Below are 144,179 nucleotides of genomic sequence, written 5' to 3'. Positions count from 1 at the left end.
TCATTTATGTTACTTATTATTTATCAAATAATTTTATGTAAATATTTGTAATACGTTATTTCTCATTAACCTACAAGTTCCAAGAAGGCAGGAGAATTTGCCTGTCTTACTTGCCTCTGTGAAATGTAAGTTAATGCATACATTTATTTGAATAAATGAATGTGTCTGAAAAACTGAGCCATCTACACAGTAGGGACAGAGACAGTGTTTGCATTTTAGCTAATCAGGAACTGCCCAGGCCATTTACAGGAAGTCAATCCTTAGTGCATAGATCAAAGATCTGATAATATTTAGAAAATGGTCTGAGAGCTAAATGCTCTTTTGTCACTTCGTAAAATGCTGCCAAAATAATGAAGGAGAACAGTGACTGAGTGAAGCTATGTCGCACGTACAAAGCATGAGTCTCTGAGAATTTGAGGAAGCAGCGAGACTCTGAGCAGTTTCGTGTAGTGTCACAGTGGTTAACACACTGGAATCCTTGTCTGAATACTGTATGCCATCACTTACATGTGGAATCTAAAACGCAAAGCAAATTAGCAAGTAGCAGACGCACAGATACAGAGAACAAAGCTGTGGGTACCAGTGGCGGGGGGTGGGGGCAATGTATGGGTAGAGGGAAGCATAAACTACGGGGTGTAAGATAAGCTCAAGGATGTGTTATACAACACAGGGAATATAGCCAACATTGTGGAAGCACTATAAAGGGAAAGTAACCTTTAAAATTGTACAAAAATAAATAAATAATTTAAAAAATTTTTAAAGAATCCTTATCAGAAGTTTTGTACATCAGTAAATCTCTCAGAACCATTTTAAATTTCGAACTATGTATCAAGAACTGAGAAAAGGACTGAGATTTTAACTTATATACAGATGAATTAGTTTGCAGTTTCATGTGCTTAGTCGCTCAGTTATGTCCGACTCTTAGCGACCCCATGGACTGCAGCCCACCAGACTTCTCTGTCCATGGGGATTCTCCAGGCAAGAATACTGGAATGGGTTGCCATGCCCTCCTCAAGGGGATCTTCCCAACCCAGGGATCAAACCCAGGTCTCCCACATTTGAAGCAGATTTTTAACCATCTGTGCTACTAGGGAAGCCCAGTTTCATAGAGGACCCCTGGATCAGAGACACAGAACAGTTTGTTATACACAGCAAGAGCAGTAACACTTCCATGCTAGTCACTGAACCCTAGGGCACTGGGAGGAAAACCATACTAAACCCATGCAGGAAATAGTGGCACCCCAGGAGGGGAGCCCCAAGCTTAGGGAACCTGAATCTTTTATGACGGACAGGGAGCAGGGAGATGCTGTTTCCCAAGGCTGTCCACTGTTTTCTGAGGTACACATCCTCAGAAAACAGCCAAGAAGAAAGAACAGTCAGTATGTCCATTTTAAGATGTGCATGTGAGACTCATGGACAATTGTCAATTAACACCGTGCCTCTGAAAGATTTCCCCCGACCCCTGGGCCTTCAGTATATTAATAAATATACAGGGGTGGGCACAAAGATACACACAAAAATATCCTCCAGCACTCTATATGGCTCTCTCTCTCTCTCATACACACACACACACACACACACACACACACACTACTGTCAGAAGGTGGAACAAAGCAAGTGAAGGTCTACAAAACCACATGGTCAACTAAGAAAGAGGGCAGGAGACGAGCACCCAATCTATCAACTGGCTTTAGGGTATCAGACGCGAATCACGAGTTGATGCAGAGAACAGAGATGAGGAAAAACTCCAATCAGCTATTCTGCTCTCCTGTCAGAATCTATTGTCTTGGGTGCAAGTTACATCATTTCTCCTTATTTTATTATGACGTAGAGTTTATGAAAGCCAGACTAGCCCTTTAAAGGCTGTTTTAGCTCCACTTAACACATAGCGGCTTTGTTATCCTCAAAGGCCAGAAGAGACCCAAGGATGAGAGTTCAGATATTCCAGGAGTTGCCAGGGTGAAAGAAAAAGAAGAAAAGCCATTTGTCACCTGTCACACAAGGACCCAACACCGCTGACGTAGAAATCCTGAGAATCTGGCCTATTCCTGCTCCTACTGGAGCATTTAGGTTAAAAACGAACAGGATTTCCAAGGTTTGGAATTGGAAGAAGCCTTAGCTGTGCAGGACAATATGTTTGTTCTGTAAAAAATAAATAAATAAATAAATGCCTGCATTTGTTCTTTAGAAAGTCCTTCAAGCCCTCAGGGCACGCAGATACTAAGTGTAAAGGTTTTTTCAAGGATAATAAAAAGCTCTTGAGGATTTATAAACTGTTTCATCTGTCAGAAACTATTTATGCAGACCTTGGCACGTAGAGTGAATTACTCTTATTAAACAAAAATTGAGAAAATTGCTGAAGTCTCACCAGAAGGTACCTGTAGTCCATCAGAAGCTAAGATACTCCATAAGCTATAAACTTAAGAGAAGAGAAATTGTGTGTCTCTGTGAATGTCTGTGGTGAGATGAATGACTCCACAGAGAATGTATCCCAGCTTTATTCCTCAAGCTGCTTGCTGCGTTGGCTGATTTGTCCATCCTCATCCCCCAGGGAGCTCAGAGAGGGAGGGTGTTTGCAAGGACCACATCCCAAGGGCAGGTGCCCTTTCCATTTCTCAAGTTGCCTCTCTGCCCACACACAGTATGTACGCTGTCGCAGAGCAGGAGCAAACCTATTCAAGCATCATGACAGAGTGCAAGGCCCTGTGCAGAGTGCCCTCCACGGATTATCAACTTCTAGCAACAATCCCACGAGGTCCTGTTATTAACTTCATTGTACAGATGGAGGGATGGAGGCTAGAGGAGGGGGAGGATAGAGGATTGAGGATGGAGAGATTAAAGAATTAGCTGAATCCCATAGCTGTGGTGCTAGATCTGAGATGGCACCTCAGGTAGCCTGCCTCCGGAACAGACTTGTCCTCTTCCTAACGCCACAGACATCTCTGCTTCCAGAAGTCACAGGATCACAGATCCAGCTGGTGATTCCATGGACACACGTGGGAATCTGACTGAGCAGTCGTTTCTCACAGTGGCCACTCAGTCCAGACTTAGCTCTCCTCATTTACCTAATTCCAAGCTCCAGTCCTTTCCTCAACCCTTTGTCTCTTTTACCTTTTCCCTCCTCTTTCTGACTTCAGAAGGCCTTAACGGTTCTGATTTTTCATCAGTTTGCCAAATACATTCCCATGAAGTGCTTGGCCCAGGTAGAGGCTCGAGAAATATTTGTTGAGGAAGATTAGAAAGCAGGTAATTCCCATTCTACTGGGCTCATTAGCATCAAAACCACTCATTGCACATGTCCTGCCTCAGGATGTCCCATCTTTGTTCTGTCATCTGAATCCATAAATCCTCACATTTTTACCTTCCAACAACTGCTCCATCCATCTAGGATGACCAGGACAGGATGCCAAACTCACTTGAACTAATGGCCCCATTATACAAACATTTTACAAGTTTTTTTTTTTTTACCCCCAAGTTCTTATTTAAATATTCCATCAACACTTCTAGAACTTCTCCAATCAAAATAATAGTTTTCTAAGACTCCATTGATACCACATATTAGAGCTGCACATGGTTTCTGTGAAATGAGCATCATCCTAGTAGCGATCAGAATAGAGAAAAATGTACACAATCACTAAATGTTACATAACTTGTGTCTGAAAATGTTACCACATCAAACAATTAACGATATTCATTTATCACTATTTTCCATAGCTTTTTAAGTGGACTTAGCTCCTCTTGGCTGTCTGCCCTGGCTTCTCTCTCTGTCCTGACAGAATACTCCTATGAGCTCTTTTTTTTTTCAGTCCTATTGCCAGTCCTACTGCAGAACGCCAAGGTCTGAGCAGTAAGAATGAGGCAGCTGGGGTCAGCTTTCTCACATAAGGATGCTGTCTACCTTTCAGTTGCTCACTCCCTCACAATCCCAATTCTATATTGAGAAAGGTCACAATATGCTGACATTTTCTTCAAGAAACTGAGAATTCACCTTTAACTTTGGCTCTTTCTCATACTCACTCTAGTCACTTAATCCTACTTCAAGTGGACCTAAGGAAGGAATTCCACTCCCTTTTATTCAGTCTTGGAGCTCAGAGTCCTAAATGAACTTCAAAATTCTAGACAAATACCAAGGAAATATTCTGGGGTCTAGACAATGGAATTTCACTGAAGGGTTGCATAGACCATGGAGCAGAATCCGTCCAAGTGAATTCTGCCTTTGCAAACACAGGATCTTCTCCTCCACCAACCCTCCATCTCATCACCAGCCAAATCCTTCCTAGATGTTCATCCCCCTCTTCAGACGTCATTAGAGACTCTTTATCAACTCCAACAAGTCTAAGCTCTTCCTGGCTTGTGGGACTCTCCATCACTTTGTGCTACCCTTATAACCTGTCCCTGAGCAGATTTTTGAGGTGGAGATCTGCAGGCAGGAAATATAGGGCCTACTTTGGTAAGTGATACCCACGGGGAAGGAGGGAATGCAAGATTGGGCAGAGAGAGAGATGCCAGGCTATGATACAGTCATAAGAGAGGCCTTTGTATCCCACTGGAGGCCTGGAGCCGGGACGCCCTGCAGAAACCTTCACTGCGGCCATAAGGCCCAGCCTTTGCATCAATAAATGACTGGACACACATTGTGCTGGGAAAGAGAATGGGATCTTGTCCCTCAGCTCTCCTCTGAGGGCTCTCAGCTGAGAGACATCATCCATCAACAGTCCCAGCAGCGAGAGGAATGAGCGGCAAGTCCAGAGCGGGGGTCTGAGGGCCTATTATGGCATCTACCATCCATGGTTTTTCTTTCTCCTCTCCATGCCCATTTTTCTCCCAGATCAGCTCTGTCTCATCAACATCTGTAGTCTCATATCCAGAACCCTGGGCTTTTCCTCCCAATAAGCCACTAACGTCTGTTTCACGAATTTGAGTCTCTCTTTCTCTCCTGAGATATTATCTCTTCTTCAGGTCCCAGTTGTTTGCTGCTCTTGCTGAGCACTCTGCTGAACTTCTTCCACCTGTGGCATAAATTAGCACTTAAATAGTGTCTTCAGTGGAACATTACTCAGTCATGAAAAGGAACACATTTGACCAGTTCTAACGAGGTGGATGAACCTAGAGCCTGTTATAAAGAGTGAAGTAAGTCAGAAAGGGAAAGACAAATATTGTATATTAATGCATATGTATGGAATCTAGAAAGACAGTACTGCTGAGCCTGTTTGCAGGGCAGCAATGGAGACACGGACATAGAGAAGATGTGTGGACGGAGTGGCGGGGAGGGGGAAAGGAGAGGGTGGGACAAACTGAGAGAGTAGCACTGAAACATAGACTTTATCATATATAAAATTAGATAGCCAGTGGGAATTTGCTGTATGATGCTGGGAGCTCTGTGACAGCCTAGAGGGGTGGGATGGGGTGGGAAGGAGGTTCAAGAGGGAGGGGACATACGTATACCTATGGCTGATTCATGTTGATGTACGGCAGAATCCAACACAATATTGCAAAGCAATCATCCTCCAATTAAACATAAATTTCAAAATATATACAGTGTCTTTTAGTTGAAGCACCAATGTCATTGGTTCATGTGCCTGGGGGTGAGGGGGCAGGAAGCAAGGGAAGAAAATGTATATTTTCTCCTCACTTGGATGATGTACTCCTTGAGGGTAAATACCACAGTTTAACTTCTTGTGTACTATACAACATATGAAGAGTGCTGTGCATATTGAAAATTCACAGTACCTCCACAAAAAGTATATATTTAGCACCTAATTATGTGCCAAGCAAGCAGCACTCTATGCACTGGGGTTTCGATTGTAAATAAGATAAAGGTAATCTCAAGGAGATTGCATTCTGCTTATTAAGAACTGGAGGGGCTTTCCAAGTGACTCAGTGGCAGAGAATTCGCCTGTCCATGCAGGAGACTCGGGTTTGACCCCTGGGTCGGAAAGATCTCCTGAGGAGGAAATGGCAACAACCCACTCCAGTAGTCTTGGCTGGAGAATCCCATGAACAGAGGAGCCGGGCGGGCTACAGTCCATGGAGTCACAAGGAGTCAGACATGACTGAGCATGCATGCTGACCTGACACTGATTAAGAACTGGAAGTCAGTTACTTATTTTAACATTTTATCAATCATTATCTAGAATTAATACTTGTAAAAAAACTCTAACATTAAAGTCATATGTCTTCCTTACCTAGTGAAGACATCTTGAGGCAATGAATTAACCTGGAAATGTCAGTGATATAGCATAAATTTGTACTCTTACTGCACTCTGATGAGGATGGGGTGGCACCCCATCATGAAGCTCTGCCAGCTTGAACTCACGGCCTCCCAGTCCTCTTCAACAGGGAAAGAGACCTCTCAAGGCACTGGTTCTTTACTGCCTCATCCCTTCTGCTCTAGTTCATGAAGTATAATTAGGCACCTGGCCTTTAACTAACTGCAAGGGAGACCGAGGAGTGTAATGGAAGGAATAAATAAGCACCAAGCACCAACTGTCTCTGTCATAATAGCCAGGGTCTGTTGAGAACTTCTTTGCGACAGTGCTGTTCTAAGTGCTGAGAGAGTTTTATCCAATTATTCCACTGTGGAGGAGGGTCCACATCAAGAATTGTTCTCAGACCCCAGCTGGGTGTCCTGCAATTCAACCACATTCTGACACTGTCTACCTGAGCAAAGCATCCGATTTCCCAGGTTAAGGGCTCAGTCCTACAAGACTGCTCCCCCCTCCGCTCCCCCCTCCAATTCAGAGGCCAATTGCAAAGCCAGATAATCCCCAGTGCTCCTGTTACAGATTGGAGTTTCCAATAACCCCTTCCCTGGGTCAGTTAATTCGCTGGAGCAGCTCAGGGAACTCAGAGAAACATTTTACTTACTAGATTACTAGGTTTTTTTGTTTGTTTTGTTTGTTTGTTTGTTTTTACATCAGAATGTATACAAAACTCAGGAACAGCCAGATAGAAGAGATGCATAGGGCAAGGAGGCCGTGGAGCTTCCTAGCTGCCCTAGGTCTCTGCTCCAATTGTCCAACATCCCCCTACTCCTCACCTAGGCCACTTAGCAGGAGTTAACAGAAATCTCTTGAGTTAAAGCTGGAGAAGAAAATGGCAACCCACTCCAGTATTCTTGCCTGGAAAATCTCATGGATGGAGGAGCCTGGCGGACTACAGTCTGTGGGGTTGAGTTCAACACGTCTCAGAAACTAACACTTTCCCTTTCCGTTTCCTTTTAAGTTAAAGGGTATAGACATAATAAAGGAAGCTACAAACAAACAAACAAACAAACAAAAACAACAGATGGAACCAGCTGGGACCTAGAGGGTGACAGATTTGACCTCCAACAGTCTCATTATACACTGATTTCACTATATTAGCATATTAAATGACACACCATCAACCACAACCAGACATTAAAGGCCAAAGGTCTTCCCCTGTGGCTCATTTGGTAAAGAATCTGCCTTCAATGTTAATGAGCAGTTACTTGAAAATAAAGATATATAATGAATTCGCATTCTTTGTGCTTCCTAGTTTAATGGCTAGTGTGTGATGACAAGCCCTGGTGGCTCAGATGGTAAAGAATGCAATGTGGGAGAGCCAGGTTCCATCCCTGGGCCAGGAAGATCCCCTGGAGAAGGGAGTGGCAACCCACTCCAGTATTCTGGCCTGGAGAATCCCATGGACTGTCCATGGGGTCACAAAGAGTCAGACAAGACTGAGTGACTTTCACTTTCATTTTAAGGGCCAAAAACCAATAAATAGAGGGTGGCACCCTACTCCCTGGGAAAAAGCTACTCCTTCCCTAGCTGACTAGTGCATATGCCACCCCATCATTAGCAACCCCCCCGGCTTTGTCTTTACTCTTCAAAATTAAATTCTTCTCACCACGTGGACAAGAAGTTGATCTAAGAACTTAGTTCCCCTCTTCCATTCTTTGGCCACTGAGTAAAGCTTGTGCTGTGTCCAAATTAGCTTTGGTTTCCTTATTTGGGGGCTCAAACCAACTCTAATGGTAAAGGAACCCTCCCCCCACCAAGGCAGAGGCTAAAACCATTCTCCCCATTTCTTCATGCATTCACCAACCTGATAGCTCCCTGAATGCCATCTTGGGGTTTTTCTGGGAGGCTCCATTACACAGACATGATTGATAAAATCATTTAAGTCTCCAAGGTCTCTCCCCTCCCCTGAGGTCAGGGATTGGGGCTGAAAGTGTGTGCTTAATCGCTCAGTGGTGTCCTACTCTTTTCAACTCCATGGTCTGTAGCCCCCCAGGCTCCTCCATCCATGGGATTTTTCAGGCAAGAATACTGAAGTGGGTTGCCATTTCCTTCTCCAGGGAATCAGGGATTGAACCTGGGTCTCCTGTGTCTCCTGCATTGCAGGCGGGTTCTTTATCCCCTGAGCCACTGGGGAAAGTTCCAGCCCTCTAATCACAGTTTGGTTCTTCTAGTTACCAGTTAGCATCCTTGGACGCTTTCCAAAGGTCATCTCACTAACATGACAAAAGGCTCCTTTGACCTTCCAGCTCCACTTGTGACATCTCACTCCTCTATAAGCAAGTGTTAGTCTGTCAGTAGTGTCCGAGTCTTTGCGACCCCATGGACTGTAGCCCACCAGGCTACTGGAGTGGGTTGCCATTCCCTTCTCCAGGGGATCTTCTTGACCCAGGGATTGAACTCAGGTCTCCTGCATTGCAGGCAGACTTTTTATTGTCTGAGCCACCAGGGAAGCCTAGTTCTCTATGTGCTGTGCTTGAGAACACTTTTTAAATTCTTGCTGTTTATAACCATCATTAGTAGTTCAACCCTTTCAATAAGCTCCCTTTGAACTAAAAAGTCATACCAAAGTCTGTCAAGAACCTTACTATTAAGCTGAAACCATTGATGATTAAAATTTTATTGTCTGTCCCTCCCAAAATCCTTACGATGGTAACAGACTATAGAAACAGACATGTTTTATGAATAGGAGTCTTCAGTGACAGAGCTTCCCAGGTGGTGCTAGTGGTAAAGAACTCACCTGCCAATGCAGGAGATGTAAGAGACGCGGGTTCGATCCCTGGGTGGGAAAGATACCCTGGAGGCGGGCATGGCAACCCACTCCAGTATTCTTGCCTGGAGAATCCCTTGAACAGAGGAGCCTGGCAGGCTACAATCCATAGGTTTGCAGAGTTGGACATGACTGAAGCAAGTGAGCATGCACTTCAAGTGACAGGAAAGCAAAGTCCTTCCCCAGGGCTTAGGTTTATATACAAGTTTTCTCGTTCCTCCTATACTACCCTGACTCCTCTTATTCTTGTTTGCATGAGAACCAAGAGACCATAGATAATTGAAATTAGGTCTGCCTTAATGACTTGATGGACATGAGTTTGGGTAAACTCCGGGAGTTGGTGATGGACAGGGAGGCCTGGCGTGCTGCGGTTCATAGGATCGCAAAGAGTCGGACACGACTGAGCGACTGAACTGAACTGAACTGAACGATGGGTTAACAAGCTGAAACAGCTTGAGATGCCCACACTAGGTGAGAGAAGAGCCTCTATCGCCACCTGCTGGGCTCCACGGTTTGTATCCGACTACCCAGTCCCACCACTATCAGTCCCTGATACCAAATCTCTAGCTTCTGGCTTCTTTTGCAAACTAAATGCCCTCTGACGTTTGTCAATCTCTCTGTTTCAGTTTGGATGGAACATTGTTACGAAAAATAAATACAAACTTTAGCTTTAAGCATCAACTACTCTTTCAGTTCAGTTCAGTCGCCCAGTCGTGTCCGACTCTTTGCGACCCCATGAATCGCAGCACGCCAGACCTCCCTGTCCATCACCAACTCCCGGAGTTCACCCAGACTCACGTCCATTGAATCGGTGATGCAAGGGTAATAACTAACCATGTCTCCACAGCATTCAGTTGCTTCCAAGACCTTTTCATTAAATCTAACTGAAAACACTTCCCAGGATGCAATTTAAAGGGATTATTAACTACATGCCTTGATTAGCCTTGGTTGGTAGATAAATAAATTGGCTGAATAAAAATAACTTTCTTCTTTGTGAATATCCTCATTTTACAAGGTGGGTATTGCTGAAGGTTTTGGTTTCCTGAAAAATATAGTGAGCTGTTAGAGTGCTTTTCCAGTTGTATATTGATTTGTAATGATTTTTGGCATTTAATTTCATACAGCTTTGTATTTTAGCTATCTGATTATAGAGAAACTATTGATATGGACATCTTCAGGGTCTAAAGCTAAATTTTCTAAGTCTTTTCTGGAGTGTTTAAGAGAATAAATGTTTCAATTTAATCAGATAGATTTAAGAAATGAACAAAAGTTCCCAGTATTTAGAAATTTTCTGAGTGTGATCTTTTGCTGTCCCCAAATTCTCCATTCCTTATATATTCACTGTCACTCAGAGTTATTTGTAAATACATGGCTGGGAAAATGGAGATGCCAAGGGGTTCACAAATTAGTAGAAAAGATGCAAAATGATTTTTACTGCTGAAACAAATTAGCAAGAGTGGGTGAATGGAATTCAGGACTGAAGATTTATAATTTTTAAACACAAACTACATAGTGTTCCTGAATGGAAAGAGTCCATTTTGTAAAAACTCTAATTCTTCCTAAAAATTTTTATCAATTTGATTCAATACAGATCAAAATCCTAGCAGCATTATTTATTTGACATGCTTGATTGTAGAATTCATCTAAAAAATAGGTAAGAAAAGTCAATTAAAAAAAATACCTTTTCCATATCATATAAATGTGTACTCTAAAGATACAGCATGTAAAACATGTGATAATGTTTCAGAGATAGGAAAACAGATCAACAGAACACTAATCTGTTTGATATGGGGAAACTTCAGGGAAGAAAAAAAAAGTTAGATCCTGACTATGCACCATATGTGCATATGTGACTGGTGAAGCAAGTAAAGTCTGATGCTATAAAAACCAGCGTTGTATAGGAACCTGGAATGTTAAGTCCATGAATCAAGCTAAATTGGAAGTGGTCATACAGGATACGGCAAGATTGAACATCAACATTTTAGGAATCAGTGAACTAAAACGGACTGGAACGGGTGAATTTAACACTACTATAGGCAAGAATCCCTTAGAAGAAATGGAGTAGCCCTCACAGTCTACAAAAGAGTTCAAAATCCAGCACGTGGGTGCAGTCTCAAAAATGACAGAATGCTCTGTTTGTTTCGGAGGCAAACTATTCAATATCACAGTGATCCAAGTCTATGCCCTGACCAGAAATGCTGAAGAAGCTGAAGTTGAACAGTTCTATAAAGACCTACAAAATCTTCTAGAACACCAAAAAAAAAAAAAAAAAAAAGATGTCCTTTTCATCATAGGGGATGGGAATGCAAAAGTAGAAAGTCAAGAGATACCTGGAGTAACAGGCAAGTTTGGCCTTGAAGTACAAAATGAAGCAGGGCAAAGGCTAACAGAGTTTTGCCAAGAGAGCCCACTAGTCATAGCAAACACCCTCTTTCAACAACACAAGAGCCAACTCTACACATGGACATCACCAGATGGTCAATACTGAAATCAGATTGATTATATTCTTTGCAGTCAAAGATGGAGAAACTCTATGTAGTCAGCAAAAACAAGACAAGGAGCTGACTATGGCTCAGACCATGAACTCTTTATTGCAAAATGCAGACTCATATTGAAGAAAGTAGGGAAAACCACTAGACCATTCAGGTATGGCCTAAATCAAATCCCTTATGATTATACAGTGGAAGTGACTAATAGATTCAAGGGACTAGATCTGACAGACAGAGTGCCTGAAGAACAATGGATAGAGGTTTGCAATATTATACAGGAGGTGGTGATCAAAACCATCCCCAAGAAGAAGAAATACAAAAAAGTAAAATGGAGGTCTGAGGAGGCCTTACAAGTAGCTGAGAAAAGAAAAGAAGCTAAAGGCAAAGGAGAAAAGGAAAGATATATCCATCTGAATGCAGAGTTCCAAAGATAGAAAGGAGAGGTAAGAAAGCCTTCCTAAGTGATCAATGCAAAGAAATAGAGGAAAATAATAAAATGGGAAAGACTCATCTCTTCAAGAAAATTAGAGATACCAAGGGAACATTTCATGCAAAGATGGGCACAATAAAGTACAGAAACGGTATGGACCTAACAGAAGCAGAAGATATTATAAAGAGGTAGCAAGAAAACACAAAAGAATGATACAGAAAAGATCTTAATGACCCAGACAACCACAATGGTGTGATCACTCACCTAGAGCCAGACATCTTGGAATGTGAAGTCAAGTGGGCCTTAGGAAGCATTGTTACAAACAAAGCTAGTGAAGGTGATGGAATTCCAGCTGAGCTGTTTCAAATCATAAAAGATGATGTTGTTAAAGTGCACACTCAATGTGCCAGCAAATTTGGAAAACTTAGCAGTGGTCACAGGACTGGAAAAGGTCAGTTTTCATTCCAATCCCCAAAAAGGCAATGCCAAAGAATGCTCAAACTACCGCACAATTGCACTCATCTCACACACTAGTAAAGTAATGTTCAAAATTCTCCAAGCCAGGCTTCAACAGTACATGAACCAAAAACTTCCAGATGTACAAGCTGGATTTAGGAAAGGCAGAGGAACCAGAGATCAAATTGCCAACATCGATTGGATCATAGAAAAGGCAGGAGAATTCCAGAAAAACATCTATGTCTGCTTCATTGACTATGCTAAAACCTTTGACTGTGTGGATCACAATAAACTGTGGAAAATTCTGAAAGAGATGGGAATACCAAGACCACCTTAGCTGCCTTCTGAGAGACCTGTATGCAGGTCAAGAAGCAATAGTTACAACCAGACATGGAAGAATGGACTGGTTCCAAATTGGGAAAGGAGTACATCAGGGGTATATATTGTCACCTTGCTAATTTAACTTATATGCAGAGTACATCATGTGAAATGCTGGACTGGATGAAGCATAAGCTGGAATCAAGATTGCAGGGATAACATCAGATACACAGATGACACCACCCTTATGGCAGAAAGTGTGAGGAACTGAAGAGCCTTTTGATGAAAGTGAAAGAGGAGAGTGAAAAAGTTGGCTTAAAACTCAACATTCAAAAAACTAAGATCATGGCATCTTGTCCCATCACTTCATGGCAAATAGATGGGAAAATAATGGAAACAGTGAGAGACTTTATTTTCTTGGGCTCCACAATCACTGCAGTTTGTTACTGCAGCCATGAAATTAAAAGTGCTTGCTCCTTGGAAGAAAAGCTATGACCAATCTAGGCAGCATGTTAAAAAGCAGAGACATTACTTTGCCGACAAAAGTCTGTCTAGTCAAAGCTATGGTTCTTTCCAGTAGTCATGTATGGATGTGAGAGGTGGACCATAAAGAAAACTGAGCACTGAAGAATTGATGCTTCTGAACTGTGGTGTTGGAGAAGACTCTTGAGAGTCCCTTGGACTGAAAGGAGATCCAACCAGTCCATCCTAAAAGAAATCAGTCCTGAATATTCATTGGAAGGACTGATGCTGAAGCTGAAGCTCTAATACTTTGGCCACCTGATGTGAAGAACTGACTCATTGGAAAAGACCCTGATGCTGGGAAATATTGAAAGCAGGAGGAGAAGGGGACAACAGAGGATGAGATGGTTGGATAGCATCACCGATTCAATGGACATGGGTTTGAGCAAGCTCTGGGAGTTGGTGATGGACAAGTAAGCCTGGCATACTGTAGTCCATTGGGTTGCAAGGAGTTGGACACGACTGAGAGACTGAACTGAACCGATGCAACATACAGCTACAAAATTTCAGAGGAATTAAAGGCTAAATGTAGAAACTGGAAATTGTTAGAAGAAATATAAGAAACTATAGAGTCTTGGCAAGGGAAAAGGCTCTTGAAATTACACATCATACTCAGAAAATGTAAGTGAGCAGGACCCTGTGGGGCCTTCCCAGAACAAAAAGCCCCCCTACCACCTCTGTTCCATGCCCTCTGCCTGCCTTTTTTGTCTGCAGAAAAATTTTAGTCAAAGGATAAAATTAATCATAGAAGCAAGAACATGCAGAAAGTAAAACAGTCAAACCAGACCCTTAATAAAAGTTGAGCCATTAAAAAAGTCAAGGACCTTTAGTTCCTTCTCAAGATCTACAGATAACATCCTGACCCAGGTGTCCTTCGAGCTGTTTTGCAGATCCTGAAACCTTCACCAAGTGGAAGAAGTTAACTTTATGCTGCCCACAAGCAGGTGGACCCCAGACCAGTTAGAACCAGAAGCTTGATGATGTTGACTCTCAATTGCCTCACTACCAACCAATCAAAAGAACGTCCGTGAGCTGATCACACACCCCACAATACCCTCCCTCACCCTGTCTTTAAAAACCTCTCCCTGAAAGACTTTAGTGAGTTCAGGTCTTTTAAACACTAGTTGCACTGGACTCCTTGTTCGATACCCTCCAATAAACTCTGCACTTTTCTTCACTACAGCCCAGGGTCAGTAGATTGGCCTTACCGTACTTGTGCAAATGGACAAGGTTTTGGTTTGGTATTTAATAATATAGGCACACAGGAAAAGCCTAACCTACTTCACCACACTCAGATGTTTAACTGGCTCTCAGGCTCCTAAAAAGATGTCTTTCTTCCAGATACAGCATTGCCTACAGTGGGATTTAAGGAAGGGCCACAAATCTCACGTATCCCACACCTTACGCTACAGCCTAGCAAGGAAATGACTATGTGCCAGGCACCCGCAAACCTAAGTAAGGCCCCGTGTGCTCTAAGTAGACCCACTTTCCAGACCCACAGAACAAGAAGGCCTCTCAAATCAGTAACTTCAGACATCCCAACTTCATTACAACTGTGACCCATCTCTCCCCAAAAGATCATTAGCACTAATCTCATTGGGAATTATACCCCTGTTTACTTTCAACACCACTAGAAATTCAAGCTTCCCAGGGCATCAGGGAAAACTCTTAGTCACAGGCAGATCTGTAAATTCCCTAGTCGTACTTAATCCAAATTTCCACATACTCCCCCGCACCTCCAAGCTATACAAGTTACAGAGCCTAATGTGAAAAGAAAATGGCGATTCCTGTTCAAAAATTAGTAACAATTTCCTATTGGTAACAAGGCATTAAATCAAGCCTAAGTGTTAGTCACTCAGTTGTGTTTAACTCTTTGAGACTCCGTGGACTGTAGCCTGCCAGGCTCCTCTGTTCATGAAATTCTCCAGGCAAAAATACTCGGTTGGGTAGCCATTTCCTCCTCCAGAAGATCCTCTTGACCCCAGGGATCGAACCTGGGTCTCCTGCACTACATCTTTAACATCTGAGCCACTAAGGAAGCATGCTGCTGCTGCTAAGTCGCTTCAGTCGTGTCCGACTCTGTGCAACCCCATAGATGGCAGCCCACCAGGCTCCTCCTGTCCCTGGGATTCTCCGGGCAAGAACATTGGAGTGGGTTGCCATTTCCTTCTCCAATGCATGAAAGTGAAAAGTGAAAGTGAAGTCGCTCAGTCGTGTCCAACTCTTAGCGACCCCCGGACTGCAGCCCACCAGGCTCCTCCGTCCATGGGATTTTCCAGGCAAGAGGACTGGAGTGGGGTGCCATTGCCTTCTCTGAGGGAAGCATGGGGGCCTTCTAAGTGTTGGGCTCCACGTGATACACAGGTTGTATAGCCTGTGTTTCTTATTCCAAACACCTTCTGTATTGCCTAATACTGTTATCAGCAATTTATCTGTATTTACCTGTAGCCCCAATCTCCTCTTTAAATATCCAAAAGAATTCTGCTTATTCTAACTAAATCTAGGCTGTCCCCCGAGGACACTGTCAGGCCCTCATGTCCCGCATATCAGTGCTGGGGATGGGGCACCTGTCATCTGTACTCACTACTGCTTTTGCTTTTTAGAACTTCCCCTTCCTTCTTCAAAAATCCAGTTTCTTTCAATCCCACATCATCCATCTACACCACCTGGGTATCTATGGAACTCCCCTTTGTCCAGACAGATGCTCAAGAAATATGTGTTGAGAAAGTTCATGCATGTCTTGTACAATCATTTGAAAAAAATAAACTGGGTAGAATACAAATTCAACTTGCTAGTTGCATAGTAAGAGTCTATATACTTTAAGCAAAGTGCCTCTTTGGCCCGAATCACTCACAGTATGTAGGTATTTGCATTCTGTATTCTAAACTTTGTCAGAAAATGGACCCAAACATAGCCTGTTAGGTATCTATAGCCTAAATATCTATGATTATTCCTTTAAGAAGCTGGGAGGGAGAGGAGACGAAGGAGTCATGTGATGGGACTTCAGGGATAAATTCATGTTTCTTGTCAGAGATTGCTGCTAGAATAAACAGAAAACCAGACCCTGTCTCTGCCACGTGGTACTTGGGTCTGTGCAGTGAGGGCGCGTCTGCTCATGGCTTCCCAATGCTGCCCTCTCCTGGCAGAGCGTGCTTACTGCTAGAGCTGTGCGAAATGAGCCCTCTCAGGAAGGGAGAGGGAATTGGGAGCCAGAGACACCGATACTGTGAGAGAAACAAAGGGGAAAAACGGTAAGGTGGAAACAAAACAGGAAAGGCAGATTTATACCCCTCCTCGCCTTTGTGTTCACTCACCTCCTTTTTCCTCTGTATATCATCTTGTCCAGTGCCCTCCCGAACAAAAACAGACAGATGGTACATTCCTTCTGGTTTGCTTTGACAGGGAAGCCAGGCATACTGCAGTTCACGGGGTCACAAAGAGCCAGACACAACTTGGTGACTGAACAGCAACAACAACCTCAAGTTGCGGGTTTGGAAGAATGAATCCATGACCATCCTGGTCTCTGCCTTGTCATCGCCCCTCACATTTCTTGCACAAAATTCCTTTACCTGCCCCTCGTCCGCACTCACCTCTTCCTCTGACTTGCTGTCCACTGTTGGTCTTCTAGAGAACCCCCAGGCACAATAGGCCTGCTCTTGAACCCACCCCACCACACGGGCCTGCCACGTTTGCCCATCTATAAATAAGGTCTCTTCTAACCCTCTGTGCAAATGTTTCACCACTTCCTGGATCTGGGTTCTTCATTTTTGGAAAATACCCCATTGGTGACAGAAGCTGGGCAGGAAGCATGTTAAAAAAAAAAAAAGAAAGAAAGAAAGAAAGAGAGAGAAATAGCAGCTTTATCCAGAACACATTACTCAGCCATGAACCTTAATAACTTCTTTTATGATCAGTCCCACAGTCTAAAGGCTCTTGTCTTCCCCATGGTCACAATCCCTATCAACATAAAGGGTATAAGGACATTGTAAATCAACTATACTCCAATATAAAATAAAAAATAAATGTGAAAAACATAAAAGATTTAGAACTTCCGCCCATGTTTCACTTGGAAAACGCTGATATTAGTATTACACAGAGTGTGTATCACTGAGGCCACTCACACCTGGAGGTGACCACCACAGGCCCAGGCCGACAGCCAAAGGGCTACAGCCAACGGGACGCAATCGTTAGCGCGTCTGTGCTGTGCTTAGTTACTCAGATGTGTCCAGCTCTTTGTGACCGCATGGATTAAAGCCTGCCAGACTCCTCACCCACAGGAATCAACAGAGGGCATACCAGTGTCTGGAAAATACAACAGATTAAGGCAAAGTAACATGCCTTATGAAGTTATCAGGAAAATCCTGTGGACACACCGCAGGCAGTGACAAAGAAAACTAATTAGGGTAGAAAACAAACAAACATATCCAACTCTACCATTCCCGGAGTAGACCACAGTTTGTGAGCTTCTTCCCTGGGGCGTCCTTTAGTGCCCCCAGCTGCCTCCACTTGTTCATCCTTCCAGCTCTGAATTCTCTCTGCTGTGAGGTCTTCATAATGATGCCTGTCCTCCCATCTGCTTTGGCTGCAGGGGTCAGAGCCTGTGTACCTCCCGTCACCGTACCATGCAGTCTTTCACGTTGTTTGCTGATGCTATGCGCTGTGCTTAGTCACTCAGTCATGTCCGACTCTTTGCAACCCCATGGACTGTAGCCCGTCAGGCTCTTCTGTCCGTGGGGATTCTCCAAGCAAGAATACTGGAATGGGTTGCCATGCCTTCCTCCAGCGGATCTTCCCAACCCAGGGATCAAACCCAGGTCTCCCACACTGCAAGAGGATTGTTTACCATCTGAGCCACCAGGGAAGCCCAAGAATACTGGCGTGGGTAGCCTATCCCTTATCCAGGGGAACTTCTCGACCCAGGAATTGAACCAGGGTCTCCTGCATTGCATGACTTCCCTGGTGGCTCAGACAGTAAAGCGTCTGTCTACAATGCGGGAGACCTGGGTTTGATCCCTGGGACAGGAAGATCCCCTGGAGAAGGAAATGGCAATCCACTCCAGTACTATTGCCTGGAAAATCCCATGGACAGAGGAGCCTGGTAGGCTACAGTCCATGGGGTCGCAAAGAGTCGGACACGACTGAGCGATTTCACTTACACTTTTTCATTTTCTCCTGCATTGCAGGCAGATTCTTTACCAGCTAAGCTATCCAGGAAGCCCTTGCTGATGCTATATTGAAGCATATTTAACCATATACCCACGTTCCCTGGCCTTTTAGGGTTGCTTGCCCCTTTGCTACCTGAATAACCAGGCTATAAAGTCACTATTCATACTGTTCATGGGTTCTCAAGGCAAGAATACTGAAGTGGTTTGCCATTCCCTTCTCCAGTGGACCACATTCTGTCAGATCTCTCCACCATGACCCGCCCATTTTGGGTTGCCCCATGGGCATGGCTTAGTTTCATTGAGTTAGACAAGGCTGTGGTCCTAGTGTGATCAGATTGACTAGTTTTCCGCGATTATGGTTTCAGTGTGTCTGCCCTCTGATGCCCCCAGGTCAGTAGGTGCCCAATATGCTACTGGAGATCAGTGGAGAAATAACTCCAGAAAGAATGAAGGGATGGAGCCAAAGCAAAAACAATACCCAGCTGTGGATGTGACTGGTGATAGAAGCAAGGTCTGATGCTGTAAAGAGCAATATTGCATAGGAACCTGGAATGTCAGGTCCATGAATCAAGGCAAATTGGAAGTGGTCAAACAAGAGATGGCAAGAGTGAATGTCGACATTCTAGGAATCAGCGAACTAAAATGGACTGGAATGGGTGAATTTAACTCAGATGGCCAGTATATCTACTACTGCGGGCAGGAATCCCTCAGAAGAAATGGAGTAGCCATCATGGTCAACAAAAGAGTCCGAAATGCAGTACTTGGATGCAATCTCAAAAACGACAGAATGATCTCTGTTCGTTTCCAAGGCAAACCATTCAATATCACAGTAATCCAAGTCTATGCCCCAACCAGTAATGCTGAAGAAGCTGAAGTTGAATGGTTCTATGAAGACCTACAAGACCTTTTAGAACTAACACCCAAAAAAGATGTCCTTTTCACTCTAGGGGACTGGAATGCAAAAGTAGGAAGTCAAGAAACACCTGGAGTAACAGGCAAATTTGGCCTTGGAATACGGAATGAAGCAGGGCAAAGACTAATAGAGTTTTGAAAGAAAATGCACTGATCATAACAAACAACCTCTTCCAAAAACACAAGAGAAGACTCTACACATGGACATCACCAGATGGTCAACACCGAAATCAGATTGATTATATTCTTTGCAGCCAAAGATGGAGAAGCTCTATACAGTCAGCAAAAACAAGACCAGGAGCTGACTGTGGCTCAGATCATGAACTCCTTATTGCCAAATTCAGACTTAAATTGAAGAAAGTAGGGAAAACCACTAGACCATACAGGTATGACCTAAATCAAATCCCTTATGATTATACAGTGGAAGTGAGAAATAGATTTAAGGACCCAGATCTGATAGACAGAGTGCCTGATGAAATATGGAATGAGGTTCATGACATTGTACAGGAGACAGGGATCAAGACCATCCCCATGGAAAAGAAATGCAAAACAGCAAAATGGCTGTCTGGGGAAGCCTTACAAATAGCTGTGAAAAGAAGAGAAGCGAAAAGCAAAGGAGCAAAGGAAAGATATAAGCATCTGAATGCAGAATTCCAAAGAATAGCAAGAAGAGATAAGAAAGCCTTCCTCAGCAATCAGTACAAAGAAATAGAGGAAAACAACAGAATGGGAAAGACTAGAGATCTCTTCAAGAAAATTAGAGATACCAAGGGAACATTTCATGCAAAGATGGGCACAATAAAGGACAGAAATGGTATGGACCTAACAGAGCAGAAGATATTAAGAAGAGATGGCAAGAATACACAGAGAACTGTACAAAAAAGATCTTCACAACCCAAATAATCATGATGGTGTGATCACTGACCTAGAGCCAGACATCCTGGAATGTGAAGTCAAGTGGGCCTTAGAAAGCATCACTACAAACAAAGCTAGTGGAGGTGATGGAATTCCAGTTGAGCTATTTCAAATCCTGAAAGATGATGCTGTGAAAGTGCTGCACTCAATATGCCAGCAAATTTGGAAAACTCAGCAGTGGCCACGGGACTGGAAAAGGTCAGTTTTCATTCCAATCCCAAAGAAAGGCAATGCCAGAGAATGCTCAAACTACCGCACAATTGCACTCATCTCACACGCTAGTAAAGTAATGCTCAAAATTCTCCAAGCCAGGCTTCAGCAATATGTGAACCATGAACTTGCTGATGTTCAAGCTGGTTTTAGAAAAGGCAGAGGAACCACAGATCAAATTGCCAACATCCACTGGATCATGGAAAAAGCAAGAGAGTTCCAGAAAAACATCTATTTCTGCTTTATTGACTATGCCAAAGTCTTTGACTGTGTGGATCACAATAAACTGTGGAAAATTCTGAAAGAGATGGGAATACCAGACCACCTGATCTGCCTCTTGAGAAATCTGTATGCAGGTCAGGAAGCAACATTTAGAACTGGACATGGAACAACAGACTGGTTCCAAATAGGAAAAGGAGTTCGTCAAGGCTGTATATTGTCACCCTGCTTATTTAACTTATATGCAGAGTACATCATGAGAAAAGCTGGACTGGAAGAAGCACAAGCTGAAATCAAGATTTCCGGGAGAAATATCAATAACCTCAGATATGCAGATGACACCACCCTTATGGCAGAAAGTGAAGAGGAACTAAAAAGCCTCTTGATGAAGGTGAAAGAGGAGAGTGAAAAAGTTGGCTTAAAGCTCAACATTCAGAAAACGAAGATCATGGCATCCTGTCCCACCACTTCATGGGAAATAGATGGGGAAACAGTGGAAACAGTGTCAGACTTTATTTTTTGGGGTCCCAAATCACTGCAGATGGTGACTGCAGCCATGAAATTAAAAGACGCTTACTCCTTGGAAGGAAAGTTATGACCAACCTAGATGGCATATTCAAAAGCAGAGACATTACTTTGCCAACAAAGGTCCGTCTAGTCAAGGCTATGGTTTTTCCTGTGGTCATGTATGGATGTGAGAGTTGGACTGTGAAGAAGGCTGAGCACCGAAGAATTGATGCTTTTGAACTGTGGTGTTGGAGAAGACTCTTGAGAGTCCCTTGGACTGCAAGGAGATCCAACCAGTCCATTCTGAAGTTCAGCCCTGGGATTTCTTTGGAAGGAATGATGCTAAGGCTGAAACTCCAGTACTTTGGCCACCTGATGCGAAGAGTTGAGTCATTGGAAAAGACTCTGATGCTGGGAGGGATTGGGGGCAGGAGGAGAAGGGGACGACAGAGGATGAGATGGCTGGATGGCATCACTGACTCGATGGATGTGAGTCTGAGTGAACTCCGGGAGTTGGTGATGGACAGGGAGGCCTGGCATGCTGCGATTCATGGGGTTGCAAAGAGTCGGATATGACTGAGCAACTGAACTGAATTGAAAGTCACTATTAAATGTTGTCAGGCATCCTGGTCCTCTCCTCTGGTGATTTTAGGATTAAAGAAGACTACACACCTGTCTTGGCTGTTGCTTGCCATCTGTGGCTCCTTACTGCTCCCTGGGTGCTCCTTGAAGCTCCATGGTTGTCCGTGTGTAGACACTGGCTCCCCTTTCATTTCACAACTCCACCCAGCACCCCAGCACAGCTGAGGTGAGACAAAGTGAAGGCTTCAAGATAACATACAGAATTAGAGTGCAGGAAAGGGACATTTCAAATTCAGTAGCAGTGATCACTGCACCTCCGTCCACCAGCCTTGTCTCCATGTAGGGTGACCCCTACCTGCTGTCTGGCAGAGGTGTTGCTGTGGTTCAGAACTCCCAACAGGTGGGAGTTCCTCTCAACTTGGTTCTGAGCCCAAAATTCCAATTTTTTTTTTTTTTTGGTCAAGGAGAATGAAAAATCAGTGTACTCAATAATACTTCCTCAAAGTTTGAGCTCTGTCCACTGTAAAAATGGCCATTGATATTCTTTAGCAAAATTTTCTTTGCCCCAACTACCCATATGAGAATAATATTTTCATATCAAGAATGCCTTTTAAATTGTTTCCTCAAATATTAAAAAAAGAGCAATGTTTTCTTCAAATATTAAATGATGCTGCTATTTCTGGTCTGTGAAAAAGGCTATAATTTTTTAAGTTCTTTTTTTTTTTTTTTTGGCCTTATTTACCAACCTTGTCTGCCTTGATGGTAAGAACAACTTCTTGTCCCACAATTTCAGCCCAAATACTGTCAGTTTCCCACAAGAGGGAATGTGGTTCCCTAACAAGAAGGCAGGAAGAGATTTATGCTTGAGCTCATGACAGAAACTCCTAATTACTCCCCCCCAGTCCCTGGTCACTCTTCCTCCTGCTGTGCAGTGAGAACACAGTGTCCAGACCTCCTTGCACTTAGCTGCAGCCATGTGGCCGAGATTCAGACGCTGAGGACTTCTTCCAGGCTGATTGGGTAACTCCTCGCTTTTTCTCCTCATGTGCGTGCTTGCAGGTTAAGTCGCTTCACTCGTGCCAACTCTTTGCAACCCTATGGACCTGCCAGGCTCCTCTGTCCCTGGAATTCTCTGGGCAAGAATAATGGAGTGGATTGCCATGCCCTCCTCTAGGGGATCTTCCCTACCCAGGGATCGAACTAGGGTCTCTTACGTCTCCTGCATTGGTAGGCAGGTTCTGCAGCACCTGGGAAGCCCCTTTCTCGCCATGGCTGAGCTGAAAAGAGAGGACCTCCCACGGCAACTTGTATGTCACATGTTGAAAGTGGCAGAGATTTCATCAGCCTGGGATCCTGAATGATGTCATGAAGGAGGGACACCCCACTAAACTGCTCACTTGCCCAGGGCTCTTTTTAAAGCACAAAATAAACTTATCTTATTCTAGCTATTAGAATATTTTGGTCTGTTTGTTGCGGCACTTAGCCTACCTTAATACCAGCTCTAAGCAGAAATCTAATTAGAGGTGCCTCTACCCAGGTGTGGAGTTAACAGAGGTCTGTGTGGTTGGGAAGGGTCATTATGGGTCAAGGAGCAGCCCGCCCAACCCCCATGCCCTTTTGACTTCCATTCCAACATTTTGTCTAAAATTTCACCACATGGATTTCATTACTTTGGATAAAGACATACTTCTAGGAAACGTCTTTTAAAATAACCACGTCATCTGAAGGAGATAGCACATTAAACCATCAGCCTCCGTGAATCCCTTAGTATGGACGACTTTCTCAAGTTTCTTTCCAGTGAAATAGCTGGTAAAAAGTCGAGAAGGGGATACGGGAGAGGAATGTGGAAAGGTAGACCGGGAAAAATGGAGGGATATCTGGAGGGTGGAGCACCTGGGTTTTTTTTCCTCTAACAGAAACAGAAGTCCCAGCAGTCACGGGTGGAAGATTAGACAGCAAGATCCAGGAGAAAACGTGAAAGGATTAGGAGGAAAGAGTTCAAGATGTTCCAAGACAGGACATGAAGGCACTTAAGGCAAACCTCTTGCTTGACGATTTGGCTGAATGCCGGTCCTCGAATCAGGTACTTGGAGCACACTCCTTTGACAGTTCAGCCTGCTCTTAAGATCTGCCCATGGCCCCTCAGAAAAGTCCCGGTAAAGATCATAAGAGAACGTTGAGATTTAAGCCATACATGCACTTTTAGCATTTGAACATTTTGACTGTTCTTCAGTTAGTGCCTTATTTAGAGATTCCCATAACTATAAACTTCTATCATTTCAGATTATACAAGTATTTTCTTTTCATGTTCATGGAAAGGACAAGGTCATAGGGTCATTGGCGTGAAAAGTCAATTGCCAAATAATTCAACTGCATTTGTCCATTTATTATTTTTTGAACAAGTGTGTACATATACCAGAGTCACTTTTATGATTTAAAATATTGACAGAACATTAAAAATTGGCATCCAGTTTTTGAGCATGTTGTGAAATAGCTGTGTATTTCAGGAGTGACAAATCTTGGAGCCAGTTTTCACTGGGCTCTGACCCTACTGGCTTTGGTTACGGTGCCCTCTCACGAATGCACGTAGTGGAGATGGCCAGTGTCCTGCATGAATTTACGGACTCTACTTCTCAATAGGAGGTTTGGGAGTCCTACCCTATGTCACATACAGGAACACCTCGTTTTAGTGTGCTTCGCATATTTTACTTCTCAGATATTGCATTTTTGTTTTGTTTTACAAGTTAAGAGCTTGTGTCAACCCTGTGTCAAGCGAGTCTATTGCTGCCATTTTTCCAACAGCGTTTGCTCACTTTGTGTCTCTGTGTCGTGTTCTGGTAATTTTTGCAATATTTCAAACTTTTAAAAATTATTACTTTAAAAAATTATTGTTCTAGTGATCTGTGGCCAATGACCTTTGATGTTTTTATTGTGATTGTTTTGGCATTTGGGTATTTTAAAAATATCGAATATGTACATTGCTTTTTTAGATATACTACTGTACACTTATAGACTACAATGTAAACAAATTTTTCTATGCATGAAAAAACCAAAAAACTTCTGTAATTTGCTTTATTGTGATAGTCAATTTATTGTGGTGGTCTGGAACCAAAATGCACAATATCTCTGAGATCTCCCTGTAGATGTTTCTATTAGTTGTCTGTTGCTGCCATAATAGATTACAAGCTTAATGTATTAAGCCGCACACCTTTATTTTCTTACACTTTTGTAGGTCAGACGTTCAACCCTGGACTCACCAGATAAAAACACATTGTTGGTGGGGCTGTGTTTCTTGCTGAAGGTTCCAGATTCAGGTTGTTGGCAGACTCCAGTTCCTGCGGTTATAGGACAGAGGTTCCAGTTTCTTTGCTGGCTGCCTGCTGGGACTACCCTTAACTTGGAGAAGCTTCTCTCTGGTCGCTGCACATAGCTTGCCACATCTCAGAACAAGCCACAGGGTTTTGGATACTTCTTATGCTGTCATCTCTCTTATCGTCTTTCTTTCTTATCCTACTATTAATGACATGATAATATTGGGCCCATCCGGATGATCCGAGATACTCTCCCCATAACGAGGTGCGTAACCTTAACTACATCTGCAAAGGTAACATGTAATATATTCATAAGTTTGGAGGACTAGGGGCCAACATCTTTGGGGCCATTACTTTGCTGAACACACACTCAGTTAAGTATCACCTGAAAAACATTGGTCTATAGCTGATCAATGTGAATCAATGATGGAACCTAGCCTGCATGATGTCTAGGCCAGTTTTCACTTTTTCACTGTAGTTGTTTATAGCCATGTGGGTTTAATCTCATATTTCCGGAAGTAGAATTAAAAGGCATCAGAGGTACTCTGGAATCTTGTGTTCCCAGCACCTCTCCCCATCACATATCCAAAAGAACAGTAGTTGAAACATAGACCATTAGGATTCAATCTTAGCAGGTTTTCAACTAAGTTTACCTGGGTGTGGAGGATAGAAGACTTCATTATACTTTTCCCTGCAAGTGTTATCTATTGAATATTTTCATAATAAAAATTTAAAAGAACTAAGCATAAAACTGTACCATCCTATGCTAAATTAGCAGTGCTTTTCCTGGTGTAATTTTTTCTACCCAATTTGACCCCCGCTGGAACCTCAACTGCTTCTCATGTGTGCTGTTTCTTCCAAGTGCAGGAAAACCTCATTTCCATCTCTGGCCACAGTACTCACAGAGAGCGGGCAGGGCCAGCAGAAACAGGCACGGCCTCTCATGTGGGCCAGACAGAGTCAGGAGGGAAGTAATAAATGATAAAGGAGGGTGGACCATCGCCAGAGCAAGGGAAGGGCCCCCTCAGGGTTGAGGAAGGAAAGGGCTGAACTTCCTGTCCTGGCCTGGTATGGGATTAAAGCCATATGAATTGGTTTAGATGGGGTGTAAAGAAGAAACACCGCTAATGTCAGAAGCAGACAAGTTCAGAGAAACCAAGGGCTGTTTTTTCAGGTTTTTAGGAGAAGGAAGACTTTGGATATTTGCCCTCTTTCTTTTCCCTGCTCACAAATGGATCTGCCTGTTGGTTGCAGCTTCTTTTTCTGAGACTCAGGCCAATATTCCCCAGGCTGATGTCATCTGGTGTCATCTGGGAGCTTCCTTGGAGATTCTGGGACTCCAATTGGAAATACTTCCAAGGTTGCCTGAAGAGCAGGTCCCACAATGGAGCTCTAACAGATCTCCATGTTTACTCACCGGAGGAGCATCGCCCCCTCCAAACTCCTTACTAGGACAGGCTTGTTCCACCTCCAGGGTTCCCTTCTGATAATACATGCCCTGCAACACTAATGTGGGTTCAATGTGCAAGTGAGCGTCAAGAAATCTTGGAATTCTTCCCATAATCTCAACTAGAGGGGAATTCAATTAGAGATTGTGCAGCACCAGTTGCCAGAGCTGAAAGGGAACTGTATTGTTACTGATGCCCGGAATACCATCACATCCCAGCATCCCAGACCAATAACTGCCTGAGCCAGTGTAAGAGCTCCAAGGCCTTCATCTAGTATGTTTTTTCATCAGCTAGGAGACTGTCTATGGGAACCATTTCAAGGGTCAAATTCACAGCTCACAGATGCACCAACCATTGTTAAAGAGATCATTTCTCTTTGAGTACAAGTACCTGCACAGCTGTGAATGAGTTGAGGGGAGGGCCAATGGCAAAGAGTAGGTGAGCTCTTTCCTGTTGATGGCGAGACTTCAATGATGTGACTTGGTGAAAGACAGGAACCCTTGGATTGATGTCAACTTTCTCCACATTTGATACCCTGCAACATTTGCAGGCCAGCTCAGCTGGAGCAGGTGGAAGCCCCTCGGTCAGCATTTTGATGTTCCTCAAGCTTTTCCTTGTGGGAGCAGTGCTTTCTATAAGAGCTCATTTCTTTCAACCACTTCAAGAACTCAGTTTAATAATTCCTACAGATGAAGTAGTTTTATTTTTCTCAAGCTTTTGAAAGCAAAGGGCCCAAGAACCTTTATGATCCCAATGGCCACTCATTTTAAAGTTGAGGCCAAAACTTGTCCTTTATTTCCGTTGCTATCTGACTTCTGAACATGATTAGCAGAATGCAATTGGAATACAATGCAATTGAAACTGCACTCTGAATTCTGCAAACTGTTTTCACCTCAGTTTAAGATCAATTCAGACTAGCAGCTAAACTGCAAACATCCTAATTCCCTTAGTTCCTAAGCATTGTACAAACTTTCTCCATGTGCCAGATCTTCTGTGTTGGAATAGTTCATCTTATTAATGGTGGCACGTGGCACTCAAATGGCAATGGATAAGATTTGGGGTTTGGAAGTCCAGCAGTCTCAAGTCTGCTTCCTGACTCCAACCCTTAACTCAAGTTCAGTGTGACCTTGAGTTGGCTCTTTTAGTCTAAGTATCAATTTTCTCATGTGTAAAATAAGGATTATATCTACCTGAAGGGTTGCTGTGAGATTTATATAAAGTGATATACAGAAAGCACTAGACACATTGCCTGATCCACAGTACATGCTCTACATATTAGATGTTATTGTCATTTTTGTTAACAAAATGAACTAAAGCATCAACTACAAGTCATTGAAGGGTCTCTTTTACAAGATGCTAATCTTTGGGGGATATCTAAATGCCTTAAAAAAAAGTTTATCTCTTGCTTCCTTCAGAACAGGCAGGAAAAACAGAATAATTAGCACAATTTTCCTAACCTAGCCTTTTACAATAGGCAGATGTATGACCAAATTATTAGGTGAAATAAACGTGCCTGTATAATTTGGAATTAACTGTGCTGTGTAAGGTCATGAATGCAAGGGTTGCAGGAACCTGGTGGATCCGGAATGGCCCTGAAATTCAGCCATTAAATGAACAAAGAGATCAAGCAAAACTGCTGGGAGTCCAAGCAAAACCGCGCTGCCCGGGGGAGCAGAATTTCCTGGGCAGAGCCCCTCCCGGGCACTGGCCTCCTCCCAGGAGAGCTCCGCCTCTCTAAATACACGTTCAAGGACTCAAATCCAGAGCAGCTGCACAAGCCACTTTCTGTGCATGGACCCTGGGTGGAGAGGCACAGAACTTGCTGGCAGGCTTTTAGACCTCAACAATAAAGCACCTATGAGGCCCGAGGAGGGCAGAGGAAAGGAACTCTTGCTGGACTTTTTCGCTAGGTGGAGGGAGCCGGTTTCCACCAGGTGATTAATCACACACAGCGGTCTCGCAGCATACGAGGCCGGTGTTGATCCGGAATCTTCTTTGTAGCATTTCTCACCGAGGGAGTAACAGTACTGTACGGTTCTAGTGTTTTAAGCCCTTAGCTCTTTTTTGATATATCTCTCCTGTTGAACAATTTTGTACAGAAAAGAAGAATTCCAGTCACTGAGTCGATTAAAAACATTTCCCTGGATCAGAAAAAGCAGGGAGGGGCACGTTACTTCAGAAAGCACAGGGATGGGAGGGAAGCCAGTTTTTCTCGGGACCGAAGAGTTGCCTGAAGTCACCCCCCACTAAAATCTCTGTTCACTGAATAATAGTCCTAAGCGGTGAGGTTCAGAATCCTGTTCAGGGAAAACAGACCAGATGAAAAAATGGCAACAGCTGGCTCAGAGATTTCCTGGAGATAAAAATGCCAGCTCTGAAGAGGCGCGGCCACGTGTCATTCTGTCCGATCACCGTGTCTCATGAGAGGCGCGCGGCGTGTCTAGGCACACGCACGCGGCTGCTTGTTAAAAGCGGTGACACAGCGGTCAAGGCAGGCCACCGGAGCACTGAGCTGGGCGTCCTGTGCTCCATGGCCTTTGGTCAATTCCAGTTCTCCTTCCCCAACTCCACCCCCACTTTTCCTCCTTCCCACCATAACCCAACTCTTTCCCAAGGATTTAATGCCTGTAACTCTTTCGTAGGAAGAAAGGGCTTTACTTGGCGACTTTTGGTTTACAGGATCGTTGGTGAACAATCAGTCTGTCTGGCAGGAAGGTACGCCCACAAGTATTACAGGGAACCAACTGGCTCTGGGCGCTTGTCCAAGCAGCTTCGTTTAAGGCATCGAGATCATAGAAACCCTTGGCTGAAAAGTTAAAGAAAAACAGAGGGGGAAAAAAAGAACAAAGAAAGAAAAGAAAAAAAAAATGGGAAAATGGATCAGTTTTCATTCTGGAGAACCATACTCTACTTTTTATGGAAAGTATTTTCAGGAAATACCTGTTGACTGAGGCTTTTAAACAAATTATATTACTTTTGCCAAAAAAAAAAAGTGCTGCTCAATCTTTTAAGGGCTGAGAACCGTTAGCTCTGAATCAGAGGTTTTTCAGTCCTTGAATTTTAAAAAGGGGAAGACATTGTTTTATGTGTTGTGATATGCATTCTTCACTAATTATTAACATCTTTGTTTACACATTATCTTGAAAATATAACTTTTGGCTTTCTTTCAGTTGACTCTATAAGCTTTCAAAAGAAAAAGAACATGTCTCTATTTTCCTCTTCTGTAATCTTTCAGAATGTTTTTAGAGGCCACAACTGACAATTGAGAGTGAATTTAAGACAAATTATATCCTAAAAATTTATCATCTCTTTATGGCCATAAACTCAGAGATTCTTTAAGTAATTAAAGTGAAGAATGCAAACAGGATAGTTAAGCTGACAAAAAGAAGTGTCCTTAAGAAAGCAACAAAGACAGCTGAGAGATGTATAATTTTCATTGACAGAGCATAGGAAAAAGGGCATATGGGTTTATTTTAGAGAAACAGTGTGGGATTTAACTTTAATAAAACTTATTTAAATAGAATGGCTTTGGTACACTAAATTGACTGTCTTAGAATTTCCCCAAAAAAGCACCCCCCCACACAAATATAGCCAGGCACTCAAAAATATATCACATAGTTTTTAGAAAATTATTTTCATAGCATATATTGTTTTCATTAAAGCCCAGGTAGTTCTCATATATGATTTTTCTATCTAGTGGCTCATACAAACGTAGCCAATGTTGGATTCTTTAACAAGTCTACTAATGTTCTTTTTCTTTTTATCCTCCATGGGAAATTAAACTCTAGCACAACAGGACCATCTAGTATTTCTCCCTTGGATAAAGGGAGTGTCACTATATATGCAGGATATGAATGTATATTTTGAGTGCTTTAAACCAGTTAAAAAAAGAATGGTACTGACTTTCACCTTACTCATGAGTTTTAATATGGGCTCAAAAATTCCCAAGTATTCATGGAGAGTTGAAGATGAGTCATTACATTTCTAAAAGTTTTAGTGCCTTTACTTTATAGTGGGAATTGTCTTCACCCAGAGAGGAAGGGCGCCCTCAGAAAGAACAGTACCATGGAGCCAAGAGGAAAACTGCAGCAAGTGCAATGACAGGACCTGGCTTTTCCATCTGTAGCCAATCAAGACTGGTGAACCCTCCAGGGCTTTCAAACCAGTAGTTTCTCTTCTCTTCTATAATTGTAATAACTCTGCTCAAGCAGGGAAAATGATGGAGATAAGGAGTGAAGGAAACAGATTTTTTATCAGTTGAGAAATGACGGGAAGAGAGTCTCAAAGAGGGAAACAATCTCTTTGTGAGCAAATGCTCTAATTTCAATAAATGGGTATTTTCATCTCGAGCTCTCTTCCCATCTGCATGCAGAGTTCTCCATTTGGCAAGGGCTTTGAATAGTTGAGTTCTGGTAGCCTAGAACTTTATCATGACAACCTAGATTCCACTCTGTGGGCTATTAGAAAACTCTCTTTGGGTCACATGTCTAACAAGAGTGTTCTGAGATAATTGGTACTAAATGGCTTCCAAGATACCTTCTGGATATATAAATCTATGATTCTCTTACATAAAGAGAATCAATTAACTGAATGATACTTCTCTTAAAACTAAGAATGGTTTTCCTTTGAGAGGAATCATGGGATCAACTGATAAAATGACAATGACCAAGTGTGAGCTGGCATGGCAAATTCTCTGAACTACTTCATTCTCTCCCTGAATGAGTAAGTATAAGGCTCTGAAATGAGGCCGCACACGACAGTTTATGAAGTTCAGGTTTCATATGGCCTGTGCAGTGCTTTACAAAGTATTCACTGCAAAATTTTAAAAATCTGGACATTTCATATAGAAGTCAAGATTTCCAATTTCTTTTGTATTATTGGAAGATACATCACAGTGAAGTTAAGGCTAAGTTTCTTAAGGATAACACCAGCTGGAATTGGGTAGCGGCCGTATCCTTGGAGAGAGGCAGTGCTCTCAGTTCCCCATGGTTCCCACCTTCCCTTTTTCCACACGTGGACAAATGTGCTCAATTGTGGAATCTGACCAGTGGACCTTGTAAGCATTTCACTTAGGAACCCCTGCTCTTTGAACACTAAGACACATTCATATTTGAAAACATGTTTATAGATGTCCCCAAAGGTTAAGCTTCACATTTTTACAGTATTGTGTTTGATAGCATATGAATGTAACTTTTGGGAAATACAGCAGTTTTCAGTGAGTCCCTCTCCTTGCACAGTTTGCCAGGATACAGCGTCTTTGTGTCTCAGCATCTGAAAACAACCCTTTGGTCAGGCATTTTGGAACTGTTTTTTCTATTGGCCACTGTTTTGTGGCCAAGACAGTAAATGTTGCTGATGTCAGTTGCTTGAGCAAGTAATAAAAGAATACCTCTACTCTTTTAAGTTTAGAGAGAAACTGCTAACTGCTAAGTCACTTCAGTCGTGTCCGACTCTGTGCGACCCCATAGACGGCAGCCCACCAGGATCCCCCGTCCCTGGGATTCTCCAGGCAAGAACACTGGAGTGGGTTGCCATTTCCTTCTCCAATGCATGAAAGTGAAAAGTGAAAGTGAAGTCATTTAGTCATATCTGACTCTTAGTGACCCCATGGACTGCAACCTACCAGGCTCCTCCATCCATGGGATTTTCCGGGCAAGAGTACTGGAGTGGGTTGCCATTGCATTCTCCATTAGAGAGAAAAGTCTTCCCTTATACAATCAAGTCTTTTGTTTTCTAAAAACTTACCAGTAATGGTCCTGATTTCTGGTTTCTTTGGTTCTGGTCTCCTTAGCTCTTTAGGCAACAAGTTGTTTTCATTGTGCCATTTTTTCAGACATTGTGGCTCATGAATGGCAATCGATTTTGTTCCATATTCACGACCACAAATATAGCAAACAATGGTCGGTGGACGTCTTATCATTGTTGGCTGCAAGTAATACAAAATGCCTGTTAGCAGGTTTTGAAATTATACCTTTACATTATACTACATTTAAATTAGCTAGAAAAATCAATAAATTAAAAAAACCCTAAACATTCTGGTGAGATTAACCTTTTTAGCAGTTGAGATAAAAATATATTGTCTGAGTGATTGAGGTGGGGGTGAGGATGTTGCTTTGGGAGGAGAATAGGAAATGAAGAACTAGCCAGAATTTTACATATTGGTACTTTATAAAAGGTATTTTCTCATTTAATAAATACTGATTGATTGTCTTCTGACTATTCTCCATGCTGGGAGAATACAAAGATAAATCAGGTATGAATCGTTTTCTCAGTACATCAATATGCCTGAGAAATAAAGTAATAAATGTCCTTACAGGCACAGAGTTTTTAACAGACACTGTTGTAGCCTCTCTCTCGTTCCTTCATGTAAAATGCTTCTGCTGCACCTGTGACTCTCTGTCTTTTTGGATCTGGCATAGACTTCACCTAGAGACAGGACAACTAATCAATTACAGATGGGAGTTGGTGGATAAAGACCCAGCTTGCCCACTTAGGCTGTCTCCTCCAGAAGTCCTCAGTGGGATTGCACCATAGTTACTCATTAACTCACTTCCTTCTCTTCCCTGTTTCTTCTTTCACTACTTGACTGAGGTTCCTAGGATCACCTGCCCTCTCTTAACCTTTGTTTCTGGAAGAACCAAATCTAAGGAAGATATACGTATATAACTCAATAGGGAGTTTCTGCTTCTGTCTAGGATATAGAACATTACAAGAAACACTTCTGCCACTTCAACAATGAGAACAAATCAGAAATTTTTGAGCCATTAGATACTCAAAGTTGCAAGGTAAACTAATGAACCAAAAAACACTGCCTCAGTTTGAGAGTGGATCAGCAGAAAGAAAAGAAAACCTCCCACACTCCAACTTGACAGGAATTAGAAACAACAGTCCTCTGCCACAGAAATAAGGGCAGGACAGCTGTATGAGCTCTTCTGATGTGCAGCATACGGGTACCATCTATATAAACTTTCCCACCCACGGGGTCTTACACCTAGTAATGGGGTGACAGTCCAACACCAGAGAGAGCCAGGAGCATTGAGAGAAACCCTCACCAATTCAGGAAATGGGGCCTGCCTCACTGTGATGGTAAAGCTAGAGAATTAGGCCACGTACTAATCCCAGATAAAAGCAGTATACTATACATATACATCACAAAATACATATATATGATACATATGTGTGTGTATTTTTGTACATATATATGACAAAATTGCTTTCGACCACGGCCTCTTTAAAGAAAAATAATAAAAGAATATGGAATTTATATTCTCTTTTGTATAAAGTCAGAGTAAACAAGAACACAAATTATAGGGACTAAAATTGGAAATAGATTGTCGTAGAATTCTTAGATATCTTTCTTAATTTTTTAAATCATAGAATGTGCTGTGCTAAAGATGCATGTTTTAGTGTCTATAATAACCACTAAAGTACAAAATCATGCTAAGAGGCATAAGTAAAAAAATCAATGAGACGAGAGAATATATTTTTTAAGGATTGATGGGTTAACCATGACCAAAACAAAAATAAGAAGAGAGGAACAGAGGATCTAAAAATAAAAATAGAAAAAAAAGAAGGAAAGAAAAAAGGCGGACCAAAGAACACAGGTATAAAAGGCACGAGTTGACAGACTAGATAAAACAAAGCAACATTCAGTTATATGTTGTTTATAAGAAACACATTTTATAAACATAAAGACACAAACAGATTACAAGTAAAAGGAAGGGAAACTTTTTCATATAAACACTAAGCCAATGAAAAGAGTATGATTATATTATTAAAATGTATTAAATTCCGAGTTTGGAAATGTTGGAACTCTTCTTCTAGTTGTGAAGATCAGGAAAAGCTTTAAGGAGGTACCATTTGAAGAATGAGCAAAATTTAGATCATAACGACTGGGAAGGGTCTTCCCTGGTGGTACAGTGTATAGGAGTCTGCCTACCAGTGCAAGGGATATAGGTTTGATCTCTGGTCCAGGAAGACTCCACATGCTGTGGAGCAGCTAGGCTCATGTGCCACAAGTACTGAGTCTGTGCTCTAGAGCCCATGAGCTGTAACTACTGAGCCCTAATGCTGCAACAGTGGGGCCTGTGTGCCTAAAGCCCATGCTCCACAACAAGAAAAGAGACGGCAACAAGAAGCCTGTACACTGCAGCAAAGAGTAGCCACAGCTCGCCACAACTAGAGAAAGCCTGGGCAGCAACAAGGACTCAGTGCAACCAAAAATAAATAAAGTTAAAAAAAGAAAAAAGACTGGAAAGGATGGAGAAAACTTTTGGATGCTGAGCAAAGACAGCATGAGCAAAGCCCCATGGACAGAAATCTGGAAGTGATTACAGAGAATAGCGAATAATTCAGTTTGCCTGATGCTCAGTCTAGCACTGAGAACTAGAACCAAACAAGTAGGCTGCAGCCACGCTGTGAACAACTTTGAATGCCATGATAAGATCTGGATTTTGTTTTGTAAGTGATAGGAAGCAGAGAGGCAGGGAAATAGCCTGTAATTTCAATTCAGGAAAGTTTGTGTGTCTGTAAAGTATCTAAAAGAACTAACAGGGCAGCGTATCTATGAGAGCTTGAGCATTCATTGCTCTGTGAAGTGAAAGTTGCTCAGTCATGTCTGACTCTTTGTGACCCCATGAAATAGTCCATGGAATTCTCCAAGCCAGAATACTGTCGTGGGTAGCCTGTTCCCTTCTTCAGGGGATCTTCCCAACCTAGGGACTGAACCCAGGTCTCCCGCATTGCAGGTTGATTCTTTACCAACTGAGTCACCAAGGAAGCCCAAATAAATCATGGGTCCAAGAAAACACCAACGTTTTATTCTAGATGACAGGGAAGATGGTGATGTCAGTTACAGAAAGGGAGAAATTGGAAAAGACAGGTTGGGGAAGGAGAGAAAAGAGATGCTGTCTTGGAACTGTTGAGTTAGACATATTAGTGGAATTTAAACACGAATAAGCCCAGCCAAAATAAGAAACAGAAGCCTATACTTTGGCATTAGTGGGATTCAGAACTATTTGCACAGAGAAGAGGTTTAAAACCATAAAAATTCCAGAAGAGGAATATATAGATAGTAAGTAGAGAAAAATTCCTGGGAGAATATCTACAATAAGGAGATTGAGCAGGGGAAATTGAAGCCTAAAGAGATAAAGGTTCAAGTTCAAAGTTAAAGAAGCAGGGTATGGAGACAAAAGACTCCATTCACAATTCTGGAAACGCTTCTGGTTCCAGAAGTTGGTATCATTGAGTCTGTCAAATGCTCCAGAAGTAATGGATGGTTGAGGAAGGCAGTTAAATGTGGTGGCCAGTAGGTTATGAGCCAGTGACTTTTGATAATTTAGTTCCAATGGGGTGATAAAGGATAAAAACTAAACTGTTAGGAGTTAAAGATTAGGTCAAGAAGAAAAGTACACGTTCAAAAGGTTTGCAGAAAGGATATTTGAAAAAGAAGTAGAGTTAAAGATCAGCTTTGTTGTTGTTGTTAGGACAGGAGTATTTGGAGAGGAGAGCAAGAAACTGTGGTCCTAAGAGAAAAGAGATAGTCAATAGAAAAAGTCTCTGAGGAGATAGGAGGAGATGGGATCAAGGGTGTGGAGATGGGATCAAGGGTGTAGAAATGGGAAAGGGAAAAAGGAAGAAAAATAAAATAGATGGATTTAGAGAAAGGTTATTGTAGAGAAGGGAGGCACTAGTGGGGCTAATATAAAATGAATGTACTCTTCTAAGTATGAGGCAAAGCAATCTTCAGAGAATGAAGCGATTCCAATCCTGGGAAATGGGACAGTGAAAAATACTATGGGACTAAGCACTGTGGGAAATGTTATAGTGACTCAGTTAGGGAAGAGTACTCACCGAATAATGGAAAAGGGCCAGATAAGTTGAGCTGCAAGAAATTTCAGTGAATTTAATGGCTTTTTTCAATATTTCTCAAGTAGCACTGGGTAGCATGAAAGCAGAACCAAATTAAGTTGGTGGTGTGGTCTCCATGGGGAAATAAAATGTGGTAGAGTGTGTGTGTGTTTTACAATCAGCTTGCTTTTAACAAGATTGTTGGGGGTTACACCTGCAGTGGAAAAAGCACAGGGCGAGATCAACATCAGAAGGAAACACATTTATATTTCTGAATGCTCAAGCAGAAATAACAGATTTGAGATGAGTAAATCTGTAGTGAATACAGACCAAGCGAAATGGAAAGTGGAGTTACTTCCTGGATGATCCGAGTCTTTAAAAAAGCACATTATTTGAGGAAATATATTTTTATTCTATCTTTCTATACTGACCTATGTGAAAATACTATGTTAATCAAAATAATAAAATAGTTCTTTATCCTTCTCTTATTAGCCATGTAGCAAAGCCTAACACTTGAAAAGTGACTTTAAAAATATTTGAAGAATTCAAGACCTAAGAGAAAGAATAAAGCAGAAAAAACAGCCAAAACTTCCTTACTATTTGTATATATTTACTTGAAAGACAAATGCAGGTTTTTTAAGTTTTAAAATGAGAGTTATTCTTTTGACTTTGAGAATAATGAATTTATTAAAATTACATATGTAAAGTATGAACCTTAACCAAGCATGTAAGCAAAATAAATGGTATGGGTCATAAATGAGACATTCATGTCACATTGTCATAAGATTTCTTCTGTAAGGAAAAATTAAAAGAAAACAGGCAGACACAGAGGCTAGAAGACATGCATAAAACAACTTACAGGGATGTGGGAGAAAATTAATACCATAACAAGGCTAAGATGTCCTGTATTGTATTTTCCAAAGCCTGCCCCATGCTCTATATTTGTGGTTGAACTGCAGTTGAACTTGCAACATACTCCATATTCTTAAGTTTCAAGAATTTTACTCTTAAAGCAATGCTCCAGGGAAGTGCAAGCGACCCAGACATACAGCTGAAGAGAAAAATCCATCCCCATGGGTCTGAATGGAGATAAGAGACCCTCTTACTGTTCATTAATTTCACAACTGTCAGTCTGAAATTTCAGAGAAAGCTGAAAAATCAACTTGTTTTTACTGCCGCTGCCCTATTTGCTAAGGTTTTACTCTCCAACCTCCTTATGTTTTCAGATGGAAGTCCATGTGTGGGGGATTAAGAAGAGACGAAGAAAAGACCAAATTATAGGTGGAAAGAGTAGAAGGCCCCTTCTTGGCTAGTGTGCTACTGTGACTGGCATAGCTGAGCGAGGTAAGGGTGTGGGAAGGTGTGCCCAGGGGGCTTGTATACATGGGTACTGCCAGGGCCAGCCAATTCTACGAAGTGTCATGAAAGGGGGAGTGTGGTAAAGAGGAAGCCAAGCTGTCTAAATTTTCTGCAAAGCAAAGGATTAGATTAACAGTTTTCCTGTCAACATCTCAGATTGTATTTTGGGGATAAGGCACTATTTTTTTTAACAGCAGGGTAAAAAGATACTTTAAAAAGTTAATCTCTGAATCGATCTGAATTGATGAATCTGATGTGAACTGTTTTAGGGGGGGCAACTACTGATAAATGCCCCTACACAGCAAGTTTATTAGGGCTCATTGCATTTTGTTCTTGTTGTTTAAGTGTCCTGGGAAAGTCTATTTAGGTTGGATGTAGCCAGAAGCAATTGAACACTTCAGGGGAAGTTTTCATATGTGTATATTTCTTTCAACTAACTTTCATATGTTTTTAATCATTCTGCTGGCCACTATTGGAATTATTATTCTATTTTCCATGCAGCATTTTTTTTCTCTTTAGTTAATGTCTTTTCTCTGTCAGGAATGCCTCATGTTCCATCTTTTAAGCCAAGACTATGCAATGCAAAGGGAAGTGGACATTTAATAGCTTTCCTCCTAATCAGTGTAGATGACCTGTCATCCATCCACTTGTTTTTAGTTTGCAATATCACCATTGAGTCAAAAAGGAAAGAATAAGGATCTAGAAAAGAGAATGGTTTAGTGGATAACCTTGAGAGGTGTTGATAGAAGAGGAATGGACATAGTTTCAGAAAACCTAGACTAGAATACCTATTTCAAATAATTTCAAATAGCTTTCAATGACCTCCCTAAGTGTTCAGGCAGAAAGAAAACCACAGTGAACCACACAACTAAATAGCTAATAGAGCTTATAAAAGGACATATAATTACTGGTCAGAAGGAAAAAATAGTCCTTACATTAAATACTATTGCATGAACCTTAATGAAAGAGATATTAAAAACTAAAGTGGAAGTTATTATTTAAGCTTTCCAGGTAGCACAGTAGTAAAGAGTCCACCTGCCAATGCAGGAGATGCGAGCGATGCTGGTTTGATCCCTGGGTCGGGAAGATCCCTTGGGGTAGGAAATGGCAACCAACTCTAATATTCTCGCCTGGGAAATTCCACGGACAGAGGAGCCTGGCGGGCTACAGTCCGGGGTCGCAAAGAGTTGGACACGACTGAGCACGCAGCACACACACAAATTTATTACTAGCAGTTTTACAGAGGATCAGAAACACTCTATACTCGGTCATTTCTTACATTAATCGCACAATAAATACTAAGTAGTAATAAGTGAAATTATAGTTGTGTGGTGTTATTTATAGGAAAGTTTGGAGAACGTTCTCCAACGATGTAACTTTGGGGAGATATGTTGTGCAATGTCAATTAGTAACATATATGGAGCCATTGCTGCTGCTGCTGCTGCTAAGTCGCTTCAGGCGTGTCCGACTCTGTGACCCCATAGACGGCAGCCCACCAGGATTCCCCGTCCCTGGGATTCTCCAGGCAAGAACACTGGAGTGGGTTGCCTTTCCTTCTCCAATGCATGGAAGTGAAAAGTGAAAGTGAAGTCGCTCAGTTGTGTCCGACTCTCAGCGACCCCATAGGCTGCAGCCTACCAGGCTCCTCCATCCATGGGATTTTCCAGGCATTAGCCCCTTTGAAAATCTAATGGTGGAATGGCCATCTCCCAAGAAATTATACATGCATGGAGAACCATGGATATGACTTAGAATGACTGGTGGACTCCCTAGAGCCCATCCATTAGTCCCATGAAGGGAACTGTTGGGCCTTTAGTCAGAGCCAAACTTTTCCTTTCAAATAGATGCTCCTTTGTGCAAGGCATCATTTGGCACCATTTAAATGCCTCAAAGCCTTTGACTGTGTGGATCACAATAAACTGTGGAAAATTCTGAAAGAAATGGGAATACCAGACCACCTGATCTGCCTATTGAGAAATTTGTATGCAGGTCAGGAAGCAACAGTTACAACTGGACATGGAACAACAGACTGGTTCCAAATAGGAAACGGAGTTCGTCAAGGCTGTATATTGTCACCCTGTTTATTTAACTTATATGCAGAGTACATCATGAGAAACGCTGCACTGGAAGAAACACAAGCTGGAATCAATATTGCTGGGAGAAATATCAATAACCTCAAATATGCAGATGACACCACCCTTATGGCAGAAAGTGAAGAGGAACTCAAAAGCCTCTTGATGAAAGTGAAAGTGGAGAGTGAAAAAGTTGGCTTAAAGCTCAACATTCAGAAAACGAAGATCATGGCATCTGGTCCCATCACTTCATGGGAAATAGATGGGGAAACAGTGGAAACAGTATCACACTTTATTTTTCTGGGGTCCAAAATCACTGCAGATGGTGACTGCAGCCATGAAATTAAAAGACGCTTACTCCTTGGAAGGAAAGTTATGACCAACCTAGATAGCATATTGAAAAGCAGAGACATTACTTTGCCAACAAAGGTCCGTCTAGTCAAGGCTATGGTTTTTCCTGTGGTCATGTATGGATGTGAGAGTTGGACTGTGAAGAAGGCTGAGCGCTGAAGAATTGATGCTTTTGAACTGTGGTGTTGGAGAAGACTCTTGAGAGTCCCTTGGACTGCAAGGAGATCCAACCAGTCCATTCTGAAGGAGATCAGCCCTGGGATTTCTTTGGAAGGAATGATGCTAAAGCTGAAACTCCAGTACTTTGGCCACCTGATGCGAAGAGTTGAGTCATTGGAAAAGACTCTGATGCTGGGAGGGATTGGGGGCAGGAGGAGAAGGGGACGACAGAGGATGAGATGGCTGGATGGCATCACTGACTCGATGGACGTGAGTCTGAACTCTGGGAGTTGGTGATGGACAGGGAGGCCTGGTGTGCTGCGATTCATGGGGTCGCAAAGAGTCGGACACGACTGAGCGACTGATTTGATCTGATCTGAAATGCCTCAAAAAGTACTGAGTGGAAGCCTTCAAGAACTTGTGAAATATACCACCTCTGGCTTTACGAAGATCTTAAGTTGTGCTTTGTGTAAAACAGTCCCTACTGTATCTGTTGTCTTGACTAATATTAATAGTGTCCTCTTTTACTCTCTGAAATGTCCCTGTTTGGTCAATAAACTACACAGACACTTTTGAAAAACATCAATTCATAAAATATAAGCAATCAAGAGATGAAACCAAAACAGCAAAAATAAACTTAGAAATATTGAAACTGTGAAACCATATTGAGAAATATGAATTTATAAGACTGGCAATGAATCCATTTAAACACAGAACTAAGGTAAAATGACTACAGAAACTATGGTTAGAAAAGAGAATAGAAAAGCAACATGTCTTGACAAAAATACCTTACAAAAATTGATGACGGAGGGAAGGGTGAAAGGATGCTAATGATACTAAATTCTCCAACTTTCATGGCAAACAGTCAATTAAATCAGTGTAACATTAAAATATGGAGTGAAAACTTAAATTCTTTAATAATTTATCTTTGTTTTTTAACGTTGGTGGGTCCTTTAAAAACTAACACTCTTTTAGTGAAGAAATATTTTTCTGAATTTCAGCAATGAACTTCAGCCAAATGAAGTTTCATTTGGCTCCTATTGTCGAATTCAAGTAAAATTAAATATATTATCTTCATCAATAATAACTTTGATAAGATGACCTCACTTCAATGAAAATATGCATGTCAATATGTTATTTACATAGATGTTTGGAACAATATTCACTAAGGTCAACCTAAATTGTGGGTAATTTTTATGCTAATTTTATACTTTTATAACAGCTTGAATTTTTATAATGAACTTGTGTCATTTTTATAAGAATAATAAAGCAATAAAAAATATCAACTTCAGAGTCAAAACTTAGGCCGAGATTAGGTAATAAAATCAGTTCTAAAAGGAAAAATCAAGTGGAGTCCAAATTACTTTCTGAAACGACTGATGATGATGATATTTAAGGTGTTGTATATAATACAGTTTAGTAATAGAACCAATTAGTAATTGGCATTAAAATTAACATTAGGAATGAATTCAGCTTTGCATAGAATAAAATCAATATACAATACAAAATGAAAATATTGACTATCTTAAATTACATTATCCCAATAATGCTATCTTATTTTGTCAATTGTTTATCATTGAATGTATTAGCTAAATGCTTGCCTGATGCAACTTAACTGAAATCCTAGAATTCAGCTACAAAGGCCTGGAAAAATAATCTGAACACAGGATTTAGCACAAGTCTGTTTCCACCATAACATAAGATAGCTCTTCCTGATAGTTTTATTTTATTCAGACTTGTTTCCCTGGCTTGCTTGCAGTCACCAAAAAATGAATTCACAAATAACTGGATGAGACTTGTAAGGTATGAAGCATCTTGTGTTGAAAAGTGACAGCTAAAAAGTTGGTTTGGGGGATGCATGGACTGAACCATTCCTTGGGGCCTATGTTGCTGACTGTGGCTGGACTGAGAAATCATTGTCTAACATTCAGCCTCCCAAATGCTTCCCCACCCTGTGCCTCTAAAAGGTCACAGGTATAATTATCTACCTGTTACCAGGGAACAAAGGAAGCCTCCCACGTTTGCACATGGGAAGGCTGCAGTTAGCTGGATTTATTTGCTGTCACTGAAGTATCTGGCTTGTTGGTTTTGGAGAGGCTATTTTAGTGGGGCTAGGCCAAAGCAGCCATATCGAAATGTAAAAGATGTCTTTATTACCAAATATGTATGTAAATAAAAGGCCTGGCTCTTTCCCCCAAGTAACATGTTTCATACATTACTTAGAAACAAACACTACTGCAACTTGAATGGCCCTTTTTTTCCCTTTTAGGTTGTATGATAACATCCCTGTAACAACACAGCCTCATGCCATGTTCATTTGTGGACACTGATTAACCTGAGTCAAAAAGAGATCAGGGAAACCAGAAGTGTGGGAACGTCCTGAAAAGGAAACAGTCCTTGTGCCCCGAACCACCACTTTGAGTCAAATAGGAAAAAGTGCCCCACCTGAAGACACTTTCAAACCATCTTAGTTGTGATCATTAATCTGTAATGATGCAAATCACGAGATATAATATTTTAAAATGGTGACCATGGGAAAGCATACAGGACAATCCTTGCCCTCCTGCGTCAGGGCATGGCATAGAATCGGCCCTGTCTGTTGGTGGTCATGAGCACGGTATGGTCATTTCTGCACACATCTGGGTTGAATCACAAACATTTCAATTTCATGAAAGCCAATAAAGCAATTGTTCTAAATATCGATATTGAAGTTGCACTGTGAGCAGAAAGAAACCAGAGACCTCTGCTGAAAACACGGATGAGACTCAGTCAGCAGATGAGACTGACTAACTGGAAATGCACTGGGAGGAAAGGGCCACTCAGGAGGTGGTTCCACCTCCTCAGGAGTGGTTCTACCACTCAGGAGGTGGTTCAAGTGTAGCCCAGATGCTGCTGTTCAGGAAGAACACTCCGATTACAGGCCATGTGCCAGGCACCGTGCTAGGGACAGAAGCAGAACTAGCCCTAATGGTGGGGATGATTGTACTTAAATTCACCACCTTTATTTGGGAAATATTTTTAATTTTTTTCCTAAGCTCTTTGCCTGAGGCAGTAAGTCAGGTTGACAGACCCCTAAGTGGGGTGTACTCTAAATTAGTCAAGAAACAAGGGAAGAAAGGGACTTGCCATGTGGAGTAAGCCTTCTTGACCTCTCTGCCCATTGATGTGTTTGAACTCACACTGATTAGTTCTGGTGATTGTTTTCCAGAGGGGAAACTGTTCTAGGATCCTGGACTTTTTTGTGGTCCTTAAAAATTTTAGAAGCTTTGGCTCCCAGATATCTGACCCACAAGAAAGGCCTCACTGTTCTGGAGTCTCCCACAGGTGATCCAGATGGTGTTTGGCAGCTGGCATGAGTTACCCTCAGCCCTGGCATGAAGCCTGTGCGCCTGGTCCCTGTGTTCGACTACTACACAACTCTGTGGGTCATATCATGGGTCCTTCGTGACCAGGCTATCCTCTTTACAGCATCTTACCCAGGCTACACCATAGAACTACCTCCTCTCTGCTTCATATTCTGGATTTCAGACTGCAAACTGATGGACTCAGCACAATTTCAGCCAATGGACATTCATGTTTTATTTGACTGGCATGATGCTCTTAGAAGTTTCAAATGTGAATATCCTTAGGTGGGACTTACTCTCACGGATACTGTACTCTCCACCACTCCCTATGGCCCTACATGCAGCTGCCAAACTCTGAAAGTATATGAGCTTGTGACTGAGCAGCCTATTTTTCCCACTCTCTCTTCAACTTTGTTGTGTTCAGTCACTCAGTTGTGTCCAACTCTTTGCAAACCCATGGACTGCAGCACACCAGGCTTCCCTGTCCTTTACCATTTCCGGAGTTTGCTCAAACTCATGTCCATTGAGTTGGTGATGCCATCCAACCATCTCAGCCTCTGTCGCCCCCTTCTCCTCCTGCCCTCAATCTTTCCCAGCATCAGAGTCTTTTCCAATAAGTCGGCTCTTTGCATCAGGTGGCCAAAGTATTGGAACTTCAGCTTCAGCATCAGTCCTTTCAGTGAATACTCAGGGTGCCCCACTTATCTCCTCAACAAAAGGTATTTGCCTTATATTTAATTTCTAAGAAATGAGCTAAACTTAGTTAATTTGCATGAATGTGCCAGTGGCTAGACATGGTTTGCTCCATATCTAGGGGATCTTTGCATTTTAGCTGGGATTTCCTATGGAATCAGTGCTTTGAGTCAAAGGAATGAACCTCTGGCTCTGGAATTTAAGAAGTAGGGCAGGCACTTTAGAAAACAAGTAGGCAGCAATATATTAGTGATTGTCACACTGAAATGTCCCTGCTCTCTTTGATTATAAGCACTTAGGCAATTTGAACAGAGCTTGACAGGAGGCTAGAAACCTATCCATAGGCAAAAGAAGCCCCTCTGTGAAGGGAGGAGAGTCCAAGAGCACAAGAGCACCCAGTAACTGTGCACAACCCTCAAGTCATTTACTTGCTGGAGGATTTTTCACAGTGTTCCTCTTTCTGCTTGACAAAATGAACATAAAGAATTTGGGCCATAGCTTCTGTTTTAGATTTTCCACACTCCTTATCCCTTCTATTAGGCCAAATAATTGAAATGTTTGTGGTGAGTGCAGAAGACATATCATAGCATGCAGTAAGGTCAGATGGGGAAATAAGAGGGAAAGTTTTTCTTCCCTATACTTGAGGAAAAAAGAGCAAAACCTCTTAGAAATTCTTGTGTAAGACATGGAGAACAGAAGTATGGATGAGGGGTTGGGGATGGATTGGGAGACTGAGACTGGCATATATGCATACTATGTATAAAATAGATAACTGAGGACGGATTGTACAGCACGAAGACCTCTGCTCAATGTTCTGTGGTGAACTAAAGGGGAAGGAAAACCAAGGAAGAGGGGATGTATGTATACATATAGCTGATTCACTTTGCTGTATAGCAGAAATTAACACAATATTGTAAAGCAACTATGCTTGTTGAGGGCTCAGTCGCTCAGTAGTGTCTGACTCTCTGCGGCCCCATGCACGGTAGCCAGTCAAGCTCCTCTGTCCACGGGATTCTCCAGTCAAGAATACTAGACTGTGTTGCCATGCCCTCCTCCTGGGGATTGCCCCATCCCAGGGATAGAATCCGCAACTCTCATGTCTCCTGCATTGGCAGGTGGATTCTTTACCACTAGTGCCACTGGGAAAGCAACCATACTCCAATATAAAATAGAAAGAAATCCTTGTGTATATTCCAATATCAAAAATGTCCGACCAAGAGGCAGCTAACAATTACGAGGCACTTTCTAAGTGCCAGTCCCTGCAGTAAGCACTTAAGATGCTTTATCTTAATAGTTCTCACAATAATCCTCTGGATAAAATGCAGTATTCCCATTTTACAAACCAGGAGACTGAGGTACTGAGCTGTTAGTAAATGGTAGAGTTGCTTTTCACCCAGACATTAGGTCTTCAGGCTGCCTGCACTGCCACTGCGAAGCAAATAGGGACGTATTGACATGTGGTTGTTTGTCAGACATGATCCCGGGTTCTTTGCAGGTATTCTCATGTTTAACTCTGACTGTGTGGATCACAATAAACTGGACAATTCTTAAAGAGATGGGAATACCAGACTACCTGATCTGCCTCTTGAGAAATCTATATGCAGGTCAGGAAGCAACAGTTAGAACTGAACATGGAACAACAGACTGGTTCCAAATGGGAAAAGGAGTACACCAAGGCTGTATACTGGCACCCTGCTTATTTAACTTCTATGCAGAGTACATCATGAGAAATGCTGGGCTGGAAGAAGCACAAGCTGGAATCAAGATTTCTGGGAGAAATATCAATAACCTCAGATATGCAGATGACACCACCCTTATGGCAGAAAGGGAAGAAGAACTTAAAGAGCCTCTTGATGAAAGTGAAAGAGGAGAGTGAAAAAGTTGGCTTAAAGCTCAACATTCAGAAAACTAAGATCATGGCATCTGGTCTCATCACTTCATGGCAAATAGATGGGGAAACAGTGCAAACAGTGAGAGACTTTATTTTTCTGGGCTCCAAAATCATGCAGATGGTGACTGCAGCCATGAAAATAAAAGACGCTTACTCCTTGGAAGGAAAGTTATGACCAACCTGGACAGCATATTAAAAAGCAGAGACATTAATTTGCCAACAAAGGTACATCTAGTCAAGGCTATGGTTTTTCCAGTAGTCATGTATGGATGTGAGAGTTGGACTATAAAGAAAGCTTAGCACAGAAGAATTGATGTGTTGAACTGTGGTGTTGAAAAAGACTCTTGAGAGTCCCTTGGACTGCAAGGAGATCCAACCAGTCCATCCTAAAGGAGATGAGTCCTGAGTGTTCATTGGAAGGACTGATGTTGAAGCTGAAATTCCAATACTTTGGCCACCTGATTCAAAGAGCTGACTCGTTGGAAAAAACTCTGATGCTGGGAAAGATTGAAGGCAGGAGGAGAAGGGGACGACAGGATGAGATGGTTGGATGGCATCACTGACTCAATGGACATGGGTTTGGGTGGAGTCTGGGAGTTGGTGATGAACAGGGAGGCCTGGCGTGCTGCGGTTTATGGGGTCACAAAGAGTCGGACATGACCAAGCGACTGAACTGAATCTCTTGCTGTGAGGAACTGAGGTAGGGAGAAATCATTTGTTCAGAGAGATGTGATTTCACTGTGCATTTGTCATCTGATTCCAGATCTGTTTGATTTCAGCAGCTTCTAGAAACATGAAGGGGAAGGTCATCTGTGGTCAGCTGACTATCATGCTCTGCATTATGGGTTCAAAGAGTCAGCCATTGTATGGGATTTGAGAGAAATCCACAAAATTCCTACTTCTGTTCTCTGGACTACCTCAAAAATTCATTCCTTTGGATTAAACTGCTTTGTCCCAGATCCTCTTTCAAAATGCAAATAGTCCTATGAGAGTTTTCTATGAAGGATTTTATCATATTTCCCCAACCCCCTGCCAACAATATCAAGGGACGGGGGTTGTGACGGGGAGAAGGGGATGCTGAAAGTGATGAAAGGGAAAGGAGATCCAGGTGACCCAAAGCCGTTCCCAAAGTCAGAACTTTGCCTGTGGCCATTTAAAACAATTTCAAGCAAACTGACTGAGCTTGAAAGTGTATAATCAAGTTTCCATTCCCCCCAGGCATGTCCTACATATGCAGAAAAAGTATCAATAGCATTTTACTATATAGGAGTAACTGTGTAGTTCAGTCTCAAACCTCAATAATTGCAGTTTGATTGTCTCAAAACCACTGGTATTTCACGTTTACTTCGAGTGTTTTCAAACAATTCTACCCAAATGTCACATCTGGAAGGATCGTTGTTTGAAATTAAATTGTTTTTGGAAATCACTGGATGCCACGTAAAGGAATTTTCCAATCCAGCCTGTCTATTGGCCAACTATTAAAGACTCTGCTACATGTGATCTGGGGATTTGTTTTGCTCCTTTTAACAATAAGAAAGACTTGGCCATTCACTTGGAAATGCTGTTAACATTAGAGGATTTTCATGTACCTGATTTTTAAAAACAAACTATTGGTATTTTGAATATATGCTTGGCATTTTAGTTATTTACTTGCTAGTCCTGAGATAACAAAGGCTGAAAAACAGAAGTCAAAGAATGAAATCCAAATGAAAGTGTCTGTTTATGAAAGGAATACAGTTTCTTAGCTAAGGTTTTTCCTTTTCTTTTTTCTTTTCACATTTGAGATGAAAGTTTTTGTTTTTTCTGATCCCTTGGAAAGCTATTGGTTGGAAAGTGAGGTGTTTTTGGTATGGATTCAACCTCTTGGCAAATTCTGGTAAGAACAACTTTCCCTGAATAAAATGGGTGTGGCCCTGGTGTGTGTTCCTGTGCTCTTTAGTTTGGCTCCAGGCCTGACCTTCATATTCAGATAGCTTCCGGGTCACGGGTAAAATGAAGCAATGGGGGAAGACAGGAAAAACCTAATAATTGTGGCAGGCACTCAGTTTTTCCAGCTTCTAGAGAGAAAAAAAAAAAAAGGACAGCAGGGGCACTATGTGACCTGGAACATGGGAGCAGGGCCTGCTTTGATACAGCTTGTATACTAGAGGGCCCCCAGCTCTGGGAAAGGCCCAGGAAAGAAGTTTTCCAATGAAAAGAAGAAAAATTTCATCTTGGATATAAGACAGAAAGGATTCTATCCTTAAGAAACAATTTTGTTATTTGTTTGTCATCTTCTCCTTTCTTATCAGAGTTTTTGGTTCCCATTTTTCCCTTTCCTCTCTCTTCCCTCAACCTCTGATTTCCTGAAGCTTTAGTTTGGGACAAGTGATCTCTCTGTTTTTACCTTCTCTGCTTAAACAAAGGTAGATGTGAAAGCTGCTTAGGGACTTTTAATGACAGGATCATGGCATCAGAGTTGATGCTTGGAGTAGGATTATTGGAAATTTGTTGAGACCCTTCTTTAATTTGCAGGACCTCTTTTTCCCTATAGGGCTTCCCTGGTAGCTTAGTGGTAAAGAATCTGCCTGCCAATGCAAGAGACACAGGTTTGATACCTATGTTGGGAAGATGCTCTGGAGAAGGAGATGGCAACCCACTCCAGTAACTCTTGCCTGGGAAATCCCATGGACAGAAGAGCATGGCAGGCTATAGTCCATGAAGTCACAAAAGAGTCAGACATGACTTAGTGACTAAACAATAAAGCTTCTCTGCCTATAAGACCCTCAGAGAGGTAAAGATGTGAAAAAGGCAATGGAATGTAAGAAGGAGATGAGTTACAGAATAAAAAGGGAAAGTAAAAGAATTAGCCTTATGTCAAATTCTGTCAATGATCTCGCTCTTCATAAAGTTGCATTTGTCCTCACATCTAGCAGTGAGGGCCTGTTCATAGGACAATTGCCTCCATTTCAATGGGACTTTTTCAAGGTTGTGTCACACTGTTTTTGGTGGAGTTCTAAGAATTTGGGGAGAGATTTTAATTGTTGACCTTGGAATGTGGATTTCTAAGAACTATGTATATCTGTTCAGTCATTACGTAAAGGTTTCCTAAGCATCTATCACTAGAAAATGTGGATGTGTGTGTTTGGGACTGGAAGAAGAGAGATGAGGGTAACATGGAGAGGAGGCTTAGGAAGGCACATGAAATTGTTTAAGCTAGATAAATTCCTTGAGAGTACAGTATATGGTAGTTCTGTTCATTTTAGGCTTTAAATAATATTTGAACTTGTAATATGTATCCTCTCCTTTCACAGAGGTTACAATCGGTATTTTTATTTTCAGAGAAGCAGAAAGATACATACTGGAGCAGAAAGGTGCCTACTGGAGCACCAAGGCAGGACCATCTATTGTTGCGTTCATCTTTGGGCTCTGAGAGAGGTAGCTATTATGGTCTCTCTATGGATATATGATATATAATTATAATTTGAGGCTTACTTTTAGAAATGAATATGTTTGGCAGAAACCAAAACAATTCTGTAAAGCAATTATCCTTCAATTAAAAAATAAATATAATAAAAAATAAAATTAAATTTAAAAAATGAATATGTTAAGAGTATAATTTGTATAGGTGAGTATTGTTTTCCAATTTCTATGTCAGGAAGCTATATATCAACTTTCATTGATGATGCTGTTGCTCTAAAATGTGTAACTCTCACCCTCAACACATATTTCACACACACTATATACACACGTAAGAGTCCTTTGGTTTGGCTTTGAGAGCCATTAGTGCAGAAAAGAATGGTCTTGTTACCTTAAAGTTGTGCTTAGTTCACCTGAGAGCCGTGGGATCCTAGAATGCTGCCCTGATACGCAGGCATGGTTGGCACCAAGAAAAGATGAGGAAATGGCATGTGGAGCTGGTTATTAGTGGCCCAGCTGGCAGCATCATCAAGGGGTGGTTTGTGAGGTTGAGCCTAGTTTTCATGACATCAGCACTGATGAGTCTGAGTAGGTGAACTAGGGTCACTGAAGATGAATATATGAGTAGGAACCACCAGAAGGATCACACTGAACTTTTTCCTACCACTTCCAAAGAGCTCCAAGTCATTCTTGTGTTTAGGAACCAGAGGCAAATGGTTCTAGGAGCCTTAGTCTTGATTTCAGAAACTTAGTTTAACCGAAGGCATGAACAGACAAAGGACTAAGATGACCCTTAAGATTCACTTTTCTCTCTCTCTTTATACATCTCTCCTCCTCATCTGATAGTCCTCATAAGCCTACTGGGTATTTCACTGAGAAAATATAAGCTAACAGACTGTAGCTTTGCACTCATTTGCATTCAACCTCCTCCTGAAATAGAGAAACATCCCCTGGTACTAAACCCCTCCACTTCACAGCATGGAACCCCAGTCCTGGTTCCCGTTGCTCCTTCAGGTTTTACATTTGCTCTTATCACTTCTCCTGCTTTTTTTTAACCTTCCTCTCTCTACTGGCTCCTTATCCAAAATAATCAAATATAGTCTACAAGCTCCCATCTTTTAAGGGAGCCTCTCTTAACCAAAAATCTCTATTTCTAGCCTACCTATTATTTCTCTCCCGATCCCTAAGCCAAATTTCTCAAAACATGTCCAATATCACCCATACACTCTGCAGCCCCCATCATGACTCTGAATGTGTTCTCTCCAAGTTTGTCAAACTAAATCCACATGGCCAAATCAAATAGATTTTCTGGCATTCACCTTTTTCCATCCTTCATCCTACCTCTGAATTGCGTACTGTTCCCCACACCCTTATTCTCCACATTTTCTCCTGTCACAGTGCTCAGGGCACCATACTCTCAAGTCATTTATCCAGCATTTCCAGTCAGTCATTCTCCAGCTTCTTCTTCTCTAACCCCTAAATACTGTGATGCTTCAGGGTGAGTCCTGGGTTGATTTTTCGAGTCCTACACTCATTCTGATGACTTTAAATATATATTAACCATGCACAAATATATTTCCCAGCCCAATTCCTCTTTTGAGATTCAAACTTATATATTTAGCCTGACTTATCTAGTTAGATGTCTCACAAGCATTTTTTTGCCAGTCTTATAGAAATTTTATTTTCTATTTGGGAAGAAAAGAATAAAGTCTTATAGTTACAAATGACCATAACCAAGAATGATTTTCAATGAATGATATAGTATAAATAGATCTCCATCTGCTTGCACTGTCTTAAGATATTATCTTGGCTCAAATCTTCCTCTGTCAATGTCTGTTGTGTTTAATAACTTAAGACATATACAGTCATCACAAATAAAACTGTCCTTCTACTGCTCACTGGTTACACATATGTTCTGTGCTTACCCAATCCCACCCACTGTAGAAATTTCACCATTCTTTCAGATCTATTTAAAATGTCTCTCACAAGTGTTGTGAACTCAGTTATGTCCAGAATGGAACAATTGGTCTTCATCCACAACAGCCTGTTTCTTAAGTTTTTCCCATCTTAGAAAGTGATAGAACTGGTACAGTTGCTCAGTTTAGAAATCTGGGAGTCATCCTCAACCCTCTTCCTTACTCTTCCACACCCTTCCACATCCCAACTATTACCAGGTTCTGCCCACTGTCCCTTTTTTTCTGTCTCTGATACCAACACCCTAGGCTAGGCTTTCATTCACTTTCACCTGGATTCCTGCAACAGCCAAATAACGGGTGTCCCTATGTCCACTGGGCAACTGTGCTGTTTCCACAGCTTTATCATGTGTACCTGCCCCTTCCTTCATTCGATTCTAACTACTTGTGGACTTTTTAGTTCCATTTTAAGATCTTTCTTACCTCAAGGCCTTCACACAGAATGTCTCCTCCTTCTGCCCTTCTCTTCCCCCAACATCCTCTTGGCTAATGTTTTCACACCTTCCATGTCTCAGCTGAAATGTCACTTCCTCCCAGAGGTTTTCTCTAACCAAGAACCTGAATGTCCACCTCCCACCATTAGACACTGTCACATTACAACTTGAAATTTTATATTTATTTTTATTTACTTCACGTCATTTCCTCCATATGGCTAAAAACCAGAAGATCAAGAACTGTGTCTTTTTAATGATTCTACATTTAGTACTTAGTGCAAAGTAAGTGAAGTCGTTTAGTCATGTCCAATTCTTTGCGACCCAATGGACTGTAGCCCACCAGGCTCCACTGTCCAGGATTTTCCAGGCAAGAGTACTGGAGTGGGTTGCCATTTCCTTCTCCAGGGGATCTTCCCGACCCAGGGATCAAACCCAGATCTCTCACATTGCAGGCAGATGCTTTACCATCTGAGCCACTATGGAAGCTCAAGAATGCCTAACTAGAATGATCTGTTGAACGAACAAACTTTGGTCCTCTTAACCCTGCTTAACTAACACTCATAAGCCTGGCAGCATAGCCCTACCCTTTTTGTATAACACATATGCTTCTCTCTTTAGCAACATAAAAAGGTGTGGGTCTCTGGAGTTAGACACATCTGGCTCTGACACCCACAAGTGAACCCACTGTGTGACTCTGGGTTAGGTGCTTAACCTCAGTTTTTCCACTTGGAAAGTAGGGAGATAGTATCTGTCTTATAGTAATATTATGAAGATTAAAATGAGGACATGGACATAAAGCACTGGCCATAGATGCATTCAGTACAGGTTATCTCCCTGTATTGCATGCCTCCTAATAAGCTCCAAACACTTTTTACCTGGGTTGGGAAGTTGGCACCCACTCCTGTGTTCTTGCCTGGAAAATTCCATGGACAGAGGAACCTGGCGGGCTACCGTCCACGGGGTCACCAAGAGTTGGACACTACTGAGCGACTAAGCACAGAGCACAAGCACTTTTTACCACACACACACCTTAACAGTGTTTCACGACGTGAGCCCATTCACTCTGCCCTTCTGAGTCTTTCTGAGTCTCTGATTGTGACCTTCTAACTAGGAGGTTTGCTTTTGGAGAATGAGATACTTAGCAATGGAACAGCACTGATGATATTAAACCAAATACATAATGGTAGTCCTAAATAAATGGAATTTGTATTATAAGGGCACATTCTCAAATATATTTGGAGGTAACACAAAGAGAAAGGCAGTAAATAATATTTTTGAGTGTAGAAGGCATTACTCTAAAAGAAAACACCAGATGGCAGCACCAGATGCTAGAGATGTGCCTTATGGGATTGTAGCTCAGAACTCTAGGATGCTGCTGCTGCTGCTGTTGCTAAGTCACTTCAGTTGTGTCCGACTGTGCAACTCCATAGATGGCAGCCCACCAGGCTCCCCCATCCCTGGGATTCTCTAGGCAAGAATACTGGAGTGGGTTGCCATTTCCTTCTCCAATGCATGAAAGTGAAAAGTGAAAGTGAAGTATAGCTTAAAACTACATTCAGAGAGACAAACCTTTGTTAAAAAAAGAAAAAGACAGATCTCCCTGAAGAAAAATAATGCCTATTTTATAACATAGTATCAGATTTTTAGAAATAGTGTTTCACATGTTATCATCAAAATACTAAGAAAATAATCCCAAGCATTATGTAATTAATAAAAGATAGTTAAACAAAGCGTTCATTCTGGGTTGTAGTTATACTTAATTAACTGTCAATCTGTGTTTCAGTTAGCCAGAAAGGCCTTAAGTTAAAGACTGAAATACTATCAGCTTATGGAAAAGGGCAAACTTTTTCCCAAATATTAAAGGCAAATATTAAAATGTGTTCACTCATATTAAAATAAGGGTCAATAGTGACCTCCATTCTTACACTTCCAGCATCACTTAGGACACTGCTTGCTAAAATAGAAATCAAAGGATCACATTAAGCTCCAAATTAAACTTTAAACTGATAATCTCTAGTTTCCCACATTATGCATCAAATTTCACCTGCAAGTAACATGACTTTTAAAATCTTGCTAAACTGGATATTGCTTGCTCAGGCTTTCCTTCTTCTAGAGGGAAAAGGGGGAGTGCGGTGCTGCTCTGAAATCACGTAACAGTAGAACAAACCCTTTTAAATAAAAATCCGCTTTGTGGATGTCATTCTTCTTTCATACTGCTTGGGGTCTTTCACAATGTCACTGTGAAATCAGAGAGAGTGAATTCAGTCTTAGATTTTGGATGACAAGCAATGGGACAAGTTCAAACCCATCCCGTGGTGAGCGGCAAAGCAGAGCTGGTGCAGAATGCCCATTGATGACTTGGGTTGGGGGGATTGTCTTAGGGATCTCGGCATTGTTTCTTTGTTTAGATTTGACTGAAGGGTAACAGGAGCATTTGTCATCAGAGAACGGAGCCAGTCTATGCAGGAGGAACACTCTGAGCGGAGGGTAACTCACTCTGCCAGCGACACAGTCATTGTTGCCCAACTGCAGTGAACTGTTTCCAAGTTCTGTGGTCATAATTCTGAAAATGTTTTTCTCACCTGAGTTCGCTTCGAGATTGAGCCCCCTGAAAACACTGGGCAAGGTCGCTGATTCTAACATGAGTTCAGATCAAGGATTCTAGGGGGAAATTGTTCTAACTGGCATAAGGGAAAAGGAAGCAAACATCTGAACTGAAAAAACCGTGCGTGTGTCTCACAGTCAGCCAAAAGTCGGCCGCCACAGGCAGACAAAATTCTGAAATCCAATAATGCACAGGGCGTTTTCTTTATGGAAATGAACGATTCACTGCACTATCTAAATCTTACATAATACAAAGAAAAGAAAAACAGCAATAGACAGAGTCTAATAACAACTGCAACAGAAAACTACGTTCCCCAGGAGAGGCTTTCTGCCGAAAGCGCAACGCAGTGGCAAATGTCTTTTCAAGGGAAGGAATAAAGTCTGTTGGTTCAAGAGGTCTTATTCCTCTTGGAAGCCTAGGAGTTTTCTCCATTTTAATGAACCCTAGCTTGCTCCAGATCTGGCAGCTGAAGGGACCCTAGGTTGGATGACCTTACCATGCCCTCCACTAAAGCCTGTGTGGTCCCCAAACAGGCCAAGGCACATCTGACGGTGGTGGGTGCCAGTTCCTCACTGACACGTGCCTTTTCAGCTCAGGAGCAGAGTTGGCTGTGCTCTGACATAGCTGTCGTGTCCTCTTGATGCCTTTGTTTTGACGGACTCCCTCTGATCTAAACGTGAAAGTCACTGACAGCCATCACTGGCCTCCTGTCCTGACAGTCTCCTCTCCAGATGACTCAGTGAGTCAGGAGGTGTCCTCCTGTGAAGCCGGAGGCCCCGGCCAGCCTCTTTTAGCAGTTGTGACTGAGAACATGCTATGCTCAGCCTGCTGGCTCCACTCTTGGAAGCACAAAGTCTGGGTTACAACAACAAGCATGAGCATTCTGACCACACTCTTCCCTATCTCAAGTTCTGTAACGAGAACATTTAAAGAAAATGCATACAATCAGGAAACAGTGCTGAATGTCAGAACACTAACGGGAGTTCTTGATTTGTGCCTCTAAGACATGGATTCTTTTGCTCGCTGAATCCAGACCCCACACGTTTTGGAAGAAAAGCAACAGCCAAAAGATGAGAAAAACAGTTCATGTTTATGAGACCAGCCTGAAGCCCATGCCACACTTACGAGTTTGGGTTTTCATTCGGCAAAGAAACTAGCTGTTCTTTCTTCAAGTTCATCGGAAAATATGCCCATTAGTCTGACTCTTCGGCTTTAGGATCATTGTTTTGGAATCTCTAAGCCAGCAAGTGAAAGATCATTTCATTTTAAACATGGAAGTTTGGAAAAAGTACCTGACTTTTGCCCAAGTAATGCAATAAAAAAATAAAAAAGTAATGAAGAACAACTGGATTAAAAATAAAAGATGTCTTCCCACCCCCCAATCAGTCTGGTTTAACTGTTTACATTAGCTTGGGTTACTTTGCTTCTGCTGCTGCTAAGTCGCTTCAGTCGTGTCCGACTCTGTGTGACCCCAGAGATGGCAGCCCATGAGGCCCACCCCCCCGCCCCCGTCCCTGGGATTCTCCAGGCAAGAACACTGGAGTGAGTTGCCATTTCCTTTTCCAATGCATGAAAGTGAAAAGTGAAAGTGAAGTTGCTCAGTCGTGTCCGACTCTTCACGACCCCATGGACTGCAGCCTTCCAGGCTCCTCCATCCATGGGATTTTCCAGGCAAGAGTGCTGGAGTGGGGTGCCATTGCCTTCTCCGTTGGGTTACCTTAGTTTCCTGAAAATAGTTCACTTAAAGGACCTCTACAGGTGGGGCGTTTCAAGCAGCAAGTCATAGAGAAAAGACCTTGACCTCCTCCTATCTCTCATGATTTGATGTTCTGTAAAGTGTGACACGTGGCAGGACAACCACTATCCTGGCTTCACGGCAGAATGAAGCACATGGACCACACTTTATCTTGCAGGTAGCCACCCTCATAAGCAACCTTCCCCAATCCTGGTTGATGATGAAATTTCAGGTCAAGACCCAGTGACACTTCACTATATAGGCTGGGGACCCCTAGGGTCATGCTTATTTACAACTGCCCAAATCAGGGGTCACAGCCTGGTGTCTGACCCAAACATGGGGTACAGAGCAGCAGCAGGAACTGAGTATTTCCCAGATCCATGAACACACCTAGGTGACTCTCGGTCTGTGTGGGAGTTAATTCCCCATATACTATAGCCATGTAAGCATTAAAAGAAAACATGCTGCACTTTAGAGCGTGTTTAGTTCTACAAGTGCTCCAGTGTTTAATTACTGCTAAAGTCATTTGGGGTTTTTGACACAGATTCTATTTTAGTACGATAAACTCAGCATAACCCAGTGTTGCCAAAAGTGAATTCCTAAGGTAGATTACTAAAATAAACCAGTAATAAATATTGGCTGTTGGACTGGGAATTATATCTCTGTAATGTAGACACAGCATTACTGACTCATTTTCAAATAACAATCTCTCCCAAGGATTATTGGTATGAGGGATTCAGAGAAGAAAGAAGTCCATCTCTCTTTTAGGCAGCAGAATGAAAGAGGACCAGGGACCCACTGGGCAAGGATGTTTTTATATCTGCTGTGCCAATGGAGATATAGCCCCAGAGTCCAAGAGGGGGTCAACTTAGGTTTCACTGAGGCAGAAATGGGCATTGAAAGAACACCATCCTAGGGGATGAGGCAGCTGATTCTGGGGGCATTTTTCTCTCATTCCCCTGGAGGTAGAATGTATCCCCAGGCTACCCGATGCATATCATGTGGCACAAATTACCTTATCAGTCACAGGGGGTGCTGCCATGTTCCTCTGAGGCTTGGGATTAGTGGACTCTTTCAGGCCACCTCTACTCCCTAATGTCAAATCCTGAACTTTTGGCCCACTAGGTTGAGCTTTACAACTTCTCTGGTGTACTGGAAGGCGGTCGGGGGCAAAGGTCTGACTACAGTTTGGGCAGGACACGAGCTGGCCTTGACGTGGCCCTGCATGTTTGGGCTGTCCAGTGAGAAGGGGCTGAGGCTTCTGTGGGAGTGGCTGGCGGAACTCCCTGGGGAGTCGGTCATTCTCTACTTTCCACTTTTCCAGGCATTTGGGCTCATGGATAGGAAGGGACAGGGTACCAAATTCCCTCCCACAGATGTAGCAGATGACAGTCCTTGGTCGGGTTGTGATGCCACTGGAAACTTTCTTGAGACCGGCAAGATCATCAGATCTGTCCAGGCTTGGTGCCCTGGGCCCCTCAACCTTCTGCTTGCAGCTTCTCTGATGAACAAGAAGCCGGTCTGGCAAGAATGTGCGGCCACAGGTCTCACAGGGCAGCAGCTGAGCCTGGGAACTCTGGAAGGCGGCCTCATTCGCTGCCTGAAGACTGTAGGACCCACTTCCGCTGAAAGGAGGTGGTTTGGAAGGTTCTGGCCTCCTCAGGTGCTTGGGCAACTTGCTGTTTTCAACACGCCACTTCTCCAGGCACTGGGGTTCGTGAATGCCAAGGGATTGGGACCCAAATTCTCGGCCACAGATATAGCATACCCGGAACCCGGGCCTGCGGGATGGGATCACGGGGGGCCTGGGCTGACTTCCAGACATAATCCTCCTACTGGACTGCTTTGAGAGAATTACAGTTCCAGGTCTGTTTTTCCGAGGGTTCGTCTTTATTTTTTCACCCCGATTGTCACGCTCTATTTCTGGCAAGAAGCTAGAATGGGACTCACCAAATAGAACAGCTTGGTTTATAAGAAAGGTGGGCTCTTTGGAATGGTGGAAAGACTGTTGCAATGTGGAAACCCTTTTCTCCTCTTCTCTTTCCATTAACAAAGAAGGCTTTCTCTAAGGCTTGCTCTGATTTCAGGCCAGACGCATTTTGGGCTTCTGCTTAGAGTGAAGGTTAGTCAGGTTGGCTGTCTTGGGGTTCCACATCGTAGCCAGTACCTTAGACCCAAAGACTGTGACTCAGAGCTTCATTGCAGGGTAGCAGTCTGGAATGCTGGAAAGTCCCCATGAAACCTCAGATGCCTCCAAGATCTGCAGGGGAAATATAAATCAACAAGTTATTGCATACACACACATTCACACACACACATTCACGTGCGCACACACACATATTTTAAGCTGATAAAGAGCAGTGATTTTTTTGACTGAGCATCCTCTTTGGCTATCATAATAACTACACATAGGATTTGTTCAGTAAATGTTGGAATAAATATGAAAAACATTTCTGTTATGAACAGCACTGTTACCGTATCAAACGTTCGATACTGCAAAGGAAGATGGACAATTATTGCACATCTCGACACATATGGTATGAACCAAGAGGCATGGTAGTGAGATCATGCAGGAGAGAACCGAGGCTTCTGAAAACTAGATTAATGAAACTGCGGATCAAGTACAAAAGACGTTCCATTACCTTAGGGATTCTTTTTAGTGCCATGGATCCCTTTGTCAGTTCTTTGAAGCCTATGGACCTCTTCCCAGAATAATAATTTTAAAAGAAAAATATAAAATTCTTACTAGTACAAGTGAAATGAATTTTATTGAAATAATTTATCAAATATTTTTAGTTGTGATTTCTCTTTTACTTGAGCTATAGTCACAGGCCAGACTTTTTGAGTGTCCATGAGTCTAAGATTAAGAACCAGCAGAAGTAATTAAAGCTTGAACAGGAAGATTATCAGGAAGCCTTCAGAGTGAGTTAAGCTTCTTGTAACCTACCAGGTATCCACTCTTCTTTATTATGGGACTGGAGTATTAATAAATTATGGCTGTAATTGTCAAGCCAAGAATGCAACCTTGGGCTCTATTCTTCCTGGTGGTCTGTCTGTACACCTTCCCTAGGATGAAGATGCTCAGACTTCAGTTGATGTTCCTTTAACAGATGTTGTATTCATGTTCTTGTTTTATACAGATATATCTTCTTATAGACATCAATCTACTTGTCAAACTATCTTTTTTTTAAATAAACACATGGCCAGCAATTTTCCTAAACTAGAAGAAAGGGCTGATAAGATCTCATTACAGTCAGAAGCCAAAGGAGTTTTTACCTTGGGGAAAGGCATGAGTCAGTTTTATCCCGGTCTACAACCCAGCTCAAGAAAGATTATCTTCAAAAGTCTTAGGACCTTCTTCATTTCCTGAAGGATGACCTCACTCTGGATTAGGGGTTCTTTAGCATTGGCTCCCATTCACAGAGGGAGCGGCACCTGATCTGAAGCTAGACCCAACAGCCCACGGCAGGCACTTGAGTTCAAGCGCACCAAGGACAGCTGTGCTGGTTGTATCAGAACACTGTTCAGGCACTGCGGTTGACAAGGGACAAAAAGCTGTGAGATCTGCACTCAGTTCCTGCATTTTGGTGCCAAGAGAAGTGTGAATCTTTGCAATTAAGGCTATCAAATCAGCTCTGGCACAGAAAAGGAAGTTATTCTTCATTTTGACAGATCCTAAGACAGTGATATTAACACATGTGACATAAGAATGTGCTGGCCCCAAACAGAATGACCAACACAGAAAATGAGGCTTGGAGAAACAAAATTTATCACTTGATCATCACCATCCAAAAGAGAAAGTGGCTCTAGAGAACACAAAGAATCCAGTAAAATTATTTCATTAGATTTTAAACAGCACATGGGTAAAATAATCCCCCAAACCATTCTGCTTTGTTGGTTCTGATTTATTATTAATCAAGGACTTCCTGTTTTAGTTTCCCATTTTCCTTGATACCAAGAAGTTGCAGATAGCAAAAGTATTTAAGGAGACCAATAGGAAAAATTACTGCAATCAAATAAACTAAACTTGTGAAACTTCCCTAAACTTGCTTACAATCTTCCCTCTTCACCACGCTGCTCCCCGCAGATGAGAATTCTGAGAAAGCCCCATGACTTGCCCCAATAATTCGTCCATCTCTTTTATGTTAAAGATAACTAATATTTATTTAATGCTAACTATGCATCAGCCATTGTACTAATTTTTATGTACATAATTATAGTTAATTCTCAAATGATTATCAGACAGGTATTATTATTTTAATTTTTACAAATGAATAAACTATGACTCAGAAAAGACAAGTAACTTGCCCAAGACAGTCAGTTTCTAAATGACAGAACTGGGAATCAATTCCAGCTCTCTTTGGCTTCAGTCCTTGACTCTTTCCATTATTCATTCTGTCTAAAATTCCACCGACAGAGCTTCTTAAGTTTTTATCCCTATTTTAATGTACAATTCATATGCCCCATGGGTTTATGAAGGTAACTAAGCTCTCACCCGCTTTTATGCTCCCCTTTAGAAGAAGGAAGGGGTGAGAGAGAGGAGGGGAATAGGGCACAGAAGAAGAGAAATCTTTGAGATGGAAAAAGCAGGTGAGAAATCAGGGTTACTGAAGGAAGACAGCGTTTCTCCTTAAAGCAACAGGGATCATTTTATTTTGCTGTGAATAATTTTCTAGAAGAAGTTATTCTCTGTATGATGTGCAAAACATACCCTTTCCTGATCTCATCAGTATCCTTAAGAAAAATCTGTACTACTAGCCACAGAGGGTGGGTGAGGGGAATTGGGGTGCAATAGTGGGTGCAGAGTGAAAGTGAAGGCTGCCCAAAGAGGTCAGATTGGCATTCAGTCTGCAGCCCTGTCGCTACTTTGATTAGGGATGGATCTTTATGCATGAAGGCATTCACGCATTTTCTCTGCAGCAAAAAATGACAAAGAATCATAACATTGCCATTGAATCTTCATCTTTTCTTTTTTAATCATCCTCATTCCTCCTTCAATGTCCTCCTGAAAACTGTCTTATTGTGATTAAAGGTATCAATGTATGGAAAAAGAGGTAGCTAGGACCAAGTGAAATTTGGGGAGACTGAGGTGTTTACTAGAAAAATTTATGATATTTCTGTCAATGATTCTGCTAAGGCAATGCGACAAGGCACAGCATGGTCAGTTGCTCTATCCTATAAGTTCTAAAAGTGAAAGTGCTAGAAAATACTAACTACATATACTTAAATCACTTAAGAATTTGGCCTGTCACCCAGACACATTGTAAAGCAACGTTGCTAGTTTATAAAGAGAACCACTTTGCAAAGCCAGCCAATTTCACCCCAAGCATCCATGAAGAAATATTCACTCCAGTTGGCCTGAATTATTCATTTTGACCATATTTGCACATAGGCCATTTAAAGAATGTCTTGGAAGGCATCATGTTTTATCAATATGATGCCATTTTTCCATGCCCTTTGGACTTCATGGGAAGGGCGAGACAAACTCACGAGGATGAATATAATAACCATGAAAATCCAAAAACTATCTTAGCATTAGGGGGAATTTCTCTAAAAGAGAGGGGAAAGAACACAAGTAGAAGTATGTGGTCTTCTAAAAAATAATTTAGTTCTTTAAATTATATGGTGATACATGACCCCTTCTAAAAAATAATTTAGTTCTTTGAATTATATGGTGATACATGATCCCTTCTCCGCTAGTATAGAATCCAAATCCTTTAAACGGACAGATGAATAAAAATGAATAAATAAGAAAGGTAGACTTGGGTTTTATGCTGCCTCTGAGAAAAATTATAAAATAGAGAAAGTTTGTCTTCCATGTCCTCCTTTGACCCCATTCAGTAGCCTCCCCTGCTCAGTACCCTCATATACACTCTAGTCTTCTTACTGATGAAATCTTGCTTTCAAAACAGAGCTGATACACTAAGGCTTACAATTGATGAGGTAATATCCCTCCCAGAGTCTGGCAGAGATGGCTAGTTTCCTGTTAATAGTTATTCTGCCCGAACTCCCTCAAGTTAATAGAGCCCCACTTTCTAGCTGGCACATGATTTCCTAGCCAAAAGTCTACAGGCTTCTTGGTAGCTAGTGGAAGTACTGTGTGGCACTTGGAAAAACTCTTCTTGAAAAGTAGGGGACCAATCTACTCCTCTTCTTTTCCTTCGTTCTGATGACTGATGGCTGGAGCTCTAGCAGCCATCTTGGGGCAGATTATATTCATGTAACACTTAACATGACAGAGTAGAGATATGGATGAATTTGGGTCCTTGACAATGCTACAGCTATCTTAGAAACTCTGGAGTGACTTCCTTGGGCTTTATTTACATAAGAGAAATAAATGTTTTTTGGTGGGTTTTTTTTTTTTTTGTATTTTAGTCACTTTTTAAAAGAGTCTTTAACTCATATGAAAACCTAATACTAATTGAGTTATAGTTTAATAGTTAACATGGAGCTAGGCACAAAATGAATTAAAACAGTGGTATTTCAAACTTCAAGATCTTTTTTTGATGAGAAAAAAAGTTGAAAGGGTTTATAGGGCAAAATTGACTTATTAAGTATATACTTTCCCCTAAAAATCAGAAATGAAAAAGCTTAGAACTGTAAATACTGAGCCACTGGTTCTTAAGAAACTGATTCACGATACTTTTTCAGAATTATTTTTTTAGAAAAAAATTAATGACATTTACCTCAGGAGAACAGAACCTTATTTTCCCCATGAGCTTTTGAAAGACTGAGAAGGCATCATTGTTGTGCCAGCTGTTAATGCACTGTCTCTGTATTCCATACTCTCTCTTCTATATCCAGCTTTGTGATGCTGGCACTGGGACACCGCACGCCCCATTTCTGCTTAGCCAGTCAGCTCTGCATTATGATTTACTAATACCAGTACTGGAGGGAAAAGGTGAGGTTAGAGGAGAGAGAAGACTTGCATCTTTTTAAAGGGTTTCCTGTCTGCTTTTGTTCCTGTATTATCCCAGCAATACTTCTTTATCCCAGCAAAAGCAGTTCTTTCCTGAAGCAGCACCTGAAACCAGTTTACAGTTTTTCCAATATTTGCAAATCAAACTGAATTTCCCCTCCCCCACCAGGCAGCACCATCAGCCAGTCTGTTCTTCCTCTGTGGAAATAAGATTTTTGGCTCCCTAAGGCGCTTCTTCTAAATTTCTAAGTCCTAATAATTCAAACCTCTTCCCTTTGTCCTTCAGCACTAGGAATGGTAGGTAGCTGCTGCTTCCCTTCTATAGCAGTGTTTTTTTTTTTTTTTTTTTTTTTTAACTCTGCTAGTTACCTAGGTAACAACTTCATTCCTGGTCAACAATTCTTTATATTAAATTCTCTCTGTTTAAATGACTAGTATGGTTTCTGTCTCCTGACAGATACAACTACTCTTAGAATATAAGTAATAAAAATCTGTGATGTTCAAGCTTCATATTAGCTTACTATTGCAATAAATATAAACTAATTATTTCATAGTGTCTCAGAAACCATGATGCTTAATATTCAACTCTCAACTCATTCAGACCACTGAAAACATACCTGTATAATGTTTACATAACCACTAGCTTCCAAAAGCTAGAAAATGTTGTTCCTCCATTTGTGATCAACTGAATAAAATCATAAGGGGAAATCTGCCATTTTAAGCATATTTGTGCTTTTCTTAAGTTTATATTATACTTTTCCTCCACTGACTACCTAGCCATGAGGCCCCCACTGCCATAGAGGGATTTACAGAGTATATCAATCCCAGTCATAGATCAAGGATGACTGAGAAGTGTTGAGGGGAGATCAATAACTTTTCAGTCTGGCTGGTTCCCTACACTCCCTTCTGGATGAAGCACCTGGGCCAGCGGCATTTGCAGTTCCCAGTAATTTTGATGTACGTGGACAGCAACTGGGAACTGGAGGTGGTATGGTTTGGGAAAGACAGGAGCAGTGTCTGAAAGGTAAAAAATGGAAACACTTTCAGAAAAGCCATTTAGTCTGAGGCATGATTTTGATGGAATCTGGCTGTCCATATTGATATTCCCAGGCTGATTTTGAATAATTAATGAAAAATTTCCCCTTCCTTGTCTCTCCTTCACTATGAAGAACTTTAAACCAAGATATAAGTTCTTTCACTTTTATTCCATCTAATTGTCAGGTGTAACCATAGTCTATGGTGTTAGGAAAGCTATGAAAACCAAAAATGGGAGAAATGCATTCTTTATGCCTCTAAGTAGAAACTTCTGCAAAGACATTTTATGTTAAGGCTCATAATACCACCCCATGAAAGCTATTGTTAGACCAAGCCTGCAATTTTCACTCTATATTGAGTATTCAAATCACAGAGTACTCAAGAGTCATAAATGCCACACAGGTATGACCGTGTAATTGCAATATTGACATTTGGAGTGGTGGAGAACTGGTTCTGGAAACCACCAGGACAGTTGCATTAGAGGCCTATACTGTACAGAAATTCAAAGGCTAGACAGTGGGAGAGTCAGGCCACTGAATAACAAACAAATCCACATAACATTTTTTTCTGACACCTAGGATAGTTCTATCCCAATAACATAACTATTCCAATAGTTTTTTTCAAGACTTTAAAGAAATAGTTCATAGGCCAGATATGGCTCACAGATATGCTCTTTTTGGCCTGGATAGAGTTTAAAATGTTTGAGCTAGTTGCCATTATTTTAAAATTTACAAATGTCACACAAAATTGTTACTGGGAGTTTCTCTTGAAAAAGTGGAAGATCTGGCCTAGAGGCCATCTACCAGTGTGGCAACATTGCTGGGATACGGAGTAAGGTTGAAACTGTAGATCAGACAGCCAAGCTTTACTCTTGAAAAGTTGCTCATCAGCCGCTTGTTCAATTCACAATTCATGCTTGATTCTCAGACTCATTTCAGTTTGTGACCTTTTGTGATTCTCACTTTAACATGTCCCTTTCCTCCATTTTTCTTCTCAGCTGAATATCTGAAAATCATTTTAAGGAGCACTTGCTCTCAGAAAACTGAGAACCCAGCTGAAGTCTTTTCTAATGGAGATAATTACTAAAAACATGACATATTTATTGGTAAAAATTCAGAAGGGAAACTTCCTAGTAAAAATTGAATCAGGATGAAATACTTGGTTCAAGGAGGTAGGGAAATATCCAGGGCAAAAAAGAAAGAATCAGTGACCTGAGAAGGAATTTTCATACATTATTAAAGGGCCACAGGAAATGATGAACCTAGTTTTGGAAAGAAAAAAAAAAAATCAAGAAGCCTGTGTTTGGATCAACCACAAGGGAGATGATAAAAAAGGGGGAAAAAAGAAAGAAAGGAAAAAGAAAAACACAAACAGGCAAGAAATGTGTATGTGGAGACCATCTGAATTTCTTGGAAACATTCCCATAATTGTTTAGTTATTCATTGATATAATAAGAGCTACTCTTCTGCTTTAGACAGCAGCCCCTGATTTACCATTAAATGATTCCCCAGATGGAGAATGTTGGATATCTTAAGTTATTAGATACAGAAAGAATCAGTCAATAAGAAGAACCATAAGTAAGCTACTAATAATAAAGACTATTGTTGCCTTTCCAAGATTTGGGCTGGAAATACTTCCTAAGAGACTTATACTTCCTTGTAGGGATTTTAGAATTTGATGACTTTTTTCTTTCTGCCAAGTTGACCACTTCATCAAGTACCATCTACGTTAGTTTAAACTGAAAATGGTTAAGAACAGCACAGTAATTCCTTTTCAATAAAGAATGACATATTCAATATCCATGAAGTGTTTAAATCTGATCTATTGATAAAAACATGGAGGAGGGGGGAGAACTACGGATACTCTTGTTTTAGTATTAAATTTTAAAGAGACTTACAAATAGATTCATTGTTTACTAGTTCCCGTCATGTGATATGCTTGCACACAGTTCCCACTGCCTTCATGCTCTTGATTTACTGTCTCAGAGGGCTAACTCAGTGCAGTATCTTTGGCAAAGACTTCCAAGCCACAGTGTTAGTGTCAGAAGTACAGTCACTAGACTAGTGTCTCCAGGTTGAAACAAACACAACGAAGAATACAGCTGCCCTTGATGGGACATTCCTGGCCAAGACAGATGGGCCTCACAGTATCCCAGAGGAAACTTTTTTAACCACATCACCCTCTTACCCTCCAAAAGCCTCAAAGTTGTGCCTTAGCTCTACCCGCCTCCAGGAGGTCAGTGCCTCCCAAAGCCTGGCTAATGCTTAAATTGATCATCATTACCGTTCATTACAGACATCAACACCCTTTGTTAATAATGCTCTCTCCACCCAAAGCTGTTTCTGAGGAAAGTCACTGGGAAGGAAGTCAAAAACAGGGCAGAGCCCATAAGGCGGGCTGAGTTTCTGCTGTGTGTGAATGAATGCGCTTCTATTTTCTGATACGTGTAGCATGTCTTCTCTGGAGGTGACTCTGGAGACTGGGTCATTTAGGTACATCCACCAGCTGAAGACTGTTTCTGAATAGGGGCTTTTTGTTGCTCTGCTCCCTGCATCGCTCATCCTCCTATGTATACAGAAGTCATTAAAAAGCTATTGTTATTCATTTGACATCTCTGAGTGTTGTGAACAAGAAACTCTTTCACAGACCAGATGGTTTGAGCTTGTTGATGGGTAGAATCCTCCACTCCAACCTCTTATTGCCCAGGAAATCTTACCGAGCCGATCCCCGGCTGGAGAAAACCACTAAAAAGAGGCTGCTGGTGTCTACGAGAAATGTGTTCCTTCTCCGTGTCCCCAGAGCCCAGGCCAAACATAAAATGTGGTTGACAGCTCTTTACTTGCAAACGTTCTTAGCTTGTAGTTTAAATATTTTGCGGTTTCAAGTTTACTGAGAGCCTCCTTCCACCCCACGCCCAATAACTATCAAATAGCAAGGAAGTCAGTGAGAGTATCAACTGCTTTGTTCTCTTTTCCTTTAGTAAACAAAAAGAAGACCTGTATGTGTTTTAAGTTACACCTAGGATGGAAAGATTGGAATATTTGATTAAAATAATTCAATTTAAAATCAACTCTTTGAATGCTATTTTCTCCTCTTGCTTGTGTTTCTAGTGGGCTTTTTCTCCTTCCACTGCCTGTGCTTTCTCTTTGTTTCATTATTTCAAATGTTGGTCTGTCTCCACTTTAAGTCTAGAAAAACAACCCAATGGCATTAAGGACAAGGTGCCATCTGCAAGGGAGTGAAGGATGTGGCATCCTGTGGTTGACCCCACTGCTAATTTGCTCTAGACGGGTAAGACAACACAGACTGACTCAACACTAGTCAAGCATGTCTTACATTTCAACTCCACTATATTCTGGAGAAAACAGGATGAGAAGTGATAGGCCCCGCCTAATCACGCGAGTTCTCAAAAGTGGAGAACCTATCCATCTGGTGACAGAGACAGGACAATGGAAGGAAAAAGGGATGCAAGGAGCCATTGCTGATGCAAAAGTGGAGGACTGGGGCTATGTGTAAGCAATGTGGGTGGCTCTAGAAACTGGGGAGGGCAAGGAAACACCCACAGGGTTTCCGAAGGGACATCATCTGCTGACACCTTGATTTTACCCCAGGGCACCCATGTTGGGCTTCTGACTTATACAATGATAAGATGAGCTGGCTTTCTTTAAAGCTGCTTATTTTATGGTATTTGCTATAGCAGTAATAGAAGACTAAAACACCCCAAGAGAAAAATATCAGCACTGTGAATGCAGCCTTCTGAAAACTATTGCTCAACTAAGTTTTGGCCATCCTATAACCCAGAAAATTAATAGTCAGCTCAGGGTCACACCCAGCTTTAGTCTCCACTGGAAATACCACCAGAATGACTCCTTTCCAGGGGCCTTGTTGAGAAGCCCCAGTCACCTCTCTATAATGAGAATTACAGTACAATTCATTCTAGAGTAACAAAACATAAATATTCACATAACGTTATAGAGTGGGTTCAAGGATCTCTGTCTAACTCTTATGAGAACCCTCAACCAGTGTGGCTAAAGAAATAATCCTTCAGATTTTGCATTCTCTTCAGTGTGGTCTGGCTTTTCTGACCACAAGTCAAGCTTGCTCTTCCCTGTCCTCTTTGACTGTATTCTTTGTTTTGGTATCTGCACATTTGCAACTGGTAGTTCAGTTCAGTTCAGTCATGTCCAACTCTTTGTGACCCCATGAACCGCAGCATGCCAGGCCTCCCTGTCCATCACCAGCCCAAGTCTACCCAAACCCATGTCCATCAAGTTGGTGATGCCATCCAGCCATCTCATCCTCTGTCGTCCCCTTCTCCTCCTGCCCTCAATCTTTCCCAGCATCAGGGTCTTTTCAAATGAGTCAGCTCTTCGCATCAGGTGGCCAAAGTATTGGAATTTCAGCTTTAGCATCAGTCCTTCCAACGAACACCCAGGACTGATCTCCTTTAGGATGGAGTGGTTGGATCTCTTTGCAGTCCAAGGGACTCTCGAGAGTCTTTTCCAACACTACAGTTCAAGAGCATCAATTCTTCGGTGCTCAGCTTTCTTCACAGTCCAACTCTCACATCCATACATGACCACTGGAAAAACCATAGCCTTGACTAGACGGACCTTTGTTGACAAAGTAATGTCTCTGCTTTTTAATATGCTGTCTAGGTTGATCATAACTTTCCTTCCAAGGAGTAAGCATCTTTTAATTTCATGGCTGCAATCACCATCTGCAGTGATTTTGGAACCCCAAAAAATAAGGCAGCCAGTTTCCACTGTTTCCCCATCTATTTGCCAGGAAGCAATGGGACTGGATGCCATGATCTTAGTTTTCTGAATGTTGAGCTTTAAGCCAACATTTTCACTCTCCTCTTTCACTTTCATCAAGAGGCTCTTCAGTTCTTCTTCACTTTCTGCCATAAGGGTGGTGTCATCTGCATATCTGAGGTTATTGATATTTCTCCCAGGAATCTTGATTCCAGCTTGTGCTTCCTCCAGCCCAGTGTTTAGAAACCTGATTTTACTACATTCTGCTCCAGGTTAATTGACTACATTTCTTGTCAAAGTGCCACATGCATAAGCTTTCCCTTCAAATCATGAAAAGCCTTATAACTAGTCTCAAGAATGTTGAGATTTGTTCCCAGTGTACCTTCACAATTATCTATATCAATTATTCACCATTATTTTTCCTTTCTCATTTCACCCACATCTATCTTACCACATACATGCACACACATACAACCACTCACATCCATCTACAAAGTCATACATACACATCTATTTACATACTCAAATTTATCTACTCACTCACACCCACACACCTTCACACTAACATGCATCCACTCACACCTATATATACACACCCAATCACTGACACCCACGTACACCTACCCATTCACTTACATCCATACTCATACCACATCTAACAATTCATACATCTCTCTATACACTCACCCCACACCCATCCACTCACATTCATGTACATGCCCACACCTATCCTTTGACCATCCTCAGTCCTAAAGGAAATCAACCCCAAATATTCATTGGAAGGACTGATGTTAAAGCTGAAGCTCTAATACTTTGGTCACCTGATACAAAGAGTTGGAAAAGACCCTGATGCTGGGAAAGTTAGAAGACAAAAGGGGAAGGAGGCAGCAGAGGATGAGGTGGTTGGATGGTATCAACAACTCAATGGACATAAATTTGAGCCAACTCTGGGAGATAGCAAAGATCAAGGCAGCCTGGCATGCTGCAGTCCATGGGGTTGCAAAGAGTCAGACATGACTTAGCGACTGAACAACAACAAGAATGTTGATTTCCCTATAGAAAATGGGGAAATTTTATATTTTCTTATAACATGTATAACATACAATTGAAAAAAGATGACAAGTGAAGAAATGTTGAGAACATCAACATTTAACATTCAGAGACTAGGGAAAGGAAGTTCTTTGGTTTCCTAACAGGATCCATTACAGAGTTTACTCTAAAAGCACACTTTTAGTAGGAAAATAGATCCCTCTGATTTACAAAATGTACTTTATACCTAACTTCTTGAGACTATGTATACTACACACTGCCAGACTTGTCTATTCCTTCCAATTCTGAATTTCTGTTTAATGTTGCTTCAAACAGTTGCCACCATGTCCCATCTTATGTTGCTAGTAGCTGACATACGTCTAAACATTTTTGCTGAAAATCTTGACAAATACTTCTGGCCTAGATAGCAAACTTCTGCTATAAAATTTTGCTGCATTTAGACAGAGCTTCAAGAATGAAAGAATTTATCTCCAACAGTATCTTCCCTCTAAATGCTAAATCCATTCCCACTCCTCTTTCTGTGTGTGATAGGCTCAGGTTATTCAGATATTAATCAAGGTTTCACTTACACATCTGGGAAAAAAGTTAAAGTTCAAGCAAATTCTGAAATACACTGGTACAGTCTAATTTGCTAAGTAAGAGCAGAAAAAGCAACTCAGCCAAGAATTCAGTAATACTCTTTTAGTTTCCACTTTAAAGTACTTTTGCAATAAATTCAGGTCTATTTTAAACACTGGCTCCAAAATGTCTATCAGCTATGGAATCTTGGGATATGTAACTTCTCTATGCCTCAGTTTCACTTACATTTTGAAAGAATGATTGATACCTTGCAGAGTTATTGTGAGGATTAAAAGTAAGATAAAATGCTTAGCACAGAGTCTGGTAGGGGATAAATATGATATCATAATTGTTACTATATGGTTTTAATAGGTCTTCTTTCCCATATTTTCAATAATAACACTGCAGGCTTAAAAATGTAATTAGGTGACTATAGATTTTTAAAATTATTCTTCCTGTTTAAAAATAGTCTGAGGAAGTCCTAAGTTTTTATTCTGTAGCTAATTCAAAGAACATTTTATTCATATTTCATTAAAAGACACTCCAACATGTAGTCCTGAAAAGGAAAAAAATACTGAAAAATTTTGAGAAACATCACTACATTTTCTAAAGTTATCAGATCAAAGCAGTATGAAATATTTCAATTATGGTGCTTGTCATACTGATAGCCCCTGCTAAAGAAACCTGCCCCTTCTCCTCTGGACCAATGGCCCTGGGTGGTCACGTTCGGTAGCATATTATTCAACTCCCAATCCCCAAGCTGATTGTATCAGAGCTTGGGCACTGGACAAACCTATCCATCATAGGCTCATCAGCAGTAGTCTATGACATGGCTGGACATGAACGGATGAACTGATTTAATCACACTTAGTCTCTTGGGAAGGATAACAGCAATGGCTGCTAAAGCAGAAAAGAAAATAAGAAAGAGTTGTGAAGTTGGAGAACAGAAGCATGAAACATCACAGAAAGTAAATTATGCTTAAGAAGACAGAATATGTAGAAGAGCTAAATATTTCTCTGCTGCTGTTAAGTCGCTTCAGTTGTGTCTGACTCTGTGCGACCCCAGAGATGGCAGCCCACCAGGCTCCCCCATCCCTGGGATTCTCCAGGCAAGAACACTGGAGTGGGTTGCCATTTCCTTCTCCAATGCATGAAAGTGAAAAGTGAAAGTGAAGTCGCTCAGTTGTGTCCGACCCTCAGTGACCCCATGGACTGCAGCCTTCTAGGCTCCTCCGTCCATGGGGTTTTCCAGGCAAGAGTATTGCAGTGGGGTGCCACTGTCTTCTCCATCACTAATTACTAGAGAAATGTAAATCAAATCTACAGTGAGATAGCACCTCACACCAGTAAGAATGGCCATCATCAAAAAGACTATAAATAATAAAAGCTGAAGAGCATGTAGAGAAAGGGGAACCTTCCTACACTGTTGGTAGGGATGTAAACTAGTACATCCACTGTGGAGAACAGTATGGAGGATCTCTAACCAAATAAAAATAGAGTTACATATGATCCTGCAATGGGCTTCCCAGGTGGCACCAGTGGTAAAGAATCTGCCTTTATAGATCCTGCCAATGCAGGAGACATGGATTCTATCCTTGGGTCAGAAAGATCCCCTGGAGAAGGCAATGGCAACCCCCTCCAGTATTCTTGCCTAGAGAATCCCATGGACAGAGGAGCCTGATGACCTATGGTCCAGAGGGTTGTAAAGAGTTGGATGTGATTGAAGCGCCTTATCACACAAACATGAATGATCCTGCAATACCATTCCCGAGCATATTCCCAGAGAAAACTCTAATATGAAAAGATATATGCACCCCAATGTTCACAGAAGCAATATTTACAATAGCAAGCAACCTAAATGTCCATGGACAGATGAATAGATGAAGAAGCTGTGGAATATATATACAATGGAATATTACTCAGTCATAAAAAATGAAATAATGTCATTTATAGCAACATGGATGGACCTAGAGATTATTATACAAAGTAAGTCAGGTAAAGACAAATATCATATGATATAACTTACATATGGAATCTTTAAAAATGATACAAATGAAACTATTCACAAAACAGAAAGAGATCCACAGATATAGAAAACAAAATTATGGTTACCAAAGGGAAAATGGGGGAGGGGAGTGGCAGATAAAGTAGGAATCTGGGATTAACAGATACATACTACTCTATATAAAATAAACAATAAGGATATATTGTATGGGATAGGAAACTATATTCAATATCTTATAATAACCTATAATGGAAAGTATCTGAAAAAGAATATGTGTATGTATTAATACACACACACACACACACGAATCACCTTGCTGCACACCTGAAACTAACACAACTATTGTAATACAACTGTAAATCAACTACATTTCAATTTTTAAAGATTAAAATAAAGAAGAAAAAGACAGAAAAGAAGGAGATGGAATGACTGTGGATGAAACAGGGTAGAGCATGGGAATTGGCTAATGATGGAGCACTCAGGTGAGCAGCCACGAGGGCTGCCACTGCTACCTGGGTGCAGAATACGCACGATATTCTTTCGTCTTTATGTCTTGCAGTATGTCTGGAAAATATGTGCACTCCTGGAACTTTATAATTCTATTGGAGAATGGAAGAAACCTCTGTCACAATGTCCCAAAGAAGAAACGAGAGATTATGTTCAGATATGACTAAAGTATAAAGAGAAAGCAGGCCACCTCACAAGTGGGAAAGTAGTGACCAGGTCAGGGTTGCAGAGTTTGACTATGGATAGGGCTCTTTCTTCATCTCTCCTAAAAAGGAAAACAGGCTGGGGCTTTAGTTCTATTCAGAAAGAGGCCTACTATAGGGCTGAATAGAGGCATAGTATAGGGCTGAAAGGTGATTGTAGCCATGAAATTAAAAGATGCTTACTCCTTGGAAGGAAAGTTATGACCAATAACTTTCCAATAACTTTTTAATATGACAGCATATTAAAAAGCAGAGACATTACTTTGTCAACAAAGGTCCGTCTAGTCAAGGCTGTGGTTTTTCCAGTAGTCATGTATGGATGTGAGAGTTGGACTGTGAAGAAAGCTGAGCGCCGAAGAATTGATGCTTCTGAACTGTGGTGTTGGAGAAAACTCTTGAGAGTCCCTTGGACTGCAAGGAGATCCGACCACTCCATCCTAAAGGAGATCAGTCCTGGGTGTTCATTGGAAGGACTGATGTTGAAGCTGAAACTCCAACACTTTGGCCACCTGATGCGAAGAGCTGACTCATTTGAAAAGACCCTGATGCTGGGAAAGATTGAGGGCAGGAGGAGAAGGGGACAACAGAGGATGAGATGGTTGGATGGCATCACCAACTCAATGGACATGGGTTTGGGTAGACTCTGGCAGTTGGTGATGGTCAGGGAGGCCTGGTGTGCTGTGGTTCATGGGGTCGCAGAGTCGGACACAACTGAGTGACTGAACTCAACTGAACTGATAGGGCTGAAAAGCCAAAGGGGATAATATCTGACTGTTAATGCTGAATAATCAGCATAAATAAAAAAGAACTTAGTTGAGAAACTCTTTTGACTTTCCTCTATAATTCTGAAGCTTTTATAAAAATTACTTACTAATTATTTTGGTGTTTGGCCTGGAGAACAGAATCCACTCAACTCTTTGGCTAGGAATTTCTCTGGAACAGGTAGTTCTTGCCCTTTGTGAGGTCTGGTTGTTTGAGTCCCCTGTGTTTCCATGAACATGTAACCTTATAATAAATGCCCTGTCTAAGTACACTTGAGTTCCCTAAGAAGGCCTGGGTGGAGTTGGATTTATTTAATAATTCATTCAGCCCAGAATGCTGCCTCTGGCAGAAGAGCCTAGAACAGATATTTTGTGATATAATTTTTGAGTTCCCATTACCACAACCACAGTTAGACATATTTCCAAATAATCCAACCCTTCCATCTATGAGTTAACTAACAGACTACTACAATACATTTACTTCATCTATATACCTGTTAGGATTGTGTGTTGTGAATCTGAGTCAGTTGAACTGAGGTGGGCAAATCTACAGCCTGTTATACAAAGTGAAATATTATAAGTCATAAAAAGATAAACAAATATTGTATATTAACACATATATAGAGAGTCTAGGGACTTACCTGGTGGCTCAGATGGTAAAGAATCAGCCTGCAATGAGGGAGACCTGGGTTCAATCCATGGGCTGTAAAGATCCCCTGGAGGAAGGCATGGCAACCCACTCCAGTATTCTTGCTTGGAGAATCCCCATGGACAGAGAAGCCTGGCAGACTACAGTCCTGCTGCTGCTGCTAAGTCGCGTCAGTCGTGCCCGACTCTGTGCGACCCCATAGACGGCAGCCCACCAGGCTCCCCCGTCCCTGGGATTCTCCAGGCAAGAACACTGGAGTGGGTTGCCATTTCCTTCTCCAATGCATGAAAGTGGAAAGTGAAAGTGAAGTCGCTCAGTCGTGTCCGACTCTTCTTGACCCCATGGACTGTAGCCCACCAGGCTCCTCCATCCATGGGATTTTCCAGGCAAGAGTACTGGAGTGGGGTGCCATTGCCTTCTCCTAGATTACAGTCCATGGGGTCACAAAGAGTCAGACATGACTGAGCGACTAAGAATACGGCATCTAGAAAGATGGTACTGATGAACCTATTTGCAGGGCAGGAATAGAGATGCAGACAGAGAGAACTGACTTGTGGATACAGTGAGGGAAGAAGAAGGTGGGAAGAACTGAGAGCAGCAATGAAATATATACATTACCACATGTAAAATCGATAGCTAGTGGGAAGTTGCTATATAACACAAGAAGTGCAGTCTGGTGCTCTGTGACAACCTAAAGGGGTGGGATGGGGTGGAGGTGGGAGGGAGGTTCAAGGTAGGTGGGGATATATGTATACTTATGGCTGATTCACATTGTTGTACAGCAGAAACCAACACAACCTTGTAAAGCAATTATCCTCCAATTAAAAATCAATTAAAGAAAAAGAAAAAAAGGTTTGTGTATCACTTTTAATAAAAAGACTCCTATTCTAATCACTTAAAGAAACAGAGGCATAACTTTTTACTTAAGTAAGAAGGATTTTTTGAAAAAAGCAATCAGATTCTCAATAATACCAAGGCTTCAGTGATAGTCTTGGCCTTTCCTTCATGGATGCAACTACTACACTATTACGATGAAATTATTTGCATTATATGATTCTAAATACTATCTTCGTATAGGACAGATGGACCATGCCTAGGGTCTAGCAGAGCTCTTTTTCCTATGTGGTTTTTCTGTGAAGGTTGGTGGTTAACCCAACCTCCAGGGCAACTTATTAGAGACTGCCATCAGTCAAGGTCCACGGGACACTAACAAGAGTCATCATGAACATCCTCCTTTCATTCTCCTCTTTTATCTTTCCTGCCCTTTGAGGCCCAGAAGTCTCATCAGCAAAGGCCACTCCACTCAAAGACATATATAGCAATTCACTCCTATGGTGACTAAACAGGCTTTTCCTTCCTCCATATCTTGAGAATTATTTCATTATTCTGGACCCTAGGGTGGAAACGTACAGATGAGATGCACTTAGTCCTCATTTGCTTTCAGTGGGCTTTATAAATTTCTTGGTTTTTACTTTTTCTGTTCATTGTTCTTTTCTCCCTGTAGCCTCCTGAAGCTTCCACTTAAGTGTTGTAGCTGTTTGTTCATAGTTTTTCACTTTTCTGATTTTTTGAATCTTATAATACCACAATTATATGGGAAGATTAAATAGGCTGAAATATCTCAAGACATTATGAAATCAGTATTTGAAAATGTATAGATTTTAAATCTGTTTCGTAAATACCATGTGGAAGGATGACACAATTTCAGGCTACAGATTTTTCTCTATTGATTAATTATAAAATTCCAGTCACAAAATTAAGACTAACACTAAAAGTTATTAAACTGTTGGTGAATCACAACATTACCTATTTTATTTAGACACACAACGGATAGTGTCCATTTCAGAAATTACAGCTAGAACAGTATTCTTGTGCTACTTACCAGTAAGCTTTTCCTGGGAGTCTCTGTTGAAAAGTTTATTTGGAAACTTTTTGTTACTCATAAACACCCCAACAGCTAAAATAATTAAACTCCACTTGACACAGTATTCGACATAGGAAAGAGGCTAACTGAAGAGGAAAATGTGGTCTTAATTTTTGCTGACTGAAATGTCATGTGTTTCATATATACTATGGTTCACTTGGAACTGAACAGATAGAGCAGTCCAAGATTTATCATTATTTTAATATTGCACAATCATTTGGTATTTTTGAGAGGAAATGCCACAAAGTGATTCAAATAATGTAAAAACTAATTTCTTACTACACATTTTGCAAAGACCTACAATATAAATAATTTTTCACAAACTAAATGTATGTATTTCCATCCTTTCAGTGAATATATACACTTGGCAAGAGGCTGGAATCTTATTAGCTCTATTTATCATAACTACACTGAACACTCTCTTCTAACTGGTCACACACACATACACACATCCCCCTCTATACATTTTCCTCCATATCCCTTCTAGGTCAAGAGAACAGACTGATAACCCTTGTCATAATCTTCATTTGACAACGAATCCATGCCAGGATTCCAGTCCATGTAGCATGTAATTGGTAATGATATGCTGGATTGTAACTAGGTCAGATGATACTAATAAGAACAACAGTTGGCTAAACATTGAATTCTGAGTCTTTCTCCAACCATGGATTTCTTCTATTTCCAATCCTCACTACTTTCACTTTGTACATTTCACAGTAATTTTACTGAAATAACCTTTGACCACATCTTTTGACCTGGGAGAGGTCCTACTTAGTGGTGAAGGCAGGGGAAATGATCATGAGGAAACCTTCCTTTGCCCCAGCTCTACAACTAACTTCTTGATCTTCTTGTGGGCTTGTACGGGAGATGTGGGGTTGGGAGAGGAGAACAAGAAAAAAGGTAAAAGGAACTAGTAGACACTCTAAATATTCATCTGCAATGTGTGAGACCTGGGTTCAGTCCCTGGGTCGGGAAGATCCCCTGGAGGAGGGCATGGCAACTTACTCCAGTATTCTTGCCTGGATAGAGGAGCCTTGAGGGCTATAGTCCACAAGGTCGCAAAGAGTTGGACACGACTGAACAATTAGGCACGGATACTCTAAAAATAGATTTAGCATTTTTTATCCCCATGTAAGTGCCTTTGAATGATTCCACAGGAAAGTAAACATCTCACTTTACACCAGTCACCTTATATTTTCTTTCTGCTTACTTTCTCCTCTCCTGTCCTCAGCTTTTGTGTGTGTTAGTGTCTCTCCTTTCCCTATTCTTTCACTCCTGTCTCCATTCTTCTAGTGATGCTGGATAACCTCATGATACTATATTAATTCACATACAAACATTCTTCACATCTGTCTCTAATGTAGCCAGTTTATCCCATTTGGATGTTTTGTGCACTCTCTTAAGTTTACTGCCTTGCAGGTAAAGGGATGGGCCTTGTTGTCCACATGCTCTTTTAGGCACAGCAGGAGAAAAATTACTCCTACTGTCTAATCCTTCTCTTTCAGAGCAGACATAGTCCTCTACTAAAGTTCTAAAACAAATCCTCAACCTCCCCCGACTAAACGTACTACGGTTGTGGCACTGTTCTCAAAATAAAGGCCAAACGCTGGAACTTCTATAACTGGTGCCTCCCTAAGCCTCTGCTCTGGGCTCCCTTAACTCTCTCCCGTCTGTGCTGTGCTGCATCCTTGTTTACCTCTCGGTTCCTCAAATAAACCACTCATTCTTGCTCCAGGTTAGGGGAGAGACGGAAAAGGAGCTTTGCACATGCTCTTGCTACTGCCTAGAATCTTCCCCCAGCACTTTGGGTAGCTTTCTTATTTTATTTTCCAGATCTCTGTTGAAATGTCAACTCCAACAGACAGACCCTTCCTGACTACTCTTTCTCAGGTAATTTCTTTGTCTCTTCCTAAAACACACACACACACACACAGAGAAACACACAAGGGCACATAGACACTCATGCACCTACACAGACGCATGTGCACACACGCACATACACATGAACATACCCGTGTATGCGCACCATACAGACACGTGAACACACTCATGTACGTGTGTACCACGCCACCACCACTCTCACAGTTATGTGCACACTTATGACAGAGCTATTTATTTTCTTCCCAGCTCTTACAGCATATATTATCATTGTTTGTCTGTTTACATGTGCAGTATTGGTTTCCTTTACTTGAACGTAACCTCTGTGAACATTAGGGTCTTATTTGCTCTCCGCATAGTCACATCCCAAGCAACTAGTCCAGTGCCAAGCACATTGCGGGCACTAACAAAAAACTGCTGCATGTTGAATGAGCCGAGTAAGATTAGCTTGATTTTAAACAGATTTTGAAAACAAAAATCAAGCCCATTAATTAAACAGAAGAATAAAAACAGAAAAGGACTTTTGTAGAAAAAGGATTAAAAACTACTTTTGTGGTGTTTTCTCAAGTATTAGGGATATCTGAGCATCTAACCCTTGTTTAATCTTCCCAATAATACTAACTCAAGGGATTAGTATTTTGCAGAAATCTTTTTGAATCTAACTCCTAGAGTAACGAAAATTTTAAAAAAAGTAAACAAATGAGGCCTAATGAAACTTAAAAGCTTTTGTACAGCAAAAGAAACCATAAACAAAATGAAAAGACAACAAACATAACGGGAGAAAATATTTGCAAAGAAAGCGAATGACAAGGGATTAATCTCCAAAATATACAAATAGCTTATGCAGCTCAATGTTAATAAAACAAACAAACTAATCAAAAAAGGGCCAATCTAAATAGAAATTTCTCTAAAGAAGACATACAGGTGGCCAGAAAAGCACATGAAAAGATGCTCAGCATTACTAATTATAGGAGAAATGCAAGTTAAAACTGCAATGAGCTATCACCTCACACTGATCAGAATGGCTATCATCAAAAAGTCTACAAACAATAAATGCTGGAGAGGGTGTGGAGGGAACCCACATACTTTGCTGATGGGAATGTAAACTGGTACAACAACTATGGAGAACAGCATGGAGGTTTTTTAAAATCTAAAACCAGAACCACCATATGATTCGTCAATCCCACTCCTGGGTATACATCTGCAGAAAGCAACGCTTCGAAAAAATACATGCACCCCAGTGTTCATAGCAGCACTATTAACAATAGCCAAGACATGCAAACACTCTATTAATAAATGTCTATCAACAGATGAATGGATAACGAAGATGTGATACATAAATGGATAAAGAAGATATGATACATATATACAAAGGCATATTATTCAGTCATAAAAAAGAATGAAACAATGCCATTTGCAGGAACATGAATGAACCTAGAGAGTGTAATACTAAGTGACAGACAAAAAGGGACAAATACCATATGATATCATTCATATGTGGAATCTAATTTTTAAAAATGATACAAATGAACTTATTTATAAAATAGTGTCACAGATTTTGAAAACAAACTTATGGTTACCATAGGGGAAATGTGAGGATGGGGGGAGGAATAAATCAGGAGCTTTGGGTTAATATACTATATATAAAATATATAACCAACAAGGATCACCTGTATAGCACAGGGAACTCTACTCAATATTCTGTGATACCCTATAAGGGTAAAGGAACAATAAAAGAAGGAATACATGTATAATTGAGTTGTACACCTGAAACTAGCACAATGTTGTAAATCACCTATATTTCAATAGCTTTTTAAAGGAATTATCATTCTGGACTTCCAAGTGTAACTATAGTCAGTCACTTGTATCTTCAGGTTTTGCATCTGCAGAATCAACCAACATCAGATCAAAAATATTTTTTAAAAGTCCAGAAAGTTCTAGAAAAACATAACTCGAATTTGCCATACACTGGCAACTATTTACACAGCATTTACGTTGTATTAGGTATTACAAGCAATCCAGAGAGGATTTAAAAGTATACTGGAGGATGAGTGTAGGTCATATGTAAATACTATACCATTTTGTGGCAAGAATACACAGAAGAACTGTACAAAAAAGATCTTCATGACCCAGATAATCACGATGGTGTGATCACTGACCTAGAGCCAGACATCCTGGAATGTGAAGTGGGTCTTAGAAAGCATCACTACAAACAAAGCTAGTGGAGGTGATGGAATTCCAGTTGAGCTGTTCCAGGTCCTGAAAGATGATGCTGTGAAAGTGCTGCACTCAATATGCCAGCAAACTGGAAAACTCAGCAGTGGCACAGGACTGGAGAAGGTCAGTTTTCATTCCAATCCCAAAGAAAGGCAATGCCAAAGAATGCTCAAACTACCGCACAATTGCACTCATCTCACACGCTAGTAAAGTAATGCTTAAAATTTTCCAAGCCAGGCTTAAGCAATATGTGAACCGTGAACTTCCTGATGTTCAAGCTGGTTTTAGAAAAGGCAGAGGAACCAGAGATCAAATTGCCAACATCCGCTGGATCATGGAAAAAGCAAGAGAGTTCCAGAAAAACATCTATTTCTGCTTTACTGACTATGCCAAAGCCTTTGACAGTGTGGACCACAATAAACTGTGGAAAATTCTTCAAGACATGGGAATACCAGACTACCTGATCTGCCTCTTGAGAAATTTTTATGCAGGTCAGGAAGCAACATTTAGAACTGGACATGAAACAACAGACTGGTTCCAAATAGGAAAGGGAGTACGTCAAGGCTGTACATTGTCATCCTGCTTATTTAACTTATATGCAGAGTACATCATGAGAAACGCTGGACTGGAAGAAACACAAGCTGGAATCAAGATTGCCGGGAGAAATATCAATAACCTCAGATATGCAGATGACACCACCCTTATGGCAGAAAGTGAAGAGGAACTAAAAAGCCTCTTGATGAAGGTGAAAGAGGAGAGTGAAAAAGTTGGCTTAAAGCTCAACATTCAGGAAACGAAGATCATGGCACCCAGTCCCACCACTTCATGGGAAATAGATGGGGAAACAGTGGAAACAGTGTCAGACTTTATTTTTTTGGGCTCCAAAATCACTGCAGATGGTGACTGCAGCCATGAAATTAAGACTCTTACTCCTTGGAAGGAAAGTTATGACCAACCTAGATAGCATATTCTAAAGCAGAGACATTACTTTGCCAACAAAGGTTCATCTAGTCAAGGCTATGGTTTTCCTGTGGTCATGTATGGATGTGAGAGTTGGACTGTGAAGAAAGCTGAGCACCGAAGAATTGATGCTTTTGAACTGTGGTGTTGGAGAAGACTCTTGAAAGTCCTTGGACTGCAAGGAGATCCAACCAGTCCATTCTAAAGGAGATCAGCCCTGGGATTTCTTTGGAAGGAATGATGCTAAAGCTGAAACTCCAGTACTTTGGCCACCTCATGTGAAGAGTTGACTCACTGGAAAAGACTCTGATGCTGGGAGGGATTGTGGGCAAGAGGAGAAGGGGACGACAGAGGATGAGATGCCTGGATGGCATCACTGACTCGATGGACATGAGTCTGAGTGAACTCCAGGAGTTGGTGATGGACAGGGAGGCCTGGTGTGCTGTGATTCATGGGGTTGCAAAGAGTCGGACATGACTGAGCAACTGATCTGATCTGATCTGATCTGATACCATTTTGTATAAGAGACTTGAGGATCCACAGATTTTGGTTTCAGTAGGCAGTCCTGGACCCAACTGCCCAAGGATCTTGAGGCTGGATTACCTATATACCAAATCCAATAGAAATGAGAATCCAGCCAAGGACTGTGTACTGAACCAAGCCCTATACCCCATGGTAAAGACTGTTCAACAAAAAATGAGCTACCTGCATCTATGGCATGAAGCTCCTCCCAAGAACAGAGCTAGACAAGCACATCAGAGGTGGCTTTATGACTAGGTAGACACATGTATTAGGTGCTGTAGGACTAGGAAGAAAACTGAAGGAGAAACAAAGTTAGGTTTTCCTTAACTGATTTAATTTGTATATTGTTTCTTTTGACCACATGCATTCTGAATGCAGATGACTTTCAAAGCTTAATTCTCCTTGGAAGTCATATTTTCTTTGAACATAGCCCTATAGTACCGGGCACTCAGAGGAAGAATAGTTTCAAGGCCATGGTTCTTTATATGTCAATATACAATTTTGCAAAGTATTTCATTAGAATTCCTTGAAGATTAGAACAAGGGTCGACAGTCTAGGGTTCCCTGGTCAAACCTGGCCAGCTGTCCATCTTTTTTTTTTTTTTTTTGTAAATAAGGTTTTACTGGCACAGAGCCATGCTTGTTCATTGGTGTATTTGTCTTGATTGTTTTTGTCTTACCACTGCAGAGCAGACAGACTACGAGGCCTAAATTATTTATTATATGGCCATTTATAGGAAAAGTTTCCTAACCTCTGAATTAGAGCACACAAACGAGAACACTCCATTTTAACAGTGAAACATCCAATTATTCATCAATGTGAATGTACAAAATAGCACTCGGTGCAACCACAATCCTAACAAGTTTTGTTTGCGAGAACTCCATAGGCCTCCTTTTAGAATTCTCTGAAATAAATGTTTGGCTGCACTGACTCTGGACATTCTATTTGCGTTGTTGTCACTTTTAACCTGCTAACAATGTGCCTCCTTTACATTTCCCTTCCTGTTGCCCCCAACACCGTGTGTGCATTCTGCTGTACTTGTATGCTGTAATTTAGAAAAAGTTTGTCTACGGCTTTAAGACTCCACAGGAATCTCCTCTGCTGCCTCAGGAAGGGTGCTCTGGAATTGCTCACATTCTTCACCACTTACGACTTATCTCTTGAACTGCAAAATGCCTAAAAATGTTTTATTCACCAGGGAGTTTGGGGAAATTTTTTAAAATAATAATATTAGAATAAAATAATATTCATTTAAATTATATAAATCCAGAGAAGAAATGGTCATATTAAAGTCCAGTTTCTGAACAAATTTCTCTTAGAAATAATATATAAGATTCAACTTCCAAAACAGGTTGGAAAATTCAAATGGATAGAAGGGATAGTTTACATTCTCGGGCTTAAAAGAAATGGATGTTTTATGACAGGGATAGCAAACTTGAAAAGCCTGAGGAAGTATTTTTCTTTAGTAAACTTCTGAGTGCTGATAATTTTCTGTAAATTCATAGGAATGCGTAAAAACATTCTATCCAATGTTTATTTTATCAGGCATAGGTTTTTTTCTCTATAATTGTGAGGTATACGCTGTTAAATAGGCAAGAGAGTAGAGATTATAAGTATTGTTTCCTTGTAGAAATTATGAACAAATATTTTTCTCCCCTCTTTCCTTGTTTAGACCAGTGTCTGAAAAACAGTAGACAATAAATTATTGAATGAATGAATGAATGAAAATTAAGTTCAAGCCACATTTTGTACAAATGGGTTTGAAAAATGCATCCCTTTTACTGGGATTATCATTCTTGATTAAATTTATAACCATATATTTTTGGTTTTTGCTTACCACAGAATAGCTTAAGATCAGATTACTGTCTAGGAGGAGATTTGGAAAACATAAGAGACAGAATGCCCAATCTGATTTAAACTCTTATGCATGGTTCCACTGGCAAACAGTCATGGAAGCACTCAACGTGTATATCTGTTTTGAAGTTGGACGCGACTGAGCGATGAACACTTTTCATACACACAAGCCAAGATAACTGGCTTATTAAAAATTAATGATGCCAATAAAGACATCAGTGCAACTATAATCCTATCAAGTTTTGTTTAGATTGATGTAATGGAATAGAGTCTAGAAATAAATGGTCGATTCACATATGTGGTCAATTCATATTGACAAAGATGCCAAGATAATTCAATAAAGAGAGGAAAATCTTTTAAACAAATAATGGTGGAACAACTGGATTCATGTGGCAGAAAAATTAGTATCAACCATCTACTGTCACCAAATGCAGAAACTAACTCAAGGTGAATCACAGAACTACATATAAAAACTAAAACTATAAAGCTTCTAGAAGAAAGTATAGGAAAATACTTTATGATCTCAATATTTGCAAAGATTTCTTAGACAAAGAAACCAAATGGCACTAAACATAAAAGAATTTAAAATTGTACTTCATGTAAATTAGAAACATCTATCCTTTAAAAAATATCATTAAGAAAACTAAAAGATAAGCCACAGACTGGGAAGAATTTTTTGCAATGCATGTATTTGACACATATCTGGCAAGCAACCCAACATGGGTTGCCCAAGACAGGCAAGAGCTTTGAATAGACTATTCACAACAACAAGAAAATGTATAAAATATCAATAAGCTCATGAAATAATAGTGAAAGAAAGTGAAGTCGCTCAGTCGTGTCCGACTCTTTGTGACCCCATGGACTGTAGCCTACCAGGCTCCTCCATCCGTGGGATTCTCCAGGCAAGCGTACTGGAGTGGGTTGCCATTTCCTTCTCTAGGAGATCTTCCCAACCCAGGGATGGAACCCTGGTCTCCCACATTGCAGGCAGACACTTTACTGTCTGAGCCAACAGGGAAGCTACAAATAATAGTAAATTAAACTAAAAAAATTAATTTGCATTTTCCTGTTATTAGAATGGCTAAAAAACTTTAAATTGTCAATACCAAGTGTTAGGATGTGAAAAAAACAGAAACTCTCATATATGCCTGATAGGAGTATGAAATATTACAACCATTCTGTAGAACCTTTGGGCAGTTTCTCATAAAGTCAAATCTATATCTAGCTGATAACATGGACATTCTATTCCTAAATAATTACAAATGACATAAACACAGGTTAACAGGTGAATGGATAAATCATCTATGATGCATTCATATAACAGAATATTACTCCACAATACAAATAAACAAATCACATACAATGACATAGATCTCTTTCAAAAATATTATGCCAAATAAAAGATCATATGCAAAAGAGAATGTATGAATTATTTCATTTATATAAAATTCTAAACAGGTAATGCTAATCTGTAGGTGACAGAAAGTAGATCAGTGATTACTTAGTGGCTGGGTGGGCAGAGAATGAACTACAAAGGTTAATGGACATGTTCTTATATTGTATCATTGGTGATAAAATGGATAAAATCACTCTTCAAAACTCATTAAACTGTGTACTTAAAATGAGTGTATTTTATTGTATGTGAATTATATATCAATGAAGATGATATAAAAAGAAGAAACATTTAAACGGGATAAGAAATATGAATAGATAGTTAACAAAAGAGAGATACAAGTCTCTAACAAGCTCGTGTAAAAAATGCTTAACTAATTTTTAGTCATGAAGGAAATATAAATTATAACCACAGTGCCATATCATTTCATATTCCTTATAAAGTTAAGCATACATCTACCCTATCATCCATCAATTTTAGTCCTAGGTTTGAACCCAAGATAAATGAAAACACATGTCCACCAAAAGACTTGTGCGAGAATGTTTAGAGCAGCTTTAGTTATAGGAGCCCCAACCTGGAAACAAACCAAATATCAATTAATAAGAAAATCGATAAACAGCTGTATAATAATTCTATAATGCTATAATACTCATCTATACAAGGAATTGAACTGCTTATATACATAGCAACAGGAACCGTCTCAGAAACATTTTTCTGAGCCAATGAAGTCAGATACAAGAATATACACTGAATGATTCTACTCATATAGAACTCATGAACAGCCAAATTATTCTCATAGTAATAGAAATGAGAAGTGTGGTTGCCTATGGAAGGGGGATTGACTGGAAGGCCTGTGAGGAAACTTTCTGGGCTATATAATTCTGATAAATGTTAAAAATGTATTTTATCGACTTTTCTTTGAAGAAAATTTTAAATATCGACCCCTTAAGTGGAATTTGATTCTTTTAGTAATTAAAACATTTAATTCATAGTTCACATTATTGCCAAAATCATCCAGTGAAGTAAAACCGTATTTGTTCATTTGTTTAATAGTACTTGAGGGTTATTTTTTTAACTCAAGAATGGATTACTTTTCTTTGGATTCCTTTTCTATAGCAAGCAAGTATCCCTACATAGTGGTGAGAAGGAAGTGGAAGAGATTAAGGTCATTATTGCTAGTTGAAAGATAAGACTTGAGACTGATTAGCTACCAGACAACAGAGAAAGAACACACCTTCTGGGAGCCTCACCTTGTAATACTCGTTCTTTATTTTTCTATTTCGGCTTTTGTCATGGCTTGCTGAATCCCTTGGTGGGGTAGCTGGTGGAAACAGGAGTAGAACAGCTGGGAGCTCCAGAATTCACATCCCCTCTTGCAGGAGTTCTTTTAGGAGGTGAGGCTGGCTGCCAGGAGCAGGAACCCCTGCCTTTGTCGCCTGGATGTATCCTGGCAACCTGTCAACAAAACGAACAGGACTGAGTTCTGTAGTAACAGATTGGAAACTCCAAAACAAGGGGAGAAGAAACTCAGAAACGGATGGCAAAATAGGTATGGACCTCAGCTTTCTTTGAAGTTGACTCTGGGAGTTTTACCAGTGGACTAAGCATCACAAAAAGGGATGCAGATTGATTTAAGCCATTCTTGGCAATGGAATGGAGAAACACTTCTTTTTTCCTAAAGAAGAAAAAAAAATACTGATTATTCTATTGATCTTTTCTAGAATGTTTAAAAATAGGAGACCTTGACCTCTTCTAAAAGGAAATGGATATTCTCCATGGTTCTCAAAGGATGTATTGGTGTGAAATATAACAAAAATGCAAGAGATAGAAGATAATTATTTTCTAATGTGTCTTAAGATATAGAAACCATTGCTAAAAACTAAGGTCAACATTTAAAAAATGTCTCTAAAATATTTTTTAAAACCCTACATTTAAAAATACTCTGAGATATTAGGCTAATCATGGTACAATTCTAAGAAATTATTTTCTAATTCTGTAAATATTAAAAACTCATAAGGTCAAACAGTTTACTAACTTAGGAAGAAGTCCATAATATGTTTCTAAATGAAAAAGAGAAACTACAAAGCAGAATAAATATGATCTCATTAAACTCTGTGTATGTGTGTATGCACACATGTCCACATACATGTGCTTAAAGAACATATACAAAAATGTTAACAGCAGTTATCACTGGATGATGACCTTAAGAAACATTTTATTAAATATTCCTTAGGGCTAGGAATTAGCGAGAAAATTCTAATCTTCTAGATTCCAAAATCCTATCCTTCACCCCCAGATAACTGAATTGGGATATACAGGTAATTCACAGGACTACTAATTCTGTTGAAATAACTTCAGACCACACAGTCTAAAGACCTCACTGGATAATGAAGTTCCATATTCTAACACTAGATAATGCTCTAGAGATGAGCAGATGTGTCCTCAACAGAGATTTAAAGATATTTCAATTATACTATCACATAAGATAGTTCTAATTTGGATGCTTTTCTCCCAAAACCGTTCAAAAGAGACCATACGTAGATGATAAAGCATACCTAAAATAACTAAACAGCTGCTATGACAGTGACTAAATATTGAGATGGGGAAAGAAAACTTAGTCTTACATTTGGCTTCTTACAAACTTGCAGGTCCCTAGTTAACATATTTTGTACTTTATACAAACTGCATGCCTTCTTGGCCCTATTGTGAGCTAAATGAGATATTTCTCATTTAGCCCAATAAGTAAACACCACCCCAAGTGCACACACAGTATTCAGTCCAGTGGCCAGCTATTTGAGCCAGATGGCAGAAGAACAAACAGGAAATGCTGGCGTGGGACAGGACAACCCCGGGAAAACACCAGGAGAGCAGATATTTCCATGCTAAAATAGGGCAAAGAGTTCTTTATCTGGACGGGAGGGACTGCTCTCAGGAGGCCCGAGAACAACAGCTCTTGGGGCAGTGGGCACATGAGTTAGCTGGGTCACTGACAGTGCAGTCACAGCCCTCCCTTCCCTTAGCGCGGCTGCTGAGTGGCCAGCTGCTTTTCTGCATTCGTTGGAGACGCTTTGGAAAGTGAGAGAAGAGGAACCTTTGTATTTTCCCCAGTTCTGGACCCACTTGAAATTCTTCGGTTTGTAGTTTCAGCTTAAATTGAACTTCCTGGTGTTCAAATTTATTTAATCTTGGCTAAATAGGCCTTCCTAGGTATCTCTCTTTCTCTTCTCCCTCTCTAACTTTTAAAGGAACAAAAACTCTGAAGCAGCTTATTTTTTAAAAAATCAAGCTCAAAAGCTATCTTGGACATCACACAGCTTTACAACACAATCTTTTGATGATTTAAGTGTAAATGAAGCAGAAACATATGGATTCCATTTCCCATAAATCATACACAATCCTCAAAAAATCAAGGGAGAATGTGCTCAGCACAATGTATTCTGTTTGGTTGAACCCAAAACATCTGAAGAATACTTGGAGGCTGATGGATCCAAAATATTTATCCATCTCTATTTATAACCTTGGGAGTGGGGGAAGCCCTTGATTCATGGCGACAGTTAAACTGCTCACATGTGCTAAGTGGGCAACCAGAAACCAGTGCAAGCTTAAAAATAATGGTGTTAGCCTTCTCCTGTTCCCGCTCCAGACATTCAAGTCGACCTCAGATCAATAATACTGAAGCCCTTACTTAAACGGAGCTAGTCAAGTCTGGTACTGCTTGAGCTTTCCTCGCCTAAAACAACTGCAAGTTATTTCAAGCTATTGGATGTACAGTCAAGTTTGTGTCGCTGTAGGATGATGCCAGCCTACACCAATAATCCAGAACTGACCCCTTGTGGCAACAGACCCCCCAAAAGGAATTCTGGATTACTTTCCCCTCATAAAACCACAGCTGTTGTGCCTCAGCAAGCTCCCCACCCCCCCTTTTTTTTTTTTTCATTAAAAGGATAAATCACCGTGATTTTATAGACCAAGAGAAACGCTGTTCCTTGCTGGTATCTCTGACTGTCCTGATGTCTCTTGATTGATGCAAAGCCCAAATCTTAACTCTGAAAGTTACTAATAGTCCTTTTGAGTTTATTTAAATTGGGCAGGGGCCACATGCTGTGTGGAAGAAAAATTTTTTTTTATAACAGCAGCAGAAAGAACTCAAACAGGATGTTTGTGAAGTTTCACAAAATAGGTAAACTGGGCATCATGTCCTCTTCTTGCCAGTTACTGTCTTCTTCTGCCCCTTGCCTTACTGCCTAACTCAGAAACGGCCAGCACCAAACCACCCATCAGTTGTCTCAAAACCTTCAAGAATGCTGCAGCAGGAAGCATTAGCAGCCTTTTTTTTTTTTTAAACAGATGAGGAAACTGGGCTTCCAGGGCTTTCCTGGGCTTTCCCCTAATTGCAAGGCTAACCCAAAGCAAATCTGGGATCGAAACATGTGTCTTTCTCTTACTCAGCAACTCTCCTTCCTCTGCCTCCTGCACAGCCTCTCTGCTAGACTGCCAGACAGAACAGTCCGACCTCAAAAGAGACAGTCGTTTTTCAAGATGTGGCTTTTGTCACAAGAAAAGTCTTTATGTAAAGTAAATTTGAAAATGTCTAAATTTAAACCATTGCAAAATTTGTCCTGTAGGAGATTAGAAAGAAAGGGGGAAGATAGACTTTAAATACAGACTTCAAAAACTTTTAAAAAAATAAAAAAATGTGTTGTATGTGATGGGATCCTAACCCAACAGATCTTATAACCCTACCCTCCCTCAGGACTCTTTGCCCAGGGCAGTATTTCTCAACACTTTTAAAATTTATTATTATTATTGCTCCCCCTCCAAGTATTTTTGGCTTTCCTGGTGGCTCAGATGGTAAAGAATCTGCCACAATGTGGGAGACCTGGGTTCGATCACTGGGTTGGAAAGATTCCCCAGAGAAGGGAATGGCTACCCACTCCAGTATTCTTGCCTGGAGAGTTCCATGGACAGAGGAGCCTGGCGGGCTACAGTCCATGGGGTTGTAAAGAGTCGGACACAACTGAGCGACTAACACTTTCACTTTCCAAGTATTTTTATATTTTTTTTTCCTAATTCTCCTGGATTTCATCACCATCAAATTTTAATACCATAGATATGCCTTATATCTGATTATGTATTGCAGCCCTTTGGTGGCCTACAAACCAACATATTATCTAAGATTACATCACCCTCCAAGCCAATTTTTACTGCCCCTTGGGGGAATACATGCCTGGGAGACATTCATCCAAAGAGCTGACAATGTTGGCCTCAGATAATCTATCGTCAAGCTGATGCACAGAAAAACTGACCAGGAGACCACAGAAACCATGGAAACCCTTCCTAAATTACCAGAACTAAAAAGCACAGTAAATTGTCCCTAACTGTGTTCAAGAGAAAAATGGACTTTTTGAAAAGGGGCAATAAACACACTATATTTTCTATGCATCTGAGTGGCTTTATCATAGAAATAGAACTCTTAGAGCTCAAGTGGGCTTTAAAATAGCATCCAGCGCAGCCAACTGTCTGCAGGCAAGAAGATATTATTGGTCTATTTTAAACTGATGAGGCATCTAAGCTGAGGACATTAAGTTATTTGTTTATGGGCCACAGATTGAAACTCAGACTCCAATAAAAAAATTAGTCAAAGGACTCCCCTGCTTTATCTCTGACACAGTGAAAACACTGGCAGGCCAAAGAGAAGGGTTTCTTTCTTTTGATCCCCTTTCCTAAGGACAGAGGATATTTCTTCAGTACTGATATCTAGTACTCTACCAATAATAAAATATTTTGTATATACTGTGCTGTAAAACCTCCTTGTTTCAAGGGCCTGAGATTCTAGCTGTGAGTCTGGAGGAGTCATCACAGCTCTGGCCCTCCAGGCGTCCTGGCTCAGCTCCCCACCCTGCTACTCCACCTTCTTCCCAACAGCCACCAAGCCAGGTCTGAAACACAGTACTTGTGAATTGCAGGCACTCAGTCAACATTAGCCCACTAAACTGGGCACACACCTTTTTTGTTATGAGAGATAACAGTGACCAGTTTGGCTGAAGATGACAAGAAGTTACAAGATGTTAAGTCCAGATTAATAGTCAAAGTTTTCTATGTAATATAGTGTAAACATTTTGAAATAAGTTTGCCTTTCCAGAGAACTGGCAGAAGTCCAAATCCTTAGGGCATGTGAATGATAAATGTTTAATAAATATTTAATCATTAGTGTATTACCCACAGATTTCTAAAGCTGGTTTAAATTAGAGTGTTCCCAGCTGATAACAGTCTAATACTTTACCTTTTCATGTGTATTTTATGAAGGGCATTTTAGCCTCTTAATTGAAAACAGTAAATTATAAGGGGATTCCCTCTAATTCTTTCCACAGGTCTCCAGGGGATGCATGTTTCTTCTCTGAAATTTTGCTCCCCTGGTTGGTGTCTCCTTTCTACAACATCTAATTTCTTTTGTTCTTCTGGCTTCTTACCCTCCACTGTCAAAGTCTCAGGTATCCTCTGTCTTAAAAACATTGAGAGAATAGCAATGAAATGTATACATTACCACATGTAAAACAGATGACCAGTGCGAGTTTGATGCATGAAGCAGGGCACCCAAAGCTGGTGCTCTGGGACAACCTAGAGGGGTAAGATGGGGAGAGAGGTGGGAGGGGGGTTCAGGATCGGCGGGGGGACAAATGTATACCTGTGGCTGATTCATGTTGATGTATGGCAAGAAACCATCACAATATTGTAAAGTAATTATCCTCCTATTAAAATAAATTAATTAAAAGAAACCAATCTATGTTGTGGGCACCTACCTTCTTCTTGATAAAGATGAGTCTAAGCCACTGCCCCCATTCTCCTCATATCTCCTTTCATTTTAAACACTTTCTCTAGCCTATCGTCTGGTTCCTACCCTCTTTTCTCACTGGAGCATCATCTTAGAACATCATGAGTGCCATCTTGATCAACTCGTCTAGAAGGGTTCCTTGGTTCCCATCGCCCACAATGACTTTGATGCACTTAACACTGTTACCCTCCCACCATAGAAATGTTCTCCTCTCTCAATCATCCCATTGAGAGTACAAATTCCTCAGACTGACTTCAAGACCTGATGACTATAATCAATCCAAGCAGAGTCCAAAACCTAAGTCACAGCCTATAGATTTTGATGTGGATGCTGTTGGTCACCAGTCTGATTGAGTGGGGAGAGAGATGGCAGCTGGTTGGCAGGAAGCACTGTATTCTGAATCCTAGAAAGAAAGAATGAAAGAAAGAGGAGAGATGACTCTTGGAATTTTCTGTCTGTCCTTATTCCCTGCTTTCCTGCTGAGCTTCACCAAGATAGAAACTTGGTTACAGTAAAAACATGTGGAAGCTTTACCTAAGAGTTGGTCAATATCAGCAAGACCAAGTTTGTTTGCCTTGTCAAGGCTCTCCCTGAATTCTGAAAGCCTTAAGTGAACTCTTGAGGCAACCAAGTCCCCACTGCCCTAGAGAGCTGCCTAATGAAGCTGGATTGAAGACACAAAGAAGGGAACGTCAGAAAAAGACAGTATTGTTCAGACACCCACCCTAGTCTGACTCTGTACAAACCAAAATGAAACTTGATAGGAAGATAATCCTCTGAATCAGTAGTGTTCAACTTGTGGTGATTACTAAATGTCCACCCCCAGAGACACTACATTTGGCAATGTCTAGTTGCTTATTGGTTGTCACATATGGATTTGGGGCACTGCTACCAGCATCTAGTGGGTACAGGCTAGGGATGCTGCTAAAAATCCTACAACATACAACAGCCCTCCACAGCGAAGAATGATCTGGTTCAAAAAGTTTCTAGTGCCAAGGTTGAGGCTTGTGCTCTAGATTCTCCACGTGTTCAAATAAGGGTGCTTTTATCCAGAAGAGCCTGTGTTAACGGATCTTTCCAGATTCATGGTGCATAACTAAGGGATTACATTACAAATGAAGCAGCAGGCATGGAGATTTTAAGCAGCTGAGTCATATTTCTATGGCCAAGTGAGGACACCTTTAAAATGTGAATGTAAGTCTGCCCTGACGGGCTTTGAAGCTTAGGCTCTTTTCCACATGCTCTGGCCCAAGTTAGGTGGCAGACATTCAGTCTTACATGACTAAGGGTGAAATCACTTCTGCCATTCAAAAACCAGCTAAAGAAAGTGCAGGGCCAGAGACGTGAGCTGAGTCTTCACTGGTGAAAGCTGTAATGGAATTAGAGTGGGCGAGAATAAAGCTAGGAGATGTCTGAAGCGTGGGCAAGCAAAGACCCTGAGGGATGAGTATAGAGCCCAGTTACAGGAAACCTATAAGACACCATCAACTGGGCTGGTCAAAGGCAGACACACCATAGTTTGCTCCTAGATAAAGAAAGGACAGACAGAGGCTCTTGTGAAGTCATAATTGCAGTTAGGTGACCATGGTCTTAGGCCATTATGCCCATGAACATGCTGTTTTGTACTGCCCTTTGGGCTACTAGATATTTTGCCCTCTAGTCCCCCACAGCGTCCACCCAATAAGAAGCAATTTCTCCCTTCCCCTCTTACTTCCTGAGTGCTCCTTCTCAGAGCAGCTGCTCAGTATATAACCACTGAATTTTGAACTTCATGGTTAGCAAGATATGGCTTTTGATTCATATTGCTATTATTAACTACATATGTTATCTCTCTCCACTGTCAGAATCAGATGAAGATGTTTATTTTCTATAATTGTGGAGTCCCTGATTTAACAAATATTAGCTATGTCTCTAGTCTAAACTCTTTTTATTGTTCTGTCGCTAAGGTGTGTCACTAACCCTAACCCAACTCTTTGTGACCCCATGGACTGCAGCATGCCAGGCCTCCCTGTCCCTCACTATCTCCCAGAGCCAAGTTCATGTCCATTGAATCTGTGATGCTATCTAACTATCTAAACTCTAGCCCACTTCAGTTTAGAAAAGAGGCTTCTAAGGTCTGGAGGGAGAAAATGATCCACCTAATTTAATGAAGAGTCAAACACACACATTCATATGTATTCTTCCTCACTCTGTCTTTGGACACTATTATTCATTTTCTTAAAGGGGTATATAGATATGCATATATATAAAATTTTTAAATTTAAGAAAGGGTATACACACACAAAATATTTTTTCCCCACCCTGACTCACCAGGTTCCCACTTCAGGACCTACCGCAGCAGCAGCCTCTGTTACAGTTTCTTGTGGATTCTTTCAGAGCGTCTGTGCATTTACAGAAGTACACTTATGCATGCATGTCACCTTCTGACCTGCAGGCTGGTGTCCTTCCCATTCCTCTCTATGGCCACTGCAGCTTCTATTGCTCAAGACCAGCTGTGACAAAACAGATGACACATTTGTCCTGTTGAAGGAAAACTTGGTGACTCAGACACAAATTGTTCCATACACCTTTCATCCTCATTACCAGGTAACTCTGCCAAGGTCAAGTGGTGACATTCTGATTTACTACTAAGCAGACTGACTACGACTCACATTTGACGAGAATCTGAAATTCAAATACCAAAAAGAAAAAAAATATATATTTCCTTAAGGCTTCCAGTTTCGTAATCAAACTTGCTTTTTTGGCTTTGTTGAAAATATTATTTTCCTCTTGGTTCAATGAACACAGTGTGTCTGAAGGAACAAAAACAAGACTTCCCCTGAACCTCCAATTAATCACCAAATCTTTAAATTTAAGATTCAATTTCACTCCATTCCTAAAATCTCTATTTAGTGGCTCAGAGGGACGAAGGAGCCTCACTGTTTTCACTGGCAAAATGAGGCTGAGCCAAATCCAGGCTCCAGGTATGAAATACAAATTTGGCTGACTGTAGATATGCCATTTACTAGAACCTGTATTCGAATAAATCAAGGATACATTTCTCTTGGCTCTTATAGAGAGCCTTTCAAATGGTGACTCCAGCCCTCCTAAGGATTTTGTCCAGATCGCCTGAAAGTGAACAATTTTCACAAGTTTGTTTTGGCATCCACAGCATAAATTTTTATTGAAAGTCACAGTTGTTTTAGTGGGCACCACAGTCTCCCAAGAGACCTCTATTGGGGCCTCCCAGCCAATTTGATGAGAACTATGTGCACCTAAAACATGCCAAGTGTTGTAAGAACTGACCTGCCCTCCAACTCCTTGCTCGTCGGTGCACAACCACTGACTCATTTGTACTTTGCATTTAAGGACATGCTCTCGAGTGTGTCTGCAGCATTTCTGAAATCAAGCAGCCATCTCCATATTGAAGATTCTTTTTTTTTTTTTTCTTCAAGGTTTCTGTTTCTCTGGAGTTACATCCAATTTATTCTATCATATCAAACAGGTAAGGCAATAGGAGAATGGGTTCACTAGGAATATACATTTTCCATGGAATGAAACAAAATAAAGATGTGCTTGGGAAGGAAAGGAATGTAGCCCAACCCGATTCTCAGAATGTCCTTTAAATAACCAGTGGGGGAAGATCACAGATTTAGGAGGCTTCAAAAGAGTATGTAGAGGTATTTTGAGACAAAAAAGGACATCTTTCATTTCTATACTACCATACATAAATCATCACATAATCACTAGGAAGGCAAACCAAAATGGGCTGAAATTTGAGTTTACAAGGTCCTTGTCCCATGATTGAGAGGTCTTTCACATTTTTCCTTTATTACTTTTTCTATGGGCCATTTTATCCTTGTGTTTTATTACTTGGAATGATGGGAAAACTTAGAATTTTACTTTATGAAATAATTAAGAAGAGTTAAATTATTAATGGGTCAACACTGAAACAGCACAATTCTCATTTTAAAAAATTAAACTAAAACCCTCTAAGCCATCTTTTTCATATTTATAAACAGCTTTCTTAACAAATTTTCATTAAGGCCAGAAAACTAATATAACAAAGAAAAAAGTACATGAAATAAATTTTATTAGCTTCTCTCAGTGAAGAAAATGTCTCATGCCAACCAGAAGAGAAAAGAAACCTGCTATTTTACAATTTTCACCTTCTCTTCAATCATGCTAGCTTTAATATTTTTCCCTTGAATTCCCATGGGTTATACAGAACTCTTAAACCTCAAGAATAAAAACAAGAAGCCTTTTCAAAATCACATGAGTAAAGTCTCAACTTGCTGTTAAAAATACTACTGATGAGGCCAGTGCTTCCTTCTCTGGGAAGGTTTCATGGGTTACGTGAACTCAGAGAGCCACTGTGGGTCACGCTGAATGACAGAGGGTGTGGCATTCTGTATCACCACTTCTCCAGAAAAATATCATGGCAGATTCTAGGAGCGATCCCACCAAAAGTTATTCCCTGCTTCATTTCCACTTTCCCACTAAAGAGGCTTAAAAAAGGAAGATTACTTTCCCATCCTCCCTTGCACCTGGGGATAGCTATATCACTAAGTTGTGGTTAAAATGACATTAGAAAAAGTTGATAAAGGGCAGTGCTGCTAAAACTTTACTATGGGTAAGAATTATCTGGGGATCTTGGTAAAATGCAGAATCCAAATCAGTAATCAGGATGGGACCTGGAATGTTTGGGTACCAAGGTGTTAGAGGGCATCTGGCAAGGACTTTCCTCCTTGATTTGGAGAGAGGTGTGCAAAGAGAAAGCTACTTCCTGTCCTTCCCTTCAGCTTCCTGCTTTGAATAGAATTGAAGGAGGAGGTAGGTGTGGGGCTGTATGAGCTATCGTGTATTCAAGAAGGATGGAATTCCACAGAGCAGTGCAAAGTAGAAGAATGGAAAGTGTCCAGGTATTGTTAATTATTTTCTTGGTCTCCATTTAACTCTAACTCAATTTTAGTTCAGAATCTTTTTATATCCACATCCTTGTCAATACAATCAAAGAAACTCCTCAAGCTTGAAAAGTATTTGTAGGTGAATGCTGAAGCTGAAACTCCAATACTTTGGCTACATCATGTGAAGAGTTGACTCACTGGAAAAGACCCTGATGCTGGGAGGGATTGGGGGCAGGAGGAGAAGGGGATGACAGAGGATGAGATGGCTGGATGGCATCACCGACTCAATGGACATGAGTTTGGGTAAACTCCGGGAGTTGGTGATGGACAGGGAGGCCTAGTGTGCTGTGATCCCTGGGGTCACAAAGAATCGGACACGACTGAGCGACTGAACTGAACTGAACTGAACTGACACATCTTGGGCTTAATCAATGATCATCTTAAGATAAATGTGGAGGATGGCAGGCTGAGTCTATAAATCATTGTGTTCTAAAGGGCCTATGGAAACTCCCAGGAAAGAAATTTTCTGAAGAGAAGAAGCAATCTTTTAGATGTATTGCTTTGTTTGGGGGTATTCAGTGCCAGGACAGAAGGATAAGGATGATTCTAAGCATAACCCCATTTATGTCTGTAACTGTGGTCTAGCCACCATGATCTCATACTTGAGCTCAAGACAAAGAGGACTGTAATAGAAAAAAATGCAGGAAAAAAAAATAACGCAAACAGTATTGTTGAGAGTTTGTGGCATTGCTATAAGATGTTAGAAGTTTACGTGAGAATGTGAGGGGTCATTTGTATTAACTGCAAGAGTCAGAGCTTTGGTTTAGGTGGCATTGTCATTGGCTTATGACACTGCCATCTTGGCTCAGCAACTGCTGTACGATAGAAACAGCTCTGCTGTGCATTGTTAAAAGAGCGGCTGCTGTGTTCATTGCCATAGTGATTTGGGGCTAAAGAGAAGATCACAGATGGCACACTGCAGTCAAAGGATGCGGCTGCAGACTACTTGGGAAGCATTTGAATGCTACTAGCATTTCCACATGGAGAAGGAAATGGCAACCCACTCCAGTGTTCTTGCCTGGAGAATCCCAGGGACTGGGGAGCCTGGTGGGCTGCCATCTATTGGGTCGCACAGAGTCGGATACAACTGGAGCAACTTGGCAGCAGCAGCAGCAGCAGCAGCATTTCCACATGGAGAAGGCAATGGCACCCCGCTCCAGTACTCTTGCCTGGAAAATCCCATGGATGGAGGAGCCTGGTGGGCTGCAGTCCATGGGGTCGCAAAGAGTCGGACACGACTGAGTGACTTCAATTTCACTTTTCACTTTCATGCATTGGAGAAGGAAATGGCAACCCACTCCAGTGTTCTTGCCTGGAGAATCCCAGGGACAGGGGAGCCTGGTGGGCTGCCGTCTATGGGGTCACACAGAGTCGGACACGACTGAAGCGACTTAGCAGCAGCAGCAGCCTTTCCACAAAGCAGGTAACATGTAGCTAGAAAAAACTGATTTGTAGTTGTCTGTTTTCCTCTTGCTATGATTATGAAAGTTAATTCTTCATTCAATACTTCTCACAATTCCACATTTCCCAATGGCTATTGTATGGATATGGTTCAAAGCATGCCTGTTTGATTCCATCTTCCACCAGCTACTGCTCCCATCTGAAAGAGATGCACATCACTTTCATTCCCATTCTACTGCCCAAAGTGAGTTACAGCTTTAAGGAGGACAAGGAATGAAAATAACGACCGTGTTCCAAGAAGGAGGAGAATCAGAATATAACAGTCAACTGACTGCCACAGTACTTAAACAGTGAATTACAGATGTCATATAATAGTAGAGAAATTAGTGATGCTTGTTATAAGCAAATCAAAATTAAATTATTCCACCTAATTTTGGAGGTAATAATTTCATTACTATTCTCCTCACTTAGCAGAACTCTGCATGACTCCCTAGGTACGGGTTGTGCCTACTAACGTATGACCTAACAGCCAAACAGTATTTTTATTTCCTTTATTTTCCTTTAGGAAGCCATGATTCTTTTGGTCTACATTACATTGGAAAGTTGGCCATGCAACAAAAAAGGTCTCATATCTGATGTTTAAAATAAGTTACATTTTAAAAGTATTTCCAACTTTCCTCTTGAATGGTTACAGTGGACAGGGTTCAGAGTAGGAAAATTTGTGAATGGGGTATGATTTGGAGCCATTTCATTATTGTTTGGGGATATACTTTCTTTCTACTCTCTACTCCTGTATTCCAAGTCTTCTACAAGTCTATGATTCACACTTAAGTTTTCAGTTTTCTAAAGAGAAACCCTTATTAGGAACTGTTCCAATCATTCACAATTAAAATTTGACTCTACTGTGACCCATTTCTTTAATGACACACATCTTTGCTAATCAATATGAAAAAAATAATGTATTATAAAGTGTTCATGGTCAAAAGGAACAGAATATGTGACCCTTTACATTAGAAAATTTACAAATTAACATGGGCTTTCAATATGTGAAGCCAAAGGAAAGAGAAGCACTAGGAATTTCAGTGTTTAGGAAAAGAATTATGGCATAACTTGTTGAATAGAGCTTCCCTTGAGGGTTTCCCTCAACTCACTCCATCGACCTTGAAATGATACTAAAAACATAATATCTTTTTCATTCTCCTGCTACTAAAATAACCCAAATGATACCATCTGATGCTGGCAAGTGTGCAGTATACTGGGCCCTCTAATACAATGCTTTGTATCAGAATAGGATGACTTTGGCTGGAAAGGAAACTTGGATGATCAACTCAACAGATATTTCAAGGTTTGAATCTGATTGCTAATGAATGTTAAGCAAAATGCAAAAGAAACATTCAAATATTCCTACACGTGAGCCCTTCTGCAGGCACACTGCTTTCTTTCAGGGAGTTGTTCACCACGTACATTCCCTTGTTTCTGCGGGTTTTCACATGCCATTAGCAGAGCTTGGAGTGTATCACCCTCTTTCTCTATCCCACCTGACATTTTTGCTGATTAGGCCTGTATTCTTTATTTAAATGTTACTTCTTCTAGGAAGCCCTATAAGGCTCTGGAATGAGAGGACTGAACCTCATCTATGTGTTTTTATAGTATGTCTGTGTCCCTGTCAAAGCACTGTCTCTTCTATAGATCTGTCTGCAGCATCCATAATAAAGAAAGCTTTATTAGGACAGGGGTGGTGTCTCTCTAATGTGTCAGGAATAGTACTTGACATACTGTTCAAAAAGGATATTTTGAGTAAATTAATATATTTAAATTGCAGAAAATGATCTCTTCCTAATACACTGATTGGTTGTACCCATGCCTGATAGTAGGGCTACAACATTTAACTATTGTAGTAAATCAGTAATAAATAGAGACAGATACACTCTTTAGATATAGACTTAGGCAAATTAATAGTCTGCTGCTGCTGCTGCTGTCTCTTCAGTCGTGTCCGACTCTGTGCGACCCCATAGACGGCAGCCCACCAGGCTCCCCCGTCCCTGGGATTCTCCAGGCAAGAACACAGGAGTGGGTTGCCATTTCCTTCTCCAATGCATGAAAGTGAAAAGTGAATGAAGTCGCTCAGTCGTGTCTGACTCTTAGCGACCCCATGGACTGCAGCCTACCAGGTTCCTCCACCTATGCAAGAGTACTGGAGTGGGTTGCCATTAGGAATAGATAAATAATACCCCATTAGGTTAAGCAAAATATTTTAAAAAGTATAAGCTCAAAGATGCTCTTAAGATCCTTGTTTATCAAACTTAAATATCAGATTTATTTCATATGGTCACCAATAGGGGATTATTTAAATAAATTATAGTGTGCCGTTGAATGGAATATTATACAGCCACTGAAATGATGATTATAAAAGAAAGGTTTGAGCAGACTATGTCATAACATGGAAAAGCCTCACGATAAAGTGTTAAATGATTATAAATTAAGACACTAAATTGTTATGGACATTATTATTATAGCTATGTGAAAACATGCATGGGGAAATAAGGAGATTAATGATTGTATTAAAGTGGTGGATTGTAGGAAAATGCTATCTTTTCCTTCAGTTCATATTTTAATTCACATGACTATGTTACTTTTATAACTAAACTATGTAATAAAGATACATGTGACTTTCAAAGCAAATCAATATACATAATGGGTGACAAAATAACAGTTTGGCTGATCATTGTGATTCAAAGTTTGAAAGACAAGATGCTAATGATGGAAATTAATACTGACTGGGAAAATGTAGAGAGTTTACTTAGTTTGACAAATTAAAAGAAAATAAATTCCAAATTTGATAACAGATGTTCCTGTGGCAGAACTTTTTACCCAGTAGAATGAAGGCAGCTGCATCGCTTTGCCAAGCAGGGAGGAAGGCACTGCTGGAAGGAGGCAATGCTAATCATAACAGGAAGTGCTCGTGTATAATTCTTCTCTGATCTTTGTAAATAGAAATGCTAAATTTTTACGTGCAACACCTGAACAATTGGGCGCCAAAAGCAGAAGAAATGGAAAGGTGGAACAAGCAAATAGCTAAGCAAGGGAGTGTTTCAGAGAGGAAATATCCTGTCAGTCTTTGGCTCAAAAGTAAATGGTTTTCTTGTGGAGAGAAGTGTTCACAGCATCTATTAAATGCATACTCAATCCACTCTATCACAAAACAAAGCCATCTGTTTAAAATCAACATTTGCAATAAACATGTTAAAGAAAAGACTATAGAAGGCATATATACTCGAAAATGAAATCTACACTCTTGGGATAAGTAATACTTCCTTCAAAAGAACTGCAGTGCTCCAGAGCTTATTCTTTATACCAAAAGAAATAACAATTAGATGCACAATGTTAACAGAGGCATATTTAGTTCTCTGAGAGGAAAAGTCTATTAAGCTGCGAATCAAACACATGATCCCACTGTTTAGTATGCCAAACTTCCTTAGATGCAAATGACTAAAGCAAAAACATGTAACTGGAGTGCATTCTAAAAATTAGAAACACAAATTGCACATCTTAAAGCCATGACTTAGATATATTACACTGTTTGGCTACCCTAAGAAGCTATTTGTTAGGAACTTCAACACAGAATCACGATTTATCAATTTATATTTGGACACTAGCACTGAATGGATACATGAGCGTTTTTTAAAGGGATGTATTTAAGAGAGCAAGACTGGGGCAATAGAATCATAAGGCTTAAATTGACGTTTTTTTCCACCTTTTCCAGTATTTTTATGGCTAGGTTTCATGCACATGGACACAGACCATATTAGATACTTAGCAAGTGGAAAGAAAAAAATCCTGTTTTTTATATTCCTGTTTTAAAATATGTGTTGAGAAACACTTTAATAAGTCTGTCCAGTTCTAAAATAGTGGCCTCTTGCTCAATATTGAATGACTGGGAGCTGTGGTATCCAATTAAATAACCATTATAATAGACACATGTAGCTGTTGAATGTTAACGTAAATTAATTAAAATTAAATGTGATACTTAATTCATTTCAAGTGCTCGGTAGGCACTTGTGACTAACAGATTGTATAGCACAGATTATAGAACGTTTCCATCACCAGGGTTGGATAGTGCTGATTTAGGGGAAGTTTAAGAGAGAAACTATTCTATAGGAATATTAGATTTGAGGGACCAGGAAATTTCTAAAGAGGGGACAAGGAGATCTGAAGAGTGGGAGTGGAAGCTGCAGTGTGGGAGAGTCAAGGTCCTTATTTGAAAAGAGGTCCTGTTGGCTATTGTCTGGAGTATTTTTACAAACACAGCTAACATTCAGTATTAAGTACTCCATTTGATCCCACCCTTACCCTTTGTTCCAAATCTTCAGGACATTCTCTGCCCTGTACCCGCCTCGCCAGCAGTATTATTTAGGGGAAGATAAATTAGTGTCACAGAGTTAAGGTGAAATGAAAACATGGAGATTAGAAATTCAATAGAAGTAGGAACTTAAGAAGAAAGACAAAAAAAAAAAAAGACATTCCCTTCCTCTTATTCCAAACTATCCCCAAGACCGCTTAGAGTGGGGGCTTCTGTCAACTTTTATTGAAACTAATCAAAGGACAGCTAATTCCAACTGACCCTAGAATTACTTCAGTTTGCCAAATGACACAGGTTATAACACACGTGTGAAAAAAATCATAAACTATCATTGTTTGTCTTTATCTTCTGAGACAATAAGCCTTTTCTTAGGCAATAAGAGGGATAAAACAAAGAATCCCAATGCATTTTTATCCATTTATCCAGCTGAGAAAGGCTTAAGTTAAAAAGAAAAAAATACTTTTTTTTTTCAAGGTGGGAATTCCTTGCTTGTTGATGAGGGGTCAACTTTGGAAACTTCCTCTTAGCTTTATTCTGTCTCTGTCTACTCTTTGCTACCAGCTTTAGAAACATTAAGAATAGAAAGGGCCTTCGTGCAGGGCCTACTCTCTGGGTGACGTTCCAACTCAGAAATAAAATAAGGCTTATGTCATGAGGTTTCTGGGTTGCCAACACCAGAAAGTCCGCTAGCTTTTGGGTTGGGTGCAAGAGTGACTGACTGTTCTTTTGTTTTTCAAAAACCAATAACATTCACCATATTAAACAGGAATTTGATGTTTATTTGTGGATTTTTTAAAAAGTCTTTTGGTCAGCCCTGCAAATAATGCAGACTTCCAAAATTAAAGGAATACCAAAATAACTGTGGTATTTCCTCAGTTGAACAGAATGGTTTCTTCAGAGCAGATTTGCTGCATAAACACTAAACATTTTCTTTCCCTCCAGTAACATCTGTGAACAAGTTTACCACTTGGGGAAATGAAGGACTAATAACTACATCCAGACATGGGTGGGTACAGGTGCTTCCACACAGTTCCACAAACACATCCCAGTTCTGACAAGAGGGCTATTTCTGACTGCCCTCTTCCCTTTTAGACTTCAGTCACACTGTGTGTTTGGCCTGGGAAAAAGGTGACCTGCTGGCAGGGTCGTCAGCATCTAAAGGGACAGGCTTTTTACTGGCAGAGTGCATTCCCTGAACATATTGACTCTCTGAACATAGGACAACAGCCCAACAATTTATTAAAAGCAATTGTGTGCTTCTTAGGTCTAGCCAAACATTTGGTGCATGTTATACAACCCTCCAAGACCAAACTTCAGTCATACTTCTTTCAAGAAAAGCTTCTCCAAGTATCCCAGATTTTGATGAACTTCTGATTTCCCATGGCAACCATTGTCTGGAAGGTTCATTGGACACTTAACTATGCACTGCCTTAGAAGAGGTCCCTCTTCCACTTTTAATAAAAAGTTATTTAAAATTTTTATTCTTTATAATTTCTCTCATTTAGAACTTCATAATATTTACTGGAAAAGTTAGATTTTTACATTTATTTGTTTGCTAAATAATTCTTAGTATGATAGATTGGACGTGAGTCTGAGTGAACTCCGGGAGTTGGTGATGGATAGGGAGGCCTGGCATGCTGTGATTCATGGGGTCGCAAAGAGTCAGACACGACTGAGCGACTGATCTGATCTGATCTGATCTGATGATAGATTGTACCTAACAGGCCTTAATACATTTTTGTTGATTTTTTTATCATAATGATGCATCAAACATAAATATATATATACACACATGAAATCAATGCCATAATTGCAATAGTGAACATGTCATCACTTCTAATACTTTCCTTGTCCCCTTTGTATGGTTCTCTCCTGCCCCCCACTCACCCTGAATTACCATCCCCAGACAATTAGTGCTAATCTTCTGACACTATGGTCTTCATTTGCTGGAATTTTATGTAACTGGAATCATATAGAACATATGCTCTTGTGTTTACCTTCTTTCATTCAACAGAACAATTTTGAGATTCACTCATGTTGTGTGTTCACAAATGGCTCAGTTTTTTTTAATTGCTGAGTAGTATTCCATTCTATGGATACACCAAATTTTGTTCATCCACTCATGTTTCACAGATATTTGGGTTGTTTCCAGTTTTTTTTACCATTACAAATAAAGCTGCTATGAATGTTTATCTATTTATCTGTCTTTGTATGGACATATGCTTTCACTCCTCTTGAGTAAATGTCTAAAGTATAGAAGTCGGATTGTAATTGGTGTGTATTTAACTTTTTAAGGGACTTCCAAATTGCTTTCTAAAGCAGTTGTATCATTTTATATAGCAAACAGCAATATATGAGTCTTTAAGGTCCTCTACATCCTCGCCAACCCATTATATGACGAGTCCCTTAATTCTAGCTACTCTAATAACTGTATAGTTGTATCTTGCATTTGTGGTGTTGCTTGCATTTCCTAATGACTAAGGATTTTTAACATCTGTTCAGGTGCTCATTTGCTATTCATAGGTCTTTTTAGTGAAGAGTCTGTTAAAATATTTTCCAAGTTAAATTTTTTGACTGTTCACCCATTTTTTCATTTTTGAGAGTTCCTTATACAATTTGCATATAAGCCCTTTATCAGATATATGATTTACAAATAGTTTTCCTCATCTCTGACTTGTCTTAATTCTCAGAAGTTTTAATTTTGATAGAGTCCAATTTATCATTTTTGTGTATGTGTGCAGGTCCTGCTTTTGTTATTGTACTTATGATCTCTGCATAAACCAAGGCAAAACACACACACACTTTTATCCTGTGCTTTCTTCTGGAAATTTTACAGTTTTAGATTCTCTATTTGAGTTCATTTTTGTATGTGGTGTGAGATATGGATTGAAATTTGTCTGCATATGAATAGCCATTTGTTCTAGAACCATCTGTGGAAAAGGCATCCTTTCTTCACCCAGTTGCCTTTGCATATTATTGAAAATCAATTGACCATATACGTGTGGGTCTGCTTCTGGACTCTGTACTCACTTACATTGGTAAACTGGTCAATCTTTAAAGCAGTATCATATTGCCTTGCTTTCTGTAGCTTTAGAAGTCTTCAGGTCAGGTAGTGTTTGATCTCTTGACTTGTTCTATTTTTTCAAAAGTGTTGTGACTATATTGTCTTTTTTTCATTTCTGCATGAATTTTAGCATCAGCTTGTCAATTTCTACAAAACAGCCTGTTGAGGTTTTTTTTGTTTTTTTTTTCCGATTGAGCTGAACATATAGATCAGTTGCAGAGAATTAATACCTTAACAATATCTTAACATCTTCTAACCTATGAACAAGCAATGTTTCCGCATTAATTTCAGTTCAGTTCAGTCGCTCAGTAGTGTCTGACTCTTTGTGACCCCATGGACTACAGCACGCCAGGCTTCCCAGTCCATCACCAACTCTCGGAATTTGCTCAAATTCATGTCCATTAAGTCAGTGATGCCATCCAACTAACTCATCCTCTGTCGTCCCTGTCTCCTCCTGCCTTCATCATTCCCAGCATCAGGGTCTTTTCCGATGAATCAGTTCTTTGCATCAGGTGGCCAAAGTATTGGCATTTCGGCTTCAGCATTAATTTAGGTCCTCTTTAATTTCATTCAACACTGTTTTATAGTTTCTAGTGAATGGGACTTGTATATATTTTGTTAGATTTACCCCTAAGTATCTCATATTATCTAAGGATATTAGAAATAATATTGTTTTTTACTTTCAGTTGCTTAGTGATTGTTGCTAGCATAGAAATACAGCTGATTTCTGTCTACTGATTCAGAATCCTACAGCCTGGTTAAACTCACTTATTAGCTCTTGAACTTTTTTGTGTATTCCAATAAATCTTCTACAAAGATAATCATGTTGTCTGTGAATGCAGTTTCCTTCATTCCTTTCCAAACTGGATGCTTTTGTTTTTTCCTGCTTTATTGAATTAGCTAGATCTTCTAGTATAATGGTGAATAGACATGGTGAGAGCAGACTTCCTTCTTTGTTGCTGATCTTTGAAAATTCAGTATTTCACCATTAAAATATTAGCTATAGTTTTTGTTTTCTTTTTTTTTAAATTTTATTTTATTTTTAAACTTTACATAATTGTATTAGTTTTGCCAAATATCAAAATGAATCCACCACAGGTATACATGTGTTCCCCATCCTGAACCCTCCTCCCTCCTCCCTCCCCATACCATCCCTCTGGGTCATCCTAGTGCACTAGCCCCAAGCATCCAGTATCGTGCATCGAATAGATACCCTTTCTCAGGTTGAATAAGTCTCCTTCTCTACCTGCCTGATAAAGTTTTGGAGACTGTTTGCTTTTAACCAGGAATGGATGCTGAATTTTGTAAATGATTGTTCTGTGTCTACTGACCTGATGCTGAAGCTGAAACTCCAATACTTTGGCCACCTGATGCGAAGAACTGACTCATTGGAAAAGACCCTGATGCTGGGAAAGATTGAAGGCAGGAGGAGAAGGGGATGACAGAGGATGAGATGGTTGGATGGCATCACTGACTCGATGGACCTGAGTTTAAGTAAACCCTGGGAGTTGGTGATGGACAGGGAAGCCTGGCGTGCTGCAGTCCATGGGGCCGCAAAGAGCTGGACACGACTGAGTGACTCAACTGAACTGACCTGATCATATATTGCTTGCTTTGCAGTCATATTTAATATTTCTCTGCCTTCTTTAGAATTAAATATTTTTATGGTTCCAATTTCATCTTTTTTTTTGCTTATATCTTTTGCTTTGATCCTTTAGTGGTTTCAGGTTTACAGCATAACACCTTTACTTGTCACAGTCTGTCAAGTGATATTATACTACTTTGTATGTAATTTAATAACACTAAAATAATATACTTCTTTTTTCCCCAGGGACTTTATACTATGATTTTCATACATTTTTATTACCCATATATTCTTTAAAAAATAATGATAATTATCTTGTAAATAAATTCAAATCATAAGGAAAAATCATATAATAATATTTGTCCATATATACTTGCATCTTTTTGGTGCTCTTCTTTTGTGTATTCTATATTTCCATTACTGTTATTTTCTTTCTGAGAGGCTTCCTTTAAAATTTTATATTATGTAGGGCTATTGGTGAGGAGGGCATGGCAATCCACTCCAGTATCATTGCCTGGAGAATCCCAGGGACAGAGGAGCCTGGTGAGTTACATATCTGTATGAATGTTTATATCTGTATGTTTCCTTTATATCTGTGCTTTAATGGGTAAAGGAGACCAAGAAGAGATTATTAAAGCTACTCTGTGCTTTACACTTGGAAGAGATGCATGAGGTTAGTGTGGCAGAGTGAGGGGGACATGCTGAGAATCAAGGGTAAATAATGTTAGCCTGTTTTCCCAATCTTTTAACTAGAAAGATTATGTGAGTTGTATTTCTTTCATAATCAATGGGCTGGATCAGATTTGGATATATGCTTCTTTTTGGAGTTTTTATTACTCAATTTTCTAAATACCTTTAGTTCACCCAGGAACCCAGCTTCCCAGAGGTCTTTGATTGCTATTCCTTGGATAAGAACACGGAATGTCTTTGGGAAGGTATGTACCCAGACAGAAACAACAGGGCTGGAAGAAGGCAGGAGGTAATATTTTACCTGGGAAGAATAAGCATTTAAAAAATACTACCTAATATATTTTTTTCTCACAGTAATCCAGTTTTTCACCTTCCACTATTGCCCTTGAGCAATTAAAGCTAGACCCAGAGTTTTACTGTCCCATGGAAGGAGTAATAGACAGATATTCCCTAGACCAAAAATGCCATTGTTCAGATTTGAGTATAAAAACTGACTGTTTTGACTTCTTTCTGAAATCCAGACCTCACTGAAACAAAGTCTTTAAAAAAACAGATTCTAAACTTCCCTTTATATATCAAGAACAAAACATGAGGGTCTGAGAATATTTATTGTAAGCCACAGTAAAGAGAAAAATGAAGATAATTGTAAAGGAAGACTCCATCCAACAGAAATAAGAAAAGATTTTTCTAATTTCTATGGAGTGGAGCCTAGAAGGATGGGTGTGGGGCAAGTGGTCCTATGCAAGGATATCTAGCTCCTCTCCCGGGGTCAATGTCCCTGGGGTGAGAGGAACGTTAGTCACTCAGTCATGTCCTGACTCTTTGCATCCCCATGGACTGTAACCTGCCAGGCTCCTCTGTCCATGGGATTCTCCAGGGAAGAATACTGGCGTGAGTTGCCATTCCCTTCTCCAGGGGATCTTCTTGATCCAGGCATCAAACTTGGGTCTCCTGGATTACAGGCAGGTTCTTTACCATCTGAAACACCAGGGAAGTCCCAGGGTGAGAGGAGGGAAGATATCAAACAGGTTGAGGGATACTTCAAAAGCATGGGAGCTAGTGGTCTATGTTTCTAAAACGAGACAGCAAAATCCCATATCCAGTTTGGTGTTGCAGCAACAGGGCTCATATGGGCAGAATAGCAATGGCTAAGTGAGGGGTCTTGAGCTGTCCCACAGAATCCTGTATCCCACAGTCAGGCATGGTGAAGCAGTCAAAGGTCCTGGCGCTTCCTGGTGGGGCACTCATGTATAGGACCAATAGACCAAGGAGGCCTAGAGCATAGGTCATTGTACATAAAGGCAGTGGCTAAATCTATGACCACTGACCTGCGAATGCCAGCACAGTACTACAGAATCAGTCTAGGTAAGACCAGCCACAACTCACCGGGCACCAGGCACAGCCCTCACAGGCTCAAGGCAAAATGAGAGCATCTCATTAAAGGCTAGAGAGAAAGAGACTGCTTCCCTCAAAGCTCTAAGGCCGCTAGAGCTTCCCCTAATACCTGAACACCAATTTGAGCAGAAAGAAAGGGAGTAAAAACCTTGAAAATAATAAATCAGAATTTATAATCTTCAAAATAAATTAGAATTTTAAGAGAATAACTTGCCTTTCATTCAGTTCAGTTCAGTTGCTCAGTCGTGTCCGACTCTTTGCGACCCCATGAATCGCAGCACACCAGGCCTCCCCGTCCATCACCAACTCACGTCCATCGAGTCAGTGATGCCATCCAGCCATCTCATCCTCTGTCGTCCCCTTCTCCTCCTGCCCCCAATCCCTCCCAGCATCAGAGTCTTTTCCAATGAGTCAACTCTTCCCATGAGGTGGCCAAAGTACTGGAATTTCAGCTTTAGCATCATTCCTTCCAAAGAAATCCCAGGGCTGATCTCCTTCAGAATGGACTGGCTGGATCTCCTTGCAGTCCAAGGGACTCTCAAGAGTCTTCTCCAACACCACAGTTCAAAAGCATCAATTCTTCGGTGCTCAGCTTTCTTTACATTCCAACTCTCACATCCATACATGACCACAGGAAAAACCATAGCCTTGACTAGACGGACCTTTGTTGGCAAAGTAATGTCTCTGCTTTTCAATATGCTATAGAAAGTGATTATTTTTTTGCCATCAGCAGGAACAGGGTTTCTGAGGCAGGATGAGATCTGTTTTAGAAAATTAAGATATTACAATCTGTTGCAGATTTGAATCTTGGTGTATATAGTTCAACCACTCCCCTCGCTGCACTACACATTCCTAAGTTTTAGCAGTCACTCCTAATGCAGAATTATGCAGAGAGAGAGCTCCAGAGTGATACAGATGCCTGCAATCTCCCAGGGTCAGACTTACTCCCTTCTCTGAGCAAATGATGCTCTGCCTTCTGCACAAGAAGAATCTCCTGGAACAAGTAAACACAGATGGTGAGGCTTTGTTGAATTAGTTCATCTTCTCACACTTTCACATAAGGGAAAGGACAAGAGAATTAGAAACTTGTTCTATTTTTCAAACATGAAAGGATACATGAAAGAGAAACCCTAAGAAAGTTTATACAAGCCTTTCATATCACTGTTAGTCTTAAAAAGTAGTGTTATTTATTCATTTAAAAATATTAATTGAGCACCTTCTGCATACACATGAGCAGTGCAGAGGGCTCTAGGGTTTTCTGTGGTGACTGAATATATATTCAGTCAAAATCTTGGTGAGGAAAACAGACAATTATCAACTTTGTGCTGGATTTAGCTATATTTTCCTGTTTTGGGGAACAAGGTGTACAGCATGCCTCATTAAAATTTTGCTAAAGTTTTGCTTTCTAATAAAAAAAATACTATTTGTAAGAATAATATAATTTTATATTCTGATTATTTTTTTCTTATACTGAAGTATATTTGACTTACAATACTATATTAGTTCCAGGTGTACAGCATAGTGATAAAATACTCTCACAGATTATACTCTATTTAAAATTATTACAAAATAACAGCTATATGTCCCTGTGCTGTACAATTTATTCTCATTGCTTATTTTGCACATAGCAGTTTCTATCTCTTAATCCCCTCCCCCTACCTTGCCCCTCCCCCTTCCTCTCCGCACAGTAGCCGCTAGTTTGTTATTTATATCTGTAAGTATGTTTCTGCTTTGTTATATTAATTTTTTTCAGATTCCACATATAAGTGATGACATACAGTATTTGTCTTTCTGTGTCTGACATTTCCCTCAGTATAATATGCTCTGTGCTGTGTTTAGTCACTCAGTTATGTCCAACTCTTTGCGATCCATGGACTGTAGCTCTCCAGGCTCCTCTGTCCATGGAGATTCTCCAGGCAAGAATACTGGAATGGGTTTCCATGCCCTCCTCCAGGGAATCTTCCCATCCCAGGGATCAAACCCAGGTCTCCCACATTGCAGGTGGATTCTTTACCATTTGAGCCACCAGGGAAGCCCATAATATGCTCTAGGTCCATCTATATTGTTATAAATGGCAAACTTTCACTCTTTCTTATGGCTGAATAATATTCCATTGTATATATGTGTCTGTATGTCTACACATACATATATACAATATTCCATTGTATATATGTATGTGTATACTGCAGCCATGAAATTAAAAGACGCTTACTCCTTGGAAAAAAAGTTATGACTAACCTAGATAGCATATTGAAAAGCAGAGACATTACTTTGCCAACAAAGGTCCGTCTAGTCAAGGCTATGGTTTTTCCTGTGGTCATGTATGGATGTGAGAGTTGGAATGTAAAGAAAGCTGAGCACCGAAGAATTGATGCTTTTGAACTGTGGTGTTGGAGAAGACTCTTGAGAGTCCCTTGGACTGCAAGGAGATCCAACCAGTCCATTCTGAAGGAGATCAGCCCTGGGATTTCTTTGGAAGGAATGATGCTAAAGCTGAAACTCCAGTACTTTGGCCACCTCATGGGAAGAGTTGACTCATTGGAAAAGACTCTGATGCTGGGAGGGATTGGGGGCAGGAGGAGAAGGGGACGACAGAGGATGAGATGGCTGGATGGCATCACTGACTTGATGGACGTGAGTCTGAGTGAACTCCGGGAGTTGGTGATGGACAGGGAGGCCTGGCGTGCTGCGATTCATGGGGTTACAAAGAGTCGGACACGACTGAGTGACTGAACTGAACTGAACTGATACATATATGTGTATGTGTCACCACTTTATCCATTCATTTATTGAAATACACTTAAAGTTGCTTCCATATTATGGCAATTGTAAATAATGCTGCTATGATCATTAGGATATATGTACCGTTTTGAAATAGTGTTTTCATTTTCTTCAGATATATACCGAGAAATGAAATTACTCAGTCATATGGTAGTTCTATTTTTAGTTTCTCGAGGAACCTGCAGATTGTTTTCCACAGTGGCTGCACCAATTTACATTCCAGCAACAGTGTGCCAGGATTCCCTTTCCTTCACATCCTCGCCAACATATAAGTTGTTTATAGCCTTTTTGATGATAGCCATTCTGACAGGTATGAGGTGATACATCATTGTGGTTTTGATCTACATTTCTCTGATGATTAGTGATGTTGAACATCTTTCCATATGCCTGTAAACCATCTTATACTTTCTTTGGAAAAATGTCTATTCAGGTCTACTTCCCATTTTTAATCAAGTTGTTCATATTTTGATACTGAGCTGTATAAACTTTTTATATATTTTGGATAGTAACCCCTCATTGGTCAGAGTATTTTTAAAATTTATTGATTTCTATAAATAGTTTATTATCACACTGTGATAGATGAATAAGATAAATGAATTAGTTTTGGGAACTGGTTTAAAATATTAATTATAGAATGCTACAGTCCAAAAAAAAAAAAAAAAATACTTTCAGCTGGGTGGGAGGCTACTGTCAGGTCTGGGATTTGATTTTGCTCTACTTACAAACTAATAAATTATCCTGTTACTGTTTCATGGATTCTGGCTGAAGACACAAGACTCTTTGATTAGAAACACAGAACTCTATTACTCATGGAACAGCAAGGAGTATGAGTGTCAGCATATTTACCAATCCCTGGGTTTCCCTTGTCCCCAAAGCCAATCAACATATAACCAATATGCTCAGACTGATCTGATGCACATGGTGGGTTTGCATCACAGCTAAAGTACACTGACCTTGAGGAATCTACTGTTTTTTGAACAAACAATAAGCAAGCCTATTCTTTATCTGGGGAAATATACTTACCTCTTCTCACAGAAGAGATCAAAAGTCTAATTATATCTTAAACTAGAAACTAGGTTAGGTGACATTTCTGGTCACACCCAACTCTGATATGCTTGTCTCTCTGATTGAAAATCAGTCGCCCAATTGTGTCTGACTCTTTGCGACTCCATGGATTGCAGCACACCAGGCTTCCCTGTCCATTACCAAGTCCCAGAGCTTACTCAAAGTCATGTACATTGAGTTGGTAATGCCATCCAACCATCTCATTCTCTGTCATCCCCTTCTCCCGCCCTCAATCTTTCCCAGCATCAGGGTCTCTTCCAATGAGTCAGTTCTTTGCATCAGGTAGCCAAAGTACTGGAGTTTCAGCTTTAGCATCAGTCCTTCCAGTGAACATTCAGGACTGATTTCCTTTAGGATGGACTGGTTGGATCTCCTTACAGTCCAAGGGACTCTCAAGATTCTTCTCTAACACCACAGTTTAAAAGCATCAATTCTTTGGCACTCAGCTTTCCTTATAGTCCAAATCTCACATCCATACATGACTACTGGAAAAACCAAAGCTTTGACTAGACAGACCTTTGTTGGCAATGTAATGTCTCTGCTTTTTAATATGCTGTCTAGGTTGGTCATAACTTTTCTTCCAAAGAGTAAGTGTCTTTTCATTTCAAGGCTGCAGTCACCATCTGCAGTGATTTTGGAGCCCCAAAAATAAAGTCTCTCACTGTTTGCACTGTTTCCCCATCTATTTGCCATGAAGTGATGAGACCAGATGCCATGATCTTAGTTTTCTGAATGCTGAGTTTTAAGCTGACTTTTTCACTCTCCTCTTTCACCTTCATCAAGAGGCTCTTTAGATCTTCTTCGCTTTATGCCATAAGGATGGTGTCATCTGCATATCTGAGGTCATTGATATTTCTCCCAGAAATCCTGATTCCAGTTTGTGCTTCATACAGCCCAGCATGTCTCTTGATGTAATCTGCATAGAAGTTAAATAAGCAGGGTGACAATATACAGCCTTGATGTACACCTTTCCCTATTTGGAAGCAGTCTGTTGTTCCATGTCCAGTTCTAACTGTTGCTTCTTGACCTGCATACAGGTTTCTCAGGATGCAGGTCAGGTGCTCTGGTACCTCCATCTCTTTAAGAAAGTTAAAGTCATTAGGCCAAAGAATTCCTACTTCAATCACAATTTTTAAACAGATAAATAGGATTCCTGATGGCTTCATATTAAAGACTCTGCCTGCCAAGGTAGGAGACATGGGTTTGATCCTTGGGTTGGGAAGATTCCCTGGAGAAGGGAATGGCTACCTCTCTAGTATTCTTGCCTGGGAAATCCCATGGACAGAGGAGCCTGGAAGGCTACAGTCCATGGGGATGTGAAGAGTCAGACATGAACGAGTGACTAAACAACAACAGTAGAAGATAAAATTTTTCAGTAATATGTTTCACATAATTTCTCATTCTGAGATTCCCCCCACCCCCCACATTCTCTGTGTGTGCTTAGTCGCTCAGTCATGCCCAACTCTTTTCGAGCCCGCCAGGCTCCTCTGTCCATGGGGATTCTCCAGGCAAGAATGCTGGAGTGGGTTGCCATGCCCTCCTCCAGGGGATCTTCCCTACCCAGGGATCGAACCCAGGTCTCCTGCATTACAGGAGGACTTTTTTTTTTTTTTTTTTTTTTTACTGTCTGAGCCACCAGGGAAGCCCCTGTGCATTCTACCTGATGGCAAAAACTGAAAGTAAAACTCAGTGATTTCACAGCTATTTAAAACTCAATGACATTGGGCTGCCCCCTTTCCCTGAGGTCTGATGCTTGTAGGGCTTACACAAAGGCTGCTGTTGTAGGAGTGAGCATGGGAGGGAGGAGGGTGTTCATTTCCTCACCTGCTTAGGCTCGAGGCTGCCTTCCTGTTTCACACATCATTCCTGTCATGTGCAATCAGGTCATATGCAGGATTCCTTGGGATTGATGGTGAAGTCATGAGAAAAAGAGAAGAGCACACCGGGTAATAAAAGTATTATTCTCCCATCCAAGGCTAGTTAAATATTGTTTGATGGTCAAAGGTACTAGGGTGAGTGAGGGAAAGAAGACTCTAACTCCTGTAAGGTCGAGAGTCACTTTTCTTAAGATTTCTTTCCTCATATAGGAAGCCAAGCACGGAGTTCATGTATAATTGCACAATGTTGTTGTTTAGTTGCTAAGCCATATCTGTCTCTTTCGCGACCCATGAACTGCAGACGGTCAGGCTCCTCTGTCCATTAGATTTTTCAGGCACGAACACTGAGTGGGTTGCCATTCCCTTCTCCAGGGGGATCTTCCCAACCCAGGGATCAAACCATGTCTCCTGCCTTCGCAGGCGGATTCTCTTCCACTGAGCCACCAGGGAAGCACAGATGCACAAACCATGTTTCATAGAAGAGCAGATCTAGAGAAAGAATAAGCTTCTGCAAGTTACCCGCAGTGACCAGGAGAGGGCACTTAGCACAAATGAATGAAATAATTCTGCCAACACCTGGTTTTAAAAGTTCCTCTCTGACTTTACCATCTGTACCTAACAAGTCAATTTATTTTATGTGTGTCCGTGGCAAACTGTTTTTGATCTAAGGATAATTGCAATTCTGCCTTCCTCTTGATGAGAGTCCCCAAATTTATAATACCCCAGGTGGCTGAGATACTCATTTTTCCATAGAAGACATAGAAACAAGTTCATATGAATATGAAAAAATGTCAAAGGAAGGAATTTACTTTTGTAGATAATTTCTCAAAATGAAGACTTTAGAGGAGCCAAAATGTGAGCAATTTTTTCAGAAGAAGGAAAACATATACTTATTGAAACCCTTTAAGGAAAGACTTCTGATATATATTCTCTTTCCTCTGTCTCTTACATGTATAGGTGGTTTGGTTCAGATTTTGAGCCCAAAGAATTCACCATTGAAGACACCAAAACAAGGGAAAGAATACTATTCTATCATAAAACAAAATGAAACGCTGTTTCCTGAGGGGGGAAAAAAGACTTGAATTCTATGTATTTACTTTTAGGCTACCATAGACAAACAACAATAAATTGGCCAACCATGCTCTTCAGGCATATAATTTTCTTTCTTCCCAAAGTGGACACTCCCTGGGAAAATACAAATAACTTCTAATTTCAAAATCCTTCAACACAAAAAGAAAGTAGGCCACCTTGACCAGAGCACAAAATAATCTTTTCCAAGAGGACTTGAATGAGTACCTCATTATCCAAGGAAAAAATACATACCAAGATATTTTTAACACTTTGTTTCATTTCATTTTCAAATACTTTTTATAGCCATGGAAAAATATTGATGAATTTATTTCTCCAAAACAAAGCCATTATATGTCTTTTAATTTTAGCCTGAAAGTGGCTCCTCATCACAAGTATTTTAGAAATAATAACACTGGCTGAGAGTAGCTGAGAGATTTGCTCATGGACATACAATGTTTCCAACTTTGGGGCAATATTTCCACCCATGAGACATTAATTTTTATACTATAAAGTTGCCTAGAAATTTCAAACTGTTCCTGTCCTACTAGAAATAAAGAAATGTTTATAATCCAAGGAGATTATGGTTTAATTTACACTTAGCAACTGTAATCGATTTCAGTTTGGGAACCTAATTCTTTCTTAGTCAAAGGAAGTACATTTTGCTCTTGATTGACAATTCACCCCCCATGTCTTTAATAATAAACGATACCATTACTGAGCAAATACTTTGTGCCATTATCCTTGCAGCTACCTTCTAAGATAGTATTTATCGTCCCCATTTTACAAAAGAAAAGACAGTGGGAGCTCAGAGATGTTGTTGCTGCCGTTTAGGTGCTCAGTGCTGTCTGATTCTTTGCGAACTAGGGACTGAAGCCCACGAGGCTCCTCTGTTCATGGGATTCTCCAGGCAAGAATACTGGAGTGGGTGGCCATTTTCTTCTCCAGGGGCTCTTCACCACACAGGGACTGAACTCGCTTGGCAGGTGGGTTCTTTACCACTGGGCCATCTGGGAAGCCCCCTCAGAGGCGTCCCTAAATATAGAGCCTTAGAGGCAGAGGCAGAACTGGTGCAATGGTGTTGACTCCTAACCCTTGCTGTCTCTACCATGCCTCATTTTTCTAAATTGCATACATTATTTTACCAAATTGAAACATAAATGTCATTTTCGCTTTCTAGTAACACTAACTACTTTCTTGAGTTTTTATTTTTCAATTTTTGGCAGAAAGGGATTACACAGTGAAATAATTTTGTATTGCATCTGGCAAGAATCCAAAAAGTACTAAGAATTCTTCCTATAAAAAGCATACCTCTATTACTAGGCTGAGAACATGCTGCTACATATATTTTCTAAGAGATCTTGTTATTAATCAATATTAAGGCACTTTGTCGACTTATTTATTTCATTGTAAACCAAGGTTAAAATCTTGTTGTTGGATATAATACTTAATGATCTAACAATCAAGTTCTTGAAACAACAATATACAGTAATCTGAATAAAAGTATAGATTTCAGAAGGATACTCTGATGCTGGGAGGGATTGGGGGCAGGAGGAGAAGGGGACAACAGAGGATGAGATGGCTGGATGGCATCACCGACTCTATGGATGTGAGTCTGAGTGAACTCTGGGAGTTAGTGATGGACACGGAGGCCTGGCGTGCTGCAATTCACGGGGTCACAGAGAGTCGGACACGACTGAGTGACTGAACTGAACTGAACTGAACTGAAGCAGATTCTCTCAAATATCCTGTATGCACTCACATTCAGAGACCCACATGGTTTTTTAAAATCACTTTCACATACTTTGCCAAGTTTCAACTAGGTGATATAACAAGCTTTAGAAAATCTAGGGCTTCTTTTTAAAAGATCAGGTACATAGAACCTCAGAAGGGCATACAATCCTTTAACGTAGCTGCCATCTTCCTGAGAGCCATCAGCTTCAAAACAACAGGCAAGGTTTTCCACGTGGTCACTGGTAGCCTAAGCCATTCCTTGGCAGGAGTATTCAAGACCAGCTGAGCTTTGGGGAAAATACCCAGAGGATAGATTTCTGGGAGCCCTAAACCATCTCAGACTAACCCCTCTGCCTGGTTCTGTCCCTTTCGCATGGATTGTAGCCGAGAGACCTGTAATCTGATCCATGTGTTGAAAGAGCCTGCATACAAGGCTGCTGTGTGTGTCAGAGTGCTTGTGTGCCCAAGCAGAGGCATGACCCAGCCTTCCCTGAATGTCTCCCTGCCTCCTTGTGGACCCTGGATTAGGTCCTGGTATTTCAGCCGGAGATGGTGCAGGGGCTGCCTAGCTGGTGGGAACTTGCATTCCCCCTCTGGCCAGGCAGTCTACGTGTTCTCTCCAATGACTATCCCAGTGTCTTTAGGGAAGGAATCTACCACATTCTGTGCCACTCACACCCCAGCTCTGTCCTCTATACTGGGGTTGCTTGTGGGGTGGAAAAGAGAGAGAGCTTTCTGTGGGGAGATATGCCCAGCGAGGACTCAGCCCAAGTCACCTGAGTGGCAGGGCTCCCTCAGTCCTCTCATCCTGCTTGCTCACCTCTGAGACCTATGACTTCTGAAGCCCCAACCACTACCTTCGGCCTTCACCCCTGCTGTCAATCAGCATCAAATGTCAATCAGTAGAGCTGTTTCAACCCCAGCTTCTGTATTTACTCTCTGTGACAGAGGAAATGACTTTGCCTCTTGGCTGAGCTTCATACTTTATGCAATATAGAAGTGAGATGTAGCATTGTATAAGTTTAAGTTATACAACAAAGCAAATCAATACAAATAATACATTAATTAATAATAAGAGAATAATAAAGCTTGACTCTGAGGAAGCAGCTTGAAAGGCACTGATAAATTACTGGACTGTGAGAGACACAAGGCAGACAGAACTCTTAAATTATTATCTTCTCAAGAAAGCAACACTGCATATTTGCTGAAATGGAAAGTTGTTTTTTTTTTTGTTAATCTAGAAAGGAAAGGAAAGTGGGAGTCCTAATCTCACTTTTTACACCAAAAAGTCCACCATGTTTTAAAATGCAGCAATAGAAACTATAAGTGAACTGAAAACAAGATTCTGCCTCGAATAACAGTTTTGTAAACAAATACTGAGGGATTCCCTGGTGGCTCGGACGGTAAGAGTCTGCCTGCAATGCGGGAGACCTGGGTTCAATCCCTGGGTCAGAAAGATCCTCTGGAGAAGGAAATGGCAACCCACTCCAGTATTCTTGTGTGGAAAATCCCATGGATGGAGGAGCCCTTCAGGCTATGTCCACGGGGTCGTAAAGAGTCAGACACGACTGAGCAACTTCACTTCAAACAAATGAGGATAGTATTGGTAACAGAACAAAATAAAGCTTATTTCATGAATCTTTAATTAACTAGCATAAATCAAAGTGAAAGGATTAACAACTCAGGAGATAAAGGATATGCACACACTTATGACTGGAAATATTACTTTTAGACTTCAGATGTTCAAAATCACCTATAATAAAAGAAAAGCAAATTAGGACTTCCCTGGTGCACAGCGGATAAGAATTTGCCTGCCAATGCAAGGGACATAGGTTCGATCCCTGGTCCAGAAAGATCCCACATGCCACACAGCAGCGGAGCCCACTGGCCGCAGCTACCAAAGACTGCAGGCTCTCGAGCCTGTGCTCTGCGGCAAGGGCAGCCGTCGCAGTGAGAAGCCTGCACCACGACAAAGAGTAGCCCCCACTCTGCAACCAGAGAAAGCCCGCCCACAGCAAGCAAGACTCAGTGCAACCAAAAATCAAATGGATAGTTTTTTAACAACAAAAAAAAGAAAAGCAAATGAAACCTATAAGGAAAATAAGAATTTCCACTTATCAGGTTGATAAAGATTAAAATGATAAAACCCTGAGTTGAGCAGGATAGTACAAGAAAATAAGTGCTTTCATACATGGCTGATAGTAATAAAACCCGAAATTATACTTTTGGAAGGCAATTTGGCAGTAACTAACAAATTAAAAGCACGCATATCCTTTTATTCAAAAAATTCTCTTTTTAGGACTATATCCTGCATATATAATCCAATATGAGCAAAAAGCTTTCTATACAAGGGTATTTATTCATTGCAGCATTTTTAAAGTTGGAAAGAACTTAAAGATGTATAAGCAAGGCTAGTTACACAAATAAAGCTCTATATGACAATAAACACTATACAGGTAACAGCAAGGCTTTCCTGATAGCTCAGTTGGTAAAGAATCCACCTGCAATGCAGGAGACCCCGGTTCAATTCCTGGGTCGGGAAGATCCGCTGGAGAAGGGATAGGCTACCCACTCGATTATTCTTGGGCTTCCCTTGTGGCTCAGCTGGTAAAAATCTGCCTGCAATGTGGGAGACCTGGGTTCAATCCCTGGGTTGGGAAGATCCCCTGGAGAAAGGATACCCATTCCAGTATTCTGGCATGGAGAATTCCTTGGACTGTATAGTCCATGGGGGATGCAAAGAGTCAGACATGACTGAGCGACTTTCACTTTCAGATAAGAGCAAAATCAACAAGACCACACTACTTTACAAATATGCAATGGTTGCCAAAACAGTCAAATGGATATATTTTTTAAAAAGCATAAAATAATCTTATGACACTATCTTTTTGTGTTTTTAGGATAAATATTTGTGTATGCTTGTATATATGTGTACATATACACAGGGGGAGGAGGGCATGGCAACCCACTATATTCTTGCCTGGAGAATCCCATGGACAGAGGAGCCTGGGGGCTGGGGGCGAGGAGCTACAGTCCATGGGGTCGCATGGGGTTGGACACGACTGAAGCAACTGAGCACAGATCCATATATAAGGGATTAAATAAGAAACTGGTACAGTAACAGACACCCCAAGTAAACTGGTATTTGAGGGGCAGGGATGAGAGGGAAATTTACTTTTTACTATATATTCCTTAATTGTACCTTTTAAATGTTATAGCATATGCATAATTTGCTTACTTCATTTTCTTTAAGAGTAGGGGCTTTATGGTCAAACAGCTCTATATGAAGTCCCATTTCTACCACTATAGACAGATTACTTAATCTTCCATCATCTTTACAATGAAGATAATTCCCTAAGTAGAAAACATTTGCCATTTTTAAAAGGGCAAATTTTAAACAATGGTAATTATTTGTTTGTGGTGGATTTTTAGGCTTTATGATGGGGCAGTAGCTTCCTAGATGACATGACAGTTCTTTTGCTACCCAGATTTCCCTTCCCTTCCTCTGGCAATCATATTCAGATATTCCTTTGGAGAACTACCATCTGCCCACTTCTCAAACCATTTGCTTTGAGTGGACCTGATGCTTGACACTGAGGGTTGACGTTTAACTTAGACCTGGCCACAGAGATCTTGGTATCCCTAAACATATAAGGCAGAAGCAACAGTTTGGCAAAACTGATACCAGCATACCATGAAGAGTGATATTCCTAGTTGCACCTCTTCCTGCCCAGACCCATATACACACTACTCACTGGTTGAAAACAGATTCCATGTTCTCTGTGGACCCCAACTCACAAGAAGCTGACTTCTACCTAGCATCATAAGTGCTGTCTTTAATATGTCATTTCATTATTTGACGAGGCTGGCTGCTTTTGTGCAATGAGGTATACAGTAAGAACTACAAATCTTGTGAGAATCAGCACCTTTCTTTACTTCTTTTAGCAATGTTTTTCACTGTTTCGAAGTACAACATATTTGCCTTTCATGTGTGTCTTTGTAACTGGGTCCCGGCAGGATCAGATTCTTTTTTTTTTTTTGGATCAGATTCTTTTTGGGGGTTCCAAAATCACTGCAGATGGTGACTGCAGCCATGAAATTAAAAGACGCTTACTCCTTGGAAGGAAAGTTATGACCAACTTAGATAGCATATTCAAAAGCAGAGACATTACTTTGCCAACAAAGGTCCGTCTAGTCAAGGCTATGGTTTTTCCAGTGGTCATGTATGGATGTGAGAGTTGGACTGTGAAGAAAGCTGAGCGCCAAAGAAGTGATGCTTTTGAACTGTGGTGTTGGAGAAGACTCTTGAGAGTCCCTTGGACTGCAAGGAGATCCAACCAGTCCATTCTAAAGGAGATCAGCCCTGGGTGCTCTTTGGAAGGAATGATGCTAAAGCTGAAACTCCAGTACTTTGGCCACCTGATGCAAAGAGTTGACTCATTGGAAAAGACTCCAATGCTGGGAGGGATTGGGGGCAGGAGGAAAAGGGGACGACAGAGGATGAGATGGCTGGAAGGCATCACCGACTCAATGGATGTGAGTTTGAGTGAACTCCGGGATTTGGTGATGGACAGGGAGGCCTGGCGTGCTGCAGTTCATGGGATTGCAAAGAGTTGGACACAACTGAGTGACTGAACTGAACTGAACTGAACTGAGGATCAGATTCTACTTATAGGTCCAAAAGAAATGCTTTAAGTAGGATGAAACATGAGGCAAATTAGTATCCCTAGGTTAGGTGACAACTTCACTGAAAGTCACCATGGCTTTTAAAAGAAAAGGAAAGACTAGAACACAGGATAGAAGGGGCTATATTTGCTCTCAACGGAAGGTCAATGGGCTTAGTTTTGCTGTAAACAGAATTATCCAAATCCTTCGCAGGATCACCTCTCCAAATTCCAAAATCTTACTTTTCCCCAAGATATGTATTTTCATGCACTTTCACATAAGAAACCTGACAAGTCTTTGAATTCATCTATGTTGTAATTTAACAAGCTATAGGGTCAGACTCTGGTTTCTCGCTACCAACAGCCACAAGCAAGAAGACTCTTTTAAAGCTAAAAATCTTCTGGTTTTCTAACCACATTGAGTGGATAATTTAAAGCACTGAGTTTTTCATGTTCCTTCTTAATCTCTCTAGCACAACATGCAGCAACCAGTTTACGCCTACTCATCAAGTCTTCATACTGTGCCACCTTATCACTCAGTTAACAAAGCCAAGTTTCCTATAGACACCTCAAGCCAGGTGAATACAGGTAACAAATTAAGTAACTATTTCACCACCAGCCACCATAGGTTATTATTATTCCATTATTTAATGGTAGGTCAATCCTACATCCTTCAAACCTAACCCAGTGCCTCAAACATTATCATCAGTCAGAATTCAGACACAGATAACAGAAAACAGTCTATTTCAACCAGGAAGTCACAAATCTGGGAATTAGGTACTTATAAAATCATTTAAAGAAATGGGGAACTGGATTCTAGAAACAGTTTCAGACTTATTCTGGCCCACTAACGGAGCTGTTACCTTGACCATGTTTAGGGAAGCTGGAAATCTGGAAGCTGTCCCTGGAACTATTGATCTGGGAACACTTACCTTAGCTGTAATCCAGGGATATGGAAGATGGAGCTGTCAGCTCTAGAGCCAGCCTGTACCTGCTTGGCTCCGTACTATACCCTGGCCCTGCAGAACTACTGAATAGACCTCTGACTTTTCTTGAAGCAGGGAATCCTAACTGCTGAGCAATCATGCTTACCAGCAAAGGCAGCAGAAACTGAAGGAGAACCGCCGCCTCACTTAAGTTTCTATTTTGTGCCTCCCATCTGATCTCAGAACCTAATCCTTCAACCCTGGCTTCAACAGACTCTGAGAGGTTCAGATTTTAGCTTTCTCACCTCTGCCATTCAGGAAGTCACATGAGGCGGACCACATCCCCATAAAGTCTTGAAGCAAAGTTCTAACAAGCTTGAAACAGATGACCTCACTTATTCTTGGATTTGTAATAAATGTGGTTCTTGGATGCATCATATTTACAAAATGTTAATGAGCTACATTCTGAGCCTAAAATCACTTAGGCACAGTGTTTTTCCCAGCTAACCTCCAATGAGTTGGGACTATACTACTTGAACTTCCTTCCCTCATGTGGTTGGGGGTTGAATTCTAAGCAATGCAAACTAACTTCTAGGGATTCATGAACTGAAAGGTTCTATAAATATCCTATTAAACAATGTTTAAACTTGTTTAAAGAAGTTCTGGGGTAAAGTTTCATATGTATCCGTGGAAGGGGTAGGGAAACATTTCAGATACTATAGGTATAACAGAGGAATATTGTCTCCTTGAGTAGCTTTTTTTTCCTTAGAAAATTCAGTGATCTTTTTACTTACATTAACTGACAGAGAAGGCAAATTATATCCTGATAAGGTACTGCTAAGTCACTTCAGTCATGTCCGACTCTGTGCGACCCCACAGACAGCAGCCCACCAGGCTTTCCTGTCCCTGGGATTCTCCAGGCAAGAACACTGGAGTGGGTTGCCATTTCCTTCTCCAGTTGATAAGGTACAGTAACTTTCTAAAATAAAGACTATGAAAATGACTTGTGTGCAAGGTGAAAACAATGAATGAGAACCCTGAGCACACAGACATCCCTATGCAGCAGGTGTGTGTATGTGTGTGTGCACGTGTGTGTGTGTGTGTGTGTGTGTGTGTGTTAGTCACTCAGTCGTGTATGGCACTTTGCGGCCCAAGGACTGAAGCCCGCCAGGCTCCTCTGTCCATGGGATCCTCCAGGCAAAAATACTGGAGTGGGTTTCCATGCTCTCCTCCAGGGGATTTTCTCGACCCAGGGATTGAACTCGAGTCTCTTACTTCTCCTGAATTGGTAGGCGGGTTCTTTATCTCTAGGGCCACCTGGGAAGCCCATACAACAGGAGGCCCACGGCAAATAGAACCACACGTGTGCAAAGTCTCAGATGAGATCTGCACAGCCACCTTATGATTTAGTGTTTTTAACACATGGACAAATCAAAGAGTAGAACAATTTTATACTATGTAACTGTTTATGCTAATGGTTTGAAGTTTAAAAGCAAAAATGAACTGTGTACAAATATGTTCAACTGAAATAAAATGCTTATATTTATATTCTAAGTAAGTTTCCATAAATTCGCTCCACACATTGTCAACTTGGATAGAACAACATGGAAATTCAGTCTCTACTCAAATTCAGTGAAAGAAGAATGTGAAAATCCAGACCTGGACCTCATGGCTGGGAACTGAGCGTTCTGTGTTGCTTGGCTGAGCAGTGGTGCAGTTGTCCTCTGGTTCCTATTTTGCTCTAGTTCCTCATACTTTGTGGTTGTTTCCAGTCAATATGTGCTCTGAAATAGACGAACCCACCCTTCTTAACATGACCTAAGTGTGGTCTTTGTACTTATATATCCAAAAAGAGTAGAATTTAATAAATGATTTATTAGTGTGGTATAAAAAACAAAAAAGGCAAGAAGAGTAGGAAAAAGGATGCAATCTGTTAAAAGAGGAACCAATAGCCTAGGTTACTGAAATTCAGTGTTAGCTTTGAAGAAAACATACACCATGTATTTCTTGGATCTCCTGTGTGAATCCATCGATAAATCTCTTCTTCTAGCATATGGGCTTGAACTAACCCCCCAACTTTCCAACAGACTAATGCCTCCACCCAGCTACTCATTCCAGAGTTATAGTTATTGAGTCAAATGCCTTGGCCATTCTAAGAAAATTCCACAAGTAACAATTACTGTACTTGGCAGGAAGCCTGGTAATACCCAGCTAGAACGTTTTTTGTGTGTTGTTGATTTTAAAATACATTTTTAAAATATTTTTCAGATTTATGGCTGCTTAGGAAAGTGTGTTATCAAAATATAAAGTGAAAAAAGAGCTAAAAAGAAGTAACTTAGGTTAATAAATACATAATGATATTCCAAATCTATATACTATTTAATTGTAACCTAAATATAATTGAATCCTTGTCCCCAGATGGCCTATTCTCAAGTAGTAAATAAAAGCAATTGGAATCTGTGCTAAGTCTCTTGGTGGGGGAAAAATGCCTGAAAACGGATGGTGTTCTTAATATAAGCCACATGACTTTACTTTTTTTTTGTTTTGGATAGTTTTCTTGTTCCTCATCTCTTTACAATATTCAGCTCAGTCCCTTAACATGGTCCTCCCATTTCTACTTTCTCTCTCATCCTCCTCCTTCCAGAGGAGCGATCTGCCTATCAGTTCCCTATTACCAATAGCTTCAGCTACCTACAGAGACTTTCCCTATTACATGCAGCCCTCTGTCAAGTTTATTCCCAACCTAGGCTTTGGCTGCTTTTCTCCTAAGAACTATCTCATCACTAAAATTCTGCATACAAAATGAGATCCAGCTAGTAGCATTTTTTTCTTCTTGGGAGAAAACAAAGGGGTGAGAGAAGTGATTGATACTTGCAAAGTAATTCTATTCCTCTGTTACTCTTCCTCAGAAGATCATAACCAAAAGGAGAATGCCATGTGTGTTTGTACAACTCACCACCACACCACCACTCATATTCCAAAATGCCTTTCTCCTTCTTCAGTATGGTCAGACATGCTTTCCATCAGGCACTCTGCAAAGTGTACCATACCTGTGTCTATCTAACTTTCTTCTAGAAAATTAGAAAGGAAATGGATCAGCATTAGGATTTTAATGCCTACCTACTCTCCTGGCATCCTTGTTTTCATAACAAGAGGATGAAGGTAATTTCACAGAATTCCTTCCATTACCTAGGCAGTTGACTATTAGATGACATGCACAAACATAACTGAGGAAGGATGGGACCAAGCTGAATAATCAGAGTTTGGGGAAATCAGAAGCAGTCCAGAAAAAATTTCCTCCTATCTTGGGTACTATAAAATGTAGAGAGTTAGCTGAAAAAAAAAATCATACTGGAGTTAAATAAAGGGGGACACTTCCCATCCCAGCACTCCTTTGGCAAAACAGGTGCTACTCAGGGTCAGAAACCTCACTGTAGTTCATCGCACTTCAAGAGACTGAGTCAGTCTTGCTCCTTCCCTTCCTCTTCAAGTATTCTGCAGATCTCAGGTTTGGGGTTCATTCATCTACAATTCTCCTGCAGGGCAGTTTCATTCATCAGTTGGTCCACCTCAGTACTGTTTAGCTTCACTAGCCACAAAAATCTGAGGAGATTCAGGGGCACTAAAATAAAGTGAAAGCCTATTTAAGGTTTTCTCAAGTCTAAGAGTAATTAGTCTTCACTATCAATCATTGCCTCAGGAACTTGATCCAGAAAATGATGAGTCTGTATCATACTCTATTGCCCCCTAGAGGATGACTCATTTTAGTGGTTTTCTGTAGGAATGCAAAAGCAGAGTTTTTTACCCATTCATAGTTCTGAACCTGACACATGAATTCCATAAAACTCCATTCTTCCATATACTCATTCTGGAGCAGAAAGTTCACTACAAAAAGGAAAAAAACTGTGTGGCTTTGAGTCCACCAGACCTATAGACAATATTTTTTCTATCTCCAGGGAGGTCTACTAAAGTAGATTTAAGTCATTTGCTAACCACACCTAAAATTCCACTTCTTGGGTTCTTGGTGAGACACCTCCCATGAATTTCTCAAATTCCTAGTAGCAAGTGGCCTGTATCAGTAAATCCAGAAACTGATTTCAAGTCTCTCGATGGAAGCCATATTCAGAGGACATGAGGTTTTGGGACTAGGAGTGGAGACACTAAACTAATAAGCACATGTTTGCTATCATCTTTTTTCCCCCCCTTTTAGGAATTATAACCAAAAACCCAGAAAAATTCCAAGAAATTGAGAGTCTGTTGAGAACAGATTATAAATCAAGCTCATAGATACCCGCAGTACAATTCTGCATAAATCAAGTCCTATTTTTAAAACATCCAGTTCCCAAAATTGACGTTTTTGCTTCAGTGCATCTTCACAACCTTTCACTGGTTTTTAGTATTATTCTAAAACCCACTGGCACTTGTTCTCAGACCATCCTCTTCTTTATATCTATTCTGTTAATAGTTTGGTAAGTGTTTAGTTCTAGCAATTATTATACTCTAGGCTCAAAATCACAAAAAGTAGTCCCTAACTCAATGTAACTCAAATGTAATTCATACCAACCCACCAGGATGTCAATTCAATAAACAATGGTCAATCATCCTAATAGTAATTAAGCAATTAGAAACTTCACTCAGTCTCCAAGGAAAACACCAAAATAGAGAGCACATACTTAAGACAGTCAGTTTTCTTAAAACAAAACAAAAAAGTCTTCAGACCTCACATTTAGTCTCAATATCTAGCCAGTGTGAAATAAACATTGAATATTTAAGATATATCTCCATTCTCTTACAAAGTGCTGTAGAGCCATGCAGAAGTTAAGTTGGAGTACCATCACTATTGGCTTTATTGACTATGGCAAAGCCTTTGACTGTGTGGATCACAACAAACTGTGGACATTCTTCAAGAGATAGGAATACCAGACCACCTGACCTGCCTCTTGAGAAACCTGTATGCAGGTCAGGAAGCAACAGTTAGAACTGGACATGGAACAGACTGGTTCCAAATAGGAAAAGGAGTATGTCAAGGCTGTATACTATCACCCTGCTTATTTAACTTATATGCAGAGTACATCATGAGAAACGCTGGGATAGAGAAAGTACAAGCTGGAATCAAGATTGCCGTGAGAAATATCAACAACCTTAGATATGCAGACGACATGACCCTTATGGCAGAAAGTGAAGAAGAACTAAAGAGCCTCTTGATGAAAGTGAAAGTGGAGAGTGAAAAAATTGGCTTAAAGCTCAACATTCAGAAAACTAAGATCATGGCATCCAGTCCCATCACTTCATGGGAAATAGATGGGGAAACAGTGGAAACAGTGTCAGACTTTATTTTTCTGGGCTCCAAAATCACTGCAGATGGTGATTGCAGATAAAATTAAAAGACACTTACTCCCTAGAAGGAAAATTATGACCAACCTAGACAGCATATTCAAAAGCAGAGACAATACTTTGTCAACAAAGGTCTGTCTGGTCAAGGCTATGGTTTTTCCAGTAGTCATGTATGGATGTGAGAGTTGGACTATAAAGAAAGCTGAGTGCTAAAGAATTGATGCTTTTGAACTGTGGTGTTGGAGAAGACTCTCGAGAGTCCCTTGGACTGCAAGGAGATCCAATCAGTCCATCCTAAAGGAGATCAGTCCTAATGGACTTATGTTGAAGCTGAAACTCCAATACTTTGGCCACCTGATGCGAAGAGCTGACTCATTTGAAAAGACCCTGATGCTGGGAAAGATTGAGGGCAGGAGGAGAAGGGGACGACAGAGGATGAGATGGTTGGATGGCATCACCGACTAAATGGACATGAGTTTGGGTAAACTTCGGGAGTTGGTGATTGACAGGGAGGCCTGGTGTGCTATGGTTCATGGGGTTGCAAAGAGTCAGACACAACTGAGCGACTGAACTGAACTAAACCATCATGAAGGATGTACCTTTTGTGAAAGATGAATATAATTAAATATAATGAAATCAATGTGAAATATGATTAAATATATGCAGTATATTTAGCAGTAGTTTATTAGTGGTTGCCTAATATCACACGCAAAAATATGTTATTTACTTCCAGAAATAATCAATTTGATAATATCCATTTATTCATAAGGGAATGAGTAAACTGTGCTAATTTTCTCACTAATCACTTAGACAGCTAACTATTAGTACAGCTGATTAATAGTATAGAGCTATAGCATAGTAAAAATGTATTGATAAATAAAACAGTAACTTCTGTTTCTTTGTTCTTTGTTCCTATAGCTAGTTGCAGGGAATATTTTCTTTTGTGAAAGTAAGCCTTTAATGGAGACACTTAGAGAAAAGACTATTTGACTGTGTACTTAAGTGTCAATATAAGCAAAGTGTGGTATAGTAATTTGTGAATTTCCTCTGTGGTTTGCTTTAAAAAATCACTAAATGATCATTTACAGCAGCACATAAAAATATTACTATTTGGATTGCAGCTGGAGTTCCTCTTACCTGGAACCCTGTTATTTCTAAGAACAAGTCAGAATTTTTAAGAACTCTATTTCAATGCTCATGCACGCATTCTGCCACATTAACCTTGTAATTCAGTGTTAGATCACCTTAAAGTATTTCTTCTAATCTCATCCACAGTTCACTATGCATTCATTGTTGAGATGCCCAAACACCATTCTCAACAAAAGACAGCTCATAAAAACCAGAGTCCTAATAAAATGTGAATAACTGCTCAGTTAAGTGAATTATTCAATTTACAAATGAAAATTTAAATGGGATAACTCTAAAACTATTTAGTCTACTATAAAACTACTTTGTCTACAATTATGTTACCCTTACCCTTTTAAAATTAAGAAACAAGTAGATTTTGGTACATGAAATGTGAGGGCCTGACTAAAGCCAGTTTGGTGTGGTCAAGTATTGGGCAAGATTCCCCATTCACCTCCGCCAAGACCTTGTCATTTTAGCGAGATTAAGATTCCAACTGCTTAGGCCCAAGACCTCTCTGGAGCAGACGCTCTGCTATTCTGGTTAAGTTAAGCCCATTTCTCTCCCAAGTGAATAAATACTTAAGTTCCCATGCTGAGACAGCTGAAGTGACTTTTCATTTGGCACACTGCTTCCAGGAGTCTAATACGTATTTGTTGAAACCATGCTAAGTTAGGACAAAGTATTTTTATTATTACTACTTAATAATTTGTATTGAGAACAGATATTGTACTTTGTCCAGACATAATACCTAAAGGAAGCCATCATTCCTACAGATAGGAATAAACAAATTGGATGAATATATTATTGATTAAACTTATATCCTTACAGAAACTATAGTTCAATTGAGAAGATAGACATTGAACACATAATTATAGACGAGGCTAGTTTTTTTTTTAAAGTACAGTATATTATGTATGTGCAAAGAAGAAGGAGTTGACCTTGTCTTGGGGGTTAAAGGAAAGTCTCCAGAAAGAAATCTGTACTGAAGCTTGAAAAATGAGATAAAGTTGGCTAGCTAAAGAATAGAGGAAATAGTGATTCATGCAAAAACGACTCTGATGGGAGAGGGTATGACAGTTACATCTGGAAACTGCAATGAATAGTAGCAATACAAAGGAGGCAGAACTGTGGAGAGGTGGAGGTGGTGGTGGCATTGAACCTGTAGAAGCTGGCAACAGCAGAGTCCATTAGGCCATAGTAGGGATTTCCTACTTTATTCTAAGGGAAGTGTGATTCTCCTAAATTGTTTTGATGACAGGAATGACACGATCATGTGTGTGCTTGTAAAAAGAATCACCCTTGTAGCAGTATGGAATATGTGAGGGTGAGCATGGATGAATGTGGGGAAACTGGCTAGAAGGTTATTGCCCAAGAGAGAGATAAGTGGTAACTCTGTCAGGGTGTTTGAAATGGAGATAGGGAGAAGTAGAAATATTAAAGGAGGTCCAGTGAACCATATTTTAATATGGGTTGTATGTTAGGGTAAAGGATAGGGTGAGTTGAGGGGTGATCCCCTGGTTTCTGGACTAGCCAGCTGAAGTTATAGCTACTACGATAAAAAAGAATAAAGAAAAATAATCAGTTTTAGACATATTTACTATATATTAAAAATATTGGACCATACCCTGGATATGTTCCAGTGTCTCCTGGTGTATAGTCTATGGGAATGTGAATAGAATTTGTATCCTGCTGTTGTGTGAAAAATGTATAAATCTTAATTATGTTGAATGGGTTCATAGTGCTTTTCAGGTCTACTATCTTCTTCTACTTTTCTATCCGTTCTATTAATTTTTGAGAGTCTGATATTGAAATTCCAACTAAAAATCTTAATTTATCTACTTAAAAAATTGCAAATATAGTGGAACCATATGTAACTGTATTTTATAAGACTTCTGTAAATGTATTACATATTTTCATAATTAAAAAAGATAAAAAAGAATTGTACTGTATAAATATGGATTATTAACATTGATTTTAAAATATTTCCTTTACATCCATGATTAAACAAACAACTTTCATATATACAAATGCTGCTCCTGATTCCTCTTATGTAAAATATTTTACAGATTCTGTGATGGGTGACATTTATTTCAGAAGTAAATAGAATACATCATGCTTCCATTTTACTTTTTTATTTTGATTCTTTATGAATCATCAAAATTATTTGAGAAGTATTAATATTTTATATTAATTAGTAAGTAAAATTTTGATAGTATCTGATTATCTTCAATATTATAAATAGGTGAAATGAATTATTCATGTTCCTTTCAATAGATATTTTTTTTTTTACTACCTACTTTATTTTTTTTATTTTTAAACTTTACATAATTGTATTAGTTTTGCCAAATATCAAAATGAATCCACCACAGGTATACATGTGTTCCCCATCCTGAACCCTCCTCCCTCCTCCCTCCCCATACCATCCCTCTGGGTTGTCCCAGTGCACTAGCCCCAAGCATCCAGTATCGTGCATCGAACCTGGACTGGCATCTCGTTTCATTTTTTTATGGTCAAATTGTCTGATTGGTCAATAAATTGATTCAATCACAGATAGAATAAAGTATGTACCATGCATGTTTCTGAGACAAAGGTACAGTTGAGTGTATCTCTATGAGGAAGCCCAGGTGGAAACAGAATAAGCCTTCAGCTGACCCAGTGGATTGTGAAATAATACTATGTATATCATTTGAGGTGCCAGGTTTTGGGATGATCTGTTATATAGCAATAGTTAACAGATACGGTACTATTTTTTCATTACCTACCTTCTAAAACTGTCCATATATAATCATTCCTTGTAATCATATAGAATCATTCTTTTTTCTTCCCTTCTTGGCATCCATCAGATTTCTTTTGCAGTCTCTTATTTTCCTCTTTAAATCTCAATTAAAAAAAAAAGTTTTTAAGAGGTTATAAAGTCAGTTTATAAAATCAATTGTGTTTCCATCAGTTCAGTTCAGTTGCTCAGTCGTGTCTGATTCTTTGCGACCCCATGAATTGCAGCATGCCAGGCCTCCCTGTCCAACACCATCTCCCGGAGTTCACTCAAACTCACGTCCATCGAGTCAGTGATGCCATCCAGCCATCTCATCCTCTGTCGTCCCCTCATCCTCCTCACCCCAATCCCTCTCAGCATCAGAGTCTTTTCCAATGAGTCAACTCTTCGCATGAGGTGGCCAAAGTACTGGAGTTTCAGCTTTAGCATCATTCCTTCCAAAGAATACCCAGGGCTGATCTCTATAAACTAGCACTAAACAACAAGAGAATTAAGTTTAAATATTTTCATTTATGAGGGCTTCTCTGGTGGCTCAGATGGTAAAGAATCTGCCTGCAATCCAGGAGACCCAGGTTCAATCCCTGGGTTGGGAAGATCCTATGGGGAAGGGAATGGCTATCCTCTCCAGTATTCTTGCCTAGAGAATTCCATGGACAGAGGTGCCTGGCAGCCTACCGTCCATTGGGTCACAAAGAGTTGGACATGACTGAGCTAGTAACACTTTTCACTTCATTTTCATTTATAAATAATCTCAAAAACACGTAAAATACTCATAAATAAATTTAACAAACGAGATGCAAATTTTCTCCATTGAACATTACAAAACACTGCTGAAAGATATTAAAGACTGGAATAAGTGGAGTGTATACCATGTTCATGGATTGGAAGATTCATACTGTTAAAGTATAAATTGTCTCTGTACTGATATACAGATTCAATGCAGCTTACAACAGGTTTTTAGGTAGAAATTGTCAGGTTGTTTCTAAAATGTATATGGAAATGAAAAAAAATCAAAAACAGTCAAAATATTTTTGGAGAACTTTCATTATCTGATTTCAAGACTGACTATAAAGTAATAGGGCTTCCCTGATAGCTCAGTTGGTAAGGAATCTGCCTGCAATGCAGGAGAACCCGGTTTGACTCCTGGGTCAGGAAGATCCACTGGAGAAGGATAGGCTATCCACTCCAGCATTCTTGGGCTTCCCTTGTGGCTCAGCTTGTAAAGAATCTGTCTGCAATGTAGGAGACCTGGGTTCGATCCCTGGCTTGGGAAGATCCCCTGGAGAAGGGAAAGGCTACCTGTTCCAGTACTGTGGCCTGGAGAATTCCATGGACTGCATAGTCCACGGGGTCACAAAGGGATGGCCATGATGAGAAACTTTCAGTTTCACTATGAAGTAATAATCAAGACAATGTGGTAATGACGTGAGAATAAACGTGTCAGTAAAAAGGAATATGATGCCCAGAAATAGATCTGAATATATTCGCCAACTGATTTTTGGTAGATACCAAGGAGTGTCTTGGAGACATAGTCTTTTCAACAAATTTTGCTGAATCAACTGGATATCCATGTGAAAAAAACCTCAACTCCTGCCTTAGCTGTACCTAAAGTATTTTTAAATGGACCACAGACTAAACATAAAGCTAAAATTAGAAAATTTCTAGAAAAAAAGTGGAACAAAATTTTATCAATTTGAATTAGAAAAAGATTTCTTAAATAAGATGCAGAATGAAAATAAATTGATCAATTGGATTTTATCAAAATTACAAAACCTGTTCTTCAAAAGACATTAAGAAAACGAAAAGGTAAACCCATGGATGAAGAAAATATTTCTAATGCATATGTCTCACTTAAGTCTTGTTTCCAGAATGTATTAAAAACTCATATTCCTTAATAAGAATATAAGAAAAAAACGGCAAAAAATTGAGTATTTATTTCACAAATGTGCAGTACACAGAAAAGTAGCATATGAAAGTAATGCTCAAAATCGTAAGTCATTAAAGAGATGCAAATTAAAATTACATCTAAACGGCTAAAATGGAAAAAGACTGGAATATCAGGGGTTGGCAAAGATGTAGAACAAAGGAATCTCTGTATGAAGCTGCTGTGAATGTAAAATAGTATCCTCTGTAGCCAAAGATGGAGAAGCTCTATACAGTCAGCAAAAATGAGACGGGGAGCTGACTGTGACTCCAATCATGAATTCCTTATTGCCAAATTCAGACTTAAAATGAAGAAAGTAGGGGAACTACTAGACGATTCAGGTATGACCTAAATCAAATCCCTTATGATTATACAGTGGAAGTGAGAAATAGATTCAAGGGATTAGATCTGATAGACAGGGTGCCTGAAGAACTATGGATGAAGGTTTGTGATATTGTATGAGGCAGTGATCAAGACCAAGAAGAAGAAATGCAGAAAGGCAAAATAGTTGTCTGAGGACAACTCAAATAGTTCTGAAAAGAAGAGAAGCGAAAGGCAAAGGAGAAAAGGAAAGACATACCCATTTGAATGCAGAGCTCCAAAGAATAGCAAGGAGAGATAAGAAAGCCTTCCTTAGTGATCAGTGCAAAGAAATAAGAGGAAAACAATAGAATGGAAAAGGCTAGAGATCTCTTCAAGAAAATTAGGGATACCAAGGGAACATATCATGCAAAGAGGGCACAATAAAGGATAGAAATGGTATGGGCCTAACAGAAGCAGAAGATATTAAGAAGAGGTGGCAAGAATACACAGAAGAATTATACCAAAAAAGATCTTCATGATCCAGATAACCACGATGGTGTGATCACTGACCTAGAGCCAGACATCCTGGAATGCGAAGTCAAGTGGGCCTTAGGAGGCATCACTACGAACAAAGCTAGTGGAGGTGATGGAATTCCAGTTGAGTTATTTCAAATCCTAAAAGATGATGGTGTGAAAATGCTGCACTCAATATGCCAGCAAATCTGAAAAACTCAGCAGGACTGGAAAAAGTCAGTTTTCATTCCAATCCCAAAAAAGGCAATGCCAAAGAATGCTCAAACTACTGCACAATTGCATTCATCTCACATGCTAGCAAAGTAATGCTCAAAATTCTCCAACCCAGGCTTCAACAGTGTATGAACCATGAACTTCCAGATGTTCAAGCTGGATTTAGAAAAGGCAGAAGAACCAGAGATCAAATTGCTAATATCCATTGGATCACTGAAAAAGCAAGAGAATTTCAGACCTGCTTTATTGATTATGTCGAAGCCTGTGACTGTGTGGATCACAACAAACTGTGGAAAATTCTTCAAGAGATGGGAATACCAGACTACCTGATCTGCCTCTTGAGAAATCTGTATGCAGGTCAGGAAGCAACAGTTAGAACTGGACATGGAACAACAGACTGGTTGCAAATAGGGAAAGGTGTACGTCAAGGCTGTATGTTGTCACCCTGCTTATTTAACTTATATGCAGAGTACATCAAGAGAAATGCTGGACTGGATGAAGCACAAGTTGGAATCAAGATTGCCAGGAGAAATATCAGTTATCTCAGATATGCAGATGACACTACACTTATAGCAGAAAGCGAAAAAGAACTAAAGAGCCTCTTGATGAAAGTGAAAGAGGAGAGTGAAAAAGTTGACTTAAAACTCAACATTCAGAAAACTAAGATCATGGCATCTGGTCCAATCACTTCATGGCAAATAGATGGGGAAACAATGGAAACAGTGAGAGACTTTATTTTTTGGGGCTCCAAAATCACTGCAGATGGTGACTGCAGCCATGAAATTAAAAGACGTTTACTCCTTGGAAGAAAAGTTATGACCAACCTAGACAGCATATTAAAAAGCAGAGGCATCACTTGGTCAACAAAGATCTGACTAGTTGAAGCTTTTGATGTGAAAGTTGGATTATAAAGAAAGCTAAGCACTGAAGAATTGATGCTTTTGAACTGTGATGTTGGAAAAGACTCCTGAGAGTCCCTTGGACTGCAAGGAGATCCAACCAGTCAATCCTGAAGGAAATCAGTCCTGAATGTTCACTGGAAGTACTGATGCTGAAGCTGAAACTCCAATACTTTGACCACCTGATGCGAAGAACTGACTCATTGGAAAAGACCCTGATCCTGGGAACAATTGAAGGTGGGAAGAGAAGGGGACAATAGAGGATGAGATGTTTGGATGGCATCACCAACTCAATGGACATGAGTCTGAATAAGCTCTGGGAGTTGGTGATCGACAGGGAAGCTGGCGTGTTGCAGTTCATGTGGTTGGAAAGAGTCAGACACAACTGAGTAACTGAACTGAACTGAACAAATGAACCTCTGACTGAGCAACAAATGCATGGATCTTAGACTTGCTGAGCAAAAGAACAGACACTAAAGGATATTTGCTGTATGTGTGTGGTAATCGCTCAGTTGTGTCCGACTCTTTTGAGATCCCACGGACTATAGCCTGCCAGGCTTCTCTGTCCTTGGAATCTCCAGGCAAGAATACTGAGTGAATGGGTTGCCATTCCCTTCTCCAGGAGGGGATCTTCTCAACCCAGGGATCAAGCCCAGGTCTTCTGCATTGCAGGCAGATGCTTTACCATCTGAGCCACCAGGAAAAGTAATGTAGGGGGAAAAATCAGAACTGTGGTTTCCTGGGGCAGGGGTGCAGTGGGTTCACGGAGACTTCATGGAATGATGGAAATAATCTTGATTGCTGTACTGATTACAAAGGCATATACATTTGTTAAAACTGTGTACTTGAAAGTTACACATCTTATTTTATGTAAATTACATCTAAATAAAGTTGATTTATTTTTTAAAGAATCTTCTTGCCTCAACATAACAAAATAAGCACTTTAAAAATTAAATAATGTCCCTTTTCCCGTGTTTAGAGAAAATGCCTTGCTGCATGATTGTTTATATACATAATCTTGTTAACTTTTAAACTGCAATGTCCAAGTACCAAGCAATAACAATAGTTATTATCTCCTTACTGCCTAAAATAAGCTGGATTCTCTGCCATATACTTATAACAATTCTGCATAAGTCTATTATCTTATATTTGTTTGGGAAACTTAGTCTAAAAAGAATTAATTTATCCAAGAGCTCCCTGTTAGTAAATAGTAGAGGTAACAGTTATCTAAGAACTGTCTGTCTCCATCAACCAGTTAACTTGCATGTCACACTCATCCCAAAGCTATTTACTCATAGGCATCAGCTAAACAGCCACTGCTAGTCTTCCCATTTAATTGGCCTGGTCAAAATCTCTTTGTTATGTAAATAAACTTCAGTGAGTCACTAAGCCTAATATTCCAATAATTAAAACAAAGAAAGAAAATGAGAGAGACTAATACCTTTTTTTCTACTTCATGTGGCAAGAGTAATATAGTGTTTATAACAGGATAAACCTAAGGTTCAAGGACTAGTTCTGTCCATTTTTAACTGAGCATGTTGCTTAATCAGTTTCAACTTTCTATCCATAAGATGGAAGTATAAATAACTAGTTCACAGGGTTGTTGGGAGGATAAAATGAGGTAATACATTTAAACACATTGTACTGTGCCAGGAACAAAGCAAGTGACAAGAAATAGAAAGGCTTATTATTAATGAGTGGACAGGTATTATCCTTTAAAGAGAGTGATTAAGTTGCTTATTTTTCTTATTATTGCTCATTTTTTTAATTACTTCCTTCCTCTACCAAGCATCTATTTAGCAAGCTTGAAAAGAAAGGCCCTGTGTACTCAACTCATTATTTGGTCATGAGAGATTCCTTTGTCACAGATTATTTTGAAGTTGTATACATTCATTTACTAGCGTCACTTAATTGAAGATCTTCATTTAATCAATTTAATATTTTCAAGTATGTATGGCATCATAGGCTCTTGTATTAACTATTTGCCAAAACTTATACAAACTGTTGAGAATGAAGTATAAGAGATGTCATTGGAAAAACCTGTCTTGTTCCCATCAGTCGCCCAGAATAGTGGTCAAACTATTCACTGCCATTATGTGACCTATAGGGGACAGAGTTCCCACAAACAGTATGAGCTTCCATTTTTCTCTTTTTATCTCCTACTTTCTGGAAGAGATGACTGTGATCCATGAAATAGCTGAAAAGTAGGAAAAGAAAATATGTAGAAGTCAAAGAACCCATGTTTACAACAATGTCATAGCTACATAACTGACTGGGCCTGCTTTAAAAAATTCTCACAACTTTAAGGGCCATAATATAGTAGTCTTTGATTAAGGTGCTATATAATCAAGAAGAAATGGGATGGCTAAATAAGTGGTATTCTAATGATATCAGAAAGAGAAAGAACAATGATTCTCAAAGCTCATCTCAAGCAAGTATTAGTAGATAGATTTTTACCTTTAGAACCCCATCAAGATCTTTCTTCACTCTGCCTCTACTTTGAATATCAAAATACTCTCAAATGGTCTAACTACTGTTTCACAGGAGACAGCAAAAAATGTAAAACTCCATTTAATTTGCATTATGTTGTCAGTAATCCGTGGTCTTAGTTCTCCTGGACACTAAATGAAGGCAATGCTCTTTGGGCTAAGTTAAAACAAGGGGAAGACAAGCTGATGGTGGAATGCAATCATAGCATGTTACAAGTAGATGGAGACACCTTAGTTAAGCATAAATGTTCTTCTGACCTCTATCCCACCATCTCAGAGGATCAAATCCAGGTAACAGTAAACAACTTTTAGGGTTCTGAGACAGTGAAGCTGAATCCAGGAAGAGCTGAGAAGCAGCAAATAAGGCAAGACATGGACCAAAGGACACACTTCACTGTGTCAATTACAAGCAGGAATGACCCTAGTATATCTCACAGCACGAAGAACAGTTGACTCTTTGTCATTGGACAGCCCATCACGTCCAATCGAATCACTTGGAGTTCACTTGTAGGCAGTTTTGCCAACTGGCTGACCCCTTATTTTTGTGGTCGATACAGCCAAATTACTTTGAACTTTGATTAACTGAATTTCAAAGACTCATTCTCCTGTCATAACTTTACCCCTTCTCATTTTCCCACTTTGTTATAGTGACTAACAATATTTACTTAATCACATATGAATATGCATTAAGATACTAGGAAAAATACTTTTCCATTCCCTGGGGTTAAGCTCCACTTCCTAGGTGGCCTGAGGGGATAAGTAACCAAACAAGATATACTTAAAATTCATTATTTCTGGGATTCTTCTGGTCTGTTTACAGACTTTTTTCTTTTTTTTTTTTTCATTTTGGTCTTGACACAGAGACAAGTGTGTACTAACTGTCTACTTTTTATATTTGGGGAAGTACCTGGAAGTGGTATGTGGTAGAAGAAAAGAATGAGGTGAAGAGAACACAAGCACATTGTTAATGTCAAAACCAACTCGCTCCTCTCCTCCATTTTACCCCAAGTAAGAAGATTGCTGGTTCAAATACTTCTGGTTCATGCTATATTCCCTTCTAAATTACTTTCAAAAATGCACTCAGTGTCTTCATTCCCCTCTCAACACATCTCCCTTGTGTTAGATATGATACTGACCTCTTTTCTCAATCATTTCTCACTTATACATCTCCAACTTCCCACTGCCTTTGTTGATTTTATTCTCTATGACACTTTCAAACTACATGACACCAAAGCATATATGAGCATTAGTCTATCAATGAACATTTTTATGAGCTTCCTGAGCCCCAGACTAAAGAATGATCAACTCTGTGCTCTACTCAGGGTCCTTTGACGAAGGCCTAAGTATTCTGGTTTTCTGTGTAACTCGACTTTCCGTTTATACGAATTATCCCACATATAGGGCTTCCCTGGTGGCTCAGACAATAAGCATCTGCCTATGGTGCAGGAGGCCTGGGTTCAGTCCCTGGGTTGGGAAGATCCCCTGTAGGAGGGCATGGCAACTGACTCCAGTATTCTTGCCTGGAGAATCCCCATGGACAGAGGAGCCTGGTGGGGTGCAGTCCATGGGGTGGCAAAGAGTCGGACATGATGGAACGACTAAGCACATCCTAAACATGTGAATACAGTTTACAAATATCAGAACACAGCCCTATAACAATGTTCAGTTTTTAATGGGGCAGACATTGCAGTTTAAATTTTTGATATTGATATTCTATTGACAGACCCTTGAAAAATAGCATTATTCCACCTCTCTTCCTCTTATGCTACATACTGCAGAACTGTCCACAAAAGAAGGTCTTAAGGTCAAAGTGGAATCAGTTATGGATCTTACTAAAGCTAAAAGTAAAGGTATCTTGATGTAGTTACAGTTGTTACTGATTATTTCAGTGATGAGTAGAAGGAACTGTTGTTTCTCCAATTTTGTGAGTAATAGTTTTGTCACTGAACAGAAGGCACAATGTGTGGCTAGACTGTGTCTTGTAGCATTTGCAAATACTTTCAATCTTCCCCAATGTGCAAGCCACATGTTTGTTTTCAGCTGGCTGAGTCGTAAGGCAGAGAGTTTAGAGAAAGTGGAAGAGAAAGAAAATCAACTAAGCATTTATTAGGAAGTATAACAAAAGGTTTCCCCTCGCCCCCAACAAGGCAGTGTTGTGTGTGTTTAAAAGAAAATAAAGTGTACACATTGCTATTCTAGTTGCTTTATTCTGACATTTTTTTTAAAGTCTGTTGGAGTAAATTTGATAAAAAAAAAGACAAACTTCATTCAGCCATAAATTTTGATAATGAGTTAATCAACTGACATTCATTGAGTGCTCGGGTGTGCAAATCACCATTATAGTATACTACACTTCACAGTATCACAAGATTCAAGAAATTTGTAAATCAAATGTATATTCAATTTCTGGTGCTGTTGCTGCTGCTGCTAAGTCACTTCAGTCGTGTCCGACTCTGTGCGACCCCATAGACAGCAGCCCACCAGGCTCTCCCGTCCCTGGGATTCTCCAGGCAAGAACACTGGAGTGGGTTGCCATTTCCTTTTCCAATTTCTGGTGGGAAATATGTAAAAATGGAAAATGGCCACCTGCACACTCTCATACATTGAATACATCTAAAGTTGCAAAGTCCAACTAAAGTAGTTATTCAATTAAATATTAATAATCATAAAGAAAAACTATAGTGAATGAAAGAGCTGATGAATGATATGTTTAGCTGGTTTTCTTCCCCCACCGCTTGAAGTAGGGGAAGTTTCAACAAAGCTCAGTCAGCCCCACTGTGCAACTGGGTTGGGGAAGTTTCCAAAAGGAAAATACAGTTGTCATGACCAGAAAATTCCAGTTACATGAAAGTAAATGGAATTACTTGGATATTCACAAAAGTCAGTGGTTTTAAAAGAGGGAAAATGCTTTAGAAAGGATTTGGGTTAATCCTTGAATCCTGCATATAACTAAGAGTCAGGAAAAGTAAGTCAGCTGTCCAAAGATACACAGCTTTTTATGTAAACACCAGGATTAGAAGCTAGAGTATTTTATCCAAGATTCAGGAAAACTTTCCTACCCTTCCATTAAGGGCCACTCTGGTCTGCCACACTGACAGTCTGAACTCTACGGCAGAGTTCTTCCCTCAGCACTGTGTGGTCAAACCCTAGTGGTTGCGGGCTTCTCTTTCCTGGGGAATGAGCTCGTCCTGGGTGAATACAGAGCATTCTTCTGATGACAGATAATTACACTCTCTCCCTTCCTGCTTCTCCTATAATTTGGCCTGTCCATCCAAATTATATACACCTGCTTCTTCTTTTTATTCCTTCTCTTAGTGGGTTTAGGGAATTGAGTAGTTTAAGTCCTGCAGTAAGTTCATAAAATGATAGACAGAGATGCCTCTGAACTTCATACAGAGGGATAGCATGGCTGACCTGCCATTCATGGGATTTGCCCTTGAACTTTTATCTTCATCATATAAGACATTTGGCAATACCAGAAAGTTTTCACCTGACACCTGTTTGTGATCAAGGATGGTGTGTGGTCAGGGTCATAGCAAATCTAGCTTGACTGAGTAACAGTCAAATCAATCACCTTGGATTCAGAATCACTAGATCTGATTAGCTAAGAGAACCATCCCACCTTCACCTTAGTGTCAGTCAGGGCTCTTGGGTAGAAAACAATAGGGAGAAGGCAACGGCACCCCACTCCAGTACTCTTGCCTGGAAAATCCCATGGATGGAGGAGCCTGGTGGGCTGCAGTCCATGGGGTCGCTAAGAGTTGGAAACAACTGAGTGCCTTCACTTTCACTTTTCTCTTTCATGCATTGGAGAAGGAAATGGCAACCCACTCCTGTGTTCTTGCCTGGAGAATCCCAGGGACGGGAGAGCCTGGTGGGCTGCTGTCTATGGGGTCGCACAGAGTCGGACACGACTGAAGTGACTTAGCAGCAGCAGACCACACTCAGCCACAAAGGAATGCAGTGGAAAAATGAAAGGAAAAGCTGAAGAATCAGCTCTTTGAAGATACTGGCCTAAAACAGCTTAAGGGGAATCGGTAGCAAGAACTCACAGGAACTTTCTTTACTAGCAGGAAGAGTGGGCTCCAACATTTCTGACCTTTGTGTACTTCTGCTCAAGAGGTGAATTCTACGGAGATGGTTTGATGAGCCAAGCTTGAATCTCATGTCCACCGCTTGATGTGGTGAACTTGAAGTTCTGCACTGATATCATCAAGGCAACTCGGTAGGGGAAGTTTCTAAAATGAAAACACATTTGTTCCAACCAGAAAATAGTGAAGTGGATGTTGGGAAGTCAAATCAGCAGAGGTTCACAACACAACCAAAATGTGGTGGTTAAACATCCAGAGGCAGAGACCAAGAGTGATAGGTGAATAAAACCTGGGTCCAAGTCTAGTTTAAATCAAGCTGTTAATTTTAATTTTTCCTTTGAAATGCTTCCAGCAATGCTGAAACCCTGAGTGGCATATGAGCAACTGGTCCACTAAACATCTCTTTCCAGTCAGTTACCTACCTCCTACCCACATCCTCCCACTCATTATCCCCTGGCCACCCTCATTCCCTTGTCTTCACCCAAATCTGAAGCCCAAGACTGTTTCTTCAGCAACCGCTTTGTTTAGCT

At 40.5% G+C, this 144,179-nt stretch overlaps 1 protein-coding gene across 1 annotated transcript; it reads right to left on the bottom strand.

The window, feature by feature from the left end:
• Positions 1 to 24,123: 24,123 nt before the first annotated feature.
• LOC113895586 (zinc finger protein 474) lies at positions 24,124 to 87,023 on the bottom strand. Its single transcript, XM_027546962.1, has 4 exons — positions 86,824 to 87,023; positions 57,397 to 58,641; positions 32,263 to 32,443; positions 24,124 to 29,323 (listed from the first exon to the last, which is right to left on the bottom strand). Exons 2-4 carry the CDS (start codon positions 58,426 to 58,428, stop codon positions 29,172 to 29,174), a joined length of 1,365 nt encoding a protein of 454 aa, XP_027402763.1. The 5' UTR covers positions 58,429 to 58,641; positions 86,824 to 87,023; the 3' UTR covers positions 24,124 to 29,171.
• Between the last annotated feature and the right edge of the window lie 57,156 nt (positions 87,024 to 144,179).

This window comes from Bos indicus x Bos taurus, chromosome 7 (assembly GCF_003369695.1).
Source record: "Bos indicus x Bos taurus breed Angus x Brahman F1 hybrid chromosome 7, Bos_hybrid_MaternalHap_v2.0, whole genome shotgun sequence".
In the NCBI taxonomy this organism is placed as follows: Eukaryota; Metazoa; Chordata; class Mammalia; order Artiodactyla; family Bovidae; genus Bos; species Bos indicus x Bos taurus.
The sequence above is the reverse complement of the archived record's forward strand: the minus strand, read 5'-3'. Positions and strand labels throughout refer to the sequence as shown.

Excerpts from the sequence above, each read along its gene's own strand:
- LOC113895586 (XM_027546962.1), bottom strand. The coding sequence starts at position 58,428 with ATGGAAAGAGAAGAGGAGAAAAGGGTTTCCACATTGCAACAGTCTTTC. Across the intron at positions 32,444-57,396 it reads CACCCCCTGTGACTGATAAG|CCAACAATGATAAGACGTCC; the intron begins GTAATTTGTGCC and ends TATTACTTGCAG. Across the intron at positions 29,324-32,262 it reads AGAAATCAGGACCATTACTG|CCAAGGGTTTCTATGATCTC; the intron begins GTAAGTTTTTAG and ends TTAACTTTTCAG.